Source organism: Ascaphus truei, chromosome 4 (genome assembly GCF_040206685.1).
Source record: "Ascaphus truei isolate aAscTru1 chromosome 4, aAscTru1.hap1, whole genome shotgun sequence".
Classification (NCBI taxonomy): Eukaryota; Metazoa; Chordata; class Amphibia; order Anura; family Ascaphidae; genus Ascaphus; species Ascaphus truei.
Window position 1 is genome coordinate 242,724,431 of NC_134486.1, and position 144,179 is coordinate 242,868,609.

Sequence of the window (144,179 nt, forward strand, 5' to 3'; positions counted from 1 at the left end):
AGACCCATTGAGGTCAAAACGGCTGTCTGTGGGTGGGTTTACTGGCTATGCATCTTAACCCTGGATGTGCTCAAAGCTGTGACCATGCAGCAAGCTTAAGCCTATAGGGAACCGTGTTGAAGCAAAAGGTGACACTGTGCTCAAAATCAACACCATACGATCAGAAAGAAATATGTTACATAGTAGATGAAGCAAGAGAGACCGTCTGGTAACTCCAGGTATACACACCAATAAGCTTAATAAGCCTGGTAAAAGTGGAGCATATAGAAACAAGCCTGAAGGGTGTAGTACTGTGTGCAGTCCCGTCCCAGTGTATGGTGATCGGCTGCAGTTGCACAGCAAAACGGATGGAGTGAGTACTCACGATAGCCCGTCCACTTTTCCTGGCTTGATGTTCACTTCCAACAGTGAATGACGTCCTTCCGTTGCGCGGCCACGATCCGGATGTAAAGAAGAAGAAGAAAGATCGATGCCACCGCAGCTCCTATTAAGGTCAGACTCACCAGGTAGAATAATACCTGGTGAGTCTGACCTTAATAGGAGCTGCGGTGGCATCGATCTTTCTTCTTGTTTACATAGTAGATGAGGTTGAAAAAAGACATACGTCCATCAAGTTCAACCTATGCTAAATTTAGACAACAGATACTTTATCCTATATCTATACTTCCTTATTGATCCAGAGGAAGGCAAACAAAAAAACCCAGTGTTATATCATCCAAAGATATCTCATAAGGGGAAAAATAAATTCCTTCCTGACTCCAAGAATTGGCAATCGGATTAATCCCTGGATCAGCATCCTTCCCATGTATATTTATTTGGTATATCCCTCTTTACCTTTCCCTTCTAAAAATATGTCCAACCTTTTTTTGAACAAATTCATTGTATCAGCCATCACAGTCTCCATGGGTAATGAATTCCACATTTTAACTGTCCTTAGTGTAAAGAACCCTTTCCTTTGTTGCTGCCCTTGGGATGAATAGTTCTTTTGAAAGCTCCCTGTACTGTCCCCGAATATGAGTATATATAGTTATCATATCCCCTCTTAAACGCCTCTTTTGTAATGTAAATAAATCTAATTTAGCTAGCTTCTCCTCGTAAATTAGATAGTCCATCCCTTTTATTCATTTGGTGGCTCTTCTCTGCACTCTCTAGTTCCATTATGTATTTTCTAAGGAGTGGCTCCCAAAATTGTACTCCATTTTCAAGGTGTGGTCTTACTAATGCTTTATAAAGGGGCATAATTATGTATACTTCCCTTTCATCCATTGCCTGTTTAATGCAAGATAAGATCTCGTTTGCCTTTGCAGCTTCTGCTTGACTTTGGGCACTATTGCTAAGCCTGCTGTCTACAAGCACTCCTAAATCCTTCTCCAACAAGGATTCCCCCAATTTATCCCCCTTTAATTTGTAAGTCGCCTGTCTATTCTTGCTTCCAAATGCATAACCTTACATTTATCTGTATTAAATCTCATCTGCCATTTACCTGCCCAAGTTTCCAGTCTCCCCAAGTCCTTCTGGAGAGAAATTACATCCTGCTCTGATTCTATTACCTTACACAATTTAGTATCAGCAAAGATGGAGGCTTTGCTCTCAATGCCAACCTCAATGTGCTTGATTAACAAGTTAAAAAGCAGGGGTCCCAGTACCGATCCCTGAGGTACTCCACTCACGACCCTAGCCCAACCTGAAAAAGTTACATCAACCAGTCTTCAATCCAGGTGCATATATTTTTACTGAGTCCAATTTGCTTTATTTTGTACACCAACCTTTTGTGTGGAACCGTATCAAAAGCCTTTGCAAAATCTAAGCAGATCACATCAACTGCATTACCCTGGTCTAAATTCCTACTTACCGCCTCAAAGAAACAAATAAGGTTAGTTTGGCATGATCTATCCTTCATAAATCCATGCTGATTATTACTAATAATTGTGTTTTCCATTAGGTATTCCTGAATATTATCCCGTATTAAACCTTCAAGTAGTTTCCCCACTATTGAAGTCAGGCTTACAGGTCTGTAATTCCCTGGTTGTGATCTAGCTCCCTTTTTAAATATAGGCACCACATCTGCTTTATGCCAATCTTGTGGTACTGAGCCTGTGGAAATGGAGCCCATGAATATTAAATGTAATGTTTAGGTTATTACTGAACTTAACTCCTTGAACTCTTGGATGTATGCCATCGGGGCCAGGTGCCCTTATTTACTTTCATTTTTTTCTAGCGGTCTATGAACTTCTTTCTCAGTTAACCAATTGTTCATAAATATGGAGGTTGTGGCTTCCTCCTGCTGCACAACAATTGAAATTGATTCTTTTCTTGTAAACACAGAGGCAACAAATTTGTTTAATACCTCTGCCATTTCCTTATCTCCAATAATCTGCCTGCCCATCTCACACTGAAAGGGTCCTATATTTTCTTCTAATTTTTTTGTTAAGGTACTAAAATAACTTTTTAGTGTTGATCTTGTTTTCTATTGCAATCCTTTTTTCATTTTCCATTTTTGCCAATTTGATTGCACTTTTGCATTTTTTTTACATTGTTTATAATTCAGATACAATGTCTCCGTCCCTTCTGATTTAAAGAATCTAAACGCATTCCTCCTCTTGTTCATTTCCTCCCCTACCTGTTTATTTAGCCACATTGGTTTTGACTTATTTCTTTTATACTTATTACCCAAGGGTATACACTGATACGTGTGCTTTTCTGACAATGTTTTAAAGACTGCCCATTTATCTTCTACATTTTTCTTTGCAAAAGCATCATCCAAATGTATTACTTGTAGATTAGTCCTCAGTTTATTAAAATCTGCATTTCTAAAGTTTAAGGTCTTTGTTGAACCCAAGAAATCTGTTTTTTGATCATTTATTTCAAATGAGACCATGTTATGATCACTGTTACCCAAATATTCCAGGACTTGAATATTTGCTATTTACTTTATTTCCAGGACTTTACATTTTTTTATATTACCAAATCCAGTATTGCCCCATTCCTTGTTGGTTCCTCAATACTTTGGGTCATATAATTGTCTTTATGCACCTCCAAAAAACTATTTCCTTTTGCTGTAATACTAATCTCATTGCCCCAGTCTATGTCTGGATAATTAAAATCACCCATTATGCAGACATGACCTAGTTTTGATGCCTTCTCCATTTGTAAAAGTATTTTAGCTTCCTCAATCTCACCGATATGTGGTGGTTTATTACATAACCCAACAAATATTTTCTTTATACTTTTACCTCCCCTGCTAATTCCTATCCACAAGGTCTCTACATTTTCATAATTCCCTTCATAAACATCATCCCTTATAATAGGTTTTAGATCCGGTTTAACATATAAACATACTCCACCACCTCTTCTATTTGCTCGATCCTTCCGATAAAGGGAATAACCCTCTAAATTAACTGCCCAGTCATGAGTTTCATCCCACCATGCTTCAGTAATGCCTATTATATCATACTGCTCCCTTGTAGCTATTAATTCAAGCTTCCCCATTTCATCTGTCAGGCTTCTTGCATTAGCAACGATAGAAGAAAAATCGCTCCAGGGCACACACAATTAATTCTGGTGTTCTTTAGCTTGTCAAAAAGAACTGGGGTCCCAAAATGTAGTGAAAATTGGACAAATTTATTAATGCATACACAAAAGATGAACAAAAATCCTCCCACGCGTTTCACGCAAAGTCAGCGCTTTATCAAAAAGAAAGTGCATTTTTGCGTGGGAGGATTTTTGTTCATCTAGTTTCATCCTGAAAATGGAGATGGCAATGGAGCGCCAGGCCACGCCCCCCCGGCGGTTCAGCCAATGAGGGCGAACCTGCCGGGTGACGTCTTGGCCGTGCCCCTGTCACGCCCCCCCCCCTGCCACGCCCCCCCTGTCTTTCTCCCTTCAGCTCCCTGCAGACCGGGGAATTCAGCTGCACGCGCTGCCAGCCTTGAGGGCACGTGTGCAGCGGAGGCACTAGGGCCGCAACCTTAGGCTGCGTCCAGGGCCAGTGCTTAGGCGCTGACCCGTGCTGAGGCGCGCTGACGCTTCTCAGTGAGCCCCTGCAGCCACAATGAGAGCGGCTTTAGCAGGCGCAAGCGTGCGGAAGCGTAGGTCTTTTTCAAAAGATAGATTTTCGCGCTCACGGGAGCGCAGGGCCGGTCACGTAAGCGGTTCGTCCAATGAGAACCAGCTCCGTGACGTCACAGCCCCCCCCCCCCCCCCCCGCCTGACACGCCCCCGGACGGCGCGCGGACCAAGGCCAGGGAAAGCACCCGCTTTCCCTCAGCCTCCGCACGCAGCCTTAGTGTCTTACAAGACTGTTTTATATAGTCCCCCTGATCCCGGTGAGGATCTTCACAGTGTTGTTTCAAGCCGTTTCTGAGCGCACGGCAGCATTCTCTTTGTTGCATTAGCAAGCGTGCATTTCAGTTTTTTTTCAGCCTGTACTATTATCTTATCTGCTCCTTCCTTTCTGCTCCAACTTTGTTTAGTCTTTAGAAGTTTTCTAGTATTATCTGTATTTACTATGAGTGTCTCGCTGCTTGTCAAACTCGCACTTGCCCCCATTCTACCTCTATAACCCCTTGTTAACTCATCTATTCTATTTAATTCGTTATCTGTTTTATTCCCCTCCCCCCTCCATCCTAGTTTAAAATCTCCTCCAACCTTTTTAGCATTCTCCCCCCAAGCACAGAAGATCCCTCTTCATTGAGGTGCAATTTGTCCCTAGAATAAAGATGGCACCTCTCAGACAAGGAGTCCCAGTGCCCTAAAAACCCAAAACCCTCCTTCTTACACCACTTTCTTAGCCATGCATTAACCTCCTTAATCTCAGACTGACTCCCTGCGGTAGCGCATGGCACTGGTAGTATTTCAGAAAGAACTACCTTGGAGGTCCTTGCCTTAAGCTTTTGGCCTAGATCCCTGAAATCATTTTTAGGACCCTCCATCTTCCTCTAACTTTGTCATTGATGCCAACATGTACCAAAATCGCTGGGTCAATCCCAGCCCCTCCCAACAATCTGTCTACTCGATCCGCAATGTGCCGAACCCGAGCACCCGGGAGACAACAAACTGTTCCGTTCATGCCGTCACGGAACAGATTGCCCTATCTACCTTCCTAATAATGGAGTCCCTTACCACCACAATCTTTCTTTGTATCTGAGCATCCTGAGTCCCCACTGTGCTGGAGGAACTATTCTCCTGGCTGCTAGAGGAATCAGTCTCGCCCAGCCTTGCCATTTCTGCCCTGACACTCCCAATATCTTCACTCAACACGGCAAATCTATTGGGATGAGTCAGCTCAGAACTGACCTGCCTCTCCCTATTGCCCCTGCTTCCCCTTCTAACTGTTACCCAGCTACCTAATTGCTCCTCGCTAACAGCGCCACCATCTGCACCACTAGTCGAAGCAAGGGCCTGCTCAGTGAGCACTAAACCCCTTTCAAGTTTGTCAATGTCCCTCAATATTGCAAGTTTCCTCTTCAGATCAGCAATCTCTGACTCTAAAGAGACCGCCCGCTCACACTTCTCACAGGGGTATGCTCCTTGGAACAGCTGCTCCAAGTGCACATACATGCAAGATGTGCATTGGGTGACATTTTCAATCCTGCTCATTCTAGCAACTATGAAGTTTATAAGTACTAACAATAAACTGTACTTCAATATACTATACCTTGTTTTACCCCTTCCTTGTTCAAACTGCTTGTAGTTCTAACTGCACACTTAATACAACCAGCACTTGAAATCAACCAGTAAAAATAAATGAATATATTTTCAATGTTCATCCCACAAATGTGTGCCTATTTCAAACTATAAATTTACATAAACACGTCTAAAAACCATTAGGGTGAGAGAGGGGTGTCCATATGTTTATTAAAGCCCTTGGGGACAAGTATATTGAGTTAAAAGATCCAAATGGATTATTTTTTTACACAAACTTGAGGCTCTTGCCCCCTGTGATAAGTGGTTCTACACAAGCAAGTCCCATGATACTCCATGAACTACAGTACAATGCTTATTGTGGCTTGCTGAAAAGTGTCTGGAGACACTGATTTATATTATATTGTCTTTCATGACATTATGGCTGTGTTCAAGGAATCTAATCCTCTGTGCACGAGTGGTCCGACCAATGTATTGTAGATCACATGTGCTAGCGAGCATATATACAACATTTGTACTTAGTCAGTTAATAAAATGCTTCATCTTAAAGGACTCCCCATTGGTGAGTGAGCAAAAAACTATCCTTTTTTTGTTGTTGTAAGATGTTGGCAAGTAATGCAGCTTCTCCTACCATAACCAAAATTACCCAAAACATCTGGACACACATGACAGAAACCGAATTGCCTACATGTTTGCTTTTACTGGGTGCTATGATACTTTTGACATTTCGAGCCTTTCTGTTAACTAAGGAGGCCAATTTTGGTATCCTTGGACCTAGATATGGGTCACACAAAAGGACACGCCAATGTTTATTAAGAATCTTCCGTATTGTATGAACTGACTAACTGTACGGTATTTGGGTGGTCCTGATTGGCCATCAACCTTTACATGAAGTCGGACCACGCAAGCATTGTGCATTAGATTCTTCTTACAGAAACTTTTCTGTAAGAAGATCCTTGAGCCACAAATATTTTAAGTTGAATATGAATTTGATTCATTAAGCTAAGGGTACAGGCTGTGCCTGTTGTATAGCCGTAAAGATAAGCCTTTATAGCAACCACAGATTTCAATGCTTCTAGAACTGAACACTTAGAACTGCTCACACTTTATCTGAACTTGTGGGATGACATCTTGCTCAGCAATGATGTTGCACCAGCCTGTGGATTAATACATTCCAACTGATGCAGGTGGTTGACCAATCTAATTTGAAGTTTGATTCCAATGAAGATCTGGGTTCAAGATCAACATTGTATTGCTGCTGGTTACTTGAGCTATGTGTATCTCGGGTATACAAAGTGTTCAAGTTCTTAATGGCATCAAAGGATAATTGACTCCTCAAATTATTTCCTGAAGACGTTTAATGACGGGTTGTATAAAACGGGAGTCGCTTTAATGTAGTTAAAGAAACTGGAGATACAAATCTGACTGATAATTGTAAAATATTTTTGAATTCAAAGAACCCAAGCTAAGAGATACTGTATAAAAAAAACATGTATTTTTGGTGACGCTGTCCAATTTGGCATTAAATATGAAAATGGGTATATTTTTAAATAAATATTCATGAAGCCTGAGGAGAAACAGAGAGGGGATTCTTGTTGGTGCAATATTTGGTTTATACATAATTTGATTCTCTTTAAGGGTTATAGTTACAGCATTAAATATGACAATACAGGCATTTCAGTGAAAAACAAGTGGATTAAGTAAATGTACTGTTGGACTCACAGGATTCTTACTGTATGTTAGTGAATTCAAATTCCACTTCCAGCAGGACAGCCGACAGTGGTTGAGTGGGGTGGAGGTATCCGCTCCCCCCTCACCTCCTCTCACACACTACCCCTCTCTCTCCCTCTTTCCCCTCTCTCCCCGTCTTCCCCCCCCCTCTCTCTCCCTCTTTCCCCTCCCTCTTTCCCCTCTCTCCCATTCTTTCCCTTCTCTCCCTCTTCTTGCCCCACCTCTCTCTCTCCTCCCTCTCTCCTCTTTCCCTCTCTCTCTCTCCTTTCCCCCCTCTCTCCTCTCTTCTTCCTTTCTCTTCTTTCCCCCCTCTCTCTTTCAGCTTTTTCTCTCCTCCATTCTCCTCCAACCCCTTCTCCTTTTTTTTCTCACCCCACCTATCTTTCCCCCTCATTCACTTTGCCTCCCCCCCCCTCGGGCGCCTTAGCTTTAGAGCAGGGGTGTATGGTTCGTCCTACCCAGTGCCGCAACGGTGGCCACCTAGGCAGTCAAAAATAAGATGGGCCAATCTTCCGGGTTTGGATCGCAGGGGCAGGCCTCCCTCTGCTGCCACACTCGGGAGAAATGTCCCTGCTCTACCCCCTTCGGCGGAACAGTAAATTAGCAGAACCGAATAGGTACTGAATCTGGATAGAAAATACAAATTGGTATTTATATTTTAATACGTCAAAAAATAAATACTTGGGTGATCTTCATGAACAGTTTAACATTTCAAGCCTTTCACTGACCCTTCCCCCCCCCCCCCCCCGAATTCTGAAGGTGGTTGAAGAATGAGATTTACCCGCCTTGTCTAGTAACACTTTTTAGGAACATTTGCACCTGGGAACATGTGTATATTTTTATTTCTACCTATATTCAAAAACTCTTGTGAGCTGGAATTCATTTTGACTGGATTTTTCTACCTTGTCCAGCACTGGAAATACTATACTCGGATAATTGATAAGTAAATTGAATGACGCAAGACAAGCACGCAAATGAGGTTGGTTACCCTGGCATACATTTTAGCTCTCGTAATCTTTATCGTCAAGGGAAGAAATGATGGGGTAGTAACGTAGCTTCTGAGAGGTGATATGAAGTAGAAAGAAAGAAAACATCAGGAATGTAGGAATTAAAAGTCCCCAGAGTAAGACCAAGATACTTTACAGTACTGGCTAAACATCAAGTGTTTACCTTTCAGTATGAAAATCCTTCAGCAAGCCAGTTTGGCCATCACTTTGTGTATTTTGTAAAAAAGCTGCCAGAGTTTATAATATAGCAAATGTCTCGCCTGCGAGATGAAATTTTGCTCATGTATACTCACTAGAAAAACAGAAGCAATCCATGCTCAAAGCATCCTTTTAAAAGGCTTTTGGCAGCTCGAAAACTGAAGGCTAGTATGGTGTGCGATAATCCTGTTTTTTGTTTTCTACGAATAACTGGAGATTTCCTCAGCTGCAGAACAGAAGGTCTATTCAGGAACTCTAAGTCCACCTGTTGTAACTGTAATGGTGTTATTTGCTTTTTTTTAATTTTATTAGGAAACCTGAGGCCTCTTGTATTCTGCAACATCTTTCAAAAGAGCTCTTTGAATTACAGTGTGCGGCCTCAGACACTGCAGTCCATTTAAACTTTCAGTTACTAGACCGGTCAGGGCAGTTCACCCATCAACTTCTCGAGGGACAACGGCCATGGGGATTGAGCTTCTCTTTAATACTGTGGTGCTTAAGATTTCTAAAACCAGTCTTCTAATGCAGGGGTGCGCAAACTTTCCCTGCTGTGCCCCCCTGCCTGCTTCACTCCCTGCTCGCGCCCCCTAACCACCCCCCCACCTTACCTTCTCTTTGGCTCTCCGGCATGAAATGATGCAGCGGGGTTGACGCCGCTTTGCCATTGCGATGCGTCGCCGAAGGTAAGTGAAGTGGCAGAGGCCTCACGCGATCCCCCGGCATTAACTTAAATGCCTTGGGGGAAGAGCGCGGGGCCTCTGCAACCGCCGCGCCCCACCCCCCTGAATAATCTTGCGCCCCCCAGTTTGCACACCGCTGTTCTAATGTTATTGCATTCCATTGTGACCAATGTTGCTCTTCAGCATTTCAGGGGCATAAATGTAGCTTTTCCCCCCTCTTATATACATATGCAGTGCTCACATATTCTACCGTCATATTATATTTTCAATTCTTTGTTTACACTTGATAAGTTAAGTCCTGTAATAAATGTACATTTTCCAAACCTCCTCCAATGCACCAAAGGCATACATTTACACAAACACGTACTGTAGCAACAAGTGACTCTGAAAGGTGCACATTTATTGGAGAAAATGTTAAAATAGAGATTTCACATGGAGATATTTGAAGTGTAAAATGCGTATGGAGCCATTTTATTAAGCTATCTTTTGTAATATGACATCTTTTGGTGCTTTAAGACACCTTATTTCCCATTCAATGGGCTGTAACATGTCTTTCAGAGCTGGGACATGTCGTGAGGCAGAAGACTGCTTCTAAATATGGGCCATAGTGTATGTTTTTGTGGGGCAGCAGATCAACTGCTACAGCAAAATAACAGATATCTAGTACATTTGTTGGAAAATTCATAAGTGCTCTTCTACCATAAGACTCCATGGCATTTTCTAAGGTGCTTAGGATAATGAGCACTCTTAATGTGAGAGCTCAAGAAATGAATGATACCTGCAGCGTAGTCTTCCACTAACGTGTTATTTGATCAAAATATCAATACAACAACGCAAAGCGCTCTTACTGAGAAGATACAGACGTTGTATCACCAATGTGTAACATGACCTGTTGCATACAACTGAGTCGTCACAGTTTACTTGTGTAAAATAAATAGTATTCAAACCACTACAATTTTTTTAATGGCATGTAATGCAGTATTTTATATGTGACACTGTCCACAGAAAATCGAGGTTTGGCCAGTGGAATGTTCCACAATCATTTTTACTTTGTTTTGCTTGTGGAGAACCCATCAGCCGCTGGTAACAAAGGGGTTTAGCAGGATCCGTGTTTTAATGTTGGGCAGCTTTTTTTACTTTGACCTGACTGTGACAAATCCATATTACCCATTGTTTTGTTGTTTGTTTTGAGTTTACAAACCAGGGTTTGTGCAATGGACAGTTTACGCTTAAGTCATACTTTCCCTTATGCTCCATTTGGAAAGAAAAAGGGTTTCTAGATAAATTGAGATGGTGCTTTAGGGGTAAAAAGGAGTTGATATACAGTGTGGATCTTCTCAAATAAAAATCAGTGGTGGGTGCTTGTACTGCACTGGGATTACCAAAATCCCTTTAAGTTACATGTGAGAATTAAAAAAGGAAAGCTGCATCACCACGTATTCAAAATTGGCAAAAGTAATAAAAAGTTTATTACTTGCTGTCACGTTCTGTATGGCACACCTGTGAGCACGTGACTTGCATATGGTACAAATGTTACTACACAGCTAACTAGCTGATGCACTTTCTGCAATGGTCCCTCAAATTAATAATCTCTCCCCTCACTCCGTCCACTATACCGTCTGTCACAAGCAGCACACTTGTGACATTCAACCAGGATTAATAAAGATGGCTAAACTAGCAAACTCGCCTTTCTCCTGCACAAGGTACTTCAAATTAGTTAATATTTATCTCTCTCGAATGCAATAATACCCGCTGCCACCACCCAAGAAATATGCAAATAAAATATGTATCCATCTGCCAGAGTTAAGGTTCCTGTTTATTAAAGAACACACACAAAACTCACACACATCTGTTGTAGCAAAATGTACTTCACTCTATACAAAGCGAGCAAACCGTTAATTCAGAGCACAAAGTATTACTTATTAAAGTTTTGTTTTAATATATTTAAAAATTGCAGTGCTTAGGTTACAGAAAGAGGTTATGACAAGAACATACTTATAATAAATGCAGACCAATTTCTTAAAATAAAAGTGTAATACAGAAACGGAAATCCCTACACAGTACGTTACTATATATCATAGGTTTTTCCCAGAAAGGTCACTGAAGTAGAAGCAAATTCACGTGTTCTGATCCCAAAACGCACCCCTGTTGAATTCTGATTTTCATATTACCATGGTGAAGCTTACAGTATATAGTACTATTTCTTCCCAATTGAAAAAACATAAGCCCACCCCTGTCGTAAATCAGCTACATGGTTGACATTTACGACTTGTAAGAAAAAAATAACCTTTCTTTACGTTTTGAAGTCTAACTCAATATATAAAATACCTAATATCTTAATTTATCTAATACTTAGACACCATCTTCACTGTTGCATCTGTGTTCCTAAAATATATGTCTGCATCTAAAATGTGACTAACATCCAACAGACTAACAGGAGAAACAGATATGTCTTTACACCTCTTACTCATGAAGTGTGTGGTATGATTTTGATTTGTCTAATCGCAACGGTGACAGATATCTATTTGTTGCTCATATGAATTGCTGTCGGGCCCATAATTTCTTATTTAATATAGCCCTCCAACGAAGTGGTGACCTGTTTGTCAAATCTCTCTGGGATGCACAGGGGATATTTCAAGAATATTAAGTATTTCTTGTAGGCTGACAGCCCAGGATCTGGCTATCGTCTGTAGCCTTCCACACTATAAATGTTTCACTTTTAGTGGGTCATCAGTAATTGCCTCTCAAGTAAGCCATCTTTGAGACCAGCTCAGACACAGGAAGGGTCTTAACCTGTCATAAAAATAATTTTTTGTATTTTTAACACAATTTTTAACCAACCCCTGAAGTACCAGATTGATTAAAATACGTAATATCCCCGCCATTGTCATTAAAATTGCATTCAGGGCCGCGGGTAGATTTCCCGGGGCCCAGGACTAGGCGTGGGAAGTGGCAGGCAGCAGCTGGAGAGAGTCGGGAGACGGGGCCCAGCGGCAGCAACCGGAGGCCTGGCAGCTGGGCGCAGAAGTTGGGTTGGGCCCCCCACAGCCTCCGGACCCGGGACACTCGGGCTCTTTCCCCCCTGTCGGCGGCTCTACTTACATTACATAGTATCCAATGTTTCCACACCTCGCTTCGAGCTCTGAGAGAGGGGTCCAATTGTTGGAACTATGTAATATAAATGTAATAAATGTTAGTGTTTTTAAAATTTGAAGTGATGCTGCGTTATTTTTCATTTCTCTTTTCACGAGACAAAAACATTATTAAAATATACAGGTATACTGCTTCTGTTATGGTAAAAAAGCTTGAGAAAAGGACATTTTGTGGCATGGAGACATTGCTCAAATTTTATTGTTTGTATCTTATTATGTGTTAAATTTATCTATATCAATCTATATATTCACTAATTAATAAATAAAAGAAAGGCTTGTTCCATAACACAGAAGATGTTTTGTTTCGTGGAGTGCCCTTGGTTATGTTGTTGTATTTTGTGTGTGCTCATGTTCTCTGATACCTCATGGAATGGTCTGTTCATTTCAGAGTGGATAATCTGTAATGTGTTTCTGAATTTGCTCATTCATTTTATGTCATGCTTTGTAGAGTAATAATGGCTTGTGCCATCAAATATGAGTCACTAAACTTTTCAATCTCTTGCGCAAAATGTTCCTGGCCGTACTGCCACTGACCGGGTCAACATAGAGTTTTGTGCTCTAGATCACAAAATCATTTGTTTTAAGTGGTCATTTTGTTCAGTATTTTTGAGACAGAATTTAAGTGATGTTTTCAAACTGGTTAATTTGTATCTTTGATATAAATAAATACTGTACAAGATTAAAACGAGCTATATTGCTGGCTCTCCGAGCCATATGTCTGGTAGAAATTGACATGATAATCACATTTTGATGTGCGGCTCAACATCGATATGAGCAACCAACAACTAATATAACATAATTAATCTGTTATGAATGTCACCTACACACATTTGACACTCACTGTACCTTTTTAGTTGTTTCCAAGCTTGACATAGCTGCGCTGTATATTATCTTGTTAATTAATAAACAGTTAGAAAATGCACATAAGAAAAACATAACTGCATACTGCATTTCTTTTTTGCGAGTACCTGCATAATACGACTTTTTCCTCCAATGTTTTTTTTAATGTGCTTTCTGCGTCATAAGAAATTTTAATTTTAAAGGTTTTTTTAAGGAAGCAGCTTGTGTATTTGGATACTTACTAGTTGAAGTAAACTTATGGTTATCTATGCTTTTCTTGCAGCTGAAGAAGCAGTTGGGGGACTGTGACTCCATTACTCAGGAAATTGTTGGCAGTGCCCATGTGGAGAATTATGCACTGAAAATGTTCCTATATGCAGACAATGAGGACAGAGCTGGGAGGTTTCATAAGTAAGTATCCCATAAAATACATATACATTGAATACTCCCATTAGCTGTTGATGGATCCTGATGAGTACAACAGATCGTATTGATTTCTATCAGGTCTGGGGTCCTCTAAATAGCTGTTAGTGCAGCAGAAGAGGACCGAAGATGCAAATTCTGTGGGGAAGGTCATGGGACCAGGCAATCACTGGATACAATTGGTGCACTGCTGGAGAGAGAACAGGGCTCAAAAATGAGTGTGCTAGAGCCTGTTTCAGAAGAGGAAGGGGATGTTACTATGTAAATGATTTGCTATAGAAACAAAAAGTGCTTGTTACATTATAATTCTCTAAAAAGTAATTTTTAAAATGCAACAAGTATTTTCTAATAGTACAGAACTAATTTATTAAAAAAAAAAAAACATTGTAGGATATTGATTGGTCTGCTATCTGTACAAAATGTATTATTTGAATGTGCACAGTTTCATCCCTGGTACCATTGTGCTTCACTGGTCCTTGAAATGTAGCAGTGGTGTGTGCTCAAACACTTCCAATAAATGTTATGTCTGTCTAAAAATAGTTTATTTTTAAATGCGCAGTCCCTGTGCTAGATTCTTTTTAATTTCTTTTTCATGGAGAGGAAGTAGGGTGTCCCCAAAACTAAACCGCATTAATTTCACCGCTGCGTACCCCCGGTTCCCGAGAGACATACCTGGATAGGTAGTGCCAGTACTGTCCCTTACAGGGGAAACCAACACAATGGCGGTTTCAATCTCCAGCGCTACTTGGGCCTATAGGAAGCCACAACTTCAGCCGACCTACCGTCTTTACCGGTATGTAACCCGTCTTCATTTACATGTCAAAAAAAGGGTAAGGAGGAGGCAGACCGCACCTTTAATCTCAAGCAAAGGGAATGGCGCCTCTGCACCACTTATTGCCATGTCAGTTTGTGGTTGTAAATTGTACACACCAAAAAAAATGTAAACAATAATCAAATTACCTAATTTTGCCAAAAACATTACTTCATCTCCACTAGAAGGAAGTGACTGGGAGCTAAAAAAGCTTTTCTAATAGCCGTAGTTCTCAATGTAATCATTGTGTAAGTGAATCAGGCAGGTTCAGTCCCCAGAATTTCTAAGATGAAAGCTGGTTTTTTTCCCCCTCCCTATCTACCAAAGAGTTGCACATGATTTTTAAACAACTACAGAACACACATTTGATTGTGGTCAGATTACTGATCACATTACGCTTGCAGCTTGAGAGTCGACTACCACACACTGGCACATTTTTTGCTCTATTTTTCAGCAAATTGTGAATTTATCCCCGGGCGCCAAATTGAAACATTCTGGCCAACGCTTAGCACGTCTGTGCTTGTGCATCGGAGTCTTGTACTTTATACTTCAACACAACCAGCGGCTTAACTGTTTTTAATTACTCTCCTGTGCTTGCCTTCTGTCTGTACAATGCCCAGATATTTATGCGAGCAGTACTGTTTTATAGAACTATGCTTGCAGGTCAAACATCTGGAGCTGGTGAATACCGGAGGAAAGGAAATGGTATACAATATCAATTACCATACATCTTTGTCTAAACAGCTGCTTACCACCACCACATGCGTGTGGTCTCTACATTTTTATTAGGAATTTTCTATTTATTGTTTTTTAATAAAAATCAACACCACAATCCGTGATGACAAAATAATATTGATTTTATGTCTTGTCTGTGTGTCTTTATACCGACTATAGGGATACCTGTAGTGACTTTTACAAGTCTGTTATATATGAAGATAAGAGAATAAAACAAAAAGTTACAACTGCAAAAATTAAGGGATGAGGAATATTTGCATATACAAAGATGTAGCTTTAGTTGTTTCCCCCCAAACATTCTTTTTAACACAAATACATACGGTGGTGTGTGTATTTAGCAGGAGTGAGTATTATGGTATGGTTGTGCTATTTTGTTAGACGTAACAATCTCTCCAATTAAAGGAGCAGTAGCTTTTATAAAACAATGTGTTTCCCCTCGAGTTTGAAGCAAGGGGTCTTCGGAGTTGACCCGCGTTAATTTCAGCTATGGCGTCCCCCTGCTACCTGAGATACTTGTAAAGGTGCTTCCGGTATCTCTGTTAAGTTTAATGCTCCCGTGTCACGCAGACCAATAGTAAGCCGTGAGGCATGATGTCACGGGACCATTAAACCGCCATATTGGGTGCCCAGCCGGAGCTGCGACCGGGAGCACCTTCTCGGGTAAGTACTGTATCTCATGAAGCAGGGGGTGCCCTAAGCTGAAATTAACATGGTTCAACTCAGAAGAACCCTTGCTTCCCACCTAGTAAAAAAAAGCTCCTTTAACAGAGAACAGCTGCAAGGTTTTGTAATGTTGTTATTTGACACCTGTTAGGTTACGTTCAATCTGTGCAGAATTTTGGTACAGGGATACGGTGGCAGGGCAACAGTTTCACATGCTTGGTGGTCAAGCCCTGCAATGGAGGAATGCTGCTTATAACCATATTGACTTTCTAATTAGGGTGACCAGATGTCCTGGTTTAGCCGGGACGGTCCCGGTTTTTAGGACTCTGCCCTGACTTTTTGGGGTGCTGTCCCGGTTTTTCAATCCCCTTGGCTGCACATGTGTGATCAACACTTGCCAGCTGCTTGTGCGCACCCGCGGTCGGCAAACGCTCTTTGCACGTGCGTGACATTTATCCCGTTTTTTGCCGAGACAAATATGGGCACCCTTTTTCTAATAGGTATGTCTCCGATGTGCACTTTATTGCTTGAGCGTCGCGGTTTGGGGCTTATATGCTCTCGAACATAAACAAGTTACACATTCAGTTTTCTGTATTGCAGCAACGAGAATGACTCCTGTCATAGACTAAAGTTTGGGAGTCTATAACCATGCAGAAATATTACCCAAAACCCCTTATCGATTTTCTTTCCATTCAATTTATTATATTATATAGCCTAGTATAAAATATACTAGGTTGAAGAAACCAAAGTACAGAGGCAATGTAATAACAAAAACATTTTTTAAGTAACTCGAGATACGGTAAACAATTAATCACTACGCTAGTTAATGTGTTGCTGGTAAGTCAGGGCAAAAACAACTATTTCTGATTGTGCAGAATTTCTTTGGAATTTTCAAGAGTTATTGTGGAATTTTCTCTTTGATATTTGCAGATTTTCACAATATATTGGTGGATTTATTGATTTGCTACAAATGGAAATAATGAAGTACATAAAAACCTTTAACTTGAAATCCAGAAGGATTTTTTTTTTTTCAATGCATAAAAAATTCAAAACATCCAAAGTTCGAAATTCTGTTAGTGAAATTATTTCCAACTGTGCAGACGTCTATATGCAAAGCAACAGGGTCAGACACCTGTCACGTTTAATGAAATGTTTTGTGTTTTTCCTTTCAGAAATATGATCAAGTCTTTCTATACAGCTAGTCTTCTGCTCGACGCAATGACAGTGTTTGGAGAGCTCACCGACGAGGTAAACCGCGTAATGTTCATTTGGGGGGGGGAGGGGTGGAGGGGCAAAAGACGATGGCCAATTCCCTATTTAGTGTAAGAGGAGAAATAAAAGGTGAAGGCATCTTACTGTGTACGTTTTGAGTTGGTCACACTGTGCCAATGACGACACAATTGTAAAACACTAAAGAGAAACCTATACAGGCATACCCCGGTTTAAGGACACTCACTTTAAGTACACTCGCGAGTAAGTACATATCGCTCAATAGGCAAACGGCATCTCACGCATACGCCTGTCAGCATGTCCTGAACAGCAATATCGGCTCCCTACCTGTACCGAAGCTGTGCGCAAGCGGGGAGACGTTACACGTGTTATTTACATCAGTTATGCATGTATATGACGATTGCAGTACAGTACATGCATCGATAAGTGGGGAAAGGTAGTGCTTCATTTTAAGTACATTTTCGCTTTACATACATGCTCCGGTCCCATTGCGTACGTTAATGCGGGGTATGCCTGTACACCCTTTTATTTAAAAAAAAAAAAAAAAATGTTTTTGTTTCTGGTTTGTCACAAATTGTATAAACTGTTTTATGATTGTGGATTAAAATGCTCTGACTCACTAGAAATATTTGGCGACACTTAACACAATTCTTGGTAGTGTTACATAACCTTACAGCCCTATACTGTATTGCAGGGGTGCGCAAAATTTTTGGCGTGTGTCCCCCTGCCTGGGAGCCCAAGTGTTCGCACTCCCCCTCGGTTAGATCCTGGCGTCAAATGATGTCGCGGGTCATGTGACACTGCAGCGTTATTTGCCGCGCGTTGTCATGGTGACGCGTTACCAAAGACCCGGCTTGCAGCAGGTAAGGGAGTTAGAGGCCTCACGCCTCCCCTGGCATTTAATTTAAATGCCTTGGGGAAGGGCGTGGGGCCTCTAACCGTCGCGCCCCTATCCCCCCCCCCCAGTTTGCGCACCACTGCTGTATAGTACAGTGTTTTTCAACAAGGGGTTTCTAGGAACCCTTGGGTTCCCATCAATCCCGAAAGGGTTCCCTGCAATTTTCTGGTCATTTGAAAATTGTATCAAATACAGAAGAGTTTTCAATGCATCTGTTACCAGAAACACTATTAGAGAAGGTTTGGGTTTCTTACAATGCATTGGATCTCAGACTCTATTAGAGAGGGTTGGGTTTCCTTACAATTATAATGCATCTGATCTCCAAAGTGCTATTAGAGAGGGTTGGGGTCCACAGAATATAAAAATATAATTATAGGGATCCTTATCCAAAAATGTTTTAAAAACCACTGGTACCTATAGATATGTGCCATGCACCAAGGTTATTAATTAAACAGGTTAGGTACACAAGAATGAAAGCAATTTAGGTTCAGCAGTATACGTGACAGAAAGTTAGTTCCAGCAATATGCTTGCTCTCTGTAGATTGACGTTTTCAAGAGATCCCCTACCAGAAAGTGCAAAACATCTTGTAAATAAGCTTATAATAAGCTTACTTTTGATTGAAGCTCTGTATAAGCGTTCTCTGGCACTGTACAGGATTGGGAAGTTTTGTTTAAATCACTGAGGGCCTGCAAATATTGGACTCGTTTAAAATAAATGTTCATATAAAATAGAAACTTACTGGATTCTTTTGCAATAAAGGATCTGATCCGAATGAGAGTAAAAATAAAAGCAATTTGTTAAAAAAAAACAAAAAAAAAAATAGAATGGGGTTGAGAAGTTATATCAATAAAAATCCATTAGATTTTGAGACCTGAAATGCCTCTATCTATTTTTTTTTAATTTTGCATTTTTTTTAAATATCATATAAAGGGCTTCTTTTCTCTCAAACTACAACTGCGTTTAGTCACGGCACAATTATCTGCTGAGCAACCTTCTGCTTTGAATGGAAATCTCAAAACATTAACACCCATTAAATGACACGGATTAGTTACATGTAATTTTTTTTAATAAGTTGATATTATAATATGAACCGATTATATAGAGGATTCTTTGCACAAGTTTATGTATGGCTTAGTTTTTTTCACTTGTATGGTCCTTCTTAATAATGAGGACAGACAGTTTCACTAATAAATTTCACATCAGGGACATTACGAGTCCTGTGTTATGCAGTCCATGTGTTTTGCTCTGTCCTGTCGCTTCGTATGGTCTGCTTTCAAGCTGGCAATGACCTGTGGACAATGGTCCATTGAGTTGCCTGTATCCTCAAAAGGACATTTATGGTAGCTTCAAGCTGGTTGGACGGGCAGAGTTACATACGAGTCTAGTTACAAGGACTTTGCTCACATTGTAAAACAAGGCAAAACAATGAGGCTTCTGATGTCCGTTTTGGATAAATTACCCTTTTGATGACTTTGTCAGTGATGACGAGCTCAGAAGTAAGGTCCTGCAGGGAAAATAAACTTTTAACACAAAATATCACTTTTTTCAGCTGTGGATTCATACAGTAAGTTGCTATTATTAGGCCTTCTTCCTCAAATAGGCAATGTGGTGAAATAATATATCGGTGTGGGGTGCAATAAGGAAAGGCTTCTTTGAGTAGCACCAGGGCCGCAGACAGCTTTCCCGGGGCCCAGGACTAAAGTTTCCACCGGGGCTCCCCACCCACGTGCTGATGGCCTTGCGAGAACACACCCCTCCCCCCCCTTTGTTTCTCTTACACTCCCCTCTTCTAACGCACATCCTCGCTCTCTCTCCCCCCTCCATCATCCTTTCTTTCCCCCCCCCCTCTGTCTCATTCTCCCCTTCTCCCTCTTACAGCCCTCTCTCAAACTTCTCGCTCCTCCTGTATTTCTCTACCACTCAATAGCCACCCTCCCCAAATACACACACACACACACACACACACACACACACACACACACACACACACACACACACACACACACACACACACACACACACACACACACACACACACACACACACACACACACACACACACAATAAACCCCCTCCCAAATAGACACACACACACAATACACCCCCTCCCAAATACAGACACACACACGATAAACCCCCTCCCAAATACACACACACACACGATAAACCCCCTCCCAAATACACACACACACAATAACCCTTGAGAGCTCTTGACATTTTGTATCACTGAAATATCTCAGACAAGGTGGTCTATCGTAGCGAAGAAATTCAAAGCTTCAAACTGTTTAAATTCTTTAAAAAACAGATCTTCTCAGAAACCCCTATCAAAAAAAATGATTTGTGTATAGATTGTGCTGTATTGGGGACAGTGCTAGAATATGGGTTATGAGGGATTCTATGTTTTTTTACTCCACATTTCCTATTTAAAAGCTGGATTATTTGTTGTATTTTAGTTATAAATTTGGTCTCGGGTCACATTTATTTAAACATCTCAACATTTCGGCTCACTCTGGGACCTCTGTCAAGACGTCTTGAGAGAGGTCCCAGAGTGAGCTGAAAAGTTGAGATGTTTAAATAAATGTGATATTTTCTCTCTAAGACCTTGTGTGCCTGCTTCCTATTACCCCTTTATACTTCCCTGCACTGCAGTCTGCACTGAGGCAGTTAATTTAACTTTCGTGCGTAGTAAGCAGCACATAGGATTGTTACAGACACAGTCCCTGCTCAGATGAGCTTACAATCTATGTTTTTGGTGCCCAAGGTGCAGGGAGATAAAGTAACTTGCCCAAGATCACAAGGAGCTGACACCGGGAATTGAACCAGGTCCCCCCCGCTTCAAATTGTATCATTGTTTAAAATTCAGTGTCGTTCCTCACTGAGCTTCTTCTCCTTATTATTATTATTATTATTTATATATATTATATAATAATATTATTTATGTATAATACATTTTATAAAGGGTAATAAAGATTCCTAATGCTTTTTAACATTTTTCTAATTTCCTTGTTTTGTTAAAACTACATGGGTGAGAAAAAGCAATTGAAACCCTGTTGAGAGGGGAAGAACATCTCTATTAAAATCTATTTAGTACTGGCCTACTGAGTACAACAACTCGCTTTCTCCAGACCTTTGACCTTGGCCATTTCCTAGCACGTCTCACATTTCTGACATGTGGTTTTCATTTGATCTTTCTATGTCATATCTGTCTCTGAATTGCTGTTTGGTTGTAAAACCATTATTTTAACAGAATTTGTCTACTAAAACAATTCCATCTCGGGTTAGGAACTACAATATTTTATTTAACAAAATAAGCAATATTTTATTATAAAAGCAGATGACTTTATGAAACAGATAATGTTACCTTTGATATTACAGGGAAAAGGGAGACCAAAAAGCGCACCAGCACAAATGGAGCAGGAAGAACCCAGGACAAAAAAATGATTAAAAGGGCACTTTAATGTGGCAAAAGACCCATCTAATGCATTTCGAACGTCGCAGCGTTCTTTTTCAAGGAAAAAGAACGCTGCGACGTTCGAAATGCATTGGATGGGTCTTTTGCCACATTAAAGTGCCCTTTTAATCATTTTTTTGTCCTGGGTTCTTCCTGCTCCATTTGTGCTGGTGCGCTTTTTGGTCTCCCTTTTCCCTGTATTGCATTGAGTAGCTGCACAGCCTGCCTGCCTGCCCTACCAGGATGTGAGTACTTGTATATTTTTCAGGGGAACCTGCCAATGAGACTGATGGTGAGTGGGTTGCACCACACACCACCTGTCTTCAGGAGGATAGTACCCATTATATGACACAATAGGTACTATATCAATTGTTAGTACCCTGGTACAGTGGTCTGACTTATTATCATTTTGAGATATACCTGCATTTGAGCGCTTCAGCTATTTTCCATACCTTTGATATTAAGCTAAATGACTGCCGGTTAATATTTTTATTCTAAAAGTGGTTTCCTGTATTGATTTATTTAGCTGAAATCTTCAGAGCAATTCCATTATCTATTGTCTGCCATTGGTTTATTCATACTCACAAGTAATTCTACTTTATACTATTTTAGTTTAGTATGTAACCAGCATCATAACCCACAAGGAATCCATATTACCTTAGATTCCTGTCAAACAGAAGCATATTATTCCTAAAACCAAAATGTTTTGATAAAGCAGCTTTGCCGCAGGCACAACCTTTTTGGCAGCAGCCAAGAGATAATAGAATCAATGATACATCAGAAGTGTATATTATTTTATTATGGTAGCTGTACATTTGTCTTGGCCATGCTTCACAACTGAATTGGCCTCTCATGGCTTAAAGAGCTTTACAGTGATGTTTTTCTACGGGGATAACACGAGTTAGGATTAAAGAGTCATTGCAGGTTTGTGCCACAAAAAAGTGAAACTATACCTTTTTATAACTACAGAAATATTTTCTTTTCCCGTTTTGATTGGGAGAATTAGTCAATTTAAACCCCCCCCTTTGAAAGGCGCAGCCGCAAAGAACCTTCTATTAACTTTTAATCCTTCATTTTCTTGGGCGAAATATTCCAGGACCCCATGGCCACTTTTTGGTATGGTGAGCAGCGGGTTAGTGCACATTCAATAATGCCTCCACTTCCATTCAAGTGACCGGGGGGTTCATGTGTTATCAACTGCATCACCCCTCTCACCATATTAGAGAGACCATAAACAGACTTCAGTGTTATATCTCAAACTTTTAAGACGTACAATGTACCTGTGGCTTGTGCCCGTGTCTATTTAGGGGACTTGAAATGTTATGCAAGTCATGGATTCTTCTACTTCTGTCGCTAGTGGAATGTAGATTGAATTTCAGAGGACAGAATCCCTATATATATGCACTCTGTACTGAGATATAAATATTGGTATAAGTAATGAATACTTTTAATTCAATTTAAAATTAAAAATAAATAATGATTGGTGGGGACAGAAAATGGCCAATCATGTGGACATGGACAATGACAAACATAAAGAAATATAACAAGTTTAGAGCTGTATTATACTCGGCTGCAGATGCAGCGGCCGTTATTCGAACAAATCTCGAAATGGAATTTCGTGATATACCCGAGATTCTCACGGGTTGCGCCGCGGCAGACTAATGGCCCCCCGGAGTAACACAGCAGGGGTCCCTGCAGTGTAAAACCTACGGGGTCTGCCTTTATGTAATAGACACGCAGTAAGAGGCTGAATCAGTCACTCTAACTGCGCGCCTCTCACAGGCAATCGCAGGGTTTTTATTAAAATTCTAACATTACAGTAATGTAGCAGGGGGTCTCCAGAGCTGAACCGCATTGGTTTCAGGTCTGGGGACCCCCTACTTCCGAGATACAGGCCCCGTTATGGGGTGCCGGTATCCCTATGTTAAAATCCTGTGGGTCACATGACCGTGGGATCTAAACAAAGCAGAGGGATACCGGCACCCCATACTGGGGGGGCCTGTATCTCGGGAAGTAAGGGGTCCCTAGGCTGAATTCAGCTTTGTTCAACTCGTGACCCCCTGCTCCACTATGTGACTCGCTTCGGATGACGAGGTATACAGCGCTTGATATGTTTGAATAACGGCCGCTGCATCTGTAGCTGGCATCACAAAATAAAGGGGAAGCCCAGCTAGCTACCCCTAAAACTGTGTAAACTGGCTGGCTAAACAATGTGTATTTCAGCCAAATGTATTTAATGTCTAGAGTGAGAATGTAAAATAACGTACATGTAAATATATTGTCAGTAAAGCACTTCACTATTAGCAATTCCCCCATTTTAGTGAACCAGCATTGTTCTGTGATACAATTTGGGTGTCAGCCCTGTAAAGTGTAAATTGTGTTAAGTGATTGTAAGTATAATTTCTATGGATGGAGAGTCAGCAATTCACTTAACCGAGCTGTTCCTTAGAAATGATCGGGACAAAGGTGGGGGACGGCTGAGGTGTCAAGACTTGGGCTGCGCTTATAGTGCTGGCTATGGCAACTGCAACGTCGCGCAGCACCGTAGCAAGTACAGATGCAGCCACCAGTATTAGAACACTTACCTGGGAGATTCTGGGGCAGTCTTACAGTAAATGCCTCAATTTCTGTGAGATTCTTAATGGCCCATCGGATTAACACAGCAGGGGTCCCTGCAGTCCCATTCAAACTGAATGTGACTGCAGGGGACCCCCCGCTGTGTTAATCTGATGGGCCATTAAGAATCTCACAGAAATGTTGGGGAAATGTTGCAGCATTTACTGTGAGATTGCCCCAGAATTTCACAGACAAGAGTTCTACTACTGGTGGCTGCATCTTTACATGCAGTCCGTCGTGGGTGCGACCTCGTCGGCGCTTCAGAGCGACGGAGCGGTTGCGATCGCCGGTAGCCAAAGGATTTTTGCTTTTTTTGGCGATCGCCACGTGACGTCAGCGGCACGTGAATGGTTCATCCAATGAGGGTGAACCGCTCGTGGCCACGACCACCTGTCGCCCTCTCTTGTCTCCTGCACTATCAGCAGGAATCGCATTTACAACGGCGACGGCTGATGTCATGTGGTGAGTGGTGAAAGGCAGCCGATCAGATCTGGGAATAGGGCTCTCAGCGGAGTAGAGCCCATTGTATTCCACAGACTCTGAATCGCCTACCCAGCGTTAGGTAAGAGGACTGGCTAATGGAATCAGTTGCCGGGTCTGAGCCCTGCAGGCGCTGTTTGAATTTCCCACTCTCCAAGCTGTCTCATCCTCATGGGGGCGTTCTTGAGTACCTAAGCCCACCCCCCTCCTATGATTCGCGCAGCCGGGCGAGCCTCCGTTGATCCCTCGTCTGGGATTGGCTGTTGCTGGCTGGTTCACGCTGTGATTGGCTGCCGGCTCCTCTCAATGTTAAAGATGGCTGATGGCAGCTATCTAAGGAGCCGGCTTGTCACAGCGCAGGGAGATGAGAAATCAGAGAGACTTGTGGAGCTTCGTGTTAGTGGGATTCTGAGAGAGATCCTATGTGCTTGACAGACCTACAACTGTCGGCAGATTCAAAGTTGCTATTGAACAAATAGCCCTTTGAATTCCTGGAGAAGAAGCAGACAGGGTAAACCTACTGAAGCAGGTACCTATACCTAGTCGAGGCTAGAGACTTCCCACAGATCCCCAGTGGGCGAGTATGTCATTTCTGTGTATTTTTTCTATCTGGTGGTTCTGCCAGAATAAACTCTGTTTATTCAATTACTTTGTCCTGTGCTTGGTGATACTGATCTCGGAAGGTTTTTTGTGTTAAAGGTACTGGTTTCCCGTGACAAATGTAACTAGCATAAATTGCAGCGTTAAGAAGTCCGTAGGGGGTCCACTTGTTAAACAGCTAGAAATATGGCAGGGGCGTGCGGCAATATGTATTTTCCCTGTTTAAAGGTAACGCAGTGTGGTGACCCTGTAAAAGTCAGTTGGATCAGTGTTTTACGTTTAATAATTAGTATATCAGAGCATAAGTGTACTGATTCATCATCAGAACTGTAACCGTCAAAAAAAGATATATATTACGGTCAAGGCGATAAGGTAAATGAGGAGGACTAATATACAAGCTCTAATACACTTCATACTCAAAAGGCTTGGATATACGGTATACAGCATATCTATCCTTACCTACAGTAGAATGAGGTACAGTGTCTAAAAATGCACCGTATCATATATCCCAAGCCTGATCAGGTCTGTATTGGTACCAAAATGTACGTACTATTGGAGTTGAGGTACCGTATTATGTAGTGCACCATATCGTGGGTAATGTCCCTGATCTGAAAAGTCTTGCGCTGAGGGGCATTTGTGATGTGACTCGCTGATTGTGTAGTTTGAAGATATACTGAATGTTAATGAGAAAGAAAGAGAGGCACGTTGTACGCTGTCAGAACGTATCATTTATACAGCTTCAAGGAAAAGGGATGTCCGCATAATTGGCCATTTTCTGCCCCCACCAATCATCGTTTATTTTAAATTTTAAATTAAATTAAATTATTTTATACTAAATCCGATAGCCATTACTTATACCAATATTAATATCTCAGTATAGAGTGCATATCTATAGGGATTCTGTCCTTCCCTGAAATTCAATAAATACGTTTATCCCTCCTTGCACCGTACTTCACCACTGACCAAGGTTGACGCAAGAGATTTCTCTTTTCCCCTCCCTACTCATATTGTCTAGTGGAATGTAGAGCACAATCAGTACTGCTGGTTAATGAGGAAATCTGCTCCAGCATCTGCTCAAATACACGGAATTCTATGTACAAAAGGATATAGCTGTCTGTTTTCCCATAACTTTCACACTACACATGCATGTCTGGGGTGGGGGTGCCTATCCTGTATGGCCCACTAAAGGTGCCAGATGGGTTGCATGTGCTGATATAGTCTCGAGATAAGGGCAGACGTGGGAATAAAATTTGGCCCCTGTGACAAGTTTCTAAATGTGAGTCTTTCACAGCTAGCTTCAAATGCATTCTCTGGAGGGTTCATGGGGCATGGCTAAGAAAGTATTCAACCTAAGAGTTACAAATCTGTAAACATGTCACAAAGGGGGATGTTCTGACATGACACACACCACATGTTTAACAGATACTGGGTGACAGACATTCATTTGTCGCTCAGGTTTAGGATTAAGGCGGTAATGTTTGGTCTCGTTGCGTCTGCCATGAGCGCCTGAATGTATTGATGTGACACGTGTGTGTAAGTATTAGTTTAGGAAAGTTATGAGCGGGTATCTACTGAAGGTTGAGTTTAAACGTTATTTTGTAGTTGTTTTTTTACTCTGTGGTAAAACTGTCAATCTCACCGTTGATTTACGACAGAGGATGGGTTTATGTTGTTTCAATGGGAAAAATACTACATTAGAGAGCAAGGTTTTATGACAAATTAGTTTTCAACAAAGGTGTATTTGGGACTAAATACGTGATATCTCATTTTCCTGCGCCAGTGACCTCTCTGAGAGAGAACATAGGACATTTGGGTAACGTACTGTATAGGGATTTCTATTTGATGTTATCCTTTTATTTTGACTGTTCTGCATCTATTGTAATTGTATGTTCTTGGAATACTTTTTTCCTGTAATCTAAGCACTGTTTTTTGGGCTACCCCTTGCTGTATGCTTTCTCCTCTTGTTTTTGTCGGTTGGCATAGACTAAGCTTTTGGTGACTTATGGAAGGACTTTTGGTGGACAAATAACTTACACAGCAAACGTGCGATAAAAATGTGTCTGGCTCAGCTTTTTGTTCTTCTGTTTCTAAGCTTGGGAACACTTCCCCAGATATTAGATGTGATAATCCTCTATAGCTATCACTCTACAATAGATATACTGTAAGCTGTGCTGCTACCAATCTGTGTATCGGGGCATGTTTAATGCTAAGGCCCCAGTCACTGCGTGCACACGTGCGAAGGAGTGCGTGGTGGCGCGTGCACCAGTTTCAGACTGTGGTCTGGGACGCACACATCCAGAGAAGAGCAGGAGATCACGATGGGGGGCGGGGGGGACCTGGCGGGGGTGCGGCTATGACTTCACACGGCTGGTTCGCCCTCATTGGCTGAACCACTGCCGTGATGTGGCCATCGCTCGGCTGCTGAGCCAAAAGACAAAATGCTTCTCTTTTGGGAAAGCTGGTAGCGCACCGCACTTTCTGCAGGCATGTGCAAGTAGTAACTGGGGCTGGCCCCATAGAGGGCCTTATCTTGTTGCGCGAGCAGTGGGGACGAGGCCTAAGAGACATGCACAGCTTTAGTCATGTCATCTTGGCAGGAAGTGCTACCTCTTTGTGTCCCGATCATAATACTATGTCAAAATGGAAAATTAATAGTGTTATTCTTGCCTGTTATATTTCCAATTGAACTTGCGGTAACACATTTTGCCAGCTTTTTGCATTTAGTCAAATTTATTGCCAAAAAATTTGACTACAGAAAATAGATATCACAATGGAGATCTTTATCCATTGCTGTGTTAATACATTTCACTTTTTCAATTTGATGGTGTCTAAAAATAAACCAAGTTTTTTTTTTTTTCACTTTTGTTTTCCATTTGAACATTTAGATACAGATGTAGCAAGGCTTGCGTCAGGGACAGTTTGCCGCAGTTGACCTGTGTGTGTGTGTGTGTGTATATGTATGTATTGTGTGTATGTATATACATATGGTATACCAAATGTTAATTATGACACCTGTAGACAATAGATATAGTCCAGCAAAATTGTAACAGAAAGCGTACTAACAATTAATATACTGTTGTCATGACAGCCATTAATACGTTACAATATCGCTTGCATTCCAATTAATTTACATCTCGTGCAAGTGTTCCTGCTCTGCTATGTTTATTTGTCTCTTCGTTGTTCACAAAACCTGATTTCCAGGCAGGTTGCAAATTGGGACAGGTTTGATAATCAATTGATTCATGACTAAATATATTGAAATATAGTTTTTGTTGTGTGTTAAATGTTATGGGTAGTAATTTGCACTGTAATTTATTTTTAAGAACGTTCAGCACAGGAAGTATGCAAGATGGAAGGCAACATACATTCACAATTGTCTCAAGAATGGTGAGACTCCGGAGTCTGGGCCTATAGGATTCGATGGAGAATATGGTATGTTACTTTTTGTTGTTTTTGTGTACGGTATTCCATTAGGGGGAAAAAACAAAACAATTTTGCTATAAATTGTGAACGGAAATTTCCCAGGAAAATTTTGAGTCTGGGCATCCACAGTGACTAGAGAATCCTTCCTGAGGCCACTCCCTCAGCCAACACTGGGAACTACTTGAAGAAAAGTAGGGGCTTCTTTCACTATTCTTCTCAGCAGAGAACTGCCTAGGGTGAACACCCAAAATGTTTCGCTAGTTGAAATTTTTGTGTTTTTACTCGTTCTTCCTTCATTTCTTTTTCTTTTTTTTTTTTTTAATCAATAAAGCAATTTTGTTATTATACTGTTAATATATGATACTAGCTGAGAGACCCGGCGTTGCCCGGGATGTAAATGCGTAATAGGTAGTATTATTTCTAAATCGTGGAACAATAGGTGAGTATTTGTTGTAAAGGTTGGGAAAAGGGGAGCGGAGGGCGGGGGGAAAAGGGGAGCGGAGGGCAGGGGGAAAGGGGAGCGGAGGGGGGGGGAAAGGGGAGCGGAGGGGGGGGAGAAAGGGGAGCGGAGGGGGGGGGGAATGGGAGGGTTTAAAGGGGAGCGGAGGGGGGGGGAAAGGGGAGCGGAGGGGGGGGGAAAGGGGAGCAGAGGGGGGGGGAAAGGGGAGCGGAGGGGGGGGGGGAAAGGGGAGCGGAGGGGGGGTGGGAAAGGGGAGCGGAGGGGGGGGGGAAGGGGAGCGGAGGGGGGGGAAAGGGGAGCGGAGGGGGGGGGAAAGGGGAGAGGGGGGGGGAAAGGAGAGCGGGGGGGGGAGAAAGGGGAGCGGGGGGGGGGAGAAAGGGGAGCGGGGGGGGGGGAGAAAGGGGAGCAGGGGGGGGGGAAGGGGAGTGGGGGGGGGGGAAGGGGAGTGGGGGGGGGGGAAAGGGGAGTGGGGGACGGGGTGGAGAGCAGTGGGCATATGTATTGTCATAATTTATGTATGTGCATGTCCGTCCCCCCCCCCCCCCCCTCCGTGCGTCCGTCCCCCTGCTGGTTCGGCTGGTGGCCCCCCCCCCGTTCCCCGTGATTCGGTCCCCCCCCTCCCCGTGACACCCCCCCCCCCCCGTTCCCTGTTACTCGCGGCTCGCCCCCCCTGTTCCCTGTGACTCGCCCTCCCCCCCCCCCCCCCCGGCGCCCGCTTTGTCCCCCGATGTGCCGTCCGGCTGAGTGAGGCGTGCAGGCGGCGGCAGGAAGCGCCCTGTGTGGGCCTGATTCGCGAGGGTCCGGCTGAGTGAGGCGTGCAGGTGGCGGCAGGAAGCGCCCTGTGTGGGCCTGAGGCGCGAGGGTCCGGCTGAGTGAGGCGTGCAGGCGGCGGCAGGAAGCGCCCTGTGCGCCTAAAATAGGAGAGTTACTGGCGCCATAAGCTGAGACGGGACGCGCAGTGCTGTGACTTACCTGAGGGGGAGGTAGCGTCGGGGAGGTAAGGGAGCGGCTGGGGTAGGAGGGCCGCGCTTCCCGTCCGGAGCCGGTGCAGGGCGGCGCACGTGATGGAGGGGGGTGGTGGTGTGTGTGTGTGTGTGTGTCTGTGTGTGTGTCCCGTCACTCAGCCTCAGGCCAATGAGAGGTGTGCGGGGACGGGCGGCCCAAGGGACCAATGAGATTTCCCCTAGGGACACCGGACATCCAGACATCCAGACAGGCAGGAAGGCATACAGTGCTTTCACTAATATAGTATAAGATGGGTCAATTGTTTTGTGATATACTAGATGTTTATGCACACATTTGTACATCCATTGGTTAGACTTAGTACTTGATGTTACGGGGGTAACTACAGTAGGTTTAGAAAACACTGATCACCATCATTATTTTTTTTATTGCTGCTGCTACTAATATTATTCGTCAGTGAATCAACTGAAAACAGAGCGATATACTAGAGTGACTTGACTAAGATTACACCCGGTGAGATGACTGAGGCGGGAAAAGAAATACTGTTCCTAAACTGGATACAAACTTACCGTTTTTCCTCGATTGTAAGACACCTTCGATTGTAAGACGCACCATCGATTTGGCCCTTACAATCGAGGAAAATTACTTTTTCACTTAGCATGTTTCAGGAGAGGTCCCATGTCAGCGGAGGATGAAGCGAGCGGCAATGACAGGAGAGGTCCCACGTCTGCAGATGGTTGAAGATGGACAGTGGGTGGGTGTGCTGCAGCAGGACTGGTCCAAAGTCTGCAGGTGAATGAACATGAGAAGACAGCGGGCGTGCGGTGGGGTGCAGCGGCAGGAGATCATAATAGCAGGAGAGCTGAGCAGGAGCAGAGCAGCACAGGGGAAAGGCTTGGGTGGTGCACACTGTAACCTGAAGTCAGACACAGGTCAACTTCTGGTGTTACAGTGTGCACCTTCCAAGCCATGCCGCTCTGCTCCTGCTATTATGATCTATTAGCCGCCTCCGCCACCGCATGCCCGCTGTCTTCTTATCTTCATTCACCTGCAGACTTGGGACCTGTCCTGCCGCCGCTACCGCACTCCCGCCCACTGTCCATCTTCAACCATCTGCAGACGTGGGACCTTTCCTGTCGCCGCCGCACACTTTGTCCTCCGCTGACATGTGACCTCTCCTGAAACATGTTAAGTGAAAAGAGGGGGCTAGTACTGTAGACACTTGAAAAAATTTTTTTTAATACAACAATTCTAAGACGCACCCCGATTTCACACATGTGAAAATCGAAAAAAAGGTGCGTCTTAGAATTGAGGAAATAGGGTAATTGCACTGCAGTACTTTCCACTGGAAATTGGATAAAGATAAATACTGACTTTTTTTTTTTATTTAAATCCCCCAAAGTAGCAAAATGTTCCAGGTCTTAAGAGTTTGGGCTACAATCTGATTCTGCTAGAGGTTCTTTTCTCTCCCTTCATCTTTTATTTGCAGACTTTGGCAATCTTGTACACACTTTGGGAATGTCTGCCCAATACCTGGTACCAATACCTGATGGTACAGTGAGAAGGACACTACCGCAGCAGTGCTGCACACCGTGGTGGATTACATCTATAAGATACAGTTCTGGGCCTCACAATTTGACGGGACTCCAAATACGAAGATTTTTTTTCAATTTCAAATACCTTTAATATATTAGAGGGGCCCTGTACATCAGAAGTGTTTATTCACGCTAAAAATACTTAAGAATAAATTCAATAGTGGTGTGAATCTTTAGTAACAAAAGTTGGATGTACATTAAAAGCAACCTATGTCATGTAAAGAAAAGACAGACAACAATGACTCAACATTTCGCAGGAGAACATAATGGTTTAGTTGGTTCTTTCCTTCGACTTCATATCCACAGTCCCCGTTTTGTTTACGTTCTAAGAATGAACTCTCTCCACCTTTCAATTGCGAGGAGTACTCAAAACACTTTACGATAGTTACTGACTATTTTTTTGTAGGGGCCTCATTTGTATCATAGGTAAGGGCCTTGAAAAGTCTTAATCTGGCACTGGACAAGGAGATCTTAAAATTAGCAGACACACAAGGTATATTTTAAAAACAAGCAACACAGACTGGTGCTTCAACAATTACCCAGCAGTTTTTCCCCCCTAGCTCATGTGCTGAATACACTTCTGTGTCCTCAGAGGTGGCTCATTAAATCTGAAGGTTTCTCATGTTGTGTAGTTTCCAGGCAGAGTTACTGAACTTTTGTTTTATGCCCCACTAATGTTTCTGTGGTTACAACAATCATCTAATTGACAGACAGAAATAAGAAACCCATACAAAGATTGAATGTCAACTATCCTTTAACTCTGTTACAAACATATATTCAGTTTGATGAGAGACACACAGTGGTGATTTAAGTGTTCATTTATAGAAACCACGAAGATCAACATTACGATCTCCGAAATGAAAACTGAAAGCATATTATGGTTTATGTCGGTTTTCTTTTTTTGAATATATAGTTTTTTAAAGAACAGATGGATTAAACACAGTGGTGGCTGTCCGTTCTAAATACTAAACATCTGAAGTCTGTGCCATGTTATTCTAGTCATCAAATAAACAGAGAAAAACTCATAGTTTTTCCTGTCCACGGAAATCTTTAGTAAAAGGTGGAAAGATGTTACTTCATGGCTGTTGTACAGGCCTTGAATGCTCATGTTGAATATGTATTAGTCTTAATCAGCAAGGTATCTCCTACTATTGAACTACTTATTTTTTCACATATCAAAACAGTATTTGTCATAACAGTTGTAGCCCCCTTTCCCTATGCCTAAGGGAACTACGTGTGCTGCTATACCTGTTTGCTCACAGGAGGCCTTCGTCTCTGGGAGCCTGGGGTGAGCTCTTTCTCCTTGCGTGCAGTGCCTCCACCTATGAGGGATTCCAGCGTTGACAGAATGATGCCTCACATGAACCAATACACAGTAAAAAATAATACACCACACAAAGTATATACAGGCATAGCCCGCATTAACGTACGCAATGGGTCCAGAGCATGTATGTAAAGCGAAAATGTACTTAAAGTGAAGCACTACCCTTTTCCCCATTTATCGATGCATGTACTGTACTGCAATCGTCATATACGTGCTTAACTGATGTAAATAACCCATTTGTAACAGGCTCTATAGTCTCAGGGCTTGCGCACAGCTTCGGTACAGGTAGGGACCCAGTATTGCTGTTCAAGACGTGCTGACAGGCGCATGCGTGCGCTGCCGTTTGCTTATTGGGTGATATGTAGAAAAAAGAAAACTGGCGCACAGCCAAAGGAGTGAGTCACCAAGGTATAATTGAAGAATGATCCTTTATTAATCCATAAAACAAACGGAGGTTAGCACCCTCCTACGCGTTTCGTGTACGCCAGTACACTTTATCAAGGAGTGTGTTACATTGTGAACCAAGAGACCATCCCCATGAGGAATACATAGGGGCTTCATTGTTAGCCCTATCTTCAGGGATCTTCTGGCCCCACAGAGGATTATATATCTTCATTATCCCACTAGCCCTATTCTCTGTAACTATTTGCATTTTATGATTGAGATGGATCCAGCGCTGGAGCGCATTAATCACTAACTATCTCTATTGGGTGATATGTCCTTACTCGCGAGTGTACTTAAAGTGAGTGTCCTCAAACCGGGGTATGCCTGTAACTAAGCTTTACTGTACACACATACTAACACATATTACATATAACAACTGTACCCACAGTATAACCCCAGTGACCCAACACTTGGGGGTTCCCCCAAAGTACTGAGGGTTCTGTGGCACCAATACCCCTGGTGTCCTGTCCCAGCAAGTTCCACCCAAATGTGAGGTAGCGCTACCCCCTGTGGATGTAGGTTCACGTTGGGTACCTGCCTGGGTACTTCAGCACCCAGGTGCTGCTTGTCGCGATGGGTTGGAGCAGGTCCCATGTAGCGGGGCCTCCAACACAAATCTCCTTTCTCATAAGGGTCCTGATCCTCCTTCCTCGCAGTGCGAGCTCCAGCCAGAAGGTCTCACACAATGTCTCAGGGTCCTGTGGCCTGGTCCCAGGCTGCAGTGTGCCGTGTGGCCGTCCGGTCACCAGCACAGTACTAATATCACTAATGGGAAGAGTCCCTATCTAGGGCTTTCCCTGCAACACTCCTCTCACTTGGCTCAGAGCCTAACTGGGGCCTAGGGGCAAAGTCTAGGCTTAGCCCAGGAAGCTACTGCTCCCTGTACACTACCTGTCTCCTCGGTGCCTCTGTCAGAACTGACCCGCGCGATCCCTGCATGCGGAGGATATCCTGTCACTCTTTACTACGCGAATCCCATTAGCTGGGGCAACCCCACATGGGCAGTCCTTCCCTCTGGGGATTCTGGCACATGTAGTCCCGCGGCTGCATATGGGGAGCTAACCTAAGATGGCAGCCGCACTCCTTACTCTGTGCATGCGCTCCTCGCCGCTCCAGGCATGCGCAACTCACAAGATTGCCTCCCCCACTTCCCGATCGTGCGGAGCTCCAGAGAACCACGGACCAACTCTCGCGCACCGGAGGCAGAGTACACAGTGTTGAACCTTCTGTTGCACTGTCCTAGTTAACCCTTCACGTTTTGAAAAAGGCCTCTTCTACTCCAAGCCATGACACTGATCTTCCCTAAAAACTAGGGCATTCACTGGACATTATTAGGACTCTGTAATTACTAAGTCAAGGCTGTCCTCTCATTTTTGTTTACAAAACAGTCATTAAATGTCACCCTCTTGATTTCGTTTCTGCATAATTCTATGTTGTCTTGGCTGCACTCCGTTCAACTTCATGAACTAGAAATATATCATCCATAAAACGTTACTGCTATTTTTTGTCTGCTCTTAAGCAATACAGAATGATCCATTTTGAAAAACAAAACGTTTATTTTTGTTTTTAAATTGTGAAGCATTTCATACTCTAGATCCCTTTAGAGTATGTTTTTCGTTGTTCTCAACTGGGGAAAAAAACTAGCTGCCATTTTCTCAGTAAAAAATTATGCTTTTGCTGTTTTTGGTATTCAGCGTGTGTGGGGGGAGAGTGAAAGGGTGCAGAATGGGATTTTTTGTGTGTTTTTTAAAGTTCCATATCTTTCTCAAAATAGTAGATTTGTCACTGTCCAAGCTGCAGACTTGCTTCTGCAAAACGTTTTTTAAATCCTCGTCAATAGTAATATCTTTGCAGCTCCTGTTGTGATTGTCCTCCGTTTGAATAACATCCAGGATTTATTTATTTTTATGTACAGTTTGCTTGATTAATTGTACAGTATAGCTAATAACCTTACTTAAGGTGGTTACAAAACAGATACCATTACCACAATGTCTAGTGCTTAGGTAGATGTGATTGTGAAGGTAGAGAAGTGGTAGGGAGCAGGCATATTTTAATTGTACAGTATGTACTGCTGGTATAAATCTAGAAAATAATGTTTGGAGGAACTGCTTTCAATTATGAGATGTTGCAACACACGTTCATCCTCATATTTATTCCTATCCCTCTTGCAGGGAATTTGCTTTAGAAAGTGACTCATTGTAAAAAATAAATGTCTGTGTGTAGCTGGATATAGATAGGTGTATGTATGTATGTATGTATGTATGTATGTATGTATGTATGTATGTATAAATGTGTGTGTATTTATATATGTATTGATACAACCATGAATTCCGCATTGTATCTGAAAATTCTAGAGGAGCAAAAATGGGTCATGCATCAAGACAAGCAGATCTGCAAAAGAAGACATTCTGCATTTAGAATGGCTTAGTCAAAGTCCGGACATAAACCCAATCAAAATATTGTGGCCGGACCTGAAGTGAGCTGTCCATGCAAGGAAACTCTCAAATGTCAGTTAGTTGAAGCAGTTCTGTAAGGAGGAATGGGCCAAACTTCCTCAAAACCGATTTGAGAGACTGACCAGCAGTTAAAGGAAACGCTTAGGCCTCAGACATAGTACAAGCGCATGACTTTGCGCACGCCTGTGCTTGCCGAGATCTGTGGCCTGCAGTTTTGCGCGATGGGTGGGGGGAGGGAGGGCGCATGCCTGTGACGTCACGTAAGCTTTTCACCCTAATTGGCTGAACTGCGCAGGTGACCAGGCCGTCGTGTGGCAAAAACAAACAAGTTTGTCTCGCCACGCATTGGTCGCCTCGCCACTCACGTGCGCACTATGCACATGCGCATTGGCCTTCCTTTGTTTGTATTTAATGCGTGCGACGTTGCTCGTGCCATAGCAACCACTATGGACGCAGCCTCAGTTGAAGTTATTGCTGCTCAAGGGGTACTGAATATAATGGTTCACATACTTTTTCACACATGGATATTGAATGTTTAATCATTTATGGATAAATAAATGTTTGTTTGCCGTCTATAATTCATCTGGGGTTCCCCCTCCCCTTCCTCGGTCCCCCGACTGTTGAAGCCTATATAGTTGGTCACGAGTTTGAGTTCTGGGGGTTGGGGGCCTGGTTGGTGGGGAGGGCCGGTTGTGCCTGTGGCTGGACTGTTTTCCCTGGGCCCACGTCGGGGTTGGACCGAACTACCGGGTCAGATCGAGCGGTTTCCGGCTCTCGCGGGTCTGAACTGGGACCTGGGTCCAATCCGTGAGCGGACTGCCGAAGCCTCGAGAGACTCGGTCTTGGACTCAATCACACAGGTTTGATCTCCATTAATGGGTTTATAAGTCCAGGCCTATCAGGTCATTCAGGACCAGGTGATTAGTGGAGAAGCGATCCATTATAGTACAGTGGGGTGAAAAAGAAAGTACACCCTCTTTGAATTCTATGGTTTTCCATGTCAGGACATAATAATGATCATCTGTTCCTTAGCAGGTCTTTAAATTAGGTAAATACAACCTCAGATGAACAACAACACATGACATATTACACCGTGTCATGATTTATTTAACAAAAATAAAGCCAAAATGGAGAAGCTATGTGTGAAAAACTAAGTTTACCTTATGATTCAATAGCTTGTTGAACCAACTTTAGTAGCAATAGCTTGAAGTAATCGTTTTTTGTATGACTTTATCAGTCTCTCACATCATTGTGGAGGAATTTTGGCCCACTATTCTTTAAAATGTTGCTTCAGTTCATTGAGGTTTGTGGGCATTTGTTTATGCACAGCTCTCTTAAGGTCCAGCCACAGCATTTCAATCAGGTTGAGGTCTGGACTTTGACTGGGCCATTGCAACACTTTCATTCTTTTCTTTTTCAGCCATTCTGTTGTAGATTTGCTGGTGTGCTTGGGATCATTGTCCTGTTGCATGACCCAATTTCAGCCAAGCTTTAGCTGTCTGACAGATGTCCTCACATTTGACTCTAGAATACTTTGGTATACAGAGGAGTTCATGGTCGACTCAATGACTGCAAGATTCCCAGGTTCTCTGGCTGCAAACCAAGCACAAATCATCACCCCTTCACCACCGTGCTTGACAGTTGGTATGAGGTGTTTGTGCTGATTTGCTGTGTTTGGTTTTCGCCAAACGTGGCGCTGTGCATTATGGCCAAACATCTCCACTTTTGTCTCGTTTGTTCAAAGGACATTGTTCCTGAAGTCTTGTGGATTGTTCAGATGCAACTTTGCAAACCTAGGCCGTGCTGCCATGTTCTTTTTAGAGAGAAGAAGCTTTCTCCTGGCATGCCTTCCAAACAAACCATACTTGTTCAGTCTTTTACTAATTGTACTGTCATGAACTTTAACAGTGACATTTAACATGCTAACTGAGGCCTGTAGAGTCTGAGATTTAACACTTTGTTTTTGTGCAATTTCTTTGAGCATTGCACGGTCTGACCTTGGGATGAATTTGCTGGGACGTCCACTCCTGGGAAGATTGGCAACTGTCTTGAATGTTTTCCACTTTTAAATAATCTTTCTCACTGTACAATGATGGACTTTAAATTGTTTGAAAATGGCCTTATAACCCTTCCCAGATTAATGGGCAGCAACACTTGCTTCTCTAAGATCATTGCTGATGTCTTTCCTCCTTGGCATTGTGATAACACACACCTGAATGCTCCAGACCAGCAAACTGGTAAAACTTCGGCTTTTATAGAGGTGGTCACACTTGCTGATCAATTAATCAAGGGCATTTGATTAGCAGCGCCTGTCTGCTACTTAGCATCTTAATTCCTATGGAAGCAGTAACGGTGTACTTAGTTTTTCACAAATGGCTTCTCCATTTTGGCGTTATTTTTGTTAAATAAATCATGACACGGTGTAATATGTCATGTGTTGTTGTTCATCTGAGGTTGTATTTACCTAATTTTAAGACCTGCTAAGGAACAGATGATTGTTATTATGTCCTGATATGTAAAACCATAGAATTCAAAGAGGGTGTACTTTCTTTTTCACACCACTATATATTGTATTTGCTGTTCATATTTACGATTGTTTTTTTGAAAGTTTGACGGGGCTAATTGGAGTCCCATCAGGGCGTGTTGCCAACCTGGCCCACAAAGCTTCATAATTAGCTCACTGGAACAATATGGGAGGAACAGACTTTTCCCAAATATTGCTAGAAGTGGCCTTAGAGTTATACTATATACTTCCCTCATCCCCTTCCCTTACTCGCTTCTCTCCCCTCCCCCTTTGTCCCCCCTCTCCTCCATCCCCCCTCTCCCTCCTCTCTTCCTCCCTCCCTCTTTCCTTCCCCTCCCCCTTTTTACCTTCTCCCCTCCCTCCCCCCATGACCATCTATATAAATATATCAATACAGGTTGGGTGCTCGGTACGCTACGCCACATGACGCACAATACTCACATACAGGGCAAGCATTTCTGAGCTTTCTCAGCTGAGTAACCCACTCCCCAATCAAAGCCAATTTGGTATCACTGCTTTTGCTATGTACTATTAGGCATAAGCATACCTTACTATATACCTTGGCTATCTATCATCTCCTCAATCCCTCTCGCCACAGTACATTATATGTAGTTAATATTATCACTTTATGTTAAGAACTTATTTTACTCTATTTACCTATTAAATGTTAAGCTTTAATGCCTAGGAGTGCACTTCCAAATGAGCTTCTAGTTGCTAAGTGGTGGCAATAAATATGTCTTCACTTCTCAGCTGTAGTTAATTCTAGTATATTCAGCTCATTAGTTGCACCCACCATCAATCTTGACGGCTCAGGCACTATCATATTACTATCACATTATTTGATTTAGTGAGCATTATATTCCCTTTTTGTTTTTCATTCGGAGATATGAACATGGTTTTCAATCCCCGAAGTGGATAAGTCGACTACCCCGGGCCAAACACACACGATTCATATCCAAAAAATTGCAAAAAGAAATTAGAGACCTAATAAAATAATTTCCCTAACAGATATATAGAGGGTGCAGCACCAAGGCCAGCGAGATTATACTTTATATTCAACCCACATCAGACCTATTCAAGAATAGATTACCTAATCACTACTAAAAATATTTTTCACGCCTCTTCTCGCTCAGATATTGGCCCAATTACGTGGTCAGACCATGCGCCAATTGACCTGACTCACTCTCCCCTTTGTCAAAAATAATTCTTTCCACTGGAGGCTAAATGACTCCCTATTAAACCACCCTGAAATAGAAAACAAAATTAAACCATCTCTGAATGAGTACTTTAATATAAACAAGGGCTCTGTCTTGTCTCCTGTGATGCTTTGGGAAGCACACAAGGCAACGATTAGAGGTGACCATCTCCATCGCCTTCCACAGGAAAAAAAAATTTGAATTTCTATAAAGATCTAATTGATAAAATCGACAAATCTGGAACAGCTACACAAAATTAATCCGTCAATTTTTTATAAATCCCTCTCCGTAGCCAGAGTAGCACTGAGACAGATTTAATTAGAGGATGTGGAAAAGCCCTTGAAATGGCCCAAGCAATGGTGATATGACAAGGGAAACAAAGCTGATAGACTCCTAGCTAGCAAACTCAGGGGGGTGCAGGTCGGGTCACAAATATCCACGATTAGAGGTAAAAATGGCATTATCACCTATAACGACAAGGAAATCGCCCAAGAATTTACTCAATTCTATACAAAACTATACAATTTGAACTCTTCGAAGGAGAAATTCCAGTCCTGAAACTCAGAGGCTGTTTCTAAATACCTGGAGAATTGTAACCTAACCCAATTAGCCAAGACTGAGTGTCACTCTAAATGTTAAGATCACCCAGGCGGAGCTATCAGATGCAGTTAAGTCATTAAAAGCAGCCAAGACCCCAGGACCTGATGATGGGTTCACTAATGTTTATTATTAAAAAATTCCTTGCGAACGTTTCCTTATATTTGCTGGAGATGTTCAATTCATTTCTGGAAGGGAAGCCAATCCCAACCACTATGTCCTCCGCCAACCTGGCTATTATATATAAAGAGGGTCGTGACCCTATGCAGTGTAGCAGTTACCGTCCAATATCCAGCTTAATACTGATCTCAAAATATATAGTAAAATTCCGGCAAATAGGAATAAAGTCCCATTTTGCCAAGATTAATTCATATTGAGAAGGTGGGATTAGTTTCCGGAAAGCAAGCCTCGGACAACACCTGAAAAATAATAGATATTGTGGACCATGTGCATCTCACTGGGACCAAGGCTGTTCTTTTGAGCTTCGATGCGGAGAAGGCGTTTGACAGAATAGATTGGGTATTCCTGGACAGAACAATGCACAAATGTGGCTTTAAGGGTCCCTTCCTAGAAGGAGTCAGAGTACTATATCAGAACCCAACGGCTTTGGGTAAGCTTCCAGAGAATGACCTGGACTTGATTCAAATCAGAAATGGAACAAGGCAAGGTTGCCATTGTCCCCTCTCCTCTTCGCCTTGTCGATTTGAACCCTAGCCTCAAATATTAGAGCAAATATTCAGGGCATCACATTGGGAAAATAAATTACAAATCTCTCTATTTGAAGACGATATTATTTTAACATTGGCCAACACTCAAACGTCCCTACCCAATCTACAATGTGTATTAACAGAATTAGGGAAAATATCAGGCTACAAAAGTAATAATGATAAATCAGAGGCCCTAAATTTGAATTTCCCAGCCCCGGAGATTAATCTATTACAACTAAATTTTAATTATAGATGGAGTTCCTCTCACATTAAATATTTGGGAGTAAATGTGACCAGGCATTATAACTCCCTCTCTCAATGTAATTATCTGCCCCTATTTGACAGGATCAAAAAAAATTTATCGAACTGGGATAGGTTTCGGATATCGTGGATCGGGAGAATAGTATCGGTCATGATGAGTATATTCCCCAGGTTATTACATTATTTTCAGAACCTCCCGATCCGGATACCCGGATCTGAACTAGAAACTCTGCAAAACAGAATATTCCAATTCATTTGGCAGGGCAAAAGTCCTAGGACGGCAAGGTCAGTTATGCTGGTCTCAAGAGCAAGAGGGGGTATGGGAGTTCCAGACATATTGAAATATTACCAAACTGCTCAATTGCGACAGGTAATAGTATGGAACGCTGACCAAAAATTGTGTTGTTGGCTGGCCATAGAATCCCAATATTGAAGGGCGGCCTCTCTGCCAATGTCACTCTGGGCTCCTGATAAACGTGAACCAAGTATAAAAATGTTTTAGCTGGGATCAATGAGATGCACCTGGGACGTCTGGAACAAAACTAAAGACAAATTTAAACTTCACCTTCGTCCCAGCTCACTCCGCTTTTCGATAATCCTAATTTCCCTCCAGGCTGCGACTCTAAACAATTTGACCAATTCAAAGTTAAAAATATCAGGACAATAGCAGATCTGCTACACAAAAGGAAGCTTCTTAACTTCCAAGAGCTTTGGAGTAAATATGACGCACCAGATGTTTAAATATCTCCAAATCAGGCACTTTTTGTATAAAGTCTCTCAAACTCGAGTTTCCTGAACTCTCAAGTTTCGAATCACTTTGCAGGGGAGGAACCTATCAGAAGGGCCTGATCACGAGAATATATATGGGTATGGAAGCTTTGGTTAATACTCCCGACCACAATTACATGCTCAAATGGGCGGCAGATCTAAATTTAGTTATTGATAGAGATGACTAGGAGGACATCTGGGAATTTGCAGCAAAAACCTCCATATGTACTACCACTAAAGAAAATATTTATAAGATTCTATTTCATTGGTATCTTACGCCAAGTAGGCTGAAAAAAATCTATCCTGAGATGTCTGACTTGTGTTGGAGGGCTTGTGGACAGAAGGGGGATATGGTCCACATCTGGTGGACATGCCATGCTATTCAGAAATATTGGCTCACCATCCAAACTATTATTAAAGACACAACAGAGCTATCTATCCCTATTGACCCACTGAACTTCCTAATCGCAAAACAGTGGAAGATATCAGTCGCCCTCCAAGACGTTTTATTTCATTTATACTGACTCCCGCCAGGTGCGCTATCGTTGCCTACTGAAGAGACTAGCGTCCCCACCCCTCCCCCCTTCTAGACAAACAGTAGAGAAAAGAATACATGAGGTGATGATTATGGAAAAGATGACAGCTTTTTTTGAGCATCAACGGACGAATTCTATAGAACCTGGGACCCATGGTTAGAGAGTTGAGTCGTGATAGTGACGATTGGAACTGAAGGATCGGGATAACCGGATTTGAGTATATTGGTCTGGGGAACCTAATTCTGAGGATGGTGGACACTAGGAAAACCATGACAAAATAGAACTGGCCTGTAAGGGCCCACAAACTGTCTTAATTACAGAGGTGGACGTTGGGAATTGGGGTCTCACTCCTCCCCCCCCCCCCCTCCACAGTTACTTTTACTTCTAATTATTTTATGTTCTCAACACAATATTGAACAGTACCAGTCGGTTTTCTTTTTACCAACTGAATTATCGTTTGTATACTTAAATGTGCGGGTATAATCTGGTCAGATTTTGTATAATATTCCACAACCGCAGTATTATTTTAGCATATGTATTTGTATGAGCCTACTACCATACTTTCCGATGTGTGTTCTGCTGAAAACTCTAATCTAATAAAAATATTTGAAACAAAAAGTATCATGTTTTTGTGACATTTGTTTGATCAGGTTATCTTTATCTATTAGGATTTCGATTAAGAAATAATAACATTTTAGGTTTGAAATACTGTATGTGAAAATACCATGTGGTTCACAAACGTTTTCTCATATCTATCTATATCCCCATGTCAGTTCCAAATACATGCTTTGCATTGTTAGGGTAAGGGATAAACTGGGTTTTAACAAAGCATAAATTAAAACATCTGCAGGGTGTGTGCGCAGCATTTGGCTGCCTTATTGCATGTTTGAGCTGCTTAACACATTCAGACTAATTGAAGCACAACCAAAAGTGGTTCAATTATCCCAAGGAAAAGAGAGCATGAGAAACAAACACAAAGGCTCTCTTGTCAGGAAACAAAATGCAGAGTTTAGGATTTAAGAAATGTTTTAATAAAACATATTAAATAAAATGCCACAACTACCACCAGGAGCTATAATTCCTCACTTTCCATGCCACATATTGTTCATCTTTGCCAATATAACTCATTGCCGATTTACTATGAGAAATACAGTAATTAATGACAATTAAGAACGCGCACAATATACAGTACTTCTAGTCCTGTCATTGATATACTTTACACACCGATATCACCAATTCTAATTTATATTGTTTACAAAAGTAAAACCTTTCATTGTGCTACTTTAAAAAAAAAAATTTTTTTTTATTATATCCCCAATGTAGTTTGTTGCATCAAACAATGTAGACTCTGCAATTTAGGTTTTGTGTTAATAACAATACATTTCAGTAACAAGGCTTTTTTTAATCAGTGGCTCTGCCTGTTGTTCAAATGTGTGTTGTCTGCAGGAAACTTAAGTCTGTTTTTATGTTGAAAGCACAAGAATATTTACTCTAGCTTTGGACAAACCACCAGGTATGTGTAGTGCAGAAGGCCCAGTAAACGTAATAGGAGCTATTCATCATGGTCTCCCTGCTGCAAATGGGGGTAAAGCCAATGCAAAATGCAGTCCCAACTGTATCAAGGAAACTGAATCCTATTAGAAGCAATAGCACAATTCTGGTACAGTTTCATTTATCGTGCTGTTTTGAAGTTTAGACATTTGACTTAAAAAAATAAGTTCCCAAACCCATTGATCTAGGATAATCTGTTGAATAGGTGAACAATGCTTAAATTGAATGCCCAGTTGAGACCCTAAATGGGGGCAAGAACAGATGATGGTAAGACATTAGTATTTTTTGCTTTGCCCACTTTACAGAGCCATTATTGTATTCTATTTATCATTATCGGCTTGCCATTTCCATGTGTAAGTAAAGGAGTGGGAGTGGTGATGGAGAGCACATATTGAAATATCCCAAAGTCTGTGCATGGCATGTCCCCTATTACCACGTTTTTCTCTCCAAAGTGCTATTCCCCATGTGCTTCATGAAAAACACACTGTAACTCGAGTGAATGTTCTTATAGTCGTGTGTGTGTGTGTGTTTTCCTGCCCTTATTTTATAGAGGAGGCTAATCCATGGAAAACCAAATAGAAAGGCACAGTTTAGCCTTTCTGAGAGGTCAGCAGCGGGTACGGTACTCGCTCATCTATCCAACTTTTTTGAAAAACTGATGTAGACCAATGTAAACATAATGTATTTTTAGTGCCACTGGAACAAACTGCAGTATGCCCAAAGAATCAGTTTAAAAAAAAAATCTGCAATGTCCCAAAAAAGATGGATCATGTTGAATGAAAAGAGACCGAACACAAAGTACTGTTTGTTTTTCACCTCCTACTGTACATTAAAATGGTTGAAAAACGGGAGGGAAGAAAGTAAATCTGTTATTTATTCTTCTTAATATAACTGCTGCTGACAAAAAAAAAAAAAAAAAAAAATGTAAAGTATGCCAGATGTGTGTGGACAAGCTGCTCTAGAACTAGAAATGAAAGATTCATTTTTTTTTGTTTTTTTTTGTACTCATTAAAAAAACAACTGGTAATACAGGACAGGCAGTCTTTCCTCAAAAATATTATGCTGCCATAGAGATCCCAAATAGAATCAGTGGTTTCTCAGTAATGCCACAGTCTTTAAAGCAGGTGAACACAGTTGGGATCGAATCCCTTCTTTGTAAACTTGTACCTCTCTCTGCTGCAGGCACCAAGGTTTGTCTACTGATAGTGTGTGTAACTAATTCTTTGTTAATAAAATGAATTATCTGACATTACTCGATTTATTTTTATTCCCTCAAAGGGCATCAATTAGTGATATGCGCTCCAACATATAGATCCAATCTTGATATAAATCCTTAAATGAGATGCAGAAAATAGGTACTGGGGCTAGTGACTCCTTGATAAAGGGTGGATTGCCCGAAACGCGTATGAGGGTACCTACCTCCGTTTTTTAACTATGGATTAATAAAGGACTTCACATATTTTTATCAGTCTTTTGATGTGGGACCCACTCTGCTCAGAGCTGTGCGTTGGAGTGTTTTTCCTTGGGCCTCAAAGGGCATCATTCAAGTGACGAGGGATCTGTTTCAATATGCCTAGCTTTCAATCTACTGTCTTCCTGGCCAAAGTAATATTGTTTCAAAGACTTGAGAGAATGGTGATAAATAATATATATCTTAACGATCACTGAGTTGAATAAAGTAATTTGCCGTTCTCTGTGGGAAAAAAAAGTCTTCCCCCCCCCCTAATAGTCATTTTAACCATGGTGAAATAACCATTTACAGTTGATCGAATTTAGACAATACGTATTTTTTACAATATTTTATTTCCATTGAAGCATATATTTGCGAAAGCTAAAACACATTTTGAGCTATTGAAAGAAGATGTATAATTACAGCCGGGGCATTCATCCAATGGGAATCCATCCCGTTATTTGCTGTTTGGCCATCAGATGTCAACAATGCTAATTGTTTTCAGCTGACCAGCTGTGCAATAGGTATGTGAATGTATTTTTTTTAAGTTAGCAATAAATACAATTTGGCAAGATATATGTATGGAAGAAATTTATTTTGTCTGAAGAGCTGTGCCTGTTCCACGATTGCCTTATTTTCACATTGAAATGAGTATCCTGTCCTCAGACTGAGCAATTTTACATCTGTTACATAAGTTATTTGTTTGTTGGGATATTTGTGAATTCATGTTTAAAATTCATGTTTACAGGCAGAGTTGAACATATAGCTTGAATTTATTTTATATTCTGATTAACTATGTAGAGTGTTAAAATGGTATGCATGTTTTTCATACATTTGAGAACATAACTTTATAAAAATATAAATAAAAACAAAAAAAAATGTCAATACATAATCATTTGACATAACCCGTTAGGCAGGTACCATAGAGCTTTGACAAACTTCCAGCGCGTCTTGGGTCGTTAGGAACTTTTAATGAGAAAAGAGGCTAAGTTTCAGGCATCAAAAACTGATTTGTAAATTCTTTGGATAAGACTTCATTGTGACTGCATTGTCCTAACGTGCACAGTATTGTTTGTTATCTCAATACAGTAATACATCATAAGAATAATATTATTGTCGAAGATAACATGTTCATTGTTCACTTGCATATTAAGTCACCTCAGCAGAACAAGGTAAAAGAAAACATTAAATACACAGCCTGAATTATTTTTGCAGTGTATTATTGTTAAGTATCTCGGGGAGCAGGGAACCCCCGGACCTGAAATGAATGTGGTTTAGCTCCAGAGACCCTGGCTTCAAACCTATTAAAGAAGAAAAAAAAAGGAAAAAAACATGTTCTGCTCTAACCGATATCGCTCTCTGTATTTACTACGCCATTACATTCTGTCCTGTAATTCCTCTCGCTATCTATTTGCATGTACATTGGCGGCCGCTTTTATTCTTCTGCGGGCTTTTCCCCGCGATTTAAAAAATCGCGGGATGATGCGGCCCGTTCACGGCCGTTTCCCAGCCGTTTTGTGCGCATGCGGGCATTGCCATTGTTTAGCGCTAAGCGCGCCATTGTTTAGCGCTAAGCGCTTTTTTTGTCTAGCGCTATCAGCTGTTATCAGCGGTTTTCGGGCCGCACGGAGAAGGCCCGTGACCATCGGCAAACATGCCCGAAAATTTTCGGGTGTGTTTTAGGATAAACGTGGTCGCAGCAGTATTCTTTGCAAAACAAAAAACAATTTCATATTTATATTTCTACCTACAAACAAATGCAGTATTTCCTCCTTTAACCACACGGGAAAGAAACATTAAAGAAGTATAAAGCTCTTAACAAAGTGCTACAAAAAAACCTGTCTAGTCAGAGCCGCGATGCCCTTTTTTTTCTTCTTGATGGTCTTGGTTAAATGGTGATGAAGCAGGTTTGCTTTCTGGCACAAAGAGAAGTGCTGTTGGCTATAGCTCCCCCAGAAAAACATATACATTCTGATTTGGCAAGCACATATATAAGTAGAGAAGATTAAGGGGGCTCAAAATATACAGCAAGAAATGTGCTGCTGGAGATCGGAGAGAAGAGAAATGGAAAATGAATCGCGGGGATAATGTTTTGATACATACAGCGTTATGATTGTTCTCATCCTCGTTTGTGTGCGCGTTAGTCCATTTACAGTACGAAATAGAACGTAGAAGTATTGCAATATGATTCATCTGAAGTGTATGGTTATTGGAGTGGAATTAGATTCCATCGAAGACTACTGTTGAAACATACAGTACAAGAAGTACATAAACGGGGCCGTCAAGCCATAGACAGACAGTAAATATTAACACATTCAAGGATAGATAACTAGGCAAGAGAAGCAAGTGGAAAAGAATGTCAAACAGGAAAGATTGGGCACATTTGGTGAAGAGTTAAAAGGACCCATTTTTTTTGTTGCTTAAAACTCCCTTTATGGTTGATTCTGAACAAAACTTATGTTTGTATTCATTGAAAAAGGAAATGTTTAGGTCAAAATAATGTAGTTATCTGTACGTAAAGACATTGTCTGAAGTCACACATAAGGTTTAAACTGATTGATCTGGAAATAAATTCTTACTTTATTCTCCGTTCACTTCCCTCGTAAAGACTAATCCTCTAAATCTAATTTTTGTGTCTTCACAAGTATCAGGTTTTCTTTCATAGTCGTATATCGATTTAGGTAAATGTGTTTCCAATAAGAGTATTCCTAATTGGAGTCTTAAAAATGATTACATGTTCAGTTTTACTTTGAAGTGCAACTTCCTGTTCTGAAGGGTTTAGGTTAAATGCGGATGATGAAGTCATTTTTGAATAGTAACAATGCAGAAATGGGCCATTTCATAAAGAAATAGACACTGAGTAAGAACATCCACATACATGAATTTTGATTACATAATTGACATTATTCTTCATGACCAAAATTCCATTTGGGAGTAATTAAAATGCCCCAGATGGCTGGAGATGATGCTTTAGGAATAACGGTCTTCTGGAGTAGATTATTTAAACATAAATATGCACAACTTTGCTAAAGTTTATGGGAATAGTATAATTCTAACCAGCATTGCCTTGCTAATTTACAAAACAAATGAGGAAAAAACAACAATAGAAGGTTAGGGTCCCCTAAATGCGGGATTCTGGTCTATTGTTGATGCAACATGAGAAAATACTGATTTGCCTTCAAGTCTAATACATCTCATTAATACAAAAGGAAAATCAGCAAAGAATAACTTAAAAGGCCCCTATTTGTTCTATAGTTAATAGGTCTAAACCACAGGAGACACATATAATCGTACTTTTGTTACTGAATGATTTCATAATGGAGAGTAATAAAGTAAACGTTTTAACCAACCTACTGTAATATGGAGCAAGTCCACAGTGCATGAGGATTGAGCATTTTAACGTGACACTTGCCTAAGAACTTGTTAAAGGTTCTGTGTTACTTGTCAGAAAAAGTGAAATAATGGTGCATTTTGTGGACCAATGAGCAGTTTAATTGCTGTGTTTGTGTTACCACGGGATGTACCAATTGTGATTGGATAAGATCTCGATTACTGGCTAAGGTGAGCATAATTACTGCAATCGTGGTTCACAAAGAACTAAGATTGTGGTTACAACACTATTTCTGATTTTTCTTAAGGAATTTCCCAATAGTTCAGAAGACCGCAACATGGAAAATAGAAAATGCCACATCAGCCAAATCTCTGTATTTGAAGGTAAAGCTAGAAGTTTGAGTATACTTTGACATTGGAGGCAATGTTTTTCTGTGCATTGAATGTATGTAACAAAGCTCATATTCTAATTTGGATGAATATTGTCACCAGTGTAACAAATTACCCACTGAACGCACTGTTACTCTAAAAATCAGTTACTTGGGAAGGCCATTAATGCCCATTTTTGTTTGATTAAATACTGATTTAGGTATGGAGACTAACGTCTTTGGGGGAGGGGGGTGTCACGGTAACTTATGACAGGATATAATAAACACCAAATATCTGGGTTGAACTGAACGAGGCTTAGATATGATAAAATATAATTTATTCCTTGAAGAAGGTGAACACAATAGATTATACAAATAACAGACAAAATATAGCACTTACTTAAAGGTTAGGACAAGAAAGCCATCAGGATACAGGATGGGCCATTTCTTCCATAATTCAGGTTCAGATGTGGACATCACGACAATGCACGAAGAACATGAAGACAATTGAGTAAGGGCGGACTCTGACTTATATACCATTTCAACCCTTTACTCTTAACCCTAGGCGCCGAGTTGGCTAGAAAAATCTCTTTGAGGTAGATTTTGGCTTCCCCTGTAAGTGTGAAGTACCACACTTAAAAACACTCAGCTCCTTTGTTCCTGCCCCTAGCATAAACAATCAGGGCATTTAACTTTTGATCACCGGGCTATGCTAAGTCTTTCAGGATGCCCTTCCTGCCCTATTAGCATAGCAGATGAGGTCTGCATTTTCAGAGCAGATCCAAAATCCAATATACACTTTAATATTTTCACTTATTAATAAGTTCTGTTCTGGTGGGTCCAGTGGGTCGAAATCTGCCAGATATTAAAGCCTACAGTGACCCTACATATTGGCCAAATTTCAACTCTCTGTGACCTCCAGAACCGGAGATACAGAAATGCACTTTAATACATTTTTTTAAAATACAGGATTCGTCCCTTTAAAAATGAATCTCTGCTTTTCACTCTTTCCCCATTGAAATCAACGGGGTCCGCCGCCATAGCGTTGAATGGCGGGCTCCGCCGTTGACGTCAATGGGATTTCCCGCCATAGGCTTTCAATGGGGAAACGCCGCCATTGAAGCCTATGGAAAAAACACAAATCTTTACATTCCTCCACACTCCGTCTGGTTGGTCGGAGGGGGCTGGGAAGGGTCATGCATTAAAGCCGGAACCTTGGCTACATGCCACCCAAATCCCATCCCCCTGGTCATTCCAGAACCGGAGATATGGACTTACATTTTTCATCATTTTACACTTAGTCGTTTTTACGCCACGCGGCTTTTCCCCATTGGAATCAATGGCCGGCGCCGCCATAGACAATGCATGGCGCACGCCGCCATTAGATTCAATGGGACCTCCGCTCCGCCATTGAAGTCAATGGCGCGATCCTCCTTCTCCGCTTGACCCCTTACGGGGATCTCTCATTCCTGGACCCGGTGTGGATCGTGTATGGGGGTTCCTAGGAGCTAGGGGCAAAAAGAACTTTATTCCCAGGGGCTTTAGAACCTAAGATTCCCACGCCAATTGTCTTTGAACTTGACCAAAGTGATTAAACTCTTTTCAAAGACATTGTATCCGCTTTTGCGGTCTGCGGTTTGGATGGTTGTCAACCTTTTCCTTGAGGCCGGCGTTGAGGAATCTCCATTGAAGTCAATGAGCCCATTGACTTACAATGGGAAACCGCCGCTCCTCCTCTCGGACGCCACCTGCTGGTCGTCGCTGGAAAACAGGTCCAAAACCGCTACTTCTGCCATTAGAATGCATGGAGGCTCAATGGCGAACTATGGACGACTGCAAAATGGAGCCTGAAAAGGCGGGGAAAGTGAACAAAGGGCTATAATCACTAAATTAACATTAACCCCTTCCCTCCCGCATCAACCCTAGTGTATGTGTGAGTGCAAACACCAGGATAACACAATACATTTATACAGGGGGATAAACATTTGGATACTGCAGCAAGGCAAAAACACATTACTGGACGTCAGTCCAGTTAACCCCTTGCTTCCCAGGTGAGAGTAGAGGGTGGCCAAATGGGGGGTAACTCCTTTAATCCCGGGCCAAATCCTCTCTCATGACAGGGGGATTGTACAAAGTTAGGCAATACGGTAAATACAAGGGAGAGGGACAGAAAGCTTTCAGAATCCCCCGCATATGTGGAATAGGTATCTGATGGGATAGAATTGTATTCAATATAGACACGTGTTGTCCAATGGTGTTGAGCACAAAAAAGGTCGTAATGAAAATATTGTTTTTATGTAATATAGATCATCCAGAGTTAAAAAAAAAAAAAAAAAAAAAAATGGTTAGTCATGGGTGATACTTACTGTATATCGGCTAAATTAAATTTATAGACATGTTATGACCATTTAGGTATCTACTTCTGGTCATGTGTTGAAACATAAATAGCATTTCAGAGAAATAAAAGCCCCTGGGATATTTGGATAGAGGGCAAAACACTTCTGCATAGTATCAGGCTGCAGAGGTAGGGCAGCAAGGATATTGGCACACTTGACATTTTCCATTTCAAGTAAAAAATATATATATATTTTTTCTGTTATTCAAAGCTTTGGCCTCATCAGTTACCAGACCATAAAATGCATAATTACTAGAAAATGAATTTGTTTCTATGAATCGCTGTGTGATTAGTTTACAAAATGACATTTTGGAGAGGCCCATGAATATGGTCAACACAGTTAGAGTTGAAACAGTGAGAACTAATGAGAGCATGATTCTTTTTCTGTTCTGTTCTCATGGTTCTTTACATGATGGAGAACTTACAATTTATTGAAAAATATTAATTAGGGTAAAAGTTCCCTTGAGTGGGCATTGGAAAATGAAGTGATCTCCCTTCTGTTTCCTCTTAAATGTTCTCAATCGGTACTTTGCACATCATGGCCAGCGTGGCTAAACCTAACTTGAATTAGGTTAAACAGATTAAAAATTGTTCAGGAATTCATTTATCGAAGTCTCCCTGTTGCAAAACTGAGGCAAAAAAAAAAGGAATTTATATTAATAAAACAAATGTTAAAAAAAACAGCTATGGGACTTTTTCTTCCAATTACATCTGGTGCAGTTTTTGCATTGGTTTTTGCTCCAGCTTTTCAGCCAAGAGAGTTTGACAAATAGAGGTAACCAGAAATGGCTATTTTTTTATATAGTTAAAGACAATGTGGAGATTGCTTATAGAGATGTGCACAACTTTCGCATGAGGTTGCGAACAATACAACGTGTCCTTTTTAACACGCAAAACAATCCACGGCTGAGTCAGAATTCAAAGCCATTCTCCAAGCATTAAATGAATGTGTGTTGCAATTTAGTTTAATATGCCAACATGCAAAATTCTCTAAAACACTGGATTCGCTTAATGCGAGACTATAAATAGGGTACATACACACACCCCATATTTTGCTCACTGTCTGGCGATTTTTCACTCAAACATGTGTATCACGGGAGCGTGTGCAGGGTTATAATATACACAAATGAACTGGGTTGAATTGAATGCGACTTGGATATAATAAAGAAAGTTTATTCCTTGAAAAAGGTGAACACACAAAATATACAAATAACACACAGTATATGAACACTTAGGGTTGGGACAATGAAGCAATCAGGATCTGGATTGGCAATTCATTCAGGCATCAGGTAGCAAGTAGATGTTGTAACGAAGACAAAACGAAGACAATGGGCATAGGGCTTACACTCGTATTTATGGGGTTTCAGCCCTATCCCTTAACATTGGGTGCCAGGTATTGGTTGCCAATTACCTCCACCCAATTACCCCTTGCCACCTCACGTGGGAAGCAAGGTAATACCTGCCCACAGGAGTGGGCATGATTCTAATCAGGAGCTCATTTCCCTAGCCCCACTCCCAAAAGAGTGGCATCTCCTAGTCTGCCTTTTGGGTACCTTGACAGGAAAACCTTTGTCTCAAGGTGTACAACACAACACTTTACACAAGTACCCATATCCTGCTCTTCTTTGTCCTAGAAAACTCAATCCAGGGCGGTGAGCCTTTCATACATGGGTTTCCCTCAGACATCCTGACGCCCTGTGGCAATTAACATTCCTTCTGGGCCAGTGGCTTTCACGAGCTTGGAAATATCAGGGATGCAGAGTAACATTTTAATATTAAACATATATTAAAATAATCCGTTCTGTGGGTCTGAGCGGGCTGAAATTTGCCAGGTCCTCATGCCGGAGGACCCTTGCCATAGTGGCCATATATCAACCTTCCACGACCCCCAGAACCGGAGATACCAAAACCAAGTTAAAATCCCCTATTAACTTTAATGCAGGATTCTCCACTATAGGCTAAAAGAAATCACTGCATTTCACTCTTCCATTGAAATCAATGGGCTCCACCGCTTTAGGTTTTTAATGGAGCAACTCCGCCATTGAAGTCAATGGGAAAACCACATTTTTCACAGTTACCCATACTCCGTCCGGTTGATCAAAGAGGGCTGGAAATTGCCATGCAGTCAAGCCGGAGCAGTGACTACATGCTGCCCAAATCCCAGCCCTCTGGTACTTTCGGAACCGGAGTTATGGGTTTTCACTTTATACGTTTTTGGACTTAGCCGTTTCAAAGCCACGCAGCTTTCCTCCATTGGAATCAATAGGGCCGGCGCCGCCATAGGAAATGCATGGGCCGGCGCCGGCATAGGATTCAATGGGACCTCTGCTATCATTGGAGTCAATGGTAGGACCCTCATGGCTGGCGCGACCCTTTCTCGCCACCATTAATTGTCGGACCCGGTTGAGGTCGAGTGAGGGAGTTCCTAGGGTCTAGGGGCAAAAATAATTTTATTCCGGGATGCCCTAGAACACAAGTTTCCCACTCCAATTGGACGTGAACTTGACCGAGGCATGATCAAAGCTCTTTTCAGGCATTGTTTCCGCTATTGCGGTTCTGCTGTCTGGCTGGCTGCCAGCCCGTTCCTGGAGGTCCGAGTCGAGGAATCCCCATTGAAATGCATTACTCCATTCACTTTCAATGGGGAAACGCTGCTCCTCCTCTCGGACGCCACCTGCTGGTCTTCTGTGATATTGGGTCCAAATCGCCGGAATCTCCATAGGGTTACATGGGGCTTCAATGGCAACCTATGGAGAGACTGCAAAATGGAGCCTGCAAAGGCGGGAAATGGGACAAAAGGCAATAAACATGTAAATGCAATTAACCCTTTCTCTCCCGACTTGATCCCAGTGTATGTGGTTGCTGCATACACTGTAAAGGTAAAAACACCAATAATTGTACCCATATACATTTCTATCAAATAGAACACAGTTTGCCCTGAAGTAGGGGAATAAAAATACATGAATTCCCAATAAATGTGGGAATAGGATAACCAAGGGACATACCTTTTGGTTGTGAAGCAGGGGAACATATGTATTATAAGTACATTTCGGGTTAACTTCTCACTTCCCAGACGGTGGAAGGGGGTGCTAATGGGATGACCCCTTTATTACTCGCTTGGCACCCCTCCCCCGTCACACTGTGAAATTGCGACATTAGCCATTATTTCATAAACAATTTTATTTGGTAAAATAAAAAAATGCTTAACATTATGTGAATGCATTTTGGACAGTTTTGCACTTCTCTACCTGCAGGTGAGGATGGCGAATTTCAGTGATTTAAACTAAAATGATTGATTTCTAGTGGACAGGCCCATATTGTATTATAAGAATTTTTGGTACATACAGTATTTATTTTCTGTTATACAAAGGACTTTTCTTTTTTTTGTAATCTAACATTTTATAGATACAATAACCAAATGTCTGAAGCTTTCTGTTTTTGTGTTTTGTTTTTATAAGCCACCTCCCCTCCTGTGTCAACATCATCATTTATTTATTTGTACTCTTCCTTTCTTCTTTTTTCTTTACTTTTATGCACACCCTGGAGTTCTCTTGTTTTTGTTCATTTTACAATAACAAGTTTTACTTTGGTACATGTGAACTGATGAACTTTGCCTTAATTGATTAATGACAGCTGCTGGGATGCATGTGTGCAACTCCAATTGAGGAGAGATTGCTGTGCCCTCCACCTCTTACTTTCTATTTGTAATAGCAGAAGATTTCCGAGGTTTGTATATCTGCACCTGAAAATACAGAGTTCACATTGATTGATTGTGGCTTTAAGGAATGTTACTATTGAGTAAAACATGCATCATACAAAACACTTACGAAAAACTCCTTAGTACAGCGTTTCCCAAACGGGGTTCTGCGGAACCCTGGGGTTCCATGGAGCAGTCCCAGAGGTTCCACCTACGGACGGGCCGCCTGCACTCACGGTGCCGGATTTTCCCCTCAAAAAAGCAGTCTGTCTGTAGCTGCAATTTCTCAATCAGGCATTAGGTGGCACTGTGCTGCACAGCTCATGCAGCACCTACTCTGTCTTGCTGCATGCAGCGTTATAAGGTGTGTGTGTCAGTGTGTGAGAGAGACATGGGCAGAGGGGGGGTGAAAGAGAGACATGGGCAGTGGGGGATGAAAGAGACATGGGGGTGTGAGACATATTGGGGGAGAGTGAGAGACACTGGGGGGGGAGAGTGATAGAGATACTGGGGGGATGAAGTGACACACTGGGTGGAGGGAGAGAGAGACACTGAGGTGATTGAGAGATACACTGGTTAGAAGGAGGGAGAGACACTGGGGGAGGGAGTGAGAGACACACTGGGGGGGGGAGGTGAGAGAGACACACTGGAGGGAAGGGAGTGAGACACTGGTGAGGGAGAGTGATAGACATTGGGGGAGGGAGGGAGAGATACTGGGAGATAGGGAGTGAGAGACACACTGGGGGGAAGGGAGAGCGACACTGGGGGGAGGGAGCGGTGGGTGTCTTTTAAAAATGTATTGGGGCAGTGGCGGTCTTTTAAAAATGATCTTGAACCAAAAAAATGTTTCGCCTGCGGCGCATTTCTCTCTCTTTTTTTTTTTTTTATGTGCTATGCTAAAAATATTTAAGGGGTTCCATTCTGTTTTACAAAATATAAAAGGGTTCCACGGCTAAATTTAATTGGGGAACACTGCCTTAGTATATGCTCTTTCTGTAGAGTTGTAATGCTTACTTGGAACATGGTTATTCAGCAGTAACAAAAAAGTAGCAAAACATCCAAAATCCTAGGCTTTCTCTTTTTTTAATTTATCCGTTCTGTAGTATTAGATAATAAGGACTGCATTTTTTTCCCAGCTACTGTCATTTTTAGTAATGCTCATCCTATAGCAACCATTTAGAAAGTCAAATCCAGTTCCCCTTTTGAAGCAGGTTCTCACACCCACCTTTTTGAGCTCTGCTCTTTGGCAACAAAGTATCACAAACCGATCTGTTGCAGTGTTCCCAGCAGCAGACTGTCTAGTGCTCAGCTGAAATCTGTAACAATAATGTGTTACACTTGGTAATAGAATGTTACATTGCAGCTGTAGCATTTCACAGAATGCAGCACAGAGTATTAACATTTCAATAGCCCCACAAGGCAGGATATTAGTCGATCAATCACAGGAGAATGGATTGATCTGCAGCTCAGGTAATTATTTCTCATTAAAGCTGCTCACATGCTGCATATAGTTAAAAAAGAAAAGAAAAAAAAGATGCACTACTGCTGTTTTAAAAACGTATTACTAGCTAGACAAAAATGTATAAAATACAATGACGGGTTTAAAGCTCATTAGCTTTACAGTCTAAATTAATAAATAGTTTACTGAATGAAATACTGTAAAGTGTGTATTTACTTATCTCAAAATACACCTATTTCAACATAACTAGTGGAACAATATTTTTAAAGAAACATCATTAGAGAAAAATAAACTCTTAAGGAACACTATATGGGATGATTCACAAATCATATCACAAATGGTTTTGTTTCGCATAATTTAATATTATGAGGAATTTATGTTTGGCGGTTTAGAAAGCCAAAGCAGAACAGTATTATTCAGTTACACATTGCATCACAAAGACAAAGCACAAGAGGGGCTATGGGTGTTGAACACTTTGGCATGTTTTAGGTACACACACAGTTCTCTTAACGCTGTTCTTTTCTGTGATGGATTATTACTGTTCTTCCATGTTAGCTCTGGGGATGCAACGCTATCCACTGGAATTTTTCTAGCATTAGACCTTTTCGTTTCGGATCAAGGACAGTTTTCTCTATAAATATTATCTAGGGAGTTACTGTTTCCCATTTCAACATTGGCATTTTCCCACTCAATGTTTTCAAGAAAGCACATTATGCCATAGACAAAAATGTCATGCCTCAGCTGCAACTGCTCATATTCCAACCATCAGCCAGCTTGTAACGCTTGACTAGCATGAACATTTTACAAGTGATTTCTAAGTATGCCCACGATGCTATAATTTCTATTATGGATATGTAAGCTGCTCAATTGCCGGAGAGGCCCGCAGAGCATTTAATTGGACAATACAAACAGGCCTGCCCTAGCATTTTAATAGGATTCGACATTCTGTTGTCGATTTTGTTATTATTGTGAACCCTGTAGCAACTTCGTTAAATCTCTTTTTAACGTCCATCTCTAAATGCAAAGGTGGTACAGTACAGGCATACCCCGGTTTAAGGACACTCACTTTAAGTACACTCACGAGTAAGTACATATCGCCCAATAGGCAAACGGCAGCTCACGCATGCGCCTGTCAGCACGTCCTGAACAGCAATACCGGCTCCCTACCTGTACCAAAGCTGTGTGCAAGCGGGGAGACTATAGAGCCTGTTACACATGCGTTATTTACATCAGTTATGCACGTATATGACGATTGCAGTACAGTACATGCATCGATAAGTGGGAAAAAGGTCGTGCTTCACTTTAAGTACATTTTCGCTTTACATACATGCTCCGGTCCCATTGCGTATGTTAATGCGGGGTATGCCTGTACTTGTAGCTCACATCATATCACAACCAAAAATTGAAAAGCTGCACTCTTTCAGTCATGGTCTGTAGTTTCCGTACAAGGAATAGATGAAGGAAGTCAGTTGGTTGTATTAAAAACACCATTTAATCCTGGGAGCATGTAGCACAATACATTTCGGGCTCCAAACAGCCGTTTTTAAATGTTTTTTTTTTTTTTTTTGTTTTGTTTTTTAAGCTGATCATTGAAAAATGTACATTACATGGTGTGGTTCTGCAGGACAGATTGGCTGCTGGGCTACTTTCAAGAGCCTTTTTTCTGCTTACCCTACTCTTAGCATTGGGTTGTTGGAGGTGGGTTTTTAAAACCTCACGTGTCTTTTCTTCCTTTGTAATATGATTTCATCTCTGAAACGCTCTCATGTTGGCCCTTTAAAAGTTTCATCACTACCTACAACAAATCGCTACTAGAAGTTTGCACTAGAGGGACAGTCTGTCGTGTTCTTTGCGGATAGGTTACTCACAATGATGTACAGCGGTAGAAAAGTATACCACGCTAAAATCAATGCCCACAAATAAGACCGTACTGTATATTATTCAGTGTTCTTATTTGCTTTCTCCACTGCTGCACTGAAAGTTAGTTGAACAATCTGGATATAAATATAAAATTGAAACCATGAATTGCTATTTAGCCAAAGTTGATAATTTTGTTACATTGCACAGAAAATGCTTTGTATATAACCGTTCTTGGGCTTTTTCAATAACGATTTGTGTAACGGATAAAATGACAATATTTTCGGTGTATGCGAGATGTTGAATGTCTGTATTCAGACCACCATGTGAGATTCTTTCGAAAATGAGGGTGAATATTCAATAAAAATATATTTAAAAAGACAAAAAAAAAAAAATGTTGTAACCCAGGCTATGAACAATCATCACTCAATTCCTTCAATTGTATATACAGGCATACCCCATTTTAAGTACATCCGTTTTACGTACACTCGCAAGTACGTACATTTTTTTTAAAATTGCACCATACCCCCTGTGTACGTACGCGTGCTTCGCGATTACGGACACCAGGGGGCGGCGTGCTCCGGCGGTGTGTCCTCTCTTCCTCTCCCCGACTTTTCCATTCCCCGGCTCCCACAGCTCTTCCTTTCCCCGGCGCATCCTCTCCCCGGCTCTTCCGATCATCCCCCCTATCCCGGGCTCTTCCGATCACCACCCCCCTCTCCCCGGCTCATCCGATCACCCCCCCCCCCCCCTCTCATCGGCTCTTCCGATCACCCCCCGCCTCTCCCCGGCTCTTCCGATCACCCCTCTCCCCGGCTCTTCCAATCACCCCCCCCCCCCCGGCTCTTCTGATCACCTCCCCGGCTCTAGCGTGCGTGTGCCGCCGCTTACTGCCATGCTTCCGCCGCCCGCAACCTGCACGCTGCTTGAGGCAGGGGAAGAAAGGTCAGGAGGGACATGCAGGGGGGTGTGTGATGTGAGGGACATGGGGGGGGGGGGTGATGTGAGGGACATGGGGGGGGGTGATGTGAGGGACATGGGGGGGGTGATGTGAGGGACATGCAGGGTGGGGATGATGTGAGGGACATGCAGGGAGGGGGGGGGTGATGTGAGGGACATGCAGGGAGGGGGGGTGATATGAGGGAGATGCAGGGGAGGGTGATATGAGGGGTGCTGGAGGAGATATGATGATGATAAAAATATGTAGGGGGGTCTTATAAAAATGTATTGGGGGGTCTTTTAAAAATGTATTGAGGCGGTGGGGGTATTTTAAAAATGTATTGGCGTGGGCATTTTTAATATGTATTGGCGGGGTGGGGTTACATGTATTTAGAGGGATGGTTTTTTTTGGTATGTATTTTGTGGGGGCACTAGTAAGAAAAAATCAGCTGACATTAAAGATTTTCTTTCATAAAGCCTACTGTATTTATTTTGGTTACAAATTACATCAGTTATGCATGTATATGATGTTTGCAGTACAGTAGATGCATCGTAAAGTGGAAAAAAAGTAGTGCTTCACTTTAAGTACATTTTCACTTTACATACATGCTCCGGTCCCATTGCGTATGTTAAAGCGGGGTATGCCTGTACATATAGAAAATGTATGTATAGTAGTCGAAAGTGGTTTGCATGGGAATAAAAAATAGTGCATTTATGTTTTTAAATATAGAAAAGCATTCTCACAGGAAATAATATCAGTATTTTAATACTTTACAACCTGGAAAGCACAATTGAGTGTGGGGTGTCACTATCCTGGGCACACTGTGTAAAAAAAGATAATTGAAAAAAAAAAATATTTTATGGGGTACAGTATACATATCACTACGAATCACTAGTTCGTTATACATAAGACTTTTTCTGACTGAACTTCAGTTTTTGATTATTGGTTTGTACTCTGCTATACAATCTTACTGTGTACACTGGTCAAATACCACTTCTGTGTGGGTTACCTAAAAAAGATGCAGAACCTGCAAATGTTCTCTTAATCTGTTATTTTAAGGATTCAGGAAACACAAAATAGCTATTGGGCAGTAACAGTTTGGCTCAGCTGTGTTTATCTATTTACCAGGTAGCATACATGGCTATTTTGTTACCAATTATGGCTCATGAACACTATTTTACCATCTTTTTTCCTCCTTCCCTTCCCCTTTTCCCTTCCCCTTTAGAAAAGCGTTGTATCATAATAAATGTTGATTATATCATACTGTATGTTATCAGCATTACCACTGTGGGCGTAGTTTTATTGTTTTGTCCAATGATACCAGTAACATCTGTAGTTCTAAGGAAATAAAGACTAATTTGACTACACTAAATCACCATAGTGATTTAATAATTAACCATAAATTAACTTAAAACGCACCCTTTTATATTTGTAGCCTGATCCCCTTGGGCTACTAATTCTCTGGCCCATCTAGCACTGTAAGTCCCAGTAAAGAGTTGGCAGTGTTGGGAGCAAATCATGCAGGACCTGGTTGAATTGTTTTATGTTACCTAATAAAGTTCAGGAGTTGCCTGGTATTACAAGGGGGGCCTATGACTGATAGGAGGCCGGCTTACAAGCAACTCCCCTGGGAAGGAGGGGGTTCCCCTCTAGAGGTTAGAGCAAGGGTGCGCAAACTATTTATTTATTTTTTTGCTGCGCCCTCCTGCTCTCCTCCATTGTTGCCCCTACCCTACCTTACCGTGTGTGACGCCGCGTTACCATGGCAACCGTGACGTCACATGACCCCGTTGCCATGGTCACACGTCCTGAAGCTGGCTGAATCTCGGTAAGTAGAGGTTGCAGAGGCTTTGCGCGATCCCCTGGCATTTAATTTAAATCCCTTGGTGAAGAGCGTGGGACCTCTGCAACCGCCCCCCCCCCCCCACAAAATTCTCACGACCCCCAGTTTGCGCACTGCTGGGTTCATGTAAGGGTTCTGGGAGTTAGTTCTGTGCTGATTTCCTTCGTGGATGAACCATGAGGGAGGCTTTCCTGGAAAGGAGTGAGGCCCCTGTTAGGGGATAAGGTATGCTGAGGAGGGCTGCTCAGGGCCTCAAACCCGGGGTACTGCCATCAGGGAATGGAACCTGTAATGCTGTACTGAACCAAATAAACCCCAGTTATATAATCTTTGGTGTGATGTTTGAAGTGTGAGCACATTAATAAATGCATACAGTTTCAGATGACTGGCCCCTGTTGTTATCGTCAGTTAGTTTGATGTGACACAATCATATTATTGTGGTTAGTGTTTGTTACTCATGTAATAGCCATTCTCACACATAGTAGTTAATTTGTCCAATTGTTACATGTATCTGATGGATTGATTTGACATCACCAACATACTGTAGGAAAGGGGTTTGGTAAGTATGGGTCAAAAGAAAGGAGATACTACTGTATATATACACAAGTGAACTACCGGTACATACAAATTAAAATAATCCAAGTAGGGCAGACGCCTAAACTAAATTATATATTGAAGAGTACCTAAGATTACATACCAAATGTTTGTTACTCTCCGATATTACTTTGTGCAGACAAATATCAACTTGATTTCTCTTTTTATATCTATGTTCCCTCTCATTAGTATAATGTTAGGAGGAGAAGGCTGATTATTAGGAAAGTAGACTATTGATAGACGTGTAGAAGCAAACCGTTAGTTTTCTAGTATTTGTCTTGTGCAATCACAAGCTACGCAACAATAATACTTTCAATTTGTTCACTCATTTGCAACCCTCCCAAAAGAATTTAGGCTGAGGGAAGACTTTCTTTGTTTTTCTTTGTGTGTGTGTGTGTGTGTGTGTGTGTGTGTGTGTGTGTGTGTGTGTGTGTGTGTGTGTGTGTGTGTGTGTGTGTGTGTGTGTGTGTGTTTTCTAACATCTGTAGCTCTTGAAAGTAATTTGAGTGAAACATGCGTATTTTTCTTCTGAAGATGTGGTCTCACTCGCTGTATGCCACTGTGAGCTGCAGTAGCTTGCAATGCTTTCGTAGAATGGACATTTCACAAGTGATATTGAAGTATGCCAACAATACTGTAACTTCTATTAGGGATATGTCAAATCCAAATGATTATTTGTCATTTATTTGTGACGCGCCAACATATTCCGCAGCGCGGAACAATGAGGTACAGAGTTATGTTCCTTAACAAAATAAAACAGATACAGGCAGTTGAGGACAAACATGCAGAAACAGATACAAAGAGGTAGTGACGGCCTTGTTAGTGAGAGCTAACACTCTAGAGGAAATGCTAAATGCTAAAATGTTGATAAAAGAAGGTAAGGTGGCTGCTCATTATACGATAAGGTAGGGCTCAGGTTAAAATAGGGCCCAGTCTGACAGCTGAAGCCATTAGGGTTTTTTTTTTAAGGATAGAGAGATGTTACGTAGGGTGGAGATGGGTCCAGCCGCACACCTGGTCACAATTTTGGTTGGAAGGGGAGGGGAGTTGGATGTTAGTATGGCAAGTAGGCTTCCTTGAGAAAGGTTAGTCTTCAGGGTGTTTTTGAACATCTGAAAGCTGGGGATGAATCTGATGGTTCCTGGTAGGGAATTCCAGAGACGTGTCTTCTCACCTCCTTTAGAAATGTATTGCGTCATAATACATTTTTCTATATCATATGTCGACTTTACCATTTAATTTTGGGAAAGCTCTGATTCTCTGCACGCTGTTATCGCTTTGTCCAATAATACAGGTCACCTTTGTGTCATTGGACCGGTCCTCTTCTTAAAAGCAATTTAAGTGGAAAATGCATTCTTTTCTTAGGAAGATGTAGTCACATTAACACTACATGCCACTGTGAGCCGCTATCAGCTTATTAAGCAAATTTAACATTTTTATAACTTTCTCTGTAAGCATATGTTGAACCTACTTGTATGGCCTTTATGATTTTCTGTGCCTGTGACTTCTCCACATTGATCTAGAAGCTTGTATGGACTTTGTCTATTTATTTCCTGGTGTTTTTACTCTTCTGCATACTTCTTGGCTGTGTTACCTTTGTGGGAAAAGCTTGTACCAACTGAGCATGTGAAACGGAATTGTATGTTAAATACAACTGCTAGTGAAAGTGGTACTACTTTCTTCAGACCAATTTATAAAATGTAAACAAAAAAAATGTTAATGAGGAAAACATGTTATGTATTTTACAAGGCTTTGAATTGTCTCATTTCCTGATTAGCATCTCACACTATGGAAAAAAAAAGTTTTCGTATATGATAAAGATTAATGGCAAAGAACACAACCAATGTTCTACCTTGTTTTATTCACGCCTCTAGCTGGAGTCCTGTCTTTAAGCAGGAAAAAGTTTAAAAGTAGAAATACTAGAGTAACATTTTCTAACGATGCTTCTGGAAAACCAAATGTAAATGATGAACCAACGTTCTGAATAATAAAAACATTTGAAAATGATCAGAAGAGCCGGGTATTTATCAAGTTTACTGTGTAGTTGGTTGCTGGCTCCAAGTGCTGTTTCGATGTGCAGAATTATTTTATCAGTGAGCCACACACTACCATTATTCACATAATTAAACAAGTATTTGTTGTCATTCTTTGTCGAAATATACAGAATTGTACTGTTAATGAATAGACAGTGGGGATTTTTATTTTTTTAATGTCTGAAAATGGGATTGAATTATTTTTTTTTTCTTTAAAGATTTGATCCTGTTTGTTTTATTACTGAAAATGTAAACACTTGACTCACATTTGTTGGTTAGTAACATCTGGGAAAAGTGCACCTGCAAATGATCACGTTGTTGAGTAGCATTAGGAAAGCTTTCATGGACTCTTTCTCTCTCTTTCTCTTCTCTCTAGGCGAAGACAATGAAGAAGAGGGCACATCATCTAACCAAGGACCGGAACGATCACCGTCAACTTATGGGCCCGGTAGCATGCCAACAACTAACTACACTGGAATTCAGATCCCACCCGGCGCACACGCCCCCGCCAACACACCAGCTGAAGTTCCTCACAACACAGGTAGGGCGTTCCTGTTGTTTTGTTCCCTACCTTACTCGTTTGAATGCATTCAGCTATGTGTATTCATTTTAGAACTGCATTCATTATATAGCAGTAATACAGCAGTGACTATATAAAAACCACAATACCACAACAAATCAGAATGTGTTGTAGTGCATCAAGTGGGCAGAAACTGGAAACAGTGTTTTAGCCATATTACTGTACTTTAAAGCAGCAGTTCTCCCTACTTGTTTTTTTTTTTTTTTTTTTTAACTCCCCTTTTTTACCAGCGCCAGTGATCCTCTGGTCCTGAGATACATACGTGTAAATTTAGCATGTTTCAGTCCACTCCAGGGGAAACAAAATGGCAGGTTATATCTCCTGCATAATGCGGTCCAGAAGAAAGCCGTTGTGGCTACGTATTGGCTCAACTGATGCAGGAAGAACCGATGGGTATGCATCTCGGGAACCAGGGGGGTCAGTAACGATGAAAATAACGCTGTTGAACTCCAGAAACCCCCTTGTTTCCATCCTGGTAAAAGGAAAAAGGAGGGTTCATTAGGGATAAATGGAGACACAGCGATGGGTAGAGATTATTACCATTTTTACTTGTAACCCTCCCTTCCCTGCTTCCTAGGGAGGTTGCATCGGTGTGGTGCTTATATGGCGACTTCACAATGGTTTACCTTGACTCAGGGTGCAGGCATTTAGGCAGCTGGGCGATGAAGTAACAAGGTTGTGAAATAATGGGCGCCAAAAACTTTTATAGTACAACCGTCATTTATGCGTGTCCCCAACTGAGGGACCGCTCAGACATATCTTGAAACATTATTCAGAGTGTTATACAAAGACATACATTAATACTTCTTTCATCTGTGCACACTCAACACTTAGATGGAGGTACTCTGACTTAATTGCTTAGGTAGTCGTGTGACCTTGACCCCTTGTCTCTTCGGAACCCTTTAGATAGTTACCTGAGTATTCGAGGCCCCTACGTGAAAACCTGATAGGTCTCATTGTGCTTGACCACAATACCTTGCTGTATGTATTCGAGACCTGCCACTTCCACACAGATTGATGAGGAACTTTAACCCTGATCTGCGGATAGAGCTGATCAGCAGGCACCCGGGGGCCCCTCTTTTCTTGAGCCCATCTATGGCGTGCCGTATTCCTTTTACAGCAACTGTACAGGACTCTTGTTCCGTCTTTAGGGGCTCCTTATTAACATACCGATCTACTCTCCCAGGGGCTCCGTTCCTCTGGACCTCCAGGAACTTGATCTTCCAGAACAGTCCCTAAATACCCCTGCATGATGCATGGATCCCCATGTAAGGAAAATAAGATAATGCGCCCCAAAACAATTATATATATATATATATATATATATATATATATATATATATATATATATAGTGGTCGACAAATCACCCAAAAATCTACTAGCCGAACCAAAAAATCTACTCGTCACCTAGCCCCGACCCTAGCCCTAAAAAAGAGTAAATACATTTCTAGTAAGAACATTCGTTTTTGACATAAATGTATTTATTTTATTACATTATACTACAATTAGTCCTTGTGTGTGTGTGTGTGTCGGATCTAGGGGAGGAAAAAGCCAGATATAAATGACTAGTTTCCTGAACCCCTTAACCAGTGTCTGGATGCCCCCACTTCCCAATATCTAAAGCAGCAATCCCGCCTGGGATCTTTCCTGATCCGCAGTCCCTCGATGTCCAGGTACCTCCATTCCCGCAATGTTATACAGTATGTTGGAGGGGAGGCGTTCCTTACCTGTCTTCTGGGTTAGGGGGGATTCCGATCCCTCCAGTGTGAAGCTTGAGTCAGATCTGGAAGAAAGCAATATAGGTTATTTATTTCGGTGTAGGTATAGGGCAGTTAAGATATATATAGGGTAAATAAGATATCCAGAGTATGAGACAGAGATAGGGAGGGTGACAGAGAGAAAGAGAGAGAGAGAGAGTGTGACAGAGAGAGAGAAGGGGGGAGAGAGAAGGGGGGAGAGAGAGAGAGAGAGAGAGAGAGAGAGAGAGAGGGGAGGAGAGGAGAGAGAGAGGGGAGGAGAGAGAGAGGGGAGGAGAGAGGGGAGGAGAGAGAGAGGGGAGGAGAGAGAGAGGGGAGGAGAGAGAGAGGGGAGGAGAGAGAGAGGGGAGGAGAGAGAGAGGGGAGGAGAGAGAGAGAGGAGAGAGAGAGAGAGGAGAGAGAGAGGGGAGAGGAGAGAGGGGAGAGGAGAGAGGGGAGAGGAGAGAGGGAGAGGGGAGAGAGAGAGAGGGGAGAGGAGAGAGAGAGAGGGGAGAGAGAGAGAGGAGAGAGAGAGAGAGGGGAGAGGAGAGAGAGAGAGGAGAGAGAGAGAGGAGAGAGAGAGAGGAGAGAGAGAGAGGAGAGAGAGAGAGGAGAGAGAGAGATAGAGGGGAGGGGAGGAGAGAGAGAGAGAGAGAGGGGAGGAGAGAGAGAGAGAGAGAGAGAGAGAGAGAGAGAGAGAGAGAGAGAGGGGAGGAGAGAGAGAGAGAGGGGAGGAGAGAGAGAGAGAGGGGAGGAGAGAGAGAGAGAGGGGAGGAGAGAGAGAGAGATAGAGGGGAGGAGAGAGAGAGAGAGAGAGAGGGGAGGAGAGAGAGAGAGAGAGAGAGAGAGAGAGAGAGAGAGAGGGGAGGAGAGAGAGAGAGAGGGGAGGAGAGAGTGGCAGAGAGTGACAGGGTCAGGAGGTGGGTGACTGGGTGACGGTGACTGACTGAGCAGGTGACGGTGGCTGTGTGTGGGCAGGTGGCTGTGGGTGGGCAGGTGACGGTGGCTGTGGGTGTGTGTCTGTACACAGACACAGTCTCGCACACAATCACACTCTCACACAGTCACACTCTCACACATTCACACTCACGCACAGTGACACACAGTCACTCAGTGACACACACACACACACAGTCACTCAGTGAGACACACAGTCAGTGACACACAGTCACTCAGTCACACACACACACACACACGCAGTCACCCACTGTCACTCACACACACACACTCACCCGCATGGCAGGGGGTCTCCGCACGGCAGGTGGTGCCATCGCAGTCACACTCACACAGTCACACACTCTCACAGTCCCACACAGTGACACACAGTCACTCCGACACACACACACACACACAGTCACTCAGTGACACACACATAGTCAGTGACACACACACAGTCAGTGACACACACACAGTCAGTGACACACACACAGTCAGTGACACACACACAGTCAGTGACACACACACCGTCAGTGACACACACACCGTCAGTGACACACACACAGTCAGTCACACGCACACACTCCGTCACACACAGTCAGTCACACACACTCTGTCACACACACACACACACACACTCTGTCACACACACACACTCTGTCACACACACACACACTCTGTCACACACACACACACACACACACTCTGTCACACACACACACACACAGCCTGTCACACACACACACACACACAGTCACTCAGTCACAGACACACACAGTCACTCAGTCATACACACACACAGTCACCCACTGTCACTCGCATACACTCACCCGCATGGCAGGAGGTCTCCGCACGGCAGGTGGTGCCTCCGCAATGCAGGGCGGGGGGGGGGTCGCACATAGCGGGGGACTCCGCACCGCAGCGGGCCCTCCACACGGCAGGAGGACTTCTGCAAGACAGGGGGGGTCGCCGCATGGCAGCTGGGGCCTCGACACGGCAGCGGGCCTTCCGCACGGCAGGGGGGTTCGCCGCACGGCGGTGGGGGCAGGGGTTCGCCGCATGGCAGGGAGGCATGGAAGGGAAGAGAGGAAGGGAGTTTAAGCATGGCAGGGGGGAAGGGAATAGAGGCAGGGAACTGAGGCATGGCAGGGATGGGAATGGAGGCACGAGGCTTACTTACCTTCTTGCTCCTTGCAACAGGATTCAAAGGGAGGGGCCACCGTCACAGCGCGGGCTCACAGTGTTCGAACGCTGGTTAGGGAATGCACTCGCTCCCGGTCTGCAGCTTTCGGTGATCACGTGACATCAAACAGGGAAGTTGTCAGATGGTATAAACACTTGATTTGCTGCTGCTCACAGATAATTATACACCACTTAGCCTCGTTTTCTAAGTGTAATATGCCAAAAGCCATAGAGGCTCTAAAGCACTAGATATAGAGAATAAAAAAAGTTAAAAATAACACTATCAATTCCTACGCTTTTCTTATCAGATACTTCTTCAGGGAATAAAGTTACTTGAAAAAGTGTACATTGAAAAAGAAACTAAAAGCTTTCTGTAGGTAGCATAGAAAATAATTTTAAATATATATATATATATATGTAACGGATTTTCTGACCTGGCTGACCCACCCAATCTCACATTGGCCCCTGTGGTCTAACCAGTCCCCATTACATGGTCGTGTCTGGTGGTGCACCTGTTGGCAACAGGACTCCTGAGTCTCCCGCATGATGTTGTGTGGGGATTGCCAACCCAGACAGGCAGCTGAGGTAGTGTGCATGAGTCCTACCTATATCCAGTGCAGCGCCTCCACCTCATCAGGATCCCTGCGTCTGCGTGGGGATGATTCTGATGAGGAACTCCTCCGTGGTGGTGCCTTCCGCTGGAGAGTAACTTCACACTCACACAGTGGTGTTGTCTTTGAACAGGGCATCTTTATTGTTGCTTGGTGGTATGGGCCAGCTGCCCCTCACAGCTAGCAGCTTAGCCGCTCATTCCTTTGCTGCACTCCATTAGGAAGGTTCCTTCTCCTCTAATAGAGTTGCTCTCCACCTCTCCCCTCAGGGAGATTCACCAGCTTGTCTCTCTGCTTTGAGCTGCACAGCCTCCAGCTATTGCATCAGCCTCTGCAACACTGTTGCAGACCTCTACATGACTCTCCTGAACAGAGTCAAACACCAACAGACTGAACTGCTAACTTTAGGCAGTACTGTGTCTTATATCACCTCTAGAAAACAGACACCCTCTGTGTCACTAAGGGTGGACACAAAGCATGTTGTCACTTCCTTTGGGACATATGACACCTCACCAGGGTTTGAGGGCAAACCTCCATGATTGTTGCTGGCAATCCTGCATACTTACCAGGTTTACTGCCAGCATGAGAAAGAGATATGTACACCAATTTTACACATGGCTACATATATATTTTAATCACATCGCTTATTGCTCCTTTGTAGCATTGGTTTTGAAAAAAGTCAGCTGTTTTTATATAAAGCAATGTTGCATTCAACTTCTACTAATCCTTTGATGTATCTGAGAACACCTTCATTCTGTCTGTTAACAAAGACTCATACTAGTCTGTATCACCACTATATGAGAAACATATTCCTTCCATGCAATGCATACAATATTTCCACTAGTAGAAGGACCTGCAATACTTGGCGTTGGACAAAGTCTGTTAAAGACCACTTTCAATCTTTTTACTACAAATAGGAAATCTGTGCTGGCCTTATCAGTGAAGAAGTAATGCAAACTATTGGTAGCCTCTTTGGCAAAGACTTATTGGCATTCTTGAGTAGAATGTTCACATTGAAAAAGTAACATTAGCACACTAATTATATAATAACGTGTTTCCTTTTTTTAGTCTGTTTATGCTTTGAACCATTTACACTTCTAAATTGTGATGCCAGCAATAATTTTCTGCTTCTTTATCAAAGGGAAATCCTTCAGATATAAAAAAAAGAATACTTCATGTACTCACATAAGCCATATTTGTTTCACTTCTATTGTTAATCAAAACTGCTGCCCGACTGCCTCCCTTATTTTGCACGTAATGTTATTGACTACAGTACATGCTGGTACATTTTACCCTGATTCTGATAATATCATGTGACTTAAGTAGACCATTGTGTAAGAGTTTTCTTTGGTGTAATCCTGTTTTGAAGCATGCATATTTATGATTTGGTTTCATATAGACACTTAATATTACTTTGCCACCTTTTTAACACTCTACCATAATATTTGGGCATCATTTTAGAAAGCATCATAAAGTATTTTTACTAAAAAAACACTAGCAGAGGGATTAAAAAAAAATTAGTGTAAATTAGTGTAAATTAATTTGTTTACAAATAAATAAAATTAGTGGTACTGTGGATTTGTAAATAAAAATACAGTGGCACCCTTTGCTTCCTAGTAACATCACACTAAGACCACCGCTAAAAAAAAATGGGGGTTAAGAGAGATGCAAGTTTTGACTAAAGACTCAAACTGCTTAGATGTTATTTTCAGTTATGACTTAATCTCAACAAGTATGAAATAAAGTGCATTGTAAGCAGCACTGGGGGAGGGGAAGGAGGGGAGTTAATACAGCCACTAGCACTGACAATCTGTGTCATTGTTACAATGTTCCTCTTCATTTCACCAGAATTCTTTGACATTGCATATTACTGTGCACTCATTAGTCGTGGTACTGACTATTTTTAAGAATGGACCTATGTGACCCCCAAAAATAAGTTACCTGTGTGTATCTGCCAATAAAACTAGGTGTGAATAAATCTGTTCAGTTCCATTTATCAAATTAATAATGTGGAATCTGTGATACTCGATTTTAACAGAAACATGACCTTTCTTGTGGATGCAGCAATTAGCAAACGTTTCCATGTTGTCACAGAGATGTGTAGCTTTTCTGGTGGTACGCCAGCACTCCACACACAGGAACGTAGCTTTCTCAGTCGTAGGAAAATGGCTGCTGCTTTTTGCTATAGAAAATATTGCTTATTTGGCCTATTCATTAAATATTTACAGTATTAAATTCATTTGAAAAAGTTAATACATGTACATTTATGTTTAATAGTGCATTGCTTGTCTTTGTTAGATTTTTGTTTATTTGATGTAAACCACAACTGTAACATAGTCGTTCTGGAGTTGAGGCAATGTAAGTAAATTGCTGTAATGGGGTTATTAAAAAGATTGATTAGTTGTGTTGTCGTGGCATGAATCAGATCTTTGCTGCACACTTGGGTCCCAAATATGCGATCACTAAGTTAGAGGTGTCCATACCTCAGGAGTTGTCTCTTATAATTTGTAATATATATGAGATAGTCTGGTTCAACATGTGTTTAGCACGTTGGTGTTCCCTCCAACAGTACCGATCTAGCAGATACTGTACCTATTGTTAAGCGATGTACCTATTAAAAACAAGTTTACCTATTGTACCTGTTTCTGCCTGTATATGATAGACGTCCAAAACTCCACTGCCTGTCTCCCATTGGTTGGAGCTCAGAACCTTCAGCTAATTCAAGCAGCTTGAAGCTCAATGACGGATGTGATTAATGATCAGCGTGTTATAAGGACATCATCATCACTTCTATTTTATGTATATTTAATTTACAAATCCAAAACTACTTTACAAGGGTTTTTTTTGTAACTGGATCTTTGCCTGTAATAAATTGCGTGTGTTACGATGCCTTCGTATGAGGTGCACACATGCTTGTAAGCTCCTTTATCCCACAACTACAATGGAACTGTATTTTCATGTGCCCAGTGTTGGATGTTCTCCATGACTTGTCCTGGTCGCCATCATTTTAACGTCTTCAACCCAGTTTGTAACATTGGCCGAGACCCATAGAGGGATTTAACTTGTACCATCATACGGTATAATAACTACAGACCTACTCCAGAAGTAAGAGGAATACAAGGCCTTAGTTATTTTCTGATAAATTGCTTTCTCTATGTATATATGTTTATTATTTTTATAGTGCCCCCAATGTACTTTTGAGAATTAGTAAAACTGTACAGGGAGATGGTATACACAGTGTCACAAGTGCATTAAATGGGATGTTAAACAATGGGAATCGGGGCATCCCTACCCAACAGAGTTTACAATCCAAATGGAATAATCGGAGACTTACAGAATACAATAGGTGCAGGTGCAGAATAAAACATATTTGAGGGGGAAAGTAAGTGCATCAGGCGTCTGAGGAGTTGCCACAGGCCCAGACTAGCCAAATGCTTAATTGAAGAGGTGAGATTGCAGGCGTGACTTGAAGATGGGTAGGGATTTGGATTGATTCTATGCTGAGGGGGGAGAGATTTACACAGATAGGGAGCCAAAAGGGAGAGAGGAGTCAGACATGAGAGCTATTCCGGTTACCTCATTTAGTCTAGTCTTCACGCAGGGCCTATTTTAGCTGAACTTGAAGTAGGGTTTTAATGTTACAGTACAGAGCCTCAATTTATTTTGTTGCGGACACTTGGCTTTACGTGTCTGCATCCAAGTCAAGGGCCCCTTTGGGCCTCCCTATCACACTATAAACATTAGAGTATTCCTTTTTCAAGAGATGTTGGACTGTAAATGTCACAACACTTCCATCATCATTTAATTTCCCAGCATTTTTGTGAATTTAAAATGGCTACCAACTGGAAGCCGCCAGCAAGCCATTCATTGATGACTTATGAGGTCACAGTTGCTGAATTGGTTGTCAGGAAGGACGCTGCCCAGTGCCTATCCTGGTGTCCTCTTCACAAAATGTTCAACCATGAGTTTGTTGTTGGAACTGGAGAATGTAATTGTGTGTTATATTTGTAACCGTATACTACTCTGAGTCGTAACATCCTGCCATCTTTAATTTCCTGCCAACATCCCAGGTCTTCTCCAGTCCAAGTTTTAATTTGCTGACTGATGCAGCCAGCAAAATTGTAATGCTAGTTAGCGATTAGTGTAGAATTGCTGGGTCAGGATGGAGAGCCATGAGACCTCCCAGCTGGTGTTACACAAAGTAATTTGTCAAAATGCCATACCTTAACTAAACCTCTGCAATTTCTATAGATTTAAAGTTAGAAACTATTTTACTACAGATGTTCTAGAGTTTCCAAAGAAGACTACCTACTACTAATGCAATGAGTTGAAACATCTGTTTTAATAGCTTTAAAATGCAAGAATTACTGTCACACACTCAATGGCACAATGACCATTAGCACTGAATACCATATGTACATTTTGGGCTAATTATTCTGCGGGCAAAGTTGTAAAGTAGACCTGAGAAATGTGTAGACTGACATCTTCAGAAGAAGAATGCGGCTTAAAAATAAATATATTTTTTCAAAGAATCCTAAATCAGACTGTTTGACGCTGCTGCTTACTTGAAAAGTCAAAAGGCTAAACAGGGCAGCAGGGGCTATATTTGTTATTTGTATTATTGGAGTTTTATTTTTAACATCATTTAAAAGGACAATATTCTTACACCTGTGTTTCCGATTGCAGGTGGACACACCATCAACCAACCTACTCCACAGAATATACCTACCATAGACCCATCTTTGTATAATGCTAAATCTCAAGGTAAGAATCAATATGAAGCAGGCATGATGATGACCCATTTGTTGTGCTGTATTAGGATGCTGCAGTGGTTGCATAAAGATGGAATTCGTTTTTTAACTTGCATTTAGTGAAAAATACTTTTTGAACTGTAGACCCCATCTAAAGCAGCAACCCCCCTGGTGTTTTCTTTTTTTTTTTTTTTTTATTCACTTTTCATTTTTATCTCATTTGAACCCCAGGGGTACTTCAAACCGGACCCATGCTCCGGGAACCTCCACTTTCCCCAGATACTTATGGTTTAGTTGTTGGTTTTCCGGCTCTGAAGCAGAGTATCAAAATGAGTTTGGGGAGGGGGGACTTCGCGGCATTCCCAATGGATTACTGCGGGCGCTATGTTTGATGATCCATGAATCCCCTCCGCACTCAAATACACCTTGCAGACACCAGTGTTTTATTAAAAATAGTGTAGCTGTGTTTCGCCCACCCTCTGGGAGATTCCCTGGCTACCAGGTGTGTAGTACTGTTTACCTGCTTTTTCACAGAATCTCTGAGGTTCCACCGTTGTTGTTGGGGAAGACAGGACACGCTTTTGGGGTGCTAGTTTGTTCTTTCTCACTCTTGGTTCAGCGCCTCCATCCCTTACAGGCTTCAGGAGTGCTGGAAGCAGTCCCTGAAGAAGAATTCTTTCATACTCCCCCTGACAGACTGCAAGCCCAGGCAGGAGTATATTTGATAACAGGAACATCATTATTCTTCTCTATTATAGAGTACAGCATGCAGGCAGCACTGCATACTATAAGGTCTCCAGCCTCAGGATGGTGCCAGGACTCAACCCCCAGTCGTCGGTCCTAACTCTTCCCCTACTCCCTGATGGAGCAGGAGGTATGCTACTCACTACCACTCCCCTAAGGGAGGGCATAAAAGGTGACAGAGCCCTGAACACCTCTTATGTGAGACCAGTCTCTCTTAAAGGGAAGAGAAAACTGGCTACATTTAGGAATTGAAGCCCCTTAATACCATGGGGGAGGGTTCAAGGTCTGAGCCCAGGATTGGGCAGAGCACAGGCTTTGTCCACCTCCCCCTGTCACTCAAGGGGGCTGCTCATTGATGGGGAAAACCCTGGATTGGGCCTAACACTGCCTGAACTGATACCAGGACTTGCATGTCAGGCAGGGCAGATTAGTAGCCAAAACAGGCATGGCTACAATTGTAATGGCTTTAATAGCCAACATAAAACAACACCATGTTGTCATTACTATGTTTGATAAAACACTGGTGTCGGCAAAGTGTATTTGTGTGGTGGGGATTCATGGATTTTTTTAATGTTATACGGAGCAGCGGGCACTGCTTTTTCATACTTTCACCATTTGATGTTCATTCCGGAGACGGGACCCTTCAAATTGAATCTGGTGACTGCAGATTGTATAAAACAAGAAACAAAGAAGTCCAGAGCAACATCCTACGTGACAAAAATACACAGTAAAATACCTATATATCTCTTGAAAAAGGGGTAATTTAGTTAACCCTTTGGCCAAAGCGTGTAACCCTGCGAGCCACTTTCAGGACATGACCATAATATCGCAGGTCCTAAACACGAACTGATTAAATCCATATTTACATCTATAATTAGAGGAAGGATGGTCCTGGCATTGAACCTGTCGCAACCACCTTATAGACACATATATACATATATATATATATTGTGTCAATTTTGGGGGGTTTCTGAGAGCTTGCTGGGTATCTGTGTGAGTGCAGATTGTGCCTGAAATTCGTGGATTTGTTAGGGTTAGCGTCTCGGCTCTGGCACACACCCCTGGTTTCAATTCTGTAGAAAAAGATAATATGGACGCATTGCGGTTTTAAAATTTAACTGAACAAGACATACTGTAATGTTTTAGTGTTTCTGCACAATCACAGATGAATTAACTTATTTAGCGCCTATTGGGCCTAGTATGTATTTCAGAAAAATCAGAAAAATTACACCATCCCGTTATCCCTTTAGCAATGAGAGTGCCTGAAATAGGATAATGTGGCGTCTTTGACACATTTAATAAGAAACAATTAGTTGTCATTAAGTTGGTCTTGAATGTAATCATGAAGTCCTCAAGTCAGGAACCTTTCTGCTGACAGCTCATAGGCCAAATCCAGCTCCCGAAGGACCTTGGAGTTGACCTTGAACTGTCTGCCCTTTCTTAATTTAACTGCAGTTTCTCAAACCGCGATGTGCACTTATAACAATGAAACTCACTGTAAGGCTCAGGTAATACAAATGCTACAAAATGTTGAAGCTTGGTAATGAAATGTTTTTATATACAGTCATGTGAAAAAGAAAGTGCACCCTCTTTGAATTCTATGGTTTTACATATCAGGACATAATAACAATCATCTGTTCCTTAGCAGGTCTTAAAATAAGGTAAATACAACCTAGATGAACAACAACACATGACATATTACACCGTGTCATGATTTATTTAACAAAAATAAAGCCAAAATGGAGAAGCTGTGTGCGAAAAACTAAGTGCACCCTTACTGCTTCTATAGGAATTAAGATGCTAAGTAGCAGACAGGTGCTGCTAATCAAATGCCCTTGATTAATTGGTCATCAGCAAATGTGACCACCTCTATAAAAGCCCAAGCTTTAGCAGTTTGCTGGTCTGGAGCATTCAGGTGTGTGTTAACACAATGCCAAGGAGGAAAGACATCAGCAATGATCTTAGAGAAGCAATTGTTGCTGCCCATCAATCTGGGAAGGGTTATAAGGCAATTTCCAAACAATTTAAAGTCTATCATTCTACAGTGAGAAAGATGATTCAAAAGTGGAAAACATTCAAGACAGTTGCCAATCTTCGTAGGAGTGGACGTCCCAGCAAATTCACCCCAAGGTCAGACCGTGCAATGCTCAGAGAAATTGCAAAAAAAAACCAAGAGTTACATCTCAGACTCTACATGCCTCAGTTAGCATGTAAAATGTTAAAGTTCATGACAGTACAATTGGAAAAAGACTGAACAAGTATGGTTTGTTTGGAAGCCTCTTCTCTCTAAAAAGAACATGGCAGCACGGCTTAGGTTTGCAAAGTTGCATCTGAACAAACCACAATACTTCAGGAACAATGTCCTTTGGACAGACGAGACCAAAGTGGAGATGTTTGACCATAATGCACAGCGCCACGTTTGGCGAAAACCAAACACAGCATATCAGCACAAACTCCTCATACCAACTGTCAAGCACGGTGGTGGAGGGGTGATGATTTGGGCTTGTTTTTGCAGCCACAGGACCTGGGATCCTTGCAGTCATTGAGTCGACCATGAACTCCTCTGTATACCAAAGTATGCTAGAGTAAAATGTGAAGCCATCTGTCTGACAGCTAAAACTTGACCGAAATTGGGTCATGCAATAGGACAATGATCCCAAACACACCAGCAAATCTACAATAGAATGGTTGAAAAAGAAAAGAATCAAGGTGTTGCAATGGCCCAGTCAAAGTCCAGACCTCAACCTGATTGAAATGCTGTGGCTGGACCTTAAGAGAGCTGTGCATAAACAAATGCCCACAAACCTCAATGAACTGAAGCAACGTTGTAAAGATGAGTGGGCCAAAATTCCTCCAAACGATGTGAAGACTGATAAAGTCATACAGAAAATGATTACTTCAAGTTATTGCTGCTAAAGGTGATTCTACAAGCTATTGAATCATTAGATGTATTTAGTTTTTTCACACATGGCTTCTCCATTTTGGCTTTATTTTTGTTAAATAAATCATGACACGGTGTAATATGTCATGTGTTGTTTTTCATCTGAGGTTGTATTTACCTAATTTTAAGACCTGCTAAGGAACAGATGCTTGTTATTATGTCCTGATATGTAAAACCATAGAATTCAAAGAGGGTGTACTTTCTTTTTTACTATATATATATATATATATATATATATATATATATATATATATATATATATACACACATGAAATTCAGTCAGCACACTGTAGTTGAAAATGTTGTAATAGCAGATGCTAGTCCCATAGAGAGTAAATATGATACGAACCAATCCAAAGACCAGTAAAGAGACAGCAGACCGCACGGGGTTAATCCAAAAGTCTATATTCACAACATGAAATACACGTAAGCCAACGTTTCGGTCCCACAGAGAGACCTTCCTCAGGGCCGTGCAACCCACAAGTGTAAGTGACCAAACATATATACCCTCACCCATAGTGCAATGCAAACAAAGGGAACCAATCACCAACATGCAATCAGACATAATATGCAACATAGCTGTGCTCCGTGCCCCCTCCCCTATTACCTGAATATCCAAATGATTCATCATGACATAAGAGTAGGCTCTTAAACTGTAAGTGAGAGACACCCTGAGACACTGGTCCCAGAGTCTACTGCCCGTGCGGGGGAACGTCGCGCGCCGCGCATGCGCAGTGGGCCAAAACACATTGACTGCCGGGGCGCCAGCAAGGAGAGTGCGCCGCGCATCACAGCTGTGAGCAGACGCCTCATTAATTCTCCCTGGCAACCAGGGACGCCGGCAGCGCAAATCGCGCATGCGCAGTCTGGAAAACCGCCTCGGTGCACAGTTACCCACACACTGACAGCAATAATGGGCTAAACAGAGTAGTAAAACACAGAGCGTTGAGGTGAACCACAGGGGGACAGATAGAGGTATAGAGCACAAGGAGCGCATAGCATCACCATAGTATATAAGGACAAAGGAAGTGCAAAAGTGCAGAGGGAGTGATGCAACAGAGTATGAGTGACAAACATATAAAAGGCATAATGTAAAACTAAGTCAAAGCAGGGAGACAACTACAGAAAGCAGCTAAGTGAAAGCTCCTCATTTAGGCCACCAGGTGTCATAGTCCTTAGTTCATAAATAAATACACAGTGATGAAAATATGGTGCTCAAGTACATGAAACTATATATTGTTGAAAGGAGAAGAGGCTAACTGGGGAATAATCAATGCTGATAATTAGTACAGACCTATAATGGGGCTCTAGTCACCCTGAAGGTAGGGGTAGGTGCATGAAACACCCTCCTTTACCTCATTGGGCTGGCCTCAGGTAAAGTACTCACAGTAATAAAGCCTCCAGTTGCTGTCTCCAGCGGCGTGCAGCTGTATCCTGGTGAGGGAAGTCCAAAGTAGTATGTGTGCAGCGCACAGCCAAGAAAGGGATGATGAGCAGGTCTGGCAAAAAATCTTTATTTGGGTTCCATAAAAACGGGGGTTACAACCTTCGACGCGTTTCGTGCACCGCAGGCACTTTGTCAAGACGCGTCGAAGGTTGTAACCCCCGTTTTTATGGAACCCAAATAAAGATTTTTTGCCAGACCTGCTCATCATCCCTTTCTTGGCTGTGCGCTGCACACATACTACTTTGGACTTAGTTCATAAATAAGCCTTGCTTCCTGTTTAAGCAAAGTCCTGCCCCTGTCACCCCCATGGCGGGGGACTGGAACCTGCAGAATAGGCATACAACGAAGTGTGGCCAATGTGTGTCTTTTTTCTTTGAAATGTCTAGCCACAGGTAGACACTTCAGATCTATATCAGAGGCATCACTCAGTAGGGCTTTTCTGATGTTTGAACGGTGCATGGCCATGCGTTCTTTCAGCATCCTTACAGTCTTCCCGATGTACAGCAATCCACAAGGACACTTAATAAAGTACACCACGAATTTTGACTCACAGTTCAGTTGTTGTTTGATTTTAATCGATACGCCACTATGCGGGTGATTGTAGCTAGGGCCCAGCTGCATATAGTGGCAGTTGGTGCAGCCATGACAGCGGTACGAACCAGGTTTTTTGGCTAACCAGGTGGTGGGTGTTATAAGCTATATTAAGCCTGTTGCCTTGCAAAAGGTTGGACAGGTTGACAGGGGTGAACTATTGACACCTTCGTCAGGTAGACCGGTGAGCAACAGGCTTAATATAGTCAGTACATTCAGTACTGCTACAAACAGCATTAAGCGTTGCATTCGGGGCAATTGGCGCATCCTGGAGAATGACGAGAGGATTGGTGCATATGCTAGAGAGCCACCCCTATTCTGCTTTCGTCGGGGACCGAACATTGGTGACATGGTCACTGGATCTGATCCAATAGACAAATATGCCACACCCACCACCTGGTTAGCCAAAAAACCTGGTTCGTACCGCTGTCATGGCTGCACCAACTGCCACTATATGCAGCTGGGCCCTAGCTACAATCACCCGCATAGTGGCGTACCGATTAAAATCAAACAACAACTGAACTGTGAGTCAAAATTCGTGGTGTACTTTATTAAGTGTCCTTGTGGATTGCTGTACATCGGGAAGACTGTAAGGATGCTGAAAGAACGCATGGCCATGCACCGTTCAAACATTAGAAAAGCCCTACTGAGTGATGCCTCTGATATAGATCTGAAGTGTCTACCTGTGGCTAGACATTTCAAAGAAAAAAGACACACATTGGCCACACTTCGTTGTATGCCTATTCTGCAGGTTCCAGTCCCCCCCCGTGGGGGTGACAGGGGCAGGACTTTGCTTAAACAGGAAGCAAGGCTTATTTATGAACTAAGGACTATGACACCTGGTGGCCTAAATGAGGAGCTTTCACTTAGCTGCTTTCTGTAGTTGTCTCCCTGCTTTGACTTAGTTTTACATTATGCCTTTTATATGTTTGTCACTCATACTCTGTTGCATCACTCCCTCTGCACTTTTGCACTTCCTTTGTCCTTATATACTATGGTGATGCTATGCGCTCCTTGTGCTCTATACCTCTATCTGTCCCCCTGTGGTTCACCTCAACGCTCTGTGTTTTACTACTCTGTTTAGCCCATTATTGCTGTCAGTGTGTGGGTAACTGTGCACCGAGGCGGTTTTCCAGACTGCGCATGCGCGATTTGCGCTGCCGGCGTCCCTGGTTGCCAGGGAGAATTAATGAGGCGTCTGCTCACAGCTGTGATGCGCGGCGCACTCTCCTTGCTGGCGCCCCGGCAGTCAATGTGTTTTGGCCCACTGCGCATGCGCGGCGCGCGACGTTCCCCCGCACGGGCAGTAGACTCTGGGACCAGTGTCTCAGGGTGTCTCTCTCCTAACAGTTTAAGTGCCTACTCTTATGTCATGATGAATCATTTGGATATTCAGGTAATAGGGGAGGGGGCACGGAGCACAGCTATGTTGCATATTATGTCTGATTGCATGTTGGTGATTGGTTCCCTTTGTTTGCATTGCACTATGGGTGAGGGTATATATGTTTGGTCACTTACACTTGTGGGTTGCACGGCCCTGAGGAAGGTCTCTCTGTGGGACCGAAACGTTGGCTTACGTGTATTTCATGTTGTGAATATAGACTTTTGGATTAACCCCGTGCGATCTGCTGTCTCTTTATTGGTCTTTGGATTGGTTCGTATCATATATATATATATATATATATATATATATATATATATATATATATATATATATATAATCAAAAAATAAATAGATGATACCGTTCTGTGGCTAACGAAATGCTTTTATTTGTGCGAGCTTTCGAGATACACTGATCTCTTCTTCCGGCGATGTTACAATGAATGAAGCAAGCAAAAGCTATACTATAAATAGTGTCTATTGGAATGTTATCTGTGCTGGTCCTTCCCCCGGTGTGGATGTGTTTTATGGCTGGATGTGCCAAAAGGTTCCTGAAAGCAAGTGATGAGTGTGTATGTGCATCAGTGTGAATTAACATGAATGGAGAGCCCACAGTATATACAGTGCTTTACAAAAGGTGTGTGTGGAGTGGGAGCGGATATAAATGGTGTGGGTGGGTGTGGAAATGTGAGAGTTAGTAGTATAACTAAAAGTGTGTGTGGATACTATGTGGTCCCTATTGGTGTATAGGGATGGAAAAACAAGGAGTATAAGTATGTGTGAGAGACAGCTGTGTGTGCATACATATAGCACAGTATGTACAGACATGGCCTATTGCGCTCATGGGAAGAGAGTTCACTTGTCAGTAATGACTCATAAAATTTCGATCTCTGTTTAGGCCACTGCTAAGTGTCCTGAACAGTTGCATAAATTTGTATTCATGCAACCGTCTCTCTTTCGGGGTTTTAAGATTACCTTTAAGTATGGCAACCCTCAGATCGTTCATCTTATGGCCAGAGTAAGAGAAATGTTCGCCAACAGGACTGTCTCTTGTTCCGCGTGTGATGCTGTGGCGGTGCAGGTTCATTCTCTTGTTTAGCCCCTGCCCTGTCTTACCTATGTAGTAGCAGCCCCCTGGGCATTTTATGGGGCTGCTACTACATAGCAGCTTTGGTGGCCATTTTGATTTCACTCCAGTGAGCAAGAATGCTGGTAAGGCCTCGTCCAGGGTAGAAGAGAGCGCGCTGGTGCTCGAGCCCCGTGACGTCAGGCGCTCATGTTGATCGGGCAATTCATGGCCAGGTAGTTGCACACGTAGAGGGGGCGTGCCCGTGACGACGTCACATGAGTGGTTCGCTCTCATTGTCTGAACCGCGCACGTGACCAGGGCAAGCGTGATGAATACAAAACTATTTGTCTCGGCAAGCATTGCGCTTCTGCACGCTCACGTGCACGCGTAGCATGGACCCTACAATTTACTTTTGTTTTGCGAGCGCTCGAGCAAGCTCTCAGCCTGGACGTGGCCTAAGTATCTCGGAAACTAGGGGGGCCTGGAGCTGAAATTCCCTTTATTCAGCTCTACAGGTTCCCATCATGTATGGAAAAAGAAAATAAAAGGTTTTGCAGGGCTTCTCTTTTAAATGTTATCATAAATACAATTATTCATTATTTCATTCATAAGCATGGCTGTGTTATAAACCTGTGTCAAACACGTAAGCTTATTTTGGCCACAATGTTTAACTTGTACAGTACATTAATAATGATTAGATCTTTTGTGTGTTTTCCACACAAAATCAATGTGATATTTAGAATAACGCTATCATTTCCGTCCCTCGTGTGCACTTCTCAGTCCTGTAATAATCCGTTGTGCAGCTGTCCAAAAATGCAAATTTCATCATAAGTGACCTTCTTAGAATCTTACAATAAACATTAACTAGTAAGAGCTGGTATTAATGTGCTCACTCAAACCAGGATCTCATTCTTTTTCTTGAGCTAACATGAACACAACAAAGCATAAAAAGCTAAAATAAATTACTAACGCACTTCAGCTTGTTGGCTGTAAACAGCCCCAGAAATGGTGTATATGGCAGTGTATAAATTGGGAAGGGAGAATAATTATTGGGTGTTTCAAAGTACAGTTTACCATAAAAGCCAGAAAGTCCCAGACAAGTTTAGGAATTCTCACTTTATTGTACTTTTCTCCTTTGCTTCTACTATACATGAACCTCTAGCAGAGTGTGCATCTAACACAGGGGTGGGCAATTACTTTGGCTGGAGGTCCACTTGACAAGCTTCATGGCACATACTTAATGTAGAACAGACATTGTCTGTGGCCCGCAAAACTTACCAAAGCTCCCTTCCTCGCCAGCTTTTCCCCCACCTGTATCTCCCCTACCTTCCTCTTAACCCCTTCACTTTCTGCTTCCTTTTTCTTTATCTCCCCCCTCCTCTTCCTCACTCTCCACCCCCTCACTTTCCTTCTCCCCCTCATTGTAACTCGCCTTCTCCTCTCCTTCCCCCTCTCAATCTCCTTCTCCCTTCTCTCCACTTACTCTCCTCTCCCTCCCTCTCCTTCGGCCCCTACCTGTGGTGTGAGCGGAGCAGACAGTGGCACAGCTGAAACCCACCCAGGTGGTGATTACAGAATTTGGGCCCGATTTCTGATTGGCCCTAACTTCCGTGATAGACCAGCCTTGTTGGGCTCCAGCCGTGCTGCTGACTCCCCCACCGCCTGCTGCTGCTGCCCGCACCACAGGTAAGTCCGGGAAGCGGGTCTCTACGGGTGGCGAGATGCAGGCAACGTTCTGCAGACTGTATGTGGCCCATGGGCCATACTTTGCCAACCCCTGATTTAACACCTCTCACACAGATTAAATAATACAATGCTTGTGTGGGATTATCGAACAGGCCTTTATAGACATAAAAACCATTAACAGTCTTCTTCTGAAAAATTAAGCACAATAAGACTCTAGTGATGTTTGAATGAAATGCACTGTTAAATCTTGTGTTTTTTATAGGAAGCAAAAGCTAGAAGCACAGGTTTGTAACATTTATAAATGTGGAAATATTCCCAACTAGGCATTCTTTACAAAGATATTTTGACAAATGTTGTAAAATCGAACGGGGTAACTTTAGTGCAATTGATGCCAAAACAAAAGAAAACATTTCCCTGTCAGAAAAAAATAATTCTGTGTGAATATAATCTATAGAAAGCAATACAAATAATTGCATTATCTGATAAGAGGGTGAAACTCCTGATATCCATACAGTATGTGCCACCGTAAGAGAATTTAAAGGGGAAATTATTTTTCAAATTAATGAAATTGCTAAAATATTAACTCTACAGTAACTTACCAAATAAACATATTAAGAGTCATTAACACAAATTAAGCAAGCAGAACGGGCAACTGACCTTCCATTGATGTAGGGAAAGTTGATTTAAAATCCTATTTTATATGTATTATTTGACATAATATTTGCTGAATTTTATGAATAGGATAGACCGTGTAGTGATGTGTCAGCAATTTATTGAATTGGATAGATTTGTATTTTCTCGTACCTACCATATTATTTTTGGGACATATGTAAAGGCTGGAGGAGGACTGAATGGTGGTTTTTTAAATCGGCTTGCAACCAGAAACACTGAAACACCTGGGATTATAATGGCAAGGATCCAGCTGTAATTGGCTAGCTTGTCTGCATTAGAGCAGACAGAAATCCTAGACTGGAATCACTACTTCAATTCCTACCCAACAAATTGATGTTCCCAATAAGTGTGTGTGTGTGTGTGTGTGTGTGTGTGTGTGTGTGTGTGTGTGTTTCTATATACATACATCCATACATACAGTATATACACTGTGTTTAGAAAAAATTGGACCTCTTATTTTTCGTCATAGCTTACAGAAAAATCACTACATTTTCATGAAAATTGGAGCAAGTATATGTCTGTCACAGTAGATTACATTTAAGAATGTTCTATAATCAAATAAATAGTCTTTGGAATTGGTGATGGCACGATGACCCCATCAAGTGCATGGTTACGACATGGTATTTAGCGAAGAAGATGAGCAAGAATTATGGTCCAAAACGCTTACACATAATGTTTCCTGATAACGGATGGCCGCTAGGAGGACTGAGGAGAACTAATTTGCATCATTCATGAGTGGGAGCAGCTGTTTCAACGTGTTATCGATTATGCAATGAGACAGTGGCGTTCTCGTCTTCGGGCGCGTGCTTCAGCAGCAGGAGGAGGACATTTTGAACATACTGGAGCCATACTTTGAACTCAAACTTTATAGTAATCTTAGTATTTCAGATTAGATTATTTATTTTATTTTAAAAAAATTCTAACACGCTACTCACCAAGGAACTCCGTACTAGAGCAATTACAACAATTTAACACATTTATGAGCTACAGAGAAAAACTCCTATTTTTCGTTTAATGAACATGAACCACAGTGTATCTGGTACTTGTTGACATAATACTATGACATCAATTTGATTAACATCCGTTGATTTTTCTACATTGTGCTTCTTATATACTATAATATATAAAAACCCCTTTAAGATGAAAAACGAAAGGGGTCTCTATTTCTGTAACATTGTGTGTGTGTGTGTGTGTGTGTGTGTGTACATATATATATATATATATATATATATATATATATATATATATATATATATATATATATATACACACATATACACATATACACATATACACATATACACATATACACACACACACACATATATATATATATATATATATATATATATATATGTGTGTGTGTGTGTGTGTGTATATATATATATATATATATGTATGTATATGTATATATATATATATATATATATATATATATATATATATATATATATATACACATATACACCCACACACAACGTTTGTGCCAACCACAGCCAGAGAAACGTGCCTTGGTACTTCTGAAACTAAATTAAATAATCAAAGAAAGTTGTTGGGTTTTTTTAAGATTCAGTTTGACAACCCACAAAAAAAGTGAAAGCAACAAATATAGATCAGTGTATGTGTGTGTATGTATGTGTGTATATATATATATATATATATATATATATATATATATATATATATATATATAAACACACACACACACACAGTATAGATATGTATTTTTTGTTTTAATTTGTGTTGATTGTCCTAATTCAATCAGTTGAAAGCTGAATAAAATAATACTTTTTGGAGTCATGTTGATTGGCACTTAGATAGAAATAAAAGGCTTTAAATGTAACAAAACGGCAATTGAGAGCTGGTCCTATAAAAACAAGATTAGTTGCTTCCAGTAAGAGCTGAACTGAAGCCTTGCTTGTTTTACAAAGAATGAGCTTCTCCGTCCTGACTCTCCAGCTCCCAGCAGGGTGTACACTGGCCGCCCTGTTCTAGATGCTTAGAGTATTGCCATATTGGCAATCGCTCTTTGAACGGCCTCATTAATTGAACCATCTTGGAATGTGACCTACAATATAACAGTCTGCTTCAGTGCAGAGCAAGAACATGGTACTTACTCTAGCTTCCTGCGGTGTAGTTGAGATGTGCTGTGCAGTGCTGTTTATAGGTTATACACATCATAGCATGTGCCAGAAATGTTGAAGTGGATCTTTTGAAACTTAGACCCATTTTCAGTATGCTGTGAAGCTGCTTTGCAGTGTTGGTGAAGAGGTCAGCTCTACTCAAATAATTGGAAGTAAAATCTTCTTTGGGGAGAAATACACAACTTAAGAGTTGCAGAGGTGCTGACCTTGTCGTATTTGGCATATTCCCCCCCTCCCCTCTTGCCTATGAGCTTTGTTACCCTGCCAATCAGCTTTGCTCTGTTTGATTGATTGCCAATATTTTTCTATTAAACAGTCTGGCTTTATTCAATTGAAATATTAACATATACAATATAATAAAAGAAAGAGCAATGTTATGGAATCTGTTTGAGTCAGAACAGAAAAACAGCACAAGGATGAAAGAGATTACAAGAACACCAAAGGGAAAGATTTGAATGTAATAATAGCTGTCTTCCCGTAACAATAATCATATTCATTACATATGAAATGACAGAATCTGGAGAAAATTAAATAAATTAAAGGAGACAGCCATACAATGTAAAAACGTTCATATGAATGCATTGCAAGAGTGCAGATCACTGTTCTTTTATTTGTCCTAATCATAAATTCAATCCTTTATATTTGGACAGGGTTCCCCAAGTTCAGTAATCAAGAGTACTCAACAGGAAAGGCTTTCTCTAACTCTTACATTAAATAAGCCTAGCTTTAAATATCAATAAGACAACTTGTGTATGTGTTGCTTTGAAAACATGGCCTTGCTTGCTTTAAAGGACTGAATTCAGGGGAACGCCTGCAGTAGAACAATACCGACAAACAATTCCTGGACATACTGTACAGTACAGCACAAAATGTTAAAGGAAAAATAGACTTCAGTTGTTTCTTGAAGAGCTGGCTCAGGTAGAGCTGCATCAAACATTGAAAGCAATTCTAAAAATAGGAAATGATACACTTAAAGCAGCATTGGAAGCAGCTAGTTTGTAAACAGTCTTTGCAATACCATTTAGTGCGGCTGAAATTTGATAAGCCTAGAGGTTTTTCCATTGCTTACAAAGGCCTTTTTATGACAAAGTCTGAGAGCTTATGGTATTAAACGTTTGATAACATCCCTGCAGGTTTTAGCCATTGTTCCTTTTAACTGTGGACATGGAGTATTTTAGAAACCGTCCTCTATTTTTGGTAATGGAGGATGGATTTCCCCACACAAACATTTAACATACAACGGAACAAATATTTAGTCACAAGACCAATGGGAAACCGCCCCAGGGTGTAATGTTTTATGCATGTGACAGGGTTTCCCCTTGTCTAGTACTGTGCAGGTAGTAACATTTACAATAGAATAAAAGCCTCCTTCATCTGTCACACCTGAAGGCCAAACCTTTCTCAAAGGTATTAGCTTTCTAATTATAAAAGAGAAGCAAACAATGGGAGCATCTATTTTAAAAGTCATTCTGAAACATGAGTGGCACTGAGACAAAACAAGCAGCACACCTTGCCTAGGTGAAGATTAGAATGCTCACGCACCTTGATTGAATGCTGATATAAACAAGCTATATCTGGTGCACACACAGCGTGCTGCATCAAATTAACCTTTAAGGCAGTCCTACTAAAAAAATAGTTGCACTAAAGTAAAACCACCTAGCTCTCTCTCTACACAAGTTAACGTTTGCTTGATAATCTATGACATGCTTGATCGCTATTGCAATGTAGACTCGTTTGCTTAATAATCCAAGATGTGTTTTAATAGTTGTAATGGAAATTAAACAAGTGATAGAAATCATTGTAGTGTGCATCATTTCTAGTTGGGTTTGTAGTTCATCAACGGGGAAATGCAGCAGCAAGTTTCGGTGAATGGCCAAGTGTTGCAATGAATATCTTGGAAAAACTCACAGGGAGTTATGACATTGAGCTTTAAACCAGGTTCACGGCTTCAAAGGCAGTAAACATTACAAATGATCTACTCCTTCATCCCATTGTCACATGTTGTTTTCTTTAGTGATGAAGATCACTTTAAGTAGTTTGCAGTCAGTTGACCACACTGCAAAATTACAGTTATCGTGTATGCAACAGCAATCTTGACAGTGTAAATAAAGCTGTTAGGCAACTACTGTAGCATTTAATAGGACCTACATCTCTTTACTTGCATAGAAAACTCCAAATAGCTCTCAACTCCTGTGTGCCCATCTGGCCAGCGTTCTGCAACAAATGTACAGAAACAAAAACTTTCTTAACACGCTTCCTTTTACACAGAGAGGAGCATATTCAGCAGTACGAAGAGTGCAAATGCATTGATTGGTTTGCCTTGATGCGTTCAATCCCTCTGTGTAGAGCAGCAGTGGCCAACTCCAGTCCTCAAGGGCCACCAACAGATCAGGCTTTAAGGATATACTTGCTTCAGCACAGGTGGCTCAGTTGTTGACTGAGCCACTGATTGAGCCACCTGTGCTGAAGCAGGGATATCCTTAAATCCTGTCTTGTTTGTGGCTCTTGAAGACTGGAGTGGGCCTCTTCTGGTGTAAAGCGTTGACTGCACTTTTGGCCCATATTTGCTAAGCTGTGTCATACCATAAAACATCATACAGCCCGTTCAAGTGAATGAACCTTAAGGTGCCAGAAGGAATAGTATTGCTTCTTGGTTAATTGTTAAAAAAAAAATGGTGTGATTAATAAATAATACTAGTGATTTGTGTTAATTGCCTCCACTCTTCACCACACAATAAAGTAGTATTCCAAGATTTGAATGTGGAGTGTGCTCTTCTGTGCACAGATGACTGTATTTGTGTTTTCTGTCTCAGCAGGTGATGTTCGCTTGACACCCGAAGACTTCGCTAGAGCACAGAAATACTGCAAGTATGCCGGGAGTGCGTTACAATATGAGGACGTGAGCACCGCTGTGCAGAATCTGCAGAAGGCTTTGAAGCTGCTTACTACAGGCAGAGAGTGACGTTGTCACCTGCAGATTCACTGACTGGGCTTCAGGAACATAACTTGATTCACTGAACACAGTTATATGAAAAGTTATCATTTTTGTGAAACATGCCAACAACTATTTAGTCTCCACTTTTTTTTTTCTAAATCCACCAATGACAACCAAAAAAAACCTTATACTACTTTTTATTATCCGAGAAATGGATTTCAACTTCGCATAGCAGTAGGACAGAAAATACTCAAGTGCTTCCATTACTGACCCAGCCTATAAAGTATCATACAGCATTTAAACTGCACACCTTGACGTTCCGGGGGACATTATCTGTGTGAGAAAATGTAAATCAGCACATGCAAGGTATAGTGTTAGCTTCAAAATGTCATTTAAATGAGCACTCCCTTAAGGCTTCAGCTTGCTTCATTACCAACCATTACAGGTAAGCCAGGCTTAATGAGGTACGGAGTCAAGTGATATGCCAAAGCATGTGTTTTACTCATTTTTGTGATGCAAAGAAAAAGTTATCCATGCTCGAGGGTGGACTTGAACATTATTCTTTATAGTCTGTGTTTTCTGCACCTTTTTCAATAGGAGAACCATTGAATTCCCAATCAAATGTTGACGACCATTATGCGTGACTTACATTTGGATACCACTTTGTTTCATGACATTTATTTGGGAACCGATGGCTCTTCTTTTATGGGTTACTATTCTTTTTGCTATTGGATATGTCACAGACCTAAGCTTTCAACATTGTTATGATCTTTCTCTCTCTGTGATGGCGTTAACTATATTATATAAAACCATTGTAAAAGAAGGAGGAAATGGTTTCCCAGTGTGAAACTAAAAATGCATGCCTTTAAAATACATGTTTAATATCATTTTGCATTAGAATTAAATTGAGGTTGACTAATAAAAGATGTGACATGGTCAGCGTGTTGATTTTTTAATTGTAAGCTCTGCTTTATAAAGAATAACATATCAGAACTCGTAGAACAGCTGAAACACTGTATTTACACTTTCAAGAAGTGAACAAAATGTGAAACTGATAAACTATTCTAAAGAAAATAATAATAATGATCTGCATTGGTTCCTAAATGTAGTAACACCACGATTTATAGTCCTAAACGCAGTGGTGGATTTGAAAATCTGCCGCCCCACGGTACAGCTGTGTCGCGTGCCCCTTACCTGCCGCCCCACGGTACAGCTGTGTCGCGTGCCCCTTACCTGCCGCCCCACGGTACAGCTGTGTCGCGTGCCCCTTACCTGCCGCCCCACGGTACAGCTGTGTCGCGTGCCCCTTACCTGCCGCCCCACGGTACAGCTGTGTCGCGTGCCCCTTACCTGCCGCCCCACGGTACAGCTGTGTCGCGTGCCCCTTACCTGCCGCCCCACGGTACAGCTGTGTCGCGTGCCCCTTACCTGCCGCCCCACGGTACAGCTGTGTCGCTTGCCCCTTACCTGCCGCCCCACGGTACAGCTGTGTCGCGTGCCCCTTACCTGCCGCCCCCCTCCTCCTGAGCCGCAGCGTCAAATTACGCAGCGGATGTCACCAAAGTGGCATCACGTTGCCACGTCATGACGTCATTTGACGCTGCAACGACGCTTTCACATGGCAACAAGACGCCGTGTGATGTCACTTGGTGACGGTTCAGGAGGAGGGTGGCAGGTAAGGAGGCGCGCGCCACAGCTAAGTGCTTTCCCATAAAGCCCCAGAACGCTGAAAAAGTATATGGGGGCGGACATTTTTGCCATCCCCAAATTTTGCCTCCCCAGGCCTAATGGGAAATCCGCCACTGCCTATTCGTGTTTGTCCTTGAACCAACATATCCCATACCAACAAAGCGCATAGGAGCAGGGTCGCTCTGTGTATGTGCTGTAGAAGTGTAAGGGGTCCAGGCTTTGGCTGGAACCCGCCCTCACCTGGCTGCTGGGGACATAATAATAATAGCATGTATAGCGCTGCTAGTTTTACATTGCGCTTTACAGAGACATTTTGCAGGCACAGGTCTCTGCCTGTGGAGCTTACAATCTATATTTTTTGGTGCCTGAGGCACAGGGAGATAAGATGACTTGCCCAAGGTCACAAGGAGCCGACACTAGGAAATGAACCAGGTTCCCCTGCTTCACACTCAGTACCAGTCAGTGTCTTTACTCACTGAGCCGCTACTTCTCCCCATTTTGGTTACTGGCAGCCTGCTTTATTGGCTGCACCTGGTCCAGGGCTTAAATAGCAGCCAGTGACTCCAGTCCCCGCCTGAGCATTGTATGTGTTTAGCTGTGTTCCTGCTACACTGGGCTCTAGTTCCTGTTCCCCCCATTCCTGAGCCTTCCGTGTGGCGTGGCTACCCTGTTCATTGGATTTCCCTGTTGCTGACCCAGACCTTGCTGCCTCCTCCTGCCCTGACCTTTTGCCTGTCGCGTGGATTGAGAGATCTCATCTTCCTGATGAGAGACGAGCACCGTCACAAGAAGACATTGAGATAGATACCTCCATCTTTCTATCTTAAACATTTACGCATGATTAATTTTAGCATAAATCTGTTAAAGGAGCAATCCAAGATGGCACATTTTTTGTTGCTTTTTCTTATGTAGCATTGTAGTAGGGGGTGTCCAGAGCCAAACCCATTGATTTCAGCTTCGGGACCCCTACTTCTGGAGATACAGCACATCCGAAGTATGTGCCGGTAGCTGCTCCAGCTGAACAAGTGGGGCTTTAATGTTTATAGCTCCCTCGTCACATTGGCAATAGCAAGCCGCACCAACGACATCATGGCTTCCTAGGTTCCCGTAGGGCCCGAGATCTTTAAACAGCTGACATATTGTGAACCCTGGCAGCTATGAAGAGCTGCTACGGCACCTAATTTGGTAGTAAGTATCGCCGGAAGCAGGGATCCCCGAAGCTGAAATTAACCGGGTTCAGCTCCAGTGACCCCCTGCTTCAAACTTACTGTATATTTAAAAAAAAAAAAAAAAAACATTTGCAGTCTTGGATTGCCTCTTTAAGTCGTTACAATCTCCATATCTCAATCTTAAAGTGCATGTTTCTCTCACCTGTCTGTCTTCAGACTGACATCATCTGTGTAATGATTAATACTCCCATTTGTTCATCCCAAGATTTACCGTGGCTACTAAAGTTATATTTGTCTCTACAGAGATGAATAAGAATGTTAATCATTAGCTCTAAAATGTTTACTGCTGCTTCCAATTAAGAATCAAATTGAACTACATTAATCACTTTAATATGTTTAACAGGTTAAAACTTGGTAATTATACTGTATAAGTCATTTTAAATTAAGCCTGGACATTTTCCATTGTTTTCACTAGTGATTGTCAATCTGGTTTGCTCCACCTCACTAATATATTTTTAGTCTTTTTTTTTTTTATTTCAAATAATTAATTAAGACAACAGGAGACATAACAAGGGAGGGACTAGGGCATCACGATCTGCATTAAAATTCAAAGTAAAGATCAATATTTACAAACTTTGCCAGATAAACATTCTAAAAAAAAAAAAAAAAACTTTTTGTGACGTAAAGGGGTTAACCAGGTTTATAATAAAGGTCAAACCCTGACCTGTGTGTTAGGGTCTTAGAGTGTCAGCTCTGGGACCCAGATGTCAAAAATGTATTAATGCAACAGTATACGGATTTTGCAACATTAAAGAATGATGTGATTTTTGCCGTTGCTGGGATCGGGAGATTTCTAGGCTGTAAGTTGCAGGATGGATTTGGCGGAGAAAGTCTTTGCAGAATGTGTCTATGTAGCAGGGTTCCGGAGTTAGGGGATACCCCAAAAGTTGTATCCGGTGATTGAGTGATATCTTCGGATACAGCTAAGCGCATTACTCCGCCAACCTCGGACCCTGGAAACGTTCTTATGACACGCCGCCAGAGTCCCTGCTGCAGCACCTTCCAGACAAGGTAAACCGATATGGAGGGGTTAAAATATATCTGCCGTTATAGACGGAGTCCTTAGTATAGCAAGAATTCCCCAATATAGCAGAGGTACCCACATACATGCGCAGGTATCCTGAGCCTAGAGTAGGGGTTCAGGAAGATGCTCGAGCTAAGGTTATAAAGCTGAGCCTGTTTGCATTGTTTTAAAAAGTTTAAAAGTATTTTTCTAATTTGTGCCAGGAATGAGGCTAGTGATTTGTAGGGAATATACACTCGCTCCATTCATGATACCAGAATAGGAACTCATAACTTTTAGCACACAGAAGACAGGACACAATATATTTTATTAAATGGGTATAGTTTAATGTGTATATATATTGATAACCTGTAAATGAACTGTGGGATTTCGAAGTCATAGCTACCAGGCTCGGTGCCTATGCGTCTGCGAGGAAGCCAGGACTTGAAAGCCTAAGAGATGCCTGGAGGTGTAAACCCTTTGTTAGCAAGGAGGGCTAACTGTAGCACCGATATCCTCAATTCAAAGGGTCCCTGTTAACTTGCCCAGACAGTGGCATTGAGCCGGTGGGGGGTTTTGAATAGTGAGAGGACAAGATGGCATTTTGTGCACATGCTCTCTCACTATTCTGAAGCCAGAGGCCAGGTTTATAAACCTGGCAAAGTGTGTGAGTGGCCAGGGATGAAATTCTCATGCCATTGGTTGGAAGGCACTTTGTGGGACAGCCTTTTCCGAAGTGTATAAGACAGCTTGTCACCCTCCCAGAACTCTCTGTGCTGTTGTTCTTTCTTGGGTGTTCCATGTGTTTCCAAGTGATTCTAGAAGTCCAATTTGCCATAAGGGCAAGAATATGTCGGACCGGGCCCAGAGACGCCTTGCTTGCGATTGCAAGGAGGAAGGTTGCAGGACTTTTTAAACTGGAATGTTTTCTAAGTGCCCACTTCAGCACTGGACTGTTTTAAAGACTATATTTCAACTAGGAAAGTCAGTTTGTCAACCCCAGACCCCCAGTAAGTGTATATTTTTCTGTCTATTGTAATTCAATGTGTTTTCCTGTTTATATGGAATAAATTACAATTTATGTTACTTATTAGCTTTGCTCAATGATCAGATCCCGGTATAAAGGTGTATTTAGCCTGGTCTCCCGTGACACTTTTACTGTATGATATTTTAAAATGTATTAGCCCAGTGTTTCGCAACCTTTTGATGCTCGCGGCACACTTTCAAGTATTTTTGCTTTGCATCACACTAATATTAAAATGTATTGGTGTGTATGGATATGTGGTTATATCAAGAGTGTGTACTTATGTAACCCAGCCTACCTGGCTTCCTAGGGAAGTTACATCGGTGTGATGTGTACAGTATATGGCTACTATGCATGGTTTAACTTGACATGCGGTGCTGGGATTCAGGCGGCTGGGTAGCGAGGTTGTAAAATAATGTGCGCCAGGAACTTTTATAGCACAACTGTCATTTATTCGTGTCCCCAAACACGGGACCATTCATCCATATATTGACAATGTTGCATTGTATTTTATTTCAGACCTACATGAATACGGTTCTTCCATCAGTGCCCACTCAATACTTAAGTGGAGGTACATATCTTGTTCCTTTACTGTGCTAAGACCCGAGCCCCCTTCCTCATTGGTCTGGGACATATCTTCTCATTCTATCGGTAATACTAGTCCCACTGGGGATCCTAGCGTATCCGATATACGGAACCCAATATCTTGACCTTCATAGTAACTGCTACTTCCATCTCAGCCTGAGAGGAATTTTACATAGTTACATACAGTAGTAGATGAGGTTGAATAAAGACATACGTTGATAAAGTACAACCTATGCTAAATTTAGACAGATATTGTATCCTATATTTGTACTTGCTGTACACTATATTGATCCAGAGGAAGGAAAACAAAAAACCCTAGTGAAATATCATCTAATATTTCCTAAGGGGAAAAATAAATTCCTTCCTGACTCCAAATATTGTATTTCTCCCTGGATCAACAGCCTTCCTATGTTTACTTATTTGGTACTGTACAGTATATCCCTGTATACCTCTGCTTTCTAAAAATATGTCCAACCGTTTTTGAACATATCTATTGTATCTGCCATCAGTCTCCATGGGTCTCCAATGGACCTTACTGTAAACAACCCTTCCCTTTGTTGCTGGTGAAATCTCCTTTCCTCTAACCTTAAGAACCCTGTGTCTTAGTACTGCCCTTGGGATAAATAGTTCATTTGAAAGCTTCTTGTATTGTTCCCGAATATATTTGTATATAGTTATCATATCCCCTCTTAGATGCCTCTTTTCTAATGTAAACAAATGTAATTTAGCTAGCTTCTCATAAGTTAGATTGTCCATCCCCTTTATTCATTTGGGGGCTCTTCTCTGCACCTTTTCTATTCCATAATGTATTTTCTATGGAGTGACTGTACTCCATATTCAAGGTGTGGTCTTACTAATGCTTTATAAAGGGGCATAATTATGTTTACTTCCTTCCATCCATTGCCCGTTTAATGCAAGATAAGATCTTGTTTGCCTTTGCAGCTACTGCATGACTTTGGGCACTATTGCTAAGCCTGCTGTCTACAAGCACTCCTAAATCCTTCTCCATCAAGGACTCCCCAATTTATCCCCATTTAATTTGTAAGTTGCCTGTTTAGTCTTGTTTCACAAATACATAACCTTACATGTATCTTTATTAAACATCATCTGCCATTTACCTGCCTAAGTTTCCAGTCTCTCCAAGTCCTTCTGAAGAGAAATTACACCCTAATCTGATTCTACAACTACCTTACACAATTTAGTGTCATCAGCAAAGATGGAGACTTTGCTCTTTATGCCAACCTCAAGGTCATTAATTAAGCGTTAGAAAGCAGGGGTCCCAATACCGATCCTTGAGGTACTCCACTCACAACTTTAGCCCAACTTGAAAAAGTTCCATTTACGACAACTCTTGTCTATCCTTCAACCAGTAAATGTCAAAGCCGATCCGCCGGGATCCGGGAATCCTCGTTGCTGAGGCCCTCTGTCGCATACCATTTCACTTAGCAACTGGTCTGGACTCCATTAGTCTTCTCTAGGGATCGTAACTAACAAGGTTAATATATAATTGTCTATAACATAATAAAGTAGGTACTCCTTTCCTCATGTCTTCCTGGAACCTAACCTTCTAGAACAGTATCTCATCCTTTAATATCCCTGCATGACGTCTGGATCCCCATGGTGCGTATTTGTGCATTTACAAACGTGTGAACTTTTGCAAACATTTTATGAAATAAGGTAACAAATGGATAAAAAATTGTGAAGCAAGGTTGAAGATATTCGCACATTCCTACGCCTACCTACTCTTCTTTGTAATGATTCATTACGTATCTGACTGTATAGTATAGCATTTAAAGGGAGTGACCATATACCTGTAGTTAGAGTTTCATTTAGGCTTCAAAGGAGTTTGTAAAAACAAACATACAATAATGATAAAAGTCCATCCTTTTATGTCTCACATTCAATGATTGTCAAGCCTGTTCCTGTCTCTCAAACATCACACGGTGTTTATATTCTTGCATCCATCAAGATTGTGCAAGTGAGAGCTATAGGTGTGTCACTTTTCGTTTCCACCCATTAAAATAAAAAGTCTAACATTAAATAAGTGTACTATCAAAAAAAAAAAATGTGTGTGGTGCTCTCAAGACAATACTTAAGCCAGATGAGTAAATAACAGGAAAACAACCCTTGAATGAATATATATATATATAGTGTCTCTAGGAATGTAGCCCGGTAATGACAATCCCACAGACCAGGTAGTAAGGAAATGTCAATGACACCAGCAGGTGACCGGTAGAAGGAACATCCTATGACTATACTATATTGTAATAAGGGCAAAAAGGAACGAACTCACTTGGGAATCTTCATCCACCATAAGCAGCAAGTCCAGTTCAGTTCCAATGTCCAGGGTTGAATGTGCATCCGTAGACAGTACTCAGAATGTAGAACAGGGAAAAAACGAAGCACCAAGTCCAGCTGTAGAATAGCAATAACACCAACAGGGATACGTACCAAAAATAAGCTATTTAATAGGATCCAGGCAAAGTAACAAACACACCTACGCGTTTCGGACCTCTACAGTCCTTTATCAAGGTGAATACAACCATAAGTTATGGAGCGCCATTTATACTCACTTAACAAGCATGTAGCCCAATCGCGGAGCATATCCGCATACGTCACGCGGGTCGCGTAGATGACCTCTGACCCGTGACGTATGGTCGCGTGGTTACGCTGCATAATGCGTGCCCCGGTAGTCGCGCCATGCGCGAAGGAGGTGGAAGAATCACTGCACGCGCATGAGCACATGCACCCGATGCTAGTGCCTCCCACTTCTTGAAAAAATAGCGCATGACGTCACTCCGTCACAGACATGTGACCAAAAAGGTCAAATGCTAAGCGTAGCTAGGCAACCGAGCCCAGTGCGTCCTGGAGTATGTTATACAAAACAAACACATCTTTATTAACATAAACAAAAAAAATATAAAAACACTCCTAATGAGGAAAAGCATAATAATGATAAAACCAATTAAGAAATGAATTAAAAACAATTAGAAGTAACCTATGATAACAGTATTTCAAGATCCTCATAGTTAGGTTGTATGATATTGTAAGGGCATAATGGAGACATCTTATAATAACAAATTGGTATACATAAAGTGTAAGCTCCACAGCCCAGAGAGATGATGAAAACAGAGACCTTCTTTGCAATGTCTACATAATGAATATGATTTATATACATATCTAGAGTTTGACAATCTAATACATATTAAACATATAGTCTATTTAATCACACACAGAAAAAAGTGTCTGCGCAAAGCTAGGTATCAAACAGAAGAGTACCAATATCCCAATCTGAGTTTAAACCATAAGGGATACGTGTTTGTAAAGTAAATATCCAATATAGTTCTCTTCTGTTTAAGATACCTAGTCTATTGCCACCTCTGATCGGATTCGATATATGTTCAATACCCTGAACACACAAATTGTCTGAGTCACCCATGTTACAGTGACTAAAATGTTGAGATACGGGATGACTCAAATCTTTTTTAATAATTAGTCTCAGGTGCTCGAGTATACGGACTTTCAAGTGTCTAACAGTCCTACCAATGTACTGTTTCCCGCAACCGCAACTTAACAAGTATACCACAAAATTGGTATCACAATTGATAAATGAATTCACATAATATTTTTTACCAGTTTTAAAAGAAACTAAATCTTTTTTGATATCCATACAGTATGTTTGCAAATTTTACATTTTGAACATGCATAGTTACCCTTAGGTAATTTCTTGATCACTGATTTGTCTGAAGTGAACAAGCTGCCAGATACAAAGTTCGCAATGGTTTTGGCTTTGCTGAATACTATCTTAGGACCCTCATCGTATATAGTTTTTAATAAAGGATCTGCTGCTAACACTCCCCAATGTTTGTGAATGGATTCTCTAATGTTGTTAGATTGATTGTTATGTTGAGTAACAAAATATGGAAATTGGAAAGATTTTTTGTCTTTCTTACTTTGCACTCTTTTGAGCAAAACAGATCTATCCAAATTTCTCACCTCCCTGAGTGTCTTTTTGAGATTGTTTTTTGGATAACCTCTAGCTTCAAAACGCTCCATCAGCTCCTCGGATTGTTTTGCAAAATCCTCATCATTTGTACAAATTCTTCTTAATCTAATGAGTTGGCTTTTTGGTATTCCTTTTAACAAGGATTTGGGGTGGCAGCTGTCAGCTCGCAAAAATGTGTTGCGTGAATTTTCTTTGCGATACACCGTAGTGATAATTTGTTTGTGCATATTAACTGAAAGAAATAAATCTAGAAAGTGAATATGGTGAGCATTGTGAGTGAAGTGAATTTCAAATTAAACTCATTATTATTTAAATATTCTGTGAATAAAGAAAGAGAATGTGCATCCCCGTGCCAAATAAAAATAAGGTCGTCAATATAACGCCTGTAAAACGTGATAAAGTGTCTATAGGGATTTCTTTCTCCAAACACGTGGACCGACTCCCACCATCCTAGGAATAAATTCGCATAGGATGGGGCAAAGCTGGTACCCATAGCGGTACCACGTGTTTGGAGATAAAAATCCCCATCGAACATAAAGTAATTATGTGTTAACAAAAATTGAATTGCATTAAGAATAAACGTGCTCTGTGCAGGTGAAAGTTCTGTTTTTTGTAAATAAAATCTGACAGCTGCCAGCCCATGCTCATGTATTATCACTGTGTACAATGATGTGATGTCAAGACTAAGCCAAATGAAATTTGTTTCCCATGTGATGGAGTCAAGTTGAATCATAAGATCACCGCTGTCCTTGATATATGATGGCAGTGTTTGCACTATGGCCTGCAGGAAGTGATCAACATATTTGGATACACCATCTCCCAAAGATCCAATACTAGCGACTATTGGCCTCCCAGGTGGGGAGACCAATGTCTTGTGGATCTTTGGGAGATGGTGAAAAATGGGAATGATAGGATAAGGGCAAAACAAGTATTCAAGCTCTTTGTCATCAAGTGCGCCTAGAATGGCTCCCTCATCTAAGAGGTTTCTCAGTTCTTTAATGAATGTTGCTGTGGGGTCTCCTCTAAGTGAGATGTACGATGAACTATCATTAAGTTGTCGAAGTGCTTCAGTTTTGTAATCTGATTTGTTCAGCACAACGATAGCGCCCCCTTTGTCGGCCCCCTTGATGACAAGAAAGTTATTGGCTTTTAATGCATTAATGGCCGATCTTTCGCCATGAGTGAGGTTGTCTGCTCTGTATTGTAATGGTTTAATTGAAAATGTGTAGCCCTATGCTAACATAGATAGATCTCGTTCAATGAGTTGCTCAAACGCAGTTAGGCAGGGCCCTTTCATATGTGACGGATAGAACACCGATTTTTTCCTCAAACCTGAGGATCGTCTACCTAGAAAAGAGGAAGGTATATCATTTGTATCTCTATTTTCATCAACAAGATCTTTCATGTCTTGCCACCCCAAATCCTTGTTAAAAGGAATACCAAAAAGCCAACTCATTAGATTAAGAAGAATTTGTACAAATGATGAGGACTTTGCAAAACAATCCGAGGAGCTGATGGAGCGTTTTGAAGCTAGAGGTTATCCAAAAAACAATCTCAAAAAAGACACTCAGGGAGGTGAGAAATTTGGATAGATCTGTTTTGCTCAAAAGAGTGCAAAGTAAGAAAGACAAAAAATCTTTCCAATTTCCATATTTTGTTACTCAACATAACAATCAATCTAAAAACATTAGAGAATCCATTCATAAACATTGGGGAGTGTTAGCAGCAGATCCTTTATTAAAAACTATATACGACGAGGGTCCTAAGATAGTATTCAGCAAAGCCAAAACCATTGCGACCTTTGTATCTGGCAGCTTGTTCACTTCAGACAAATCAGTGATCAAGAAATTACCTAAGGGTAACTATGCATGTTCAAAATGTAAAATTTGCAAACATACTGTATGGATATCAAAAAAGATTTAGTTTCTTTTAAAACTGGTAAAAAATATTATGTGAATTCATTTATCAATTGTGATACCAATTTTGTGGTATACTTGTTAAGTTGCGGTTGCGGGAAACAGTACATTGGTAGGACTGTTAGACACTTAAAAGTCTGTATACTCGAGCACCTGAGACTAATTATTAAAAAAGATTTGAGTCATCCCGTATCTCAACATTTTAGTCACTGTAACATGGGTGACTCAGACAATTTGTGTGTTCAGGGTATTGAACATATATCGAATCCGATCAGAGGTGGCAATAGACTAGGTATCTTAAACAGAAGAGAACTATATTGGATATTTACTTTACAAACACGTATCCCTTATGGTTTAAACTCAGATTGGGATATTGGTACTCTTCTGTTTGATACCTAGCTTTGCGCAGACACTTTTTTCTGTGTGTGATTAAATAGACTATATGTTAAATATGTATTAGATTGTCAAACTCTAGATATGTATATAAATCATATTCATTATGTAGACATTGCAAAGAAGGTCTCTGTTTTCATCATCTCTCTGGGCTGTGGAGCTTACACTTTATGTATACCAATTTGTTATTATAAGATGTCTCCATTATGCCCTTACAATATCATACAACCTAACTATGAGGATCTTGAAATACTGTTATCATAGGTTACTTCTAATTGTTTTTAATTCATTTCTTAATTGGTTTTGTCATTATTATGCTTTTCCTCATTAAAAGTGTTTTTATATTTTTTTTGTTTATGTTAATAAAGATGTGTTTGTTTTGTATAACATACTCCAGGACGCACTGGGCTCGGTTGCCTAGCTACGCTTAGCATTTGACCTTTTTGGTCACATGTCTGTGACGGAGTGACGTCATGCGCTATTTTTTCAAGAAGTGGGAGGCACTAGCATCGTGTGCATGTGCTCATGCGCGTGCAGTGATTCTCCCACCTCCTTCGCGCATGGCGCGACTACCGGGGCACGCATTATGCAGCGTAACCACGCGACCATACGTCACGGGTCAGAGGTCATCTACGCGACCCGCGTGACGTATGCGGATATGCTCCGCGATTGGGCTACATGCTTGTTAAGTGAGTATAAATGGCGCTCCATAACTTATGGTTGTATTCACCTTGATAAAGGACTGTAGAGGTCCGAAACGCGTAGGTGTGTTTGTTACTTTGCCTGGATCCTATTAAATAGCTTATTTTTGGTACGTATCCCTGTTGGTGTTATTGCTATTCTACAGCTGGACTTGGTGCTTCGTTTTTTCCCTGTTCTACATTAAATAAGTGTAACCTAAACTACAGAACCAGCCAACGCATATACAGATATAGTCAACGTTATCACAACCGTTATCGTGCAGTAAGACAAAACTGTGCTATTTTGTATCTTGCAGCTTCATATATTGAATCGAAAATCACACTATAGAGCTTTCAAACCCACACCAGTGGAAAGGGGTAATCAATGCTATAATGGTGGCTGAATATGTACACCTAAGGGACCACATGTGCCCCTTAGCAAGAAACACATGCGTAAATCTAGGTCTGTTTTTAGAGACTATTGAGATTCTTTCATTTTCTTTTTATACTGTAATACCTAATGATATCTCTAGATGAAATACTGATAAAGGGGGCAATTCCATATAGTCCAAAGTGGCCATTCTTGATATTGTTAGCGAAAAAATCCTTATTGACCTAAATGCGAAAATTGACTGAACTGCAAATTTGGACAATATACGCTAGAGTAAGGCCCTATATGATTTCTAAATATACATTTACAAAAGTAAAATCAGAGTGCTGTATATGTAATAGTGCTTTGGATGTTGCCCTCCTAAGACGGTTCAAGAAATTTGATTATTATTGATATTTCCTTTACTTTTTCTACCCAATCGCACACATAACTATCATTTTCTAGGGTCTTTGGTTCCAGGGAAATATTTATGAAAATTATTTTTGGAGGTCTCTCAAATAGGACCTCTATTGTGAATTTCCTAATATATTCCTTCAAAATGGGCAGTTTTAAAATGACTGCAGTATGACAAACTAATTTATCTATAATCCCTTAAAGCAGCAAAACATGGAAAATACTATTGTTTTTTTTTTAAAATGATTAATCAGTTCTGTTTTATTAGATACTACTTTTTTTTAACTCCTGCCATGTTTAATTTTTTTTTATTGTACAGTGCATTCTTTGGTTGCAACAGCAACCAATTAGAAAGTCATAGTTGCTTCCTCTTTTGATACAGGCTTTGACATGCACCTTTTTGAGCTTTGCCCTTTGACAACAAAGTATCACAAACAGATCTGATGCTGTGTTCCAAACAGCAGAGTCTATATTACTCTGAAAGCTGTAACAATGTGTTACTCTTACAGTAGTAATATAATGTTGCATATCTGCTGCAGCATTTCACAGACTGTAGCCCAAAGTTACAAGGCAGCTATTTCGTTAAGTACACAATCAGGATTTTAGAACAGGAGCACCAGCTTAGGTAAGAATGTTAGAATGATACATTGTCACGTGCTTTACATATAAAAATAAGGTTAACAAAATTGTAGGAGGGGGAAATGTAGTATTGCTGCTTAAAGGCAGAAATCCCCTGTATTCAACCATAAGAAAAATAAATGTCTCCTTTCTTTTTACCGTGGCAGTAATTTTTCTCCTTTATTTAGTAAATAGTAGATAACATTTGATAGCAATTGGACTCAATGCAAAGTAAAATGGCTGCTGCCATCCACACACACAAACTCCTGACGAAGTGACACTACAGCGAAACTCGTTGAGTCCGCCATCTGGTACAGCAGTGCAGTTCAGAGCAGAGGACCGGTGCTGGGAGAAGCGTCATCCACGTCATGGGGTTCCCGGAACCTGGAACCCGGAAGTGACGACAGCGGAAGCGGTGGAGACTTGGAGTGGGTGAGACCGTAACTCATCCTGGGAGTCACGGAGGTATCCTCTTGTAATCGTACAATGTTTTAAACAGATTAGCCTGATGTAAGCCTTCATTTCAGGGGGTCTTTTTCATTGATACATTTTATTATAAGTAGCATCTGCACTGTCCTGGTCTCACTTCTGTCCCTGGGTCCTGCTGGATTGAGAGCGTATCCACCCACGTTTGCCACAGTTTTGGGATATGCCCATTTTACTCTCTTAAATTGTGAGTTAAAACATTGGAGGTTTTCACCCATCTCTAAATCTATTTTATCCTGCAATACTGTTCCATGTCAGTTCTCTTTCTCTCCTTTGGAGACACATCTCCTGCTTCTTTTGGATATCGACTGTGGATGATATTTGAAACATATCCTGATCCAGGGTTTCGAGAGGAAGAGTACAGTATATTGTTATCAAGCATTTTTTTTTTTAAACATTTTCACTGTTTTCACAAATATTATATACCATATTAAATGCACTAGTGATTTATCACTTGTATTGTTTTTACACACTTAGTTTGTGTTTCACTTATTGATCTATTCACTTGAACCTCATTAAGACTTTAAGAAGTTATTCACTTGAATTATTCACACAGATTATTATTAACCACTTTAGAGTGCCACTCTTCGCTCTTGTAGCCACACACACTAAAACAGATTGCCATGGTAAGAACTGATGCCAGTGAAATCATAAACAGAGGAGAAATTAAGATTTTGAAACAATGAAAAGCAAGAAATGGATCAGAACATATACACGCCAGTGCTTATTTTGTAAAGTGTGGATAGTGCCACACGGAAAGGCCCATTCAAGTCAATAGTGCTTTCGGTGCGATCACTCCGGGTCTGCACCATTCACACTTTGCAGAATTTATTGACTGGTTGTTGTGATTTGATTTTTTGATTCGGAGGTGGAGGACCTTTTATTTATTTATTTAGGTTTTTGGGTCCAAAAAGCAGACATCCCCAGGTTCCCGAGATACTTCTCAGTGTAGTTACCAGCTTTCTCCCAGGGCATTTAAATGGCCATGCCTAGGGAGCCACAATCAATGACGCCGCAGTTTCCTATTGGCCTGCGGGACCTGCCAAATGTGGTGGCCACATTTTGAAGGTTAGAAAAACACCAGTAATTACACCTGAGGTGTCTTGGTAACAGTGGGGCCCCGTAGCTGAAAATAACGTGGTTAACTTTAAAGAATCCCCCTATTTACAATGCTGTTAATGCAGGACTGCTACTTGAAACTATGATTTCATTATTAAGGGTTCTAGAAAGTTCTTTTGCATTGTTGTGAATCCAATACAGGTTGCAAAGTGGGACTGGAGCCCTAAGATGCAGCGGTGACATGCAAACGTTTTTTTTAGTGACCACAAATAATAAAACAGCCCCTCCGCCCAATGTTATTATTTAGGAGTATAGCACAGATCACATTTCAAAACAATAACTGACAGCTTGAAAATGCATTTCTGAATTCCAGTCTAACCTGAAATGAGACTCCTTCAGGCTCCTACCATACATAATACAAGGGAGCTCCCCAGTCAGAAGATAATAAGGTTTATTAAGAGGAATCCTAATGAGACTTGCCCAATGTTGTTGTCCGACACATCAAACACATGCATGTTGTTGCCGATACCTGTCTGTATATTGGGAATACTGTTAATATGCAGTGGAAGATTATTTTGCGTGACAATAGACAATTGTAGCTTTCAGTGATAAACTTGCTGCAAATAGAATTTAATAGAGACCGTTTGTGATGTCAATTGCATTTAATACCCTTTGTTAAACTGTTTATTTTTAGGAACGATGCCTGAAGCAGAGTTGCTCTCTGGCCCAAATTATAACCCACACATCTTTTTTTGTTAATCATTGAAGCAGCAGGTATAATGGTTATTTAAAACCAGAGACAGAACATGAAACACAGACAGAGCTCAGTGCTACACATTAACACAGATACACGGTACAGTGCCTATATATACACAGTGGTCGACAAATCACCAAGAAATCTACTCTCCGAACAAAAAAATCTACTCGCCACCTAGTACCACACGTGTGCTGCTTGGGCCAATAGGAGCTCGCCACGATGTTAAATCCACTCGCCCGGGGTGAGCAAATGTATAGGTTTGTCGAACACTGTATATATATCTTTTGAATAGTTTAACCCTTTGGCCAAAGTGTTGTAAGCCCTAGTAAGGTCCTAACACTAAAATAAATTCTTAATAACCTGTACCAGGAAGAATGATTTATAATAAATCTGTCAAAATTAGTTGCATAGTTCTAAGTCTGATTGAAGCTCTTATTAACCTGTACATTACCAGGAAAAGCACGCTGTATTAGATTTGTCGCAATCAAACTGTATGTAGGTTCCCATGAGTTGTATGTTTAGCGGGTAAAATGGTTAATAAATAAAAGCGAACTGAAAACAAAATGATTCTATTCAAATGTCATTTTGATAGAATATTATAATAGTGATATGTTTTTAGAAATCTCGCTTTGCCGGTTTAATATGGAAACTTTCAGCTCAGGTCGTAAATGTTAAACGTGCCCTTTTTGAGATGCTGATAAAGTCGCAGCCGAGTAAGGCTGCACTTATAGTCTACTATGTCGCGTCAAAACAAATGCATTGTCAGCGTTTATAGTGCACGCGACGACAACGGAGCGACAGTGCTACCAAAAATCTGGTAGCCACTGATATTTGATTTTTTTCGGTGACGGTCTCCCCTTGCGGCCAATCAGGAGCTTCTCCGTCCCTCTGTCCTCCCCCTTTTCTGACCCCACTGGCCTTGTAGCCAGCGACGTCGCCTAAACTTTAAATGCAACTTTCGCAAAGGCGACGGGTGACGTCATTGGTCGCGTCGCCATCGCCGGCACTACAAGCGCGGGCTTAAGTTCGGAACAGATTCGCCAAGCATCAAGCAAATGTGCATTGCAAATTCAGTTAATGTATTCATTTAGTATAATTTGATGCATTTTTCTTGTAACCCCTTCCTTTGACTACTAGTTAGTGTAAGGGGTTAATGGGTTAATTGCATGGGATCACTCAGGTTATTCACATCCCCCTTGTGATGCAGGATGATTGCGCAGAAAGCAATAGACTTGTTTGTATGTCGTGACCAGTGATGCCACTATAGGGAGATAGGGTATATATCGCTCCATTTGATATTCTAGAGCCAGGTTTCTCAGATTTCAGACTGAAGCCTCACCGTGAGTCCTGTAAATAGGTTTGTGTTTATTGTTATGTGTTTTAAGGATGTCCTGTCACCATTTATTGTTTTCAGTTAAGGAACGGGCCCTATATACAGCCGCGGCCCCTTTTATTCTCCAACATCTCCAAAAAATTTCGGTTTTTTTTTCCGAATGCCACGCACGTCACCGCACTTCACCACGTTCATGCCGCATTCATACCACATTTATACCACATTCATACCACATTCATGTTGCATTCATGCCGGCATCACCCGTGGTTGATGTGTTTATTGATGTGTTTATTGATAATGGTTCGGATTTAATTGGTTGCAATTCTTCGCGTATCCGCCAGGTGGCAGATATTCATGAATTGTAATGCACATGCGCTTCAGTAATGTGTCGACTTGCAGGTGTTTAAAAAAATACCACAGTGGTCCATTGTAAATAGGCCTTGGTACTGAAGAAGTTACAATAATGTATCAATTTAGGCTTTTCATATTAAAAAATACATGCACAGTGTCTGGTGTTTTATTGTCCTGAGAGTCCCGACATGAGTGCACCTCTGCAGTCCGTGTTCCAAAAACCCGTCAGAACGTACGCTTATTTAATATGGGCCTCGATTAATGCAACAGATGATAAGATGGCAACAGTTGGTCAAATTTATCAGTATTTTATCGAAAAATATGACTTTTACAAATTTTTACCAGATGCTCATGTGTGGAAGCGTGCAATAAGGAAAAAGTTATGTATCGATCCGTGTTTTTTTTGTATTGATACCGGTGTTATTGGAGGATATTGGTGTGTATCACCAGATTTTTCCCGTATCTTTGATCATGGAGACTTCAAAAGGCGAAAGGTCATGTTAAAACCAACTAAGAAACGTCAGTCGCTGGCAAGCAAAGCGCCAGCGACCGCGCCAGCATCCAATAACGGTCCGACCGTCAGTGAAAACCTGGTGATGGCAACCCTTGCTGTCTGTCCCCGCCGGATACCTGCAGCCTGAGCCAGATTTCGCGTACAGATTCCAGCAAGCTTGCATGTACCAAAGCGATTTCCAGTCTCATCCGCTGGCACCTGTCAACTATGTGTATAATCAAGAATACGGGACTGGCAGTGGCTCGGCGCCAGCTGATTGGCACAGTCTATGGTGAGTAATGTTGCCGTATTTTATTCTGTTTTTGAAATATCAATATCAATGCACAGTCAAGCGATTCTCCTGTAAGCAATATCATTGGCTGAGCAGCTTCTACAGTAGATACTGCACAATTGGTGGAAAGCTAGGCGCATGCGCATTGGAACCTTCTTGAAACGCATATGCGTGTCATCACATCTACAGTAGGCGCATGCGCATGTGAACAGGAGATGCCCCCCGAGAAAATTATTGGTGGGACTGACTGTGGGAACTTCTTTAGGGGACTGACTGACCATTGCAGTAAAACTTGTACTTTTGTTTTTCCTCAGAAAAGAAAACTTTGTCATCTTATGCGGAAAACGGCAAATGGAGGGATTACGATGGTTAATATCGCTTTGTGTAACAATGCCTGCACATTGCTGAATCGGATTTAAAACACCACGTACCGGAGTATACAGTTTAGTGGCCGTTGTTATTGATTAGGATAGAATACTGTAACTGAGAGCTTCATAGAAAACCTGAAACAGTATGCTGTTGTTTTCAGACCGTATACAATACTTTTTTATATATGTATATATACTGTATAATAAACCCGAAAAATAAAAAGTATGCATTTATTCTACATGTATTCCAGTACATATGTGTATTCTATACCCATACAGCATGTATTGTTTTAATACTCTTGTGATGTACAGTACTGAGCATGCCTACAGTATACAGTACAGTACTGTACAGTATGCCTGGACAGTACTGTATGTTCTAGAAACACTGTATTTTGTTACAGTATAAAAGGAGACAATGGAACAATTTAAAACAAATCAAAATTTTCTTTTATTGGTGGAGTAAGTACAAAAACATTTATTTACAAATACAATTTAAAAACATTTAAAGTGTACAGCAATTCACAACATTAACAGGTTTATGGATTACTGCTAGTGAAAACATTTATGTACAGAAAGTCAAAACATTTACAGCACAACAGTATGGTGTTAGTAAAAAAACATTTCTTTATTAATACAAGTTAAAACAAGCAACATCTCCTTAATTTAAGTACATAGTCAAAACATTTACAGTAGGATGGTGTACAGTACAGTAAGTCAGGCCTGCACAACTCCAGTCCTCGAGGGCCACAAACAGGCCCGGCCCTCAGGATAATCTTGAAATCCAGGCCTGTTCGCGGCCCTCGAGGACTGGAACCGCGCAGGTCTTGTGTAAGTAAAAACATTTCTTTATTAATATAATTTAAAAACAAGAAACAAGTCTAAAATTAATCAACATTTGAACAGTCACGCAAATTCGATTCCCACCAGATTGTCCTTCCAGGGCCGATGCCGTGTATGACGCAAAATGCCATTAATGGAGTCTCGAACGATTTTCATTAAAGGATCTGAAATTGAAAAATAGCGCCGCAATTCCTCCACAATAGTCCTTCTTAAATTTTCAGGAAGTGCCCTTTTTTCACGATTTCCTTCGTAGTTTACATTTTTGGCCCACCCACAGTACACCAAGTAGGACACGTGGTGCTTAAAAATTAACATGCCATACTTCTGGGGTGAACCAGCACTCATCACCCTATACTTCTCCCTGAGTGCTGGTGGCAACTCGCGCAGGATGATGTCGGGCACCGTATCGATGCAAGCGTATGTAGGTTGGATTCTTGGAGCGGGTGTGCTTCTGGGAGCGGGTGTGCTTGTGGCGGCGGGCGGGGGTAGGTTGTCTGGGAGGAAGCAGTGGTGAAGTTATAGACGCATGCGCAGTATTCATCAGCTATGTAGCTCTCTTCCCAAAGAGGATTACACGCAGGCGCAGAGAGGTGATGCTCGGCTAGGGACGATTAAAAGCACAATGACAAGCTTTAGAAACGGAATGGTTCTGGAGAGGTGTCGATAAGAGGTTGCAATCCTTGAGTGAGCCCTTTGTGTGTCTGCGGGGGAGAGGGGGCTGAAGCTGCATGAAGGATTAGCTGTATTGTAGTTCAAAGACATGACATATTTTCAACAGGCAGGTCATCATAATAATTTGATCCCCACACCCCCAAATACATAAAAACCAAACAAATCAACCATGTGTAGTCAAACGCACAGTGTCGCAGTCAAAAGCTACAGCACAGATTGAATATCGTAATATCAAGATGGTTTAGGCAGGCTTGTGGAGAAAATAAAAATAAAAAATGACAAGAAAATTTTTTTTTGATCACTGACTCTTGAACTTTGCAAGCAAGCAGTGGTGAAGTTATAGACGCATGCGCAGTAATCATCAGCTAGCAAGCAGGAATGTGATTGAAACCAGAAAGACACACATTCAAAGGAATGGTGTGGGAGAGGTGTACTGTACTGTAGATAAGATAAGAAGTTGAAATACTGCAGTGCAGTAAATTAGCCTGTGTGTGTATGCGGGGGCGAGCGAGGGGATAGCGCTGTATATGCCGAAATGTGATACTGTTACAGTACACGCCTATGCATTTCAACAATGTTCAAATGAGACATACAGCACTGCACATGCATGTATAAATATGCAAATTTACAATTGCTGCGCGCGCGCACGCAGACTGTGTACTGACATACTGTAGGTTGAACTGCTAAGTATTAGACTTTGAAGACAACAGCTCGCGAACGCCCCCCTGAGTTTTTAGACGGTATTGCAGTATTGCAGACAGCGCTAATAAAATGCTAATATTACGAGCGCTAAAATACCGGAACATATTCCGGAGAAAAAAAAATACTGCATCTGCCCGCGGTTATCAGAGTTGCGCCGATACGGCCGCATTAGGATAAAGGCAGCCGCAGCTGTAGTTAGAGGCCTAGAAATGGCCTAAGATTTTTCTCTTGCCAGAAGAGGGTAAGTATGTGCTCAGCATTGAGTTCTCAGGGTAGTAGCTCCAGAGCATAATAGAATCTGCCCCACCCGAAGGCCATAAGTAAATTCCTGATCTAAAGTGCATGGGTGAGGTAGTCAGTACATAGTGAGGATACTGATCCCCGAGAACTGTGTATTCCCACCATAAGCCTACTTGAGATGGGGCATTTTTGATTCTATGCGGGAGATTACCAATCTAACTATTGCTAATAGAAACAAGCATAAGAACCTCCCCAGCGTAGGAGAAAGCTACCTGGGGAAATAGCACAGAGTAACCATGTTGTTTGACAGAAATTAATATCTGAAGTGTGTCTGTTCTATGGTGAGTATTACGAACGGCTGTGAATAAAGCTCCTGTTTGTACTATAAAAGTTCCTGGCGCCCATCCTTATTCTATCTGCATATCAACACCCAGCCTGCACGGATCCAGCACCCTGACGAGGTATGTCTGTTTCCAACTCTATGTAAACTCCTATAGAGCAGGCAAGGAGTGTTACCTTGTAAAATCACTAGCTTCTATTATGAAATTCTCTACAATTACAATATTCATTTAATACTGAGTCTAAACAGTGCACTCACCACGCTTTACTCACTGTCTGGCAATATTTAACTGAAAACTTACTAATTTGGTGACATAATTAGCCCTTTGAGTGGCGAAACATTTTTCGGGAATTGAATTTGGGGGAAATAAATACTTAATATTTTGAGAATGCATTTTGGAAAGTTTCGCACATCTTTACCTCTTATATGATAGATTTTATTTTCAGTGTTGTTCTACCAGCTGTATATTATAACTGGGGGTAACCTAACTACATTTTCTTTTTATTAGATGCATGTTATCTCTAAGTGATGATACACATGTATAATCATTTCTGTCACTTGCATTACCCTCATTCTTAAGCACCCTGCAGGATTTATTGATTAACTACAAATTATTGCCCTGAACTGTTGAAAATACTTTAGTTTTAAATGTAACATGCTGTAGGTTGAATTCGATGGCCATGTCTTTCTTTCAACCTCATCTACTATGTAACTATGTATCATCAAATTGATATTTAAACTACAGTTCTCTTTATAACAAATCTGCAATTTGTTAATCTCTATTCCATGGCTGTGAAGAACGTCACTCCATTTATTTCAGTGGGGCTAAAATGTTACCTGAAAATGAAATGCCTTAGTATAGTGAATAGGGGTCTATATCAGAAATGCTGTAGGCATAAAAGTTAATGTTTTACTAGAGGGAAGATAAAAAAAATGTAATGCTTAACGGTACTACAGCTCCTAGGGCACAAGCATCTACTTATCATATGTAGCCGAGCCCCCTTACCTCCGTGGCGGGTGGGGGAGAGTGGCCAGGTTCTAGGGAGCCACCGGAGCTCTGCGGAAGTCCCGGTTTGCGGGGACTGCCATCTTGGTGAGGTGTGCATGCGCAGTAGGAGAGTTGTGGTGGCCATGTGACCGGGTAAACCAGGGGTTAACCCACGCAGGGCTTCAGAAGAGAGTAGGTAGCTGTGTAATGCTAAAAGATGCAATCTGGAATAATCACGGTCAATTCGAATGAATAAATGTGCAATAGTCTCTCCCAGCAACTGGCTCCCCTAAGAGCACTAATAAGTTGAATTAAAGAGACTCACGATTCTTGAAGTTTGTTGCACCGTGTAAGATGATCCTCCGTTTGAAATGCAGTATGAAGAACCGCCAACCCCTCAAGCAACACAATGTCGCGAAGGGCGGTCACATGACCAGCGGTGACTGTGTTGGTAGGAGTCGCATAGACCACAGCCCGGCGTGCTACCAGAAACAGCAATAGACAGGAACTCCTCCCACAGGAGGCAGGAAATGATGCACAGCCGTCGTCGTGAAGAAGTAGAGGGAGGCTGAACCGGTGACTGATAAAACTTTATTGAAAAAGTGTAGTGCTGACGGATCTTCTTCTGACGCGTTTCAGCCCATGAGGCCTTTGTCAAACAATGATCCGTCAATCCAACTGAACCACTTTATATAGCCCGTTCAAACCCAAACACCTGTGGTGCAGCTAAACAGCCGATGGGCCACAGGTGTGGGGTAGAGCATGCCAGTGTCAAAAGACACATATATACACAGTTAAAATGAGTTAAAATTTGAGACCAGATACACATGGAGTAATTGTACAACCTACTTTAATACAATAGAATGTTATAAAGGCTCCTGGTCAACAAATTAAAAAGTTAAAAACATGAATCTCAGCAAATACACTAATGTCAAAACTGAAACATGAAAAATGTATAGCACTATACCTAAATGCATGGCTGGAAACTGAACTGTCAATAATAACATGAATAAAGACATTGCTATATTGCAAAATGAAATGAACATATATACATATATATATTGTGGGGACGTGTATTGTGGGTATTATTATTATTTGTGTATTAGTAAACAGTTGTATTATACCTGTGTGTGTGTGTGTGTGTGTGTGTGTATTACTCATCATTGTATTGGTTCCTGAGAGGGGTTATCCCTAATCAGGTGGAGGCGCTGTACCGAAAAGGGCGAGAGCACACCCCAGGCTCCCAGCGGCATAGGCTTAGGCCTTGTGTGAGCCACAGGCAATTCAGCACGGGTAGTTCCCATAGTCATACGGAAAAGGGGCTACACATAAATGAACTGCGATTTGTTGAACACCGTGCACTTTGCCCATTTAGTAGAATGCTTACTGCTACTTCTCTTTTGAAATGAACTCATACAGTTTCTTAAGATTAGTTGCAATTTGACAGAAATACCTGTGTAACATTTCCTGAGAGGTATCACTGTGTGTGAAAATGCCTGTACAGACCTTTGACCTAAATCTACTTTCTTTGTCTTGCTCCCTTAATGGAGATTTTTTTATTATTTTTTCCATATGCACAAACGAGCAATTTCTCGCCCGACAAGTCCTTTTGGAACCTCGAGCATCGCATTCCTTACTCATCTACAGTGCTACTTATTGACACAGGGATTATGAATGCTACACAGCTTCAACATTTAGAAAAGCTTGAAAGGGATTCATTTGGGGCTCAGTCGTTTCAGTACATTTACGTAATACAGCTGGGTACGGTCTAACCTAAAAATGTACAGAACAAAAAACTAACGTAATCCTAATGCTTTCTATTTAAGGTAGAGGTTGCATACAGTAAGTCATTGGTCAACTTGGACATTTATATCACAAAATAGACTTCTGACATGACAAATATTTTCTGGTCTTTGGTATGATGATGTTTTTTGTTTTTTTCTTGGGTATGAATTTCAATAATGTTCTGTTTATTTGTTTTGGTAACACGTTACTCTTATCAAGGCACGATATAGAAAATTGCACGTATGTGTTATAGTAATGATGATGATTAAACTAAAATATGCTTACATGTGGTTTTACAGAGAAATTCAATTTATTTTGCAAAATGCATGTTTCTAAATTGTACACTTTTTCATATATTTAAAAATCCTGTTCGTCTTGTGCTCCGTGGTTGCAAACAGCCATATTTGCTCGTGGTCACCCGGAGCCCACCCCCTGAGATCTAACATGATGTATGTGGCATGTGTACAATATACTTTTGATATTGTTAATCTTGTAAAGTCCACAGGATGTAGCCAATGTAAATGTATCTAAATCTGATGAAATACATAGATGATATACTATAGGTCACTTATACTGTGCTTTAAAGGCAGTTTTATTTCAAAACACCACTAAAGACAGTGGCGGATTGAAATTTTGCCGCCCATAGGCACTTACCTTTTTGCCACCTGGGCCGCCGCCTCCTGCAGCACCACACACCTGAAGTGTCGCGTCAAATGACGGAGCTTCATCACGTGACGTGTATACATGAAAACAGGACGCCATGTGACCTCATGTTGTCATGGCAATGCGTCGCCATGGGACTCGCAGCATCATTTGATGCCGTGATGCCACAGATAGAGGAGGGCAACCTGAAGGAGAAGGTAAGAGACCTTTACAGAGGCCCCACTCTCTCATGGCAATCAGTGCGGAAGAGAGTGGGGCCTCTGTATATTTGGGGAAAAAAACAGAAAATTTGCTGCTCCTAAAGTTTACCACCCTAGGCCCGGGCATAATGGGAAACGCCACTGACTAAACACCAGATAATCACATAATAACATATGATTTTCAGCATAAAATCCTTTATTGTGCTCCCCGTGTTAGATTGACCCACAGGAGCAAATCTGGAGTGAAACTAAATCCAACTTTCTTTGGTTGTCCAGTGTGAGAGCTTTTTATTTCTCACTAAAATGCTAGTCACTGTGTGTACAGCACATACCACATCTTGTAACAGACCTAAACACTGTTATTCAGAAATTCACGCATTGCTTATAATTCTGTCATCGTTCGTGAGATTCAAAGACAGGAAGTTAAAGTGAGACTGTGCCACAACTACTGACCTTTATTTTGTTACTGTATGTGCTGTGATTAAAGTATTACTTTTATTTTGCCAGAGACTCCCTCTTTCAGAAAAAGTATAATGTAAATATTTCAAGGATACATTTTTTGCTGGGAATTCGTTCTGTCGCACAAACCATCTCTGTTTCTTAATTGGTTGTGTGTACTCTGAGATGTAATGTGTAAACGGACTTTGACCCCTGAGAGAGAATATCCTTTTATACGATCCTACTAAATGGCTGAGAACATTTGGATTTCTTTGTCATTTCTACCGACCATCCATGAGTTCCATAAAAATCCCCCAACAATCTCTACATATAAGTGTAAATGAATCATGAACAGAAATAAATCTTGCTGACTGTCTGCATTGCCAAAGGGAATGTAGAGCTTCTATCGCTCATTCTTTGTTGGGTTCAAAAAAGGACATAATGAAGGCAAGAACTTGTCATGTAATCATTCAAGTTTGGCTTTTTAAACTGAGGAAACAATGATCCTATACATAGTTAACACCAGGGGTGCGCAAACTTCTTGAGCTGCACCCCCCTGCCGCAGCGTTCGCGCCCCCCCCTTTCCAAGGACTCTGCGTCAAATGACGCCGCGGGTCATGTGATGTCACGTGACCCCGCCACGTTATTTGATGCCGCGTTGCCATGGCAACATGTAGCTGATGACCCGGCAGATAGCAGGTAAGGGAGTTACAGAGGCCTCATGCATCCCCCGGCATTAAATTTAAATGCCATGGGGAAGTGCGCAGGGCCTCTGTAACCACCGCGCCCCTTCTAGAAATTCTTGCGCCCCCCAGTTTGTGCACCGCTGTTTTACATCATGCTAAAGTAAGTTAAAAATAAAACCTCATCAGAAACTTCAAGTTACGTAGCTGCGAATGACAGATAAAATGCTGATACACAATGTTAGCTGCTTTCTGTGCTTATTAGAAACTGGGCTCTAAACTGTTAGCAGTGTTACTTGTAACTTTTTGCGGTCAGGCCTGGCTTTGCCAAGGTTTAGATACTGTATCTATAACACATAACACATAATCAATTTGTTTCATGAAAGGGATGTCCTCGCCTGATTGAAACATTTTAAAACATAATTTAATAAAGTCATTACAGCAATTAAACTAATTAAGTTATTGGCTTCAAAAAAAGGAAAAGCTATATATAACAAACAGTAACCAGCACTCATGTAAATACAAAAGATACAGTAAGTGAATGTATTTGAAGACTGACTTTTCCATATCCAATGGAAATTACTGTATAAAGGTAAATGTTGATCTTACTGTACTCCTTTTCAGATGAATTATTTGTTGTACAGTATGCTGATGCTGGCTTTGAAGAATGACCTGGATCCCGCTGCTGCCTTTAGTAGTACTGGGGAAAAAAAGTCTTCCATTGCTGCACTATTAAAAATCTACAGCTGCAGTGGCCGTTATTCTAAAACTTCGCCAGGTGTCCCGCTCGGAATACCCCTGTCATGGCGTGTGATGTTTTCCAACCGTGAGGCGAGTGCAGAAAATGGCATTTTAGAGTTCTGTTTTTTAAACACCTTAAATTGACACAGTAGCTCAGTTCTGTAAACATTGCAATTCATTAATTTCATTGCACCCAAAGAAACAGAATCCATGAAATTAAGCAAAGCAATCACGATAAGTGTGGGTGCCTGGGGCGATTGGCCGCGTCCATGCTGCGTGGAGTACAGCAGAGCACACAAAATCATCGCCGTGACGTTTTACAATAACGGCCGCTGCAGCTGTATGGATTTATGAAGGATAGAACTTGCCAAACTAACCTTATTTGTTTCTTTGAGGAGGCAAGTAGGAATTTAGACCAGGGTAATGCAGTTGATATGGTCTACTTAGATTTTGCAAAGGCTTTTGATACGGTTTCACACGAGAGGTTGGTGTACAAAATAAAGAAAATTGGATAATAATATGTGCACCTGGATTGGAAACTGGTTAAAGGACAGACAACAGAGTGTTGCCATAAATGGAGCTTTTTCACGTTGGGCTAAAGTCGTGAGTGGAGTACCTCAGGGATCGGTACTGGGACCCCTTCTTTTTAACTTGTTTATTAATGGCCTTGAGGTTGGGATCGAGAGCAAAGTCTCCATCTTTGCTGATGATACTAAATTGTTTAAGGTAATAGAATCAGAGCAGGATGTAATTTCTCTTCAGAAGGACTTGGAGAGACTGGAAACGTGTAAAGGTAAATGGCAGATGAGGTTTAATACAGATAAATGTAAGGGTATGCATTTGGGATGCAAGAATAAAAAGGCGACTTACAAATTAAATGGAGATATATTGGGGGAATCCTTGATGGAGAAGGATTTAGGAGTGCTTGTAGACAGCAGGCTTAGCAATAGTGCCCAATGTCATGCAGTAGCTGCAAAGGCAAACAAGATATTATCTTGCATCAAACGGGCAATGGATGGAAGGGAAGTAAACATAATTATGCCCCTTTTACAAAGCACTAGTAAGACCACACCTTGAATATGGAGTACAATTTTGGGCACCAATCCTAAGAAAAGACATTATGGAACTAGAGAGAGTGCAGAGAAGAGCCACCAAATTAATAAAGGGGATGGACATTCTAACTTATGAGGAGAGGCTAGCTAAATTAGATTTATTTACATTAGAAAAGAGGCGTCTAAGAGGGGATATGATAACTATATACAAATATATTCGGGGACAATACAAGGAGCTTTCAAAATTACTATTCATTCCACGGGCAGTACTAAGGACTCGGGCCATCCCTTAAGGTTGGAGGAAAGGAAACAAAGGAAAGGGTTCTTTGCAGTAAGGGCAGTTAAATGTGGAATTCATTACCCATGGAGACTGTGATGGCAGATACAATAGATTTGTTAAAAAAAGGTTGGACATCTTTTTAGATGGGAAAGGTATACAGGGATATACCAAATAAGTATACATGGGAAGGATGTTGATCCAGGGATTAATCCGATTGCCAATTCTTGGAGTCAGGAAGGAATTAATTTTTCCCCTTAATGGGTTTTTTTGTTTGCCTTCCTCTGAATCAATAAGTAAGTATAGATATAGGATAAAGTATCTGTTGTCTAAATTTAGCATAGGTTGAACTTGATGTCTTTCTTCAACCTCATCTACTGTGTAACTATGTATGTATGTCATCACAAGACCATGCACAATGGGAAGGACATTGGCAATTATTGTATTACAACTGAAATCTTGAATAAAGCTGGATAAGAAGTGGGGGAAAAAATCCTTGCAGATCTCTTTACATGCTGCCTGAAGATCAGGAATATTCCAGAACAATGTAGTAATGTAAATGTTATACTCATGACTCAGGCCCTCATTCTCTCCCGTCTCAATTACTGTAACCTCCTGCTGTCCAGCCTTCCTGCCTCTCACCTGTCTAACCTACAATCTATCCTAAACGCTGCTGCCAGAATCACTCTACTCTTTCCTATATCTGACTCGGTGTCTCCCCTGCTGAAATCACTCTTCTGGCTTCCTGTCAAATCTCGCACTCAATTCTCCTCCTCACTTTTAAAGCTTTACACTCTTCTGCCCCTCCTTACATCTCAGCCCTAATTTCTCGCTATGCACCATCCTGACTCTTGCGTTCTGCTCAAGGATGCCTTCTCTCTACCCCTTTTGTATCTAAAGCCCTCTCCCCCCTTAAACCTTTCTCACTGACTGCCCCACACCTCTGGAATGCCTTTCCTCTCAATACCCGACTAGCACCCTCTCTATCCACCTTTAGGACCCCCCTTATAACACACTTGCTTAAAGAAGCATATGAGTAGCACCGTGGCTAATATTATACACATGATAAATAAAGCTTGGCCCCCTGCAGATGCACTTACCAGAATGCCCTCCTACTGTCTCTGTACGTTCTTCCTACCTACCAATTTGATTTCTATAAAGGGTAATAGAACCGCTCATCCATGTATATATGTATATGTATATAAGGAAAAGGCAACAGGTGCTCAGAGGGAAAAAATGACTTATATAGCAGAGTAGATCCCAAGAGGATCAAAAAAGACTCCCTCATATATCGAGCACTCAATGTTGGAGTGCAGTAGTAAGACTCACAGTGGTCTATCGGTTAAATACCATTGATAGGGCAAAATAGGCCTATCATGACCGGAAAGAGCTAGGAAAATAATAAAGTTTTATTCAGATAATTTCAAATAGTCAAGTTAAAAACAAATATAAAACATTCAAACATTAAAAAAAAAAACATTATGAAGGTAAGCAATAAATCAATTAGTATCAATACAATATATAAGGTTAATTGCTATCCACAGACGTCTAATTACAGAATATAGATATTCCAAGACAAGCAGGTAAGTATCCCTTTAAGCCTTTAAAATGAAGAATCACAATGGATGTAGTTTAAGGCAAGGTGGTATCAGAGATATAATTCGTAAACCTTTGTTACCAGATGTATATTCCAGCTCAGGAGTGATATTCGGTCTACCACATAATAATAGATATTTAGCTAATGATATCAGTATTCACACCGTGAGGAAATCATTCAATACTACGTGTGTAAAGGGCTCCGCTCTAAAGGAGAGATAGTGTGTATTATTCTCTACGATCTCAATATACCGCTAGTATAGCATGTGTGCTGCATAGCCATCCAAAAGAGCAGGACGCCCCAACAATGGGCAAGGAATAATAAACGTAATATCGCATTCAATCTGTATCCGTCATGAATACAAGCCTGGCTGGAATCTCTCTGCTGCTGTCTCTACATGCAGACGCTGCCACTTCTGATGACGTCACCTATGACGTCACCACGTCCCGACGACCGTTTCGCGTAGACTGACACGCTTCTTCAAACACTCCTCCCCTTGAAGAAGCGTGTCAGTTACGTGAAACGGTCGTCGTGACCAGCTTTTCTTGCCGGAACTGTATCTTTATTGTGGCCAAGTCTCAGCCCTCTGCGACCCCCAGAACTGGAGATACACAAATGCAGGTTAAAACACTTTTAAAATACAGCATTCTTCCCTTTAAAAATGAATCTCTGCCTTTCCCTCTTTCCCCATTGAAATCAACGGGTTCCGCCGCCATAGGCTTTTAATGGCGCGGCTCCGCCATTGAAGTCAATGGGGTTCCCGGCCATAGACTTTCAATGGGGAGACGCCGCCATTGAAGTCTATGGAAAAAAACTAAAATCTTTACATTTGCCCACACTCCGTCTGGTTGTTCGGAGAGGGCTGGGAATGGCAATGCATTCATGCCGGAACCTTGGCTACATGCCACCCAAATCCCAGCCATCTGGCCCCTCCAGAACCGGAGATATGGACTTACATTTTTCACCATTTCGGACTTAGCCGTTTTAACGCCACGCGGCTTTTCCCCATTGGAATCAATGGCCGGCGCCGCCATAGACAATGCATGGGCGCACGCCGCCATTGGATTCAATGGGACCTCCACTCCGCCATTAAAGTCAATGGCGGGACCCGCTTTCTCCGCTCGACCCTTTACGGGGGTCCCTCATTCCCGGACCCGATGGGGGTCGTGTGTGGGGGTTCCTAGGGGCTAGGGGCAAAAATAATTTTATTCCCAGGTGCCCTAGAACCTAAGATTCCCATGCCAATTGTCATTGAACTTGAACCAAGTGATCAAGCTCTTTTCAAAGACATTGTATCCGCTTTTGCGGTCTGCGGTTTGGATGGATGCCAACCTGTTCCTGGAGATCAGCGTCGAGGAATTCCCATTGAAGTCAATGGCCCCTTTGACTTACAATGGGAAACCACCACTCCTCCTCTCGGACGCCACCTGCTGGTCGTCGCTGGAAAATAGGTCCAAAACCGCTACTTCTGCCATTGGAATGCATGGAGCTTCAATGGCGACTTATGGGACTCTGCAAAATGGTGCCTGAAAAGGCGGGAACATGGAACAAAGAGCTATAAACACTAAGTTACCCTTAACCCTTTACCTCCCGCATCAATCCAAGTGTATGTGTTGGTGCAAACACTGGTACAGAAACAATACATTTTTACAGGGGAATATACATTAGGATGCTGAAGCACGGTAAAAACACATTACTGGACCACAGTCCAGTTAACCCCTTGCTTCCCAGGTGAGAGTAGGGGGGGGTGGCCAAATGGGGTGTAACCCCTTTAATCCCGGGCCAAACCCCCTCTCCCATGACAGGCTTCTCTTCCGAAATGTTACTTTTATGTCTAAAGCATTTATTCCCATGATCTGTTATTTGTATTATTTTGTTGTTATTTATGATTGTCACGTGTATTACATCTGTGAAGCGCTATGTACATTAATGGCGCTATATAAATAAAGTCATACATACATCCACAAGAAGGGAGACAATCAATGCCTTAAAAACTACAGAACAATCAGTCTACTTCCAATTGCTAGATTCCAAACCACAAGGATTTTATGAAGATGTGCCTTAATCAGCTGCAACAGACCCTGAACTTTTCCCAGTCAGGAGACTGAGCAGGATTTTGTAGGGGATTCAACGCAAGTTGTACAAGAAGTGATTTCCTGAAGTAATAAATATTATCTACCACTCGGCTTACGACTTGAAAAAAGTATTTAATTCTGTCTATATCTCAGTGGTTTTAATGGCATTAAGAAGGCAAAGTGTTGAAGAAGCGTACATTGATCATATAAGGTACATTTACTTAGCATGTCCATTAGATTACATGAAAATACAAGCAGCATAAGGATAGCAAGGAAGTGTGGCAGGGAAACACCACGTAACAGAAGCAACACTTGAATTGGAAGGAAAAGGGAATCCAAATCAATGGTGAACACTCGTCATCTATGATTTGCACATACTGTGACATTTATTATTTGTGTCACAAGTCCAGAATAATCAAAAACGAATAGACCATACCGTTCTGTGGCTAACGAAATGCTTTTATTTGTGCGAGCTTTCGAGATACACTGATATCCTCTTCCGGCGATGTTACAATGAATGAAGCCAAAAAAGCAGTGTCCATACATACTGCGCTATACAGGACCGAAACGTTGGACTTATTTGTGCCTGCTTTATGTTTCTAATACAATCTTTTGCAACATATCTTGAGTACTGTTCTTGTCTCCTGGTGGGACATCTGGTTTAATATATATATATATATGACCATGCAGCAAGCTTAAGCCTATAGGGAACCATGTTCAAAATGGTTTTTGAAGCAAAAAGTGGCCCTGTGTGCTCATTTGCATGTCATTTCCCAGAATCCCTTGCTGCAGTGGAAGTGGTGTGTGCTGGGTAATAATGGTGAAAGGCAGGTTTGCAGACATGCCTAAGACATGCAGATGAGCATACAGTTGTATTTACATTTGCATATTTGCTTTGCTGTGGAGGGTTTTTGTCACTTTTTTTTACTCACCTTAACTAAACTCAGTATGGTAAGCCCCATCCTTTAGTTTCTCTGCATACCCAGTTAACCAACCCACATTGATGAGACCCATCAAGGTCGAAACAGCATCTCCTCCAATTCTTATAGGTTTCTATTCTAATTACGTGTATTTTATATATATATTCATTGGTGGTTATACTTGTATCTAGCACGAAGCACTTTCCAGCTGAGTAGGGGCGTTCCAGTTAATTAACATCATTAGATTTTGTATACAAATACCGGACCTTCCCCTTCTCCACACTTCCCTTTGAAAAAGTTACCCGTGAGTGACGAAACGCGTCAGGGAGCGTCATCACGTTGGACGCATTGACATTACGTCATCACTAAGCGCTGGAGTGGACCGATCCATGCGCTAGTGCTACAGATACTTGAGAACACGGAGCCACTTTCTTGGACTCTTATACAGCATTACACATCTACTGGCCCTGGATACCTGCTGGGACGTCGATCCATTCTGCCTTGAGATCGGGATTGCCCCAAGATTATGCAGCAGTAACCGGATGGTGGTGATTATAATCACGCAATGCTTATTTTAACTGTACTTTTGTAAGTGCATTTTTTACCCCCCCTCCTCCCCTTCCCCTCATTAAATTTACAATTTTACGCTATGGGCGTGCGCTCTCTCCTCTTTTTTTTCTCCTATATATATATATATATGTGTGTGTGTGTGTGTGTGTGTGTGTGTGTGTGTGTGTGTGTGTGTGTCCAGGCATTCATTTTTGTACACTTAGCTAGGATAGTAATGTTTAACGCCGCGTACACACAATAAATACACAAAATACAGACGAAATACAAATTACTGGAGGTCTGGGGGTGAAAACTAGGCTCCAATAGGTACGGGGCGCCTGCTTCGGAAGGCTTACCCTGACCGGGATGTCCACCCGGGCTTCCTGGTCCACTTTTTGCCTAAAAACCTTAGCCGCGACCGCTACGTTCTAAAATGAGACCTTGGACCACGCGTCTGACTTGGCCTCAGCTGGGCTGACTTTCCTAGCTCCAAAAATGAAGCCGGCTGCTCTGCTATTTGCAACAGTGCAACTTTGAAAAACCCGCCTTTGATCACCGACCCAAGTCACAGGATCGTTTAGTTCTCTGACTGGGGCATCTCCTTTCATACCTTCCGCTGTTCTATGTTCAGCATGGAAGTAGGAGGAGCTACCAATCAGAGCATAGGAATCCCTCCCACTAGCCAATAGGAATAGGGGCTCATCCTTTGGCTGACATCAGAGGAGGAGGCATACCAAGCTGTCTCAAAAGCGGGTGGGCTGGAAATACGAATTAGCCAATGGGAAATGCGCCTACGAGCTATATCTCCCACAGCTAACACATTGCCACCTGTTGGGCAGGCTCTGCCAGGTCTGGCAGACTCAAAAGGTGTCCCCACAGGGTGCCCTTTGTTCTCCAGACCTGGCAATTCACCCTTCCTCACCCACCAAACGGTTTTACCACCTTTGGACTTCCTCCCTCTTTTGAACTCCAATGTCTTACTACACATCCCGGCACCAATGTGGATGACCCGGGCTGACTGGATAGACATTTATAGTTAATGCACCAAACATGATAAAACATATTTTAATACATAGTATAACTTGGGGAGACCCATACTGGTGAGGGAAATTGTTCTGGGATACCTGGGCTCGAAAACCAGGACTAGCACCCTGGCTTATGATGCTATGTAGCTGCCAGCGACCCACGGTTTTCCGGGGTAACCAGATGGGCTTAAGCTTTAGTGTATAGCCTGGCTACCCCCTACCGTCAAATGCATATATTTCTGTATCTATTTAGTTGTGGACCGGCCGGTCTAGATTTCTGTAAGGATAATCTATCCCCACAGATGTCTTACTAATTTTTAGAGAATCAAATATTTATTCTATAATACATCTTTATATGCAGTGCTCGACAAATCCGGTCGCGACCGGATTTTGCCTGCTGGCGATTGGCTCAAGCAGCACACGTGGTTCTGTTTAATTTCCCCTGCTCGCGCTGAAAAGAAAATCCTCCTACCTGATTGGTGTGACGCGACTTGGCGCGCTACCAATTATTATTTTTTTGGGTGTGCAGCCAGGCTCTATATGAGCCCGCGCATTGAAGCGGCCCTACCTTTTCAATCCTGATCCTGCTTGAGCAAGTAAGTACTCTCCCATGCCACCCTATACCCCCATGCCTCTCCGATGCCCCCCATGCCTCTTTGATGCCTCTCCGATGCCCCCATGCCTCTCCAATGCCCCCCATGCCTCTCCAGTGCCCCCATGCCTCTCCCATGCCCCGCCGATGCTCCCATGCCTCTCCGATGCCCCCCATGCCTCTCCCATGCCCCTCTGATGTCACTGTAGGACACGGTGATCGGGATCTGGAGCGGGACTCCTGGCGCTGGTTTCGCTTACTCTCGCGGATTTGGAGCACTTCCTCACCCACTCTTCCTCCCACGAGTGGCTCCGTTTCTTGTTGTGTTTGGGCCCCCCCTTGTCTCCCATGCCCCCCTTGTCTCCTGTGAGTGAGTGAGAGTATGAGTGTGTGAGTGAATATAGACACCCACCCACATTCAGTCACCTACCCAAGTTTCAGTCACCCACCCCCACTCTCTCTCTCTGTCACCCTCTCTCTCTTTATCATCCTTTCTCTCTTTATCACCCTCTCTCAGTCACCCTCTCTCTCTGTCTCTCTCTGTCTCTCTCTGTCTCTCTGTCACTCTCTCTCTCTGTCACCCTCTCTCTCTAGCACACTCTCTTTCTCTGTCACTATTTCTCTCTCTGTCACTCTCTCTCTGTGTGTCACTCTCTCTCTCTGTGTCACTCTCTCTCTGTCACCCTCTCTCTCTCTCTCTGTCACCCTCTCTCTCTCTGTCACCCCTCTCTCTCGGTCACCCTATCTCTCTCTGTCACTCTCTGTGTCTCTCTCTCGGTCACCCTCTCTCTGTCACCCTCTCTCTCTTTCTCTCTCTCTCTGTGTCACTCTCTCTCTCTCTCTGTCTCACCTCTCTCTCTGTCTCTCTCTCTGTCACTCTCTCTGTCTCTGTCACACCCTCTCTATCTGTGTCACCCACACTCTCTCTGTCTCACACTCTGGATCTGGATATCTTATATACCCTATATATCTTAATTGCCCTATACCTACACCAAAAAAAACCTATATTGTTTTCTTCCAGATCTGACACTCAAGCTTCACACGGGAGACATCGGAATCCCCCCTAACCCAGAAGACAGGTAGGGAACACCTCCCCTCCAGCATATAACATTGTGGGAATGTGGGTACCTGGGCATTGAGGGTCTGCGAATCAGGTAAGATCCCAGGCGGGATTTCTGCTTTAGATATTGTGAAATGGGGGCGTCCAGACACTGGTTAAGGGGTTCAGGAAGCTAGTCATTCACATGTGGCTTTTTTTTCTATATCTGACATTTACACACCTACACACACCTACACACACAAACACACACACACACACACACACACACACACACACACACACACACACACACACACACACATAATTATATAACGAGGACTAATTGTAGTAAAGTATAAATGTAATACAAAAAATAAACTTATGTCAAAAACGAATGTTGTTATTAGTTCTTACTAGGAATTGAAGGGTGTCGGCTGTGGATATGTTGGACCTTTAAGCTCACTTGCTGATGGCAATTATTACTGTTTTTTTAATTGTAAGTGTAGCCAGGTCACCTGATGGCTACTATTCTGCCCTTGGGCTGGCAGTAAACTCTAGTACAATCAGATTGCCAGTAGTTGCTATGGGGTTTTCCTCCTCACTTTGGTACTGCATTTGAGTGACAGCAGGGGGTGGTACATCCTGTTGTAGCTGAGACAACGGGGTGCCCACCTTTTGGTTGTACTTAAGGGCAGGACCGCCCGAAATTTAGTAGTTTGTTCCCCCACTTGAGGAAGGCAGGTCACACAACTGGGAGCCTGAGATTGGGGCCATCTCTTGTGCTCTTCCCTCCGGTGAAAAGTGGGTGTAGACCATACCTCCACTAGGTAGGTGGGGAAGAGCTAGAAGACTGTGGGTGCCCTTTGCCTGTAGTGACGGTCCATGGGCCATCATGGATGGAGGCGCTGCATTTCTAAAGAGATATGTGGGGTATGAACCCCAGAAGCCTGATCCTGTGTCCCCACTACCATCGGAGCCCTCCTATTGCCAGCAGGTATATGCACCATACACCGTAGTAATCGACAAATCCCCTACCGTGTGGGGGAAACACCATTACATAATGGATAGTTATTTTTTTACATTGGAACACATCTTTGGGTACTTATTCCTGGTACACTTTTGTGTCTTTTGTTTCTATTTCTAAGATTGGATAGGTTTATAGAGTTATCTGGAGCGCCTCTTCAGAAGGTGAGAAGTTTTGATTGTGTACAAGTTATCTCGGATGCACGAGCATGGACAGAAATTGTATTCTCAATATAGTAGTTCATATCTGAGGCTCACTGATATTTTATGACTTGCTCAAGGTCAACAGACAGTTGACAGTTGTAGTGCTGACACTGGGTATCCAATTAGTGTTTTAAATAACTGGAAAGATCATTGCTATAATCAGAAAGTTTTTCGGTCATAATTTACATCTGCTTACTTTGGCTACACTCTAAATAAACCAGTAGGTAACCACACTCACATTGTCATCCTACACAGTCCAGGCCTGTCCAGGGTCCTCAAGCATTTAATAGTGCCTACAGCAACAAGTTTGTTGTTGAGTCTACCACACTTCGTAGTAGCTGCGACAGTCCTGCATGTTGCATCTCTGTGGGAAACAGAGGTGCTCTGTGGTGTTATACTGCAACTAAGTAACGTCAGACTCCTAAATTAGAGGTGGTATCATTTCCCACCCCGATTTCCCTGTAATTAAGCCCACAAGTCTTTGACTTTCTCTTTCTCACACCTAGTCTATTGAGACTATGAAGGTTTTGCCAAATGCATGAAGTAATACGAAACATGGTCTTGGCAATGAAGGTTAAAATATATGAAGGCTTCATTAGTATCTTACATCAAGCTTGTTCTGTTGATTCTGGGAGAGAGAAAAAAAACTGTAAACCTGTTTAAATGATCATTTACTTACAGAAAACATTTCACTAGATAATTTCACATGATAGTGAAATTGGTGCTGTTCAAAATCAGTACTATTTGAAGACGGAAAACCAAACAAGATTTAATTTGTTTTTTTAATTATTGCCTTGCAATCCAATAAGACTATTATTATACTTTTTTTTAAACGTATAATCTCAGCATTTTATGTTTGCGTAGAAAAAAAGCAGATCTCTTAAATAATAACATTACAGATTGCACAGTATGAGCACGCTAAGTATCTTTATACAGTTTCAAAATTCAAAAAGTGCACACATTTTAAATAAAATGTAACTTGATGAAGCCACTTATCAGATTTGTTACTGTACTTTCATTTCCTTTAATGTTTTGTAATGCTGAGATTACACGGGCCAAACCCATGGAGACCAATGAAGGTGCACATAGTGCGCGCAACCAAGCGTACGGAGCGACAAACTGCAGAATAGACATGGAATTGTTTTGACGTGCGACAGCTGCGTCATGTGAGCGGTTCAGCCAATGAGGACGAGCCGCTCACGTGAAATCACCGCCACGCCTCCTCCGAGGCCCCCAGCCTGCCGTGGATGTTTCGCGTGCGCGATGTCACGCGGTCGTGCACGCCGCCAGTATAATTGCGGCCTAACACACAGTAACTATCAACGGAATGGTTCCACACAGAGTCAACCAGTTAACCAGTTAACCAGTCAGCAGTGTAGTCATGCTCTAAAGTAATTTATAATGCAGTATGTTTCTTTTCAAAGGTGTAATTGAAAACAATAATGGCAGGGGTTCTCACTATAATAGGAGTATTAAACAAATCATGGCAGACTTGATCTATTATATCATTCACATTCCTGAATGCTGTTATTACTTTATGTCCAAGTAAAATGAGAGTTTTGCAGGCAATGTATCATTGCATACAGTACAAACACAGCTTCCAGTATTTTTGGACCGCAGGCTGCTCTAGCACAGGATTTACATTGACAAAGCCAGGATCATAACGTCAGTCTTGCTCTAATAATGGATAATGGACTGAACCATTACCAATAATAGTCATTAAAATACTACAATAGGTATCGGACGTCGTTTTAAGCAATACACCAATGGTCAGATTTGGAAATTATTTGGGGGGAAATGTTTGCCTTTGCAGGAGTATTTCTTTTTTTTGTGGTGACTGTCAGGCTTCAGACCCTGGATAAATATTTTTTATGGGGGTGGGGGAGGGGGGTAGGGGGGAGGTTAGGGGTCAGGAAAGGGGTGATTGAGTGGGATAATGCTGGATTATGTTTATATATAATATATATTTGAGCATCAGCCCTTTTACAGGATTCTTTTCGGGAGACCCCAGCCCTGAAGATGAGGATCACCTTCATCCTGGCTGATGCAAGTAACCCCATCTTAATGACAGGTTCCCATTGATTGTAAATGTGGCTATATAGGCTCCCATTGAGAGGGCATAGGTAGCCACAGTGTCAATCATTTGGTTTATGTTTCAAATTTATTTTTATTAATTTTTTTATTTTTTTATGAACAAAATGCTTATTATCTAATAGGACTATTGGCCATAAGTCACAAGGGGGGATGTGGAGTAGTTTGTGGGGCGAGAAAGGTGGTAGTGGTGTGGGTGATGGGGGTTGTTGCCCCAGGGGAGGCTGAGTAGGTTTCCTGGGGAGGGAGAGGGCGAAGAGGGTGGTTGTGCCATAAGAAGCCATGGCGAATCGCGTGTTGGGGTGGGTGTTGGCAACGTCCCCTCTGACCTGGATGACGTGTGACACACACTAGCATGCACGCCTGCCTGCACAGTATCCCAAACTAATAGCCTAAATAGAGCTAATACAGAATTATAAAGATCCATATCTATACAAAATCAGCTATAAACATACAGAGATCAAGATAAATCATTTAAGAAATTGTGTTAACACAATAGATTCATTGAATCCAAAAGGAAATTTGTTTTTAAGTTTAAAGATTCAGAATTGCCCCTGTTTGGAGGGAAATAAATCCCTATCACCAGGTGTGATATTAACTGGTATCGAATCTATACACATAAATACTGAGTTTTACATTTAACCAAATATTTGGGAATATCTTTAATGTTTCTCAAATGCTTCAATATATATTTGGATATATATAATCTCAAATATGAGATTTGTTAGCGAAATGCTGGAGAAGTTTTCATCCTCTATTGACTTGCATTGGGTTGTGGGGATTTGTTCGGGGATAAAGTAGAAAAATGCTGCATTTTTCATTGAATTAGATGGGAATCTCTGCCTTAATCGAAGAGGTTTTCCAGCATGCTACATGACACCCCTCAGGAGACCAAACAAAATGGCCCCGTGGCAGTGAAGGGGTTAACGAGTTTGGTTCTGGGCTACTAGAATAGCACATTCAGGTGCACCGTAGCAAGAGCTAAACATCTTCTCTACCTCATAAGAGGAGGACCAACCCGGAGAGAGAATGCATGGGGAAACCCTGCTCGACTGGTTCTAGATCTAGAGAGGGCTGGAAGACACTAATGTGAGCACGGCTCAGAGCATTTAGATGGGGACATAATTCTGCTTCTAGTTTTTGAGTTCTGCAAATATGTCCGTGCTGCCGTACAGGTTGCTCTGAAGAGCGGTTGATTTAAGCCTCTGCTTACCTGGTGTCTGCATCTGAAACACAGCCCAAAAGTCATCCTGTTACAGTGCCTTATAAACAAACGGGAAAAAAAGCCACCACAACATTGGCACTTAATCTACTGCTTCACTTGTATTAACACCTATGTTACCAATTTGCAGCCAAATTTAACACACAAAAATTATAAGCCATTGAAAATCTGGGTTTCTAATGGCATACTAGTTTGACATGTGGATGTAACCAGCCTTGGGCTGCAGAGTAAGCAGGGGCGATTTCTGCCCAGTGGAAATTTGCAGTTGTGCATGCGGGGGCGTGTCTGGGGGTGTGGCGTGACGTCACGGAGCTGGTTCACCCTCACTGGGCGAACCGCTTAAGTGACGTGCCAGCGAGCGGCAGAATCAAATGAACGGGCACGTCCGCGCGCGCACGCTGGACAGTCTCATTGCGATCATGTGTTTGATTGCGTGTCGCATGAGCGCGTAAGCATTTTCAGCTTCAACATGGACGAAGCCTTAATCTCTTTCTGTCTCTGGGCCGCAGACTTTTGATTGTTTGTCCACGGCAACACAAACGGTAAGTCTTACTACATCTATACAACTGCTTAATATGCTGTAATTAGGCAATGTGGCTAGTGTTTATAAACTGTGCAATGCATTGCACTGAAACACCCTGCCGTTGTTTGCAAACTCACAATAATGAGTATATAATGAGTAGTTTATTTCATAGCAAAGCAGATAGTATGATCATACCCCCAAAGTCAAATGAGACTCTCTGCCAAAAGAGTGTCCAAGCAGGCGTTTTATACATTTTTGATTCCTTTGTTCAAAATAGGTTACCAGGCAGAATATACTAACTACTCCTTAATTCTTAAATCAATCATTTTACAGATCATTAAAACTTTGTTAAAACAGCTCTCTATAGGAACCAGGTACTTCTTAATACTAGGAATGTGGGTGTAAACTACAGGCACAGTCGTAAATCTACTGTGAGCGAAACTATCATTTACACCACACACACATTCTTACACACAAATTGGACACTAACAGAACAGACAAAATGGAAACAGAACATCGCCTTCAATCCTTCTCCAGAGACCCCCTATCCCCCCAGTCCATTTCAGTAAAATCAACGGTATATTAATTTCAGCAATATTACTACAGTACATCAACCCATTTACACATGACTTGCATTGCAGCCAGTAGTATGTATAACTCAATATACAATGTTGTCTTGGTATGTACAGTAGTACCCACAACATGTCACTGGTATTACAGTATAATAATAATAATACACTTTTCTTCTCAACAGTTAGGTGTGCCACTGGGTTAGTTTACAATGTTTGGCTTCTGATTGATTTGTGGGACATGGAACAATAAATGAGGCCATAATAAATTACTTTAATTGCAACGACATCCAATAACTTGTCCAGCTATGAATGCAACATACTGTAACAATTCTTAGCATATACTGTATCAATGGGACTTGTCACTTGTCCTGACACATGGCTGCTTTTCCTCCTGCAAAATACAATATTTGCCTGGGAACTTATAAAAATACTCTATATGTTGCCTATTTAAATCACAAGTTAATGCTTTATATAAACCTGTACTGTCAAACATAGACATGATTGAAATGAAGATCCAAAGTCATTAATAGGGCACACGTGGAATGATTTAGATGCATGTCTTCCATAAGAACCCAGGATTAAAACGTCCTTTCCAATTCTCAGTTTAATTTGATGAAACTGGTTCATAGGATATATATATATATATATATATATATATATATATATATATATATATATATATATATATTTATATTTAATAGGTGCCATCCTAGCAAGTCGGCCGTAAGGTTTCTGTGAAATATCACCAATTCCCAGACTTCCTCAAATGCAAAGCATGAAGGAAAAAACAAAGGGATTTCTGCAGAACCATTCTAAGGAATTGCGTAGAAAAATCAGCATGGAAACAGTATTAATAACTACTTCTGATCTACAGAGGTGGAAGGTCCTATGTGTAAATGTAACCATCTGAAAATAAAAGGTAAACTTTAATAGTTCTCATTTTATAGAATTATAAATCATTTGGGGCTTTACCTACAAATCTAAAAAAAAATAGTCCATCTGTATCTTACATGAGTACGATTTGTTTTGTAGGCTATTATTTCACCAACATAAAATTATATTTATTCATGTAATATATGTGCTGCTTTGACCATATAAGTTCCTTCTTTAGATGTTTATAGTCTCAAAAGCTAACTTCTAAAACTATCTTTCCAGTGGTCTAGATATGCATTCCCACATACTGTAGCCAAACAACTGTTTGTAAAGAATGTAACATTCAAATTGGCTTCCATAATAAAATCTATCCATGCCAATATCAAACATTTGCCTGCTTTCATTTTTTGGAAATGAATTATAAACCACATATCTTAGGGGCCTATGAATGGTGAAGTGTTTCTCAGAGAGTTTTCTTCGCCCTTAGCAGACAATCTAACATTTTGCACATAAATTTAGGCAGCACTATAGGTCCTCTACTTATGCTGGATGGAGGTTTCAAGCAATTCCTTAGGAAGTCCCCCTAACCAATACAGCTTACCACACACACAAAGCTTTGTTGTAATAAGTACAGCTGGTCTTACAGGGTCCAGAAACATTTTTTTTTTCTCTCCAGAAGCCCAAGTTGTATGGTGCTCCCAAACTTTTGACAACTGTGCACGGGTGCAACTTATGGATTCTTTGGCCAGAAGACCAGTTAAGTCCATTAATGAGTCAATGCTTTGTGCTGCTTCAGTGCTACATGCCATCAAGGGATGTCTTCAGGTGAAGGACTCTCCAAGGATCTCAGTCTGCAAGAAGTCTTCGGTATCACGACGAGCCAGGATGTCCAATGCTTTCTAACTGTAACATCCTATTGTGAAAGAACAGTGTGCTGTGCAAAAGTGCGTTAAAAATGCCCTGACACAAAATCAGGGTGAGGTGCAAAAATGTTCCTAAGGCTTGGGGCAGTGTGTGCTTGGTGCAGTAAGAAAAGCTTAAGAGGATGTGATAAAAATGGGCTAGTGCATGGTGCAAACATAACAATGTAGGTGCACAGTCTAGTCACCTCCCATGTGGACTAAGCCTGGATGCCCTGAATAGTAAAACCATGGACTCAAGCATTCTCAGCCTAGCCAGAGGAACAAGTGCATGCTATGGTACCTGTCCTGATAAGAACAGATACCAAGAAACATGTAGTGTATCTGCTAAAAAGGTACAGTTGGAGGATATGCCTTAGCTCACCCTGTCCTTATTAGAGAACCAATAAGGAGAAGTAGAGGGTGGGGGTGGAGGGCTCTGGCGGCACCAACTATCTTTGAACACACAGTGACACCAAACCAAAGGGAGTATTCAGAGGAAATCAATCCCACCCCCCTCCCAAGTATCAGCGCACCTTGTTTACAAAGTAACTTTAAACATAATTTAAATATACTTAGAGGTATCAGATTTGGGTATAAAAGAAAGCAAGTTCAGTAACCATTTTATACAGACGCAGTAAGACTCACTGTCCCCACACCACGGACGAAAGAAGCAAATGTCTGCGGCGCTAGGGACAGTGTTTGCTGCGATCAAGCTGCCGGAGGGGGGGAGGCAGGGGCAGGGTTCATGACTCTGAATGGGACCCCCACATTAATCCTTTGGGCCGTGACCACCGTGGTTGCAGCACTGAAGACACTTAGCCTTGCTACATCTGTACATGTCACTGGCCTTAGGTCACTTTGGTACTTGGAGGGATTGACCCTTTACAGAAAGTAAGGCTGCGGCCCCAGTGTGTTCTGCAGCGCACGGCTCGGCGTGCGTTGTGCGTACAAGTACCGCCCCTCAATGGGGCTGGGCCCAGTACGTACCTTTGCGTGCATTTGGCAGCCGCACTGCACTACCATTTTTTTCAAAACAGCCAATGAGGGTTAACCAGCCGCGTGAGGTCATGGCACACCCCCCGCAAAAACCCTGCCATGCCCCACTGTCGCAATCTTTGACTCTCCCCACAGACGTCAGATCGCAGTGAAGTGCTGTGCAAACGCTGCCCCCCACCCGCTGGGCGCGCGTGCTACAGTGCGCACTGGGACCACGGCCTAATACAAGTAATCGTCCTCTAGTGTTTGAATGCAGGAATTTACAATCCTTTTTAAAGCAGCAATACGACTTTAAAAAACATTTCTTTCTTTTTATTATTATTTTTATATGTAAAGCATGTGACAATTAATAATTCTACATTCTTACCTAAGCTGGCAATCATTTGGTGCTCCTGTTATAAACCTGTCAAAATCTTGATTGTGTGCCTAACTTAATGGCCATCTTTCCGTTTCAATCAATACTTCAGTCAGTGTAACTCAGCAGCTACAATGTATCATTTTATTACTAAGGTAACATTATCTATTTTTACAGTTTGAAGCTCAAACTACTGGGAACATTTGCAACAAATTATCCCAAACAGGAAAGAGTTGCAAAGATCTTGCACTGTTGGGGAGGTGGGTTAAAACCTACTATAGAAATCAAAGGATGCGTTAAAACTCATTAAAATGGCTTTAACAGTTGAAGAACAAAAGTACATTTAATACTGCAGAATTTTTTTCCTTTTTAAATCCCACATACTGTACTGTTAGATTTTACATATGTTGCTGCTTTAAACAAGGAGGCACTACTTTTTACACACCACTATAGTCTGTAGTATTTTTATGCTGTAAAAATAGAAAGTTGTGTTTAAACCAAATCCCATATACTTTTACAAATTAAAAGGGACATTTGTATGTAAATAACTTACCTTCTGCACCATCCTTCTTTAATCACAGAATCTTTCTAAGCTACATAGAAAGCTAATGCAGCATGTCTTGCCCATCTGTTGCATGATGAACACTATCTGAAGCACACTGTATGTTCTTGTCTTTATTGCTCATGTATTCTACAATGGATGAAGATTTTTCTTACCTGCACAATAACATGTACCACAACTTGCAAAATGTTTCCATGTTCAAAAAGGAGTGAAAAAGTGGCCAACACCTACTGGCCCTGATTCCTGCATTTGACCTACGCTGGAAATGAGGATATCATCTATCCCAGACTGCACATCTCAACACTTAACTATTGCTGTTATGCCGCCTTTACCATTTACAGGCAGTCCTCGTTTTACAACGCTTCGCTTTACAACGAATGGCTTATCCAACGCTATGCAATGCATACCTATATTCATTTTTACAACGCCAAAATGGCTTATCCAACGCTCTTAAGACGCTTTGCAACGTTGTGTAGGTGTATGTATATATATACACACATACACATAAACAACGTTGCAAAGCGTCGTAAGAGCGTATATATATATAATATTATACTATATAATATTATATTATACTATATAATATATTATTTATTATGTTATATTATATATATAATACAGTATATACACTATATAATTTATGTGTGTGCTGCATATCTTATTGCCGGCATAAAATATTTGGTGAATTTTAGTGTTAAAAATGCCTTCAGGATCGGAACCTTTCATTTAAACAGGGTTCCTATGGGAAAACGTGTTTTGCTTTACAACGTTTCGCTATCCAACATCATTTTGAGTAACGCATTGTGCCGGATAACCGAGGACTGCCTGTATATTTGCTGTGACCTCACTTCTTTTCAAATTATGCACTTCCTTCCACCAGCCTCATTTTGTCTCTAACTCTGTTCATATATCTCCATCTGTCATTTCTTCACCACTTCTCAGTTCACATGAACTCCTTTCTTACCTGCACCCTGTCCCTACACAGCTATACCCCTGCAATAAAACACACCCTACAAATCATCCTCACACATCCTCTTTATATCAATGCTTCTACTCCTTGCTTCTGGGGATATCTCCCCCAATCCTGGTTCCTACTTTATTTGTACATGCTCTCTTCTTCGCCTCCCACATGTAACTTCTACTCCTTCTGGTGTCAACCCTTCCAACCTCATACCCATCCCCTGCAACCCTCCCTCCTCTCTCCTTTGCCCTTTCGAATACTCGCTCCCTTTCTAACAAGTTCCTCTCTGTGCATGACTTCTTTCTCTCTCACTCTCTGCTCCTATTTGCTATACTGTCACTGCCCCTTTTATTCTCCAACATCTCCGGTTTGTTTGGGTATTTTTTTTCGAATGCCACGCACTTCACCACGTTCATGCTGCATTCATGCCGAGACAGCGCCAATAGTACTGTAGTTATCAGTGAAAGTTTGTATACAGCATGCCGCCCATAATGTTGCACGCACGCCGCCCATAATGTTACAAGTTGCTTGTGTACCTCTATTACAGACCTCACATAACTGTGAGACTGTAATGTTGAAAACAGTTGAAAACAATTACATAAGCACAGCGCTAATACTGTACAATGCACGCGGCCGCGGCTTTAAATACCGGAACATGCCACATCAAACACTGCATCTGCCCACGGTTTTCAAAGTCGCGCTGAAACAGCCGCAGGCGGCTAAAGGCGCCGCCACTGTATCTGAGATCTGGCTCACTCAGTCTGACTCTGCTCTTGAAGCCGCCCTCTCTTATGGTGGTCTCTCGTTCTCCCACACTCCCCGCCCTGATGGCAGGGGGGAGGCGTGGGGCTCCTGCTCTCCTGTCTCTGCTGTTACTGAATCCTTCCTATTCCCCCCTCTCTTGCTTTCCCTCCTTTGATGCTCACACAGTCCAGATCTTCTCTCCTCTCCCTGTCCATGTGGTGGTCATCTATCGCCCACCTACCTCTACTCATCCCCCTTCTGCCTTTCTCTCTCACTTTGAATCCTGGCTCTCTATCTTTCAATCCTCAGACTCCCCTGTTCTTCTCCTTGGGGACTTCAATTGCCACATTGATGACCCCTCTTCCCTTGGGCTTCCCGCTTTCTCTCTCTAACCTCTTCTTTTGGCCTTCAACAGTGGACTGCAGCCAGCACCCACAAGGATGGCCACTACCTAGACCTGGTTTTCACTAAAAACGTTTCTCTCACTGATTTCTCCATTTCCCCCTTTCCTCTCTCTGACCATCACCTCATCTCATTTTCTCTCTCTCGCTTCTCCCCCTCTCCATCTAGCCCTAGTTTCTGCAGAGACCTGCGCTCTATTAACCTATCAGCTTTTGATTCCACTTTACGCTCCTCCCTCTCCTCTCTCAGTTCTGATTCTGACCCTGACAACCTGTTCAGGAACTACAACTCTGCCTTATCCTCCTCTCTTGATCTACATGCCCCGCTTTCCCTCTGCCCTCCTCACCCTTCTAACCCCAGACCCAAATTCCCACATGTGCATGGTGTGTTCCTCCACTTGTTCCTCTGAATGCTTCTGGATGAAATCTCATACACTCACAGACTTCCTTCACTACAAATTTATGCTGTCCTGTTTCAACTCTGCCCTCTCTCAGGCTAAACAAACCTACTGTACTTTTCTTCACTAATCAACATACACAAGTCTAACCCACGTAGACTCTTCTCTGTCTTTGACTCTCTACTCAGACCACCCTCGGTTGCCTCTTCTTCTTCCTCCATCTCACCTCAGGACTTTGCTGACTATTTTAAGGAAAAGGTGGAATCCATATGTCAAAACATCCCCTCTGTTGCCTCCTCCCATCCCACACCGCTTCCTAACTCTCCTCCTGCCTTCCTTGACTCTTTTTCCACCATCTCTACCACCTGCTCTTTTGATCCCATTCCCTTTCATCTCCTAAAACCTCTTGCTCCTTCTATAGTCCCTACGTTCACACAGATTTTTTTACTCTTCCCTCTACTCTGGTACCTTTCCATCCTCCTTCAAGCATGCAACAGTTATACCATTACTCAAAAACAGCAAGCTTGACCCTACCTGTCCTTCTAACTGTTGACCTGTCTCCCTCCTGCCTTTTGCCTCCAAACTCCTTGAACGTCTTGTATTCTCTCGATTGCTACATTTTCTCAACACCTATTCTCTCCTGGACCCTCTACAATCTGGCTTCTGCACTGCTCACTCCACTGAAACAGCCCTCACTAAAATAACTGATGACCTCCATGCTGCCAAAGACAGCGGTCATTACACTCTGATCATATTACTCGACCTCTCTACAGCATTTGACACCGTGGACCACCCTCTTCTCCTTCACATTCTCCATACTCTTGGTATTCGTAACAAAGCTCTATCCTGGATCTCCTCTTACCTCTCCCATCGTACTTTGTGTCTCTTTTGCTAACACCTCCTCCTCCTATATCGATCTCTCTGTGGGGGTACCCCAGGGCTCTGTCCTGGGACCTCTTTACCCTGTACACACTTTCTCTAGGTGACCTAATCGCATCTCTTGGGTTTAAATATCACCTCTATGCTGACGACACACAAATTTACCTTTCAACCCTTGACCTAACACCTGCTGTACAGACCAAAGTTTCTGAATGTCTCTCTGGAATATCATCCTGGATGGCCACCTGCCGACTTAAACTTAAGATGGCAAAAGCAGAGCTTCTTATACTTCCTCCCAAACCTGACCCTACTACCTCCTTCCACATTACTGTTGGAAGTACCATCATTCACCCAGTAGCCCAAGCCCGCTGCCTAGGGGTCACACTCGACTCCTCTTACATTCGCTCCTCACTTTCAAAACGTTTCTAAAATCTGTCGCTTTTTCCTCTGCAATATAACAAAGATACGCCCTTTCCTCTGTTACTCGACTGCTAAAACTTTGACTCAGGCCCTCATTCTCTCCCGTCTCGATTACTGTAACCTCCTGCTGTCCAGCCTTCCTGCCTCTCACCTGTTTCCCCTACAATCTATCCTAAACGCTGCTGCCAGAATCACTCTACTCTTTCCTAAATCTGTCTCAGTGTCTCCCGTGCTGAAATCACTCTCCTGGCTTCCTATCAATTTTCTCACACTCAATTCTCCTCACTTTTAAAGCTTTACACTCTTCTGCTCCTACTTACATCTTGGCCCTAATTTCTCGCTATACACCATCCCGACTCTTCTGCGTTCTTCTCAAGGATGTCTTCTATCTACCCCTTTTGTATCTAAAGCCCTTTGACGCTTAAACCTTTCTCACTGACTGCCCCGCACCTCAGGAATGCCCTTCCCCTCAATACCCAACTAGCACCCTCTGTATCCACCTTTTAGACCCACCTTAAGGCACACTTGTTTAAAGAAGCATATGAGTAACACCGTGGCTAATACTATACACGAGAGAAACAATCTAAGTGCAGACAATAAAATATGATGTGAATCAATTCACTGGATGTCTTGGCTCGTGTGTGCAGCCTACTCACAAGATGAAAGTAGTATATGGGCAACAACAGGTATCTGGAATGTGCTCAGTCTTCTAACCACAGACGTTGATACACTCCAACTCAGATATCATTGAGGTGGTGAGATGTGAAGACAAAGAAATGTACCCATAGGGCAGATCAATGATACAAAGGTAATTCTTTATAAAGATTCTAAAAATGCGCACTCACAATAAAAGAGTGTTAAAACAGCATATATCACTCATTGGTGATTAGAGTACAGATCGGATACTGCCGTAGCTCACCCCGCCGCCTCCGTTCTGTGTCAGGTGGGCTCACCAGCACTCAGCCATCTGCTGCCTTGTCACTCTCTGCAGCATTGGTAACTCAGCTCCATTGCGGTCTCCAGAGCGTCACGCCACTTCCCGTAAGGCTTCTATGATGGACAGTCACTCGGCACCAATCCTCTCTGCCTCTGGGCGGTCCTACTCTACGCGTCTCGCCAATAGAGTGTTTGGCTTTGTCAGAATTCCCTCCTACTGTCTCTGTGCGTCCTTCCTACATACCAATTAGACTGTAAGTTCCTCGGGGCAGGGACTCCTCTTTCTAAATGTTACTTTTATGTCTGAAGCACTTATTTCCATGATCTGTTATTTGTGTTAATTGTTATTTATATGATTGTTACGAGTATTACTACTGTGAAGCGCAATGTACACTAATGGCGCTATATACATAAAGACATACATACTGTACATTAAGGGTAACTTGAGTTTAAGTGCTACATGAGCATTCACCATTTTCTTTAATTATGATGGACTTTGTTTAATAGCTCATTTTTTATGTTGTATTGATTTAGTGTGTCACAAAAGAATGATGCAAATCACTTACTTAGGAATTCGTTGAAAATTGTTAAGTGCTTTTCAGATTAATTATTTAACTAGACCAGCCATGAATCAGACGGTATTAAATTAATCTTCAGATAAAATGTAAGACATGCACTGACTTATTTAGAGATCGCAACACTTGCAATTCTGGACTTTGAACCGTGTTTCATAACTTTAAAAATTATTTTTCAACAGGCATCAACAAAACAGTTACAGTATACAGTATGGCAAATTAAAAACAAATACCACTTGTGAGCATATTCACAGTTCTGCAACCCTGTCTTCCAGAATTATCTCTTGGCATACAATGCTTCCACTGCAGCCAGGGATTCTGGGTAATGACATGCAAATGAGCACTCAGTGTGTTTCTTTTTGCTTCTTGTCCATTTTAACACGGAGCCCTATTATCGTATGCCAGCCGTATTACACAGCTTTTTCAGCATAGCCTGGATTTAAGAAGTGCATAATCCTACTCACAGACTGCTGTTTTGACCTTTTGGACCTTTTGGATTTCATCAACTTGTGGTTTTATAGAATTTGCAGTGGAAGTTGGTATAACCGGACCAACGAAAACTCTGCCAATCTGAATCACCTCCATTTAACAATATTAATATAATTGCAGTTGCCATATTGGTCCCTGTAACAGGGGACTTATCCCTTATCAGAAAACTTGCCTCTAATCCAGCAGTGTGCTGGTTAATTGACCAGCACCTGGCTGATTGGGGGTTTGTTCGTGAAATGGCTCCTCCTGAGACAGGAAGGGGAGACTCCTGAGCTCACACGTGGGCTGAAACAGGAAGGGACAGATAGGTCTTGAGCAGCTGTATACTGACAGCCAGACAACAAGACAACAAGGGGGAGAACACTTCTAAAACCTGAAAGCTGAATGTGCCTTAGGACAAAAAGGCTACACCAGGAGAGCAGAGAAGGATTTCCCCCTACAGCTACCAGAGAGACAGATAAGACTTTACTTTCTAAGACTGTTGTACATCTGCACATATCAAAATATATGTTTGGGGCTGGGAAACATGCTAATCTAAAGGGAGTTCTGGACTGCATATGTTTAACTAGAAATACTCCCAAGTGGAACTGAAGCTTTGTTTGACCCCTTATTTGCATATGTTGATGATTGTCTTGTGTTAAAGAAGCAGGCACAATAAAAGCCTTATTTAATTTCACCTTAAAACCAATCTCTATTGCGTACCTCTGCACACGTCTCTTACAGCTCCCCCCGAGAGAAAGCTAAATCCTTGCAGACTACAATTTTGTTATTGTAGACAGATGCTGTTGCATTCAGGACCACAGAGATTCATTGCTCAAAGATCTAGACTTTAAGAAGGGTCTGATTTGGTGCAGCAATCTCAAATACAACCACATCTACTGCATGTATTGCATGTACCCCTTTATCTAAATAATTACTTCATCCATCAATGATGACTGTGTGTCTATTTTATCTGGCTCAAAGTATGAGCATGTCCCCATCCTCTCTGTCTTTTCCCCTTTTATTCCCCTTTTTTATTTGTTCTGTTATCAACTAATCGTCATAGTCTGACATGTCTATACAATTTGTACTTCAATATGCAACAATGTTGCCATGTCTCTCTCCTCGGTTTACCACAAGTTGTTCAGATTGTTTCCAGTTACAGTAATACACTGACAATTTAGCATAGTGCAGATTTATTTTTGATACATTACTTTCTATTCATTAAGAACTATGTTACTATTTTTGATTGAATAATAATGTGATTATTTACTGTGTGCAACACATTGCGGGTATATGTACACTGGCCATCTTCACATTTGATTATTTTGCTCCGGTTCAATGCCTAACAATAGTGAGCAGTATTCATTTTGTGTTTGAAGTGCTTATGACGCACTTACTCGCAAATGACTATAAATAAGACGGCCTGTTGTAGTATCCCGACATCCACTTGCCCCTGACGAAGCTCCGCCTGGAGAGAAACGCGTAGGGCGTGGGCGCAGTGACGTGGTGACGTCACATCACATGGTGTAGCTGATTTCGGTTGTACCGGAGCGCCTGCATGCTTGCTGGATGTGCTTGCTTTGCCGGGTCCCATGAGAGACGCAGCTTTCAGGCTACGATCAGCTGAGTATTCCTATATTATCACACAGAGTGTTATGTTGCATGTTACACGTTATTTATCACTAGCTACAGGGACTCCCGAGTAAAATTTGACAGCGATGTTGGAGCTGTGCTGTTTGATTTCAAGCAGCGTTCATATGGTAGTTTAGTTGATTAGGGAATTCCCACATTCACTCTGCAAACATACCTCTGAGATATCATCCATCTAGATGCTGGGGCATTGACATAAGTTAATTAGCTTGATTGCCGGATTTCAGAGTTATGAATTGTGTGTAATACTCTAGATTTATCAACTTGAGCAGGAGGATAGGTTTACACTATATATTATACAGCATTGTGTAATTACATAATCATTACCTATATAATTCAGCAGGAATCAGCTACATCAACACCACGTGTCAGTTTTAACTTTATTTTATTTTTCACCTTATCACCTTTGTGTTTCACTTTATATATTCACAAAAATTAAAAACATTGTGTGGTGTGCACCATAAATGTACATTCTGTGAGTGATCTTGTGATGCGTCACAATCTTCACCCTATTCTTAATACTATTAACTATTGTACAGTACATAGGTAGCACACATTGTTGATATAATCAGATTTAATTAAAATCTTTAAATTAAATTAGTGAGCGGTGTGATATGTCTTCTGTGTTTCCTTACTTAATTTCACCTTAAAACCAGTCTCTATTGCGTACCTCTGCACACGTCTCTTACAGCTCCCCCCGAGAGAACGCTAAATCCTTTGCAGACTACAATTTTGTTATTGTAGACAGATGCTATTGCATTCAGGACCACAGAGATTCATTGCTCAAAGATCTAGACTTTAGGAAGGGTCTGATTTGGTGCTGCAATCTCAAATACAACCACATCTACTGCATGTATTTTGGACAAAACAAAAGTGTCTACAAATCACCAGAACAGGTGACTTTTTTCAAATTCTATATTAATCCAAAGATTCTGAAAATGTAAATGTTGTGTTCTTCTGCTCCGTTGGTGAAAAAATATATGAGATCTACGTATCAACATAAAGAAGTGTGTTTAGACGCACAGCTATGTTTTTTGAAGAACTGTGTCAACCGTGTCTTACATTTGATGCAGTGCGTTAGACTTGCGCCATTTCAAATATGGAGGATTGTTTTGTGTGCAAAAGGAATGGAGCAGAGAGACACAGAATGTGATAGATCTCATTATAATCTGTGCACCATGTAACTCCTACCCAACTCATCCTCCTGACTTTTCCCAAGGTGCTGGGGTAGACAGGACAAAATTGAAGCAAAATGATACATAATTGTAGGGTTAAAATGCTCCAAAATTGCCACTATACATAGACCCCAATGAATAGTGACAACGTCATTGGAATATGATACTTGGAATATAACAATTACAAAGAATATGACAATTCCAGAACTGCATAACGTCATTAAGCAGATTTCCCCCTCCAGTCTATGATTAGAAAACAAAGCGGGAGGAAAGGCTATGTGCAGTACAGTTACAGTACATTGGGATCAAAACATTTTTGGAGAATTAAGTTAATAGGACCTGATTTTTTAGTTTGTCCTTGAAGTACTTATAGCCATTAAAGAGAATTGACTGAATTAATTTTCTCAAAGTATCCTTTTATATCA

General features: G+C 41.7%; 1 protein-coding gene across 2 annotated transcripts; it reads left to right on the forward strand.

Annotated features, from left to right (window-relative positions):
• The first annotated feature begins 13,504 nt into the window (after positions 1-13,504).
• On the forward strand, positions 13,505-90,276 carry VTA1 (vesicle trafficking 1). 2 transcript variants are annotated; one of them, XM_075597106.1, is made up of 6 exons: positions 13,505-13,662; positions 17,056-17,131; positions 28,483-28,591; positions 64,307-64,471; positions 73,663-73,740; positions 89,216-90,276. In XM_075597106.1, the coding sequence occupies exons 1-6, from the start codon at positions 13,520-13,522 to the stop codon at positions 89,362-89,364; spliced, it is 720 nt and encodes a 239-aa protein (XP_075453221.1). In that variant the 5' UTR covers positions 13,505-13,519; the 3' UTR covers positions 89,365-90,276. The 2 variants fall into 2 exon arrangements, with proteins under 2 accessions (XP_075453221.1, XP_075453222.1); XM_075597107.1 differs by having other exon boundaries at positions 89,219-90,276.
• Positions 90,277-144,179: the final 53,903 nt, after the last annotated feature.

Excerpts from the sequence above, each read along its gene's own strand:
- VTA1 (XM_075597106.1), top strand. The coding sequence starts at position 13,520 with ATGCTTTTCTTGCAGCTGAAGAAGCAGTTGGGGGACTGTGACTCCATT. Across the intron at positions 28,592-64,306 it reads AGGATTCGATGGAGAATATG|GCGAAGACAATGAAGAAGAG; the intron begins GTATGTTACTTT and ends TCTTCTCTCTAG. Across the intron at positions 73,741-89,215 it reads GTATAATGCTAAATCTCAAG|CAGGTGATGTTCGCTTGACA; the intron begins GTAAGAATCAAT and ends TTTCTGTCTCAG.